The sequence below is a fragment of the Molothrus aeneus genome, chromosome 1 (genome assembly GCF_037042795.1).
Source record: "Molothrus aeneus isolate 106 chromosome 1, BPBGC_Maene_1.0, whole genome shotgun sequence".
In the NCBI taxonomy this organism is placed as follows: Eukaryota; Metazoa; Chordata; class Aves; order Passeriformes; family Icteridae; genus Molothrus; species Molothrus aeneus.
Genome location: NC_089646.1, coordinates 42,119,082 through 42,255,786, shown reverse-complemented (window position 1 = coordinate 42,255,786; position 136,705 = coordinate 42,119,082). Strand labels below are relative to the sequence as shown.

Sequence of the window (136,705 nt, the reverse complement as noted above, 5' to 3'; positions counted from 1 at the left end):
AGAAAGACTTAAAAAGGGAAAGTCTTCCAGAAGATTAGAGCTGATGTTTCAAAGCATATCCAAAATTCATCAAAACTCTTCATGGAAAAATGTAAATCTCATCTGGTTTGTGTACATGACAGTTTGAAAAACCTTTCTGAGAAAACTGAAATTTTTACACTTAGTCATTTCCAGTTGTCTTTCTGAAAATATATAGCACTTAGTGTGTTATCTCTGTGACTCCCTGGACATACTTGTGTACGGTATGTGTGTAGTACATGTACACAAAAATGAGACCTTCCTAGTGTTTCTTTATAAGCTTAACATTATGCAAATTTGTAATAGAGAAGAGCAGGAAGTTTTGTTGGGTATTTTTTATAGAAAGGTAGCCTAACTGAGAAAGAGAAAACATAGCTGTAAATACGGTAAAAATGTTAATTTTAAAATTTGAGAGAGCAGTGTTCCTTTTCAGATACATATAAATACTACAGTAATTTGACTTTAAAATGCAAGATTAAAAGCTGGGATCTCAATTCTGTGCATGGGAAAAATGTCTAGATACCTCCCTGGAAAGCCCTGTTAAAACTAAAGTATATACTGATGTAATGGGGAAATAATCTTGTTTTGCAGTTTGTCCTTTTCAGCTACATATTCCTTACACAATTGCTTAAATGCTGAATAATTTAGTACTTCATTTTTGCTAAATCCTCTGATGGGGTGCTGTGTCTAAGTAGCCAGACTGATTGATTATGAGCTCAGCAATCTCTTTAAGACAAAAAAACCTTTAGAAGATATTTTATTTAGTAGAGCTGAAATTCAATATTTTCTTGCCAGCTTTTATATTCTGAAAGTGTCTGTTCTGTGATCTTCCATTTCCACAGCTTTTTGCTATTGTGTGGCTCCATATTTTAGTGACTTTAAATGATTTTTAACCCTTTTGCTTTTCCTATTGTATTTACCAAAAGAGGTTTAAATGTCTATGCTGTGAACTGTGCTAACTGCAGACTCTCCCAACATGCCTGAAATTGGGCTGCTTACCCTCTTTGTAAAGTTCTCTTGGATTTTAACAGGGAATAAGATTCCTCAGAACAGGAAATAAGATTTCAGAAAAGTGAGAGCGGCCCAAGTTTGTGCCAAATGTAACGGCTGCAATGGCCACATGAATGGTTCTAAAAAATAAAAAGAGCAGGGTTAATTTTCTTCTTACTTAGTACCAACATCCCTGCCTAGCTATTCAGGACAACACAATGCAATATACTGTAGATTAAGATACCAGTCACTTTTAATTTCTTTTTGATTGTTTCTCTTTCATCATCTCCTTTGTCATTTGATTTTTTATGTTGCAGGGACATAGTTGAGCAGTCAGCTAATGCCTGTGGAAGCTGTGTGCACCCTCTCTCTGTAATGGGATATTCTGGGACCATTTAATAAAAGCAGCAATCAGATGGGAACCTGATGTCCTCCCTCAAGACTGCTCTGTGATCTGGCAGCCACAGTTCAAGATCAAGGCGTTTCCTTGATAGTTCTTTGCCAGCCCACACGTTATTTTACCCACTGGTTTGTCATGCTCCTGGGAGCTTCTCATTCAGAGCTGTGTTTTTTTTTTTAATGGGATGTTTCAAGTTCATTGAGTCAGTGGGTTGTAGTTGTAGACTGAGTTTTTGAATCCTGTTGTGTTATCATCCAAAGGCATGGGTAACTTCTGTTTTCAGCTTGCATTGATTTCAGACAGCCCTTTGAGACAGAGCTGCAACTTTTATGCAGCGCTAAAAAAAAACAAGAGTAAATGCACAGATTTTGTGAAAAGGTTTTTTTTTCCCTTAATATCCTGTTTTGAAAGGAAGAGCTTGCTTTGTCCTGTAATTTTACTGTCATAACATGAAGGAGAAGATACATTGGTACATTCTTCATTGGTACATTCTTATTGGACTTCAATTTCACACAATTCAAAGCACTATGAAGTACTTAACAAGGAGCACTAGGTGTACTTTAATTTGATCTCTCTCACCAATTGGCAGCTAGGGCACTGCTGTGCATAGGCTCTATGATTTGGGGCTCACCCTGCTAAAAGGGTGCAGTGAAGGTGATGTCTCAGAGAAGCTGAGCTACCACGGGTGAGCCAATGTTGTCTTCATCAGGAGTGCCTGTGCAGCCCCAGGGGAGGACACTGATCACAGCAACCTTGCAGGTGAGGTGACCTGAGGAGCCTTGCTTGTCTGAAAAAAAGGATAAATAAATAAGTAAAATAAAGATGAGAATAAAAATAAAAATAATGACAGAAACAAAAGTGAGGAATGGCCTTTCTTAAATTACTACCTGAGTTTGTAGCAGTGCTGACAGAATTAACAGCTTATGGTGTTTTGAGTCAATTCTCTGATTCAATTTTGCATAATTCAAATAAGAGAAGATTCCTGGAGGGTGATGTTGCTGTCTTCAAAATACACAATCCCTCCAGCCAGGTGATATTTAAACACAGGGCCATTAGTGTATTGCATGATCAGATGCACATTCCTCTCTGTTTAATCTTTGAGCTTGTAAGACCTTTCTCTAAAAGGTCACAAAGTGTTAATCTAAATGTGACTAACCAGTCCACAAAGGTTTTAGTAGAGGGAAGTTTGTCTTGGTCAGTATTTGTGTGATGGCTGGAATAGCTCAGTCTCTTGCATTCTGTATTACCACAAACAAAATGAAATCAAATTAATGAATAAGAATTTAAAAGCCCATATGGCTGCAAAGTTTTCTTCACTGCTCAGGTCTTTGTTGCCCTGGCATGACAGACTTTGGAGGGAAAATAAGCTGTGCTGTAAGTTGAGGGATATATGTGCATCCTGACTTTAGCCAGAAATCTGTGCTTCATTTTGAGATGGGGAAAAGTGAGGGACAACAGGCCCTGCAGATCCAAACCCCTCATGGCCAAAGTAAGGAGGTCAAAAAAAATTTACATATACTGTATGGTTCTCTTCCTTATAACTGGGTATAAAAACCATAACTGTAATCTTCTGGCAGGAGCCACTGTTCATCTACAGTTTATGCTCTAGCCTAAAAATGAGGAAAAGGAACAACCAAGTTTAGGATTGCTTCAGCTTGGCACTTATGACTTTTTACCCACCTCCTTCCTAATGTAGCTGAGATTTCTAATTATAATTTAGTAACATATCCCTAACTGGGTAGCAGGGGAAAGCCACAGGGACCTTACTGCATTTGCAGGTATCTTCAGATGTCTTCAAGGAGTCCTAAAGGACCTTCTCAGCTCATGGGTCTCTCTTAGAAGCCTTCACATTTAATCAAGCCTTTATTTGAAAAATCTCTTGAAGATACTCCCTCAAATAACAAAATGAAAATATATTCTCTCACCCAAGTAAAGGTGTGTAAGTCTGTACAGGCAGCACAGTATATCTGCATACAATAAATTGCAAGCCAGGGTTTCCAAAACTGCTTTCTGCTTCTGACAAAAAAAAAGTATTGGTGGGCACAGGCAGTGTCCTAAACCCTCATGTTCCATCACAGCCCCTCAAAATGTAGTCTACCTACCTTCAAATATGTTCTTGCATGCTGCTCATCTTGGTGGTAAACTGTAGAAATTCTATACAGATACTGAGTCATCCATGGCACAGGGTACTTGATAACTCCTCTGTTCTTTTTTGGTGTAAAGTTTGTGCTGATTTTGTCATACCCTCATTGTTCCCTTCTTTTATTATGTTCATTTATTCCAAAGATAAACCAGCCTTTCTTGAGGACAGAGTTAATATGAGGTGAAACTAAATTATGCAGTGATTAATGGAGGCCTAGGTGCAGTTAGCAATTACTTAAAATGGGCTGGATTTCCAAGTGATTACATTGTTCTCTACAAATTTATTTTGCAAACAACTTATTAGACTGAATTTTTCTTGGTTAATAAATTTGTGAAACATTTGCAGCATCACCCTGAGGCACTAACAGAAATTGCCTCCTCACTGATAAATAATTTAGATGGGTAAGATCTTGTGCAGACCCTGTACACTCAAAAGGCCTCATCAGTTCCCCGCTTCTGGAGGGAAAAGGTGACCACAAAAGCAAGGAGAACTGCCCTGGAAAATTTGAGCATTCACACCATGGTGCACTGTTAAAGTCATGGAACAGGTAGGTAAGAGGCACAAATAGATGATATCTGAAAAATAACTTGGAATAGCTGTAAGCTGTGCTAATGTTTCCCTTTCTGCTTTTTTAGTCATTGCGCACCTCCTGCTAGTCAGGTTATAACCTTGGGATCACCCTTTATATGATGAGTATATTTAGAATGAATATTTGTGTCCTATAACTTTAACCATAGCATATGTTATTAAAAATTAATTTAATAGCCCACTAGGATGCAACTCTGGAGGCAGCAAACAAGCATCTGGGTTATAAATTGTCTTCAATTATTCATTAAGAGCTAAGGGGAGATTTTCTAGAACGTATCTCTAGCAAAGCTCAGAGCTGTTCTAATGCCAATGACAAAGCTCTACCACTTAGTTTAACAAAAATGGACAAGATTTCCCTGTTGGATTTCTCTGTTTGAGCCGTGTAATATTTTATCGCATTTAATAAAGTTTATTATAAACGTGACTTGGTACAACAAAAATCCTCATGGTGAGGCTAAAGCATCATTTAATTTTGAATGGACATTTTGCCAACAAGAATTTTAATATATCATCATGTGTGTGAGCATAATAAATAGTTGAGGACACACAATGATTCAGTATGAATTATTTTCTCAGCAGTTTGCACTCCCAGTTGCATTTATTCTATCCTCAGTGTTATTCTGGTTTGGACTTTGTAGTTGTTGCTGATTCTTTTTTGGTAAAGCAAAGCTGTTTTCTTCAAATACTGCCAGTGCTGCATCCACAGTGTGGGAAAGGGTCTCATTCCACTTTGTGCACCAGATGTACAGGTGCATAAACATACAAGGATCTATGGGAAGAGTGTATCTCAGAAAATGTCAACATTTCCGAGCCAGAGTTGAATCCAGGATGCTAAAATATTAATGTCTGAGTATTTGTTCCCATATTTTGTTTTCTTTTTGGTTGTTCTATTTTTTAAACATATAGTCTTAGCCATAAGTAAACTTTTAAAAGTTTATTAACTGTTGCAGAAGTGGGTTTCCAGTGGGGAATTGCACCAGAGTTACTGTAAACTAAATGTATAGTTTAATTGCTGTCAATTTTGTGATGACAAGCCCTTGTGTGGCTTCAGTGAAGTTCTTTCTCATTTACATGACAGCCAGATAATGTGTTTTATAAAATTTCCCCTTTCCTGAAGGATTGCATTTCTGTAATCTCTGTTGGATGCTTTGCCTCCAGAAATTACTGTTGAAACAATACTGCACCAAGTGTCCTGGATTTCTTTGTAGATTTTTTGATTCCTGCTATGAACAGGTCAAATGCACAGATTTTGTGAAAAGTTGTTTGGTTTTTTTTCCCTTAATATGCTGTTTTGAAAGGAAGAGCTTGCTTTGTCCTGTAATTTTACTGTCCTAACAGGAGGGCACAACATGAAGGAGAAGGTAGATTGGTACATTCTTCAGCAGGGTTATAACTGAACTTTCAACAGAGCAATGGGACATTTCCCTCCCACTGTAAGAAGGCTCTGAAGAGAGCATACCACGAGCTTCACACTGATAAATTCACTTGACTGCATTTTCATCATGCAGGGATGTGGCTTTCCTGTAGGATGCCTTGTGGAGAAAGGTCCTGTCCATGTGCATTCCCAGTGATGTGCTGCTTCCATTAAGTTACACTTGAGGGAGCACCTAGGCCAGTCCTCTTCTATAGCCTGCCTATGTTTCCTTTCCAGACATTCTGTTTTATAAAAAGCTGGATCCTCTGCTAAATTTCCAGCAAACCAAAGGTGAGTGATGGTATTATATGATCCAGCAGCTCAGAGCAATTCAGCAGGCTCCAGCCTGGAGGGGAGGGCTGTGAGCTCATGAGCTGTGCTGGAACCATGGGGACCCCCAGGTCTCTTTCCCTGGTGTGACCTCCCCTCACGCCGCAAGAGGAACATTCCAGTGTCTAGTGCTTGTGAGAGTAGATCCATGCATATTGCTGGGTTTCTCCATCCACAGCAGTGTGGTGGTGTTGAGGGTCCCCAGGACAAGGGAAGAGATGAGAATCTTGACTCCATGTTTCAGAAGGCTGATTTATTATTTTACGATATATATTATATTAAAAGAAAATTATATACTAAAACTATACTAAAGAAAGAGAAAGGAGACACTAGAAGACTAGAAAAGAATGAATAATAAAATCTCATGACAGACTCAGAGAGTCCAACACAGCTGGCTGTGATTGGCCATTAATTAAAAACTATCCACATGAGACCAATCAAAGATGCACCTGCTGGTAAGCAACCTCCAGACCACATTCCACAGCCATCAGATAGTTGCTGTTTACATTTCTTTTCTGAGGCTTCTCAGCTTCTCAGGAGAAAAATCCTAGCAAAAGGATTTTCATAAAATATGCCAGTGACACAGCAGCTCTGCCATCTCCAGAATCCGCATGAGCCATTGGTCCACACAGAAAGATCAAGAAAGCAAAAGCACGGCCAGCAGTTTCTGACCATCCTTCAGGTCATGAGCTCTGGGGAGAAATTTGGTCCTCTGATGTGCCCACAGTGGAGGCCAGGTAAGGATGAGAGTCTGCCTGCAGGACTTGCCAAGACCTGAGTGAAAGGAGAGCATTTCAGTCCTCCCTGCAACAGGTTGTTTGCAGCTCCCCTTCAGGCAAGCTGGGATGTCATAAGGGCCATGAGGGACAGTGCTGTGTTCTTGTCACACTGGTTATCAGCAATCAGTGCTACATCTTATGTTGCATCTGCTGCTGCTGTGGGTCACAGGCCAGCAATGCCTGGGGAGTGCAGGGACCCACATTGGGCAGCGATATCTTGGTAAGGTGAGGGGCTGGATGGTGCCAAGCCTCTCCCCAAGAACCAGGAGTCCCCACGTGAGGTAAAACGCTCATCCTCTGTGAGGAGCCCATCCAGGAAAGCTGTAGGCTACCTGGAGATTGGGCAAGGAATTCCATGGGCAGGGAGAGCATGGCTGTGGGCAGGAGCACTGCAGGCTGCAGCTTTGCACCATGCTGTGTGAGCTGTGTACCTCAGCTGTGCTGAGGCTGAGGGCTGCGGACCAGCACCAGGGATGTTGATTCTTTCTAGAGTGATCCAGGGCATGTGGGGTGGCTGGGCTACTCCTGCTCACATGCTTGAAAAAAATGTGTCAGCCTCCTGGAAATGCTTCTTTACAATGGGAATGCTTAGGTTTGGTACAGGGTAACTGTGAGAACTGTACTCATCCCCTTATAGAGGGGTCACATCTAAAAACAGCACACCATCCCCACCCAAGCTCTGTGAATGGGCCTGCTCATAGGGCAGAGGTGGATGAACAGGCTTCTCCCATTTGCTCATGTTTTATCTCCAGAGGTTTGTCTTGTCTCCAGGCCTTACAGGTTGCTTTTCCTTCCTGAGTACAAGCAGAGCCCCTAAGGTGCTGCCAGTGGAAAACAAGAATGTTCCAGAGGAAGTGTGCTGTTACAGCAAAGCTGGCCATGAGACCCTGACACATCCCACCCACTGCCCATCAGGCACCTCTCAGGGTGGGCTGAATACCCACCTCTCCATCATCACCATGTGCTGCCTCCTCCAACACAAGGCAGCAGTTCCTCAGCACTCACTAAGGCACAACACTGTTCCCAACCCGTTCATGCTCTGCCATTGCCATTTCCCCCAGTGGCACAGCCAGGCCCCTCAGCTCCAGCCCCTTAAGTCACAACAGTGCAGAACATGCTGTTTAGGGCTCCACTGGCCAGTAAAATTAATTATATTCTGTCTCTTCTTTAAATAACCTTCAAAGGCGGAGATATCCAGGTTAATTGTGTATATTGAGGGTTGCATCCAGTCTCTGTGTCCAGGTGAACTCTTTGGGTCATGTTTTTCACACAAAAAAAGAAAATTTCTGATTTTGACTTAGCTATTTAAATGATAAATCTACAATGGGGTGTGGTCTAATGCAGAATGAATCTCTCAAATGTTTTAACAAGGGAGAGTAGGGTGTGTGGGACCTGGAGCTCTGTCCTGCCAGAGGAGCAGCCGCGGCAGCGCAATGAAAGATATTCCACTGCGGGATTTCTGACACATGCTGCCCCTACATTTCTGGTATTTATTATAGAGGGAAGGGAAGACAAAAGCTCAAGGGAAAACAAAAATCTAGGTCTGCCTCAGGTTATTATAAACTGAGAATTGATAGGCAGGCTCAATTGCCTGTTGCTAAGCAGCCAAGAGAATTGGTTGACCATACCCTGGGCCTTTTAAAGAAAAAACACAAAGCAGAAAGCTTTGTGCGTGTGTGTGTATGTGTCTGTGTTTGGTATATGAAATAACATGTAAATATCATATTGGAAAACAGACACACATTTTTGTTGTTGTTGAATGTTTGTGAGATGCTGCTGTATGGGTGATGTGAAACAAGTCAGGCCTTGGGTGGGCAGGATAACCTTTGCTTTAAAATAAAAAGAGAGAGAGGGATTCTGCCATACAGAAAGACCAAGCAGCACTTTCTCAGTGCTTGCCTATGGAACTGTCCCTTTAGGGCATGATCTCACATCCCCCTGAAAAGCTGAAGGCTCTTCCTGATCACAGAGCCAAGTGCACCCCTCTCCCAGCATTATCCCCAAAGTCACCTTTAGCATTACTGTTTTCCAAACGCCAACGTATAAAACAGCACAAAGTACTGGCGAGCCCAGCCCTTATTTTCACCACTGCTGTTCCCAGCTTGCTTTTGGCCAGAGCTGTGGGAAAGGCAGGATGGAAAACTCATACTGAGTGAAGTAGCACCAGGTCCTGGAGAGAGAAGGGAGAGCCCAGCCCCACATGGGGACCCCCACTACGCTGCTGGCTTTTCCCCTTTGTGCTCCTGGTAGTCAGGCAGCTGAAGTGGGAGAAAAACTGTGTCTGCCTGGCAAAACAGTCGGCCAGAAGGTTATGGTGGGGTTTTGTTATTTTCTTATTGCTCAGACAAGCTAAAATGGCAAAATAAAATAGATAATATACTTGATGAAGACAATGTTGTCTTGGGAACCAGCTTCCCTCTCACCACCCATGATTATTTCACACTCTTTTCCTTTTTGCTTGAAGTGTGATTTGGCCTGCCCCAAAGCTAAAACCCAAAGCCTAACTTGGTTTGCAATAATCAGTCTCAAAGTTGGCGATTTCTGTGTTCTGACTCTGACATCCCCAAGTTTCTCCTCCACTCCAGTACCTTCCTAGCCACCCCTCACTCACCAGCAGCACCCACAAAGTTCTCTCAATTCAGAACAGATCTGCAGCAACCCCACTCCTTTGCACCAAACCGTGTCTTCCCCAGCACCCAGAGTGAACTTCCTTGGAATCTGCTCACTATGGAGCATTACTCATGTCCAAACCAGGTGTAACACGTGCTTCTGCTCCTCACACATGACAAGCAGACCTCAGTCTGCAGGGGTTTTGGGGGTGGTGAGAGCACCCTGGTACCATTCCTGGCTCACTCAGTGACTTGGAGTGTGCATGGGCACATGGGGCCATCACTGCAATGTGCAAACAGGGGCAGGCACAAGGAGGGAACGCAGCGGAGCTGCGCCATCAGGCAGGGTCAGCCCACCCCTGCTCCCCCTCCTTCCCCGAGCACAGGTCTAAAAATAGATGTAATCAGGTTTCAAAAAGGAAAAGAAATGAAAGGTCAAGTGTCATGACCTTAGACATGCTCTGAGGCTGCTTTTCTCCTGGCGTAGCTCGCCCTTGCTGGGCCCCCCGATGGCGTTTCCGGACCAGAAGCAGCCGGGGCGCGCGCCCTGGGCACGGCCATCAGCTGTGGCCTCTGCTCGGGGGGTTCTTCCTTTTCATCCCTCCCCATCCGCCTTCCTGCCGCCTGCAACCAGCTCCTTCCTTGCCTGGGAAAAAGCACCAGTGGGCCCCCAGGGCTCCATCCCTTTCTCCTTGCTGCAGTCACCTCACAGGGCCAACCCCCTCCACTGGAGCACCTGCCAGAGCCAGACTGATTTTGGGGTGCTTGAGCCCCACTCTGTACCAGGTGGGTGCAGGGAAGCACCCAGAGTGTTCCTTTTGTGAGCCCACAAGTGTTGGCTTTCCATGGCTGGCCCACATGGCTGCAGTGCTCTCTTTGATTTTGTCCCCATGATAACAGAATAAAGCAGCACATTTCATGTTGGGAACTCCAGACCTAGAGCAGGGAAGGTAGTGGATATTGCATCTTTGCAATTATATTATCGTTTTTCCCAACCAGTGAGAAATCCCTCCATCATCCTTTGCTTTTTCCCTGCTCAAATAACATCTGAAAAACTTTAGTAATTTTTTTGTGCATATGTGCTTAGTGCAGGTATGAATCAGGACTCACTTTCTGCCTTCTCTTTTCTTTTTGTGCAGTGAAGAGCACACAGTCCAACCTCTGGATCCAACCAAACAGCCACAGAAACTATTCTCTACCAGCTCTAAGTCTGCCCTGGCACTCTGCATTTATGAATGTTGCAGAAGTCACTATATTTCATTGTTCATCAGTGCATATGGGGCTGGCATGGCAACAAAGCCCTTTCCCTTGCTTTCCACTTGCAGATTTTCATGTTTCGTACTGGGAGTATTTTACTCGATGGTTTAATTTTTACTGCAGCAGGAAAATGTAACAGTGCAGCAAAACCAATCTGTGGGTGCTGTCAGCTCAGAGTATCCTAGGGGGAGACAAAATCCAAACTGGGTCCTGACCTGCAGATCAGGAGCTGGCAAAGCACAAATACTGCAATCAAAGCTCCCATAACAAATTTATTCTGCAGAAGGCAGAGGGGGCAGGATTTGGGTTTCTGGGGATGCCACACAGCTGCTCCCTCCTCTTCAGGGCTGGAGGAAAAGGGCAAAAAATGACATGTTAAATAAACCATGGCATTTTGGAGGTGTGAATGGTTATTCTAACTGCTTGAAATATTCATCAATGTAGCACTCTGTCTTTAGCATTTTATTTGTCCCCTCAGTTTGTCCTTGTCCCCTGCTTTTATCCTCCAAAGCTCCCACCTCCGTGTTCCCGGTGTTTCCTTCTGGCTTGCCTGTGCCTCCGCCCTCCTCCCGCATCCTGCATCCCTGGGATCCTGCCTTACAAAGCACAGTGGAGGATTTCAAAGCCGCTTGTCTCTACACCAGTCCACCCAACCTTGCCCAAAATAACTGTGGCACGCAGGGAGGTGGCGGCTGTCACAAAGAAAACAATTTTTTTCCAGGAGCTGTGCACACACACTTTACACAAGCTGTCCTGCCATCAGCTAATATCCTGGATGGATGCATGGGGATCTATAGCAGATAGTTTTTTAAAATCGAAAGTATTGATACTAGAAAATCACTTTGAATGGGTATATTCAGAATAATACCCCCTTTTCATTAATTAAGAAGATTTATCTATTAAACAGGCATATTCTTTGCTTCAAAATGTTCATTACTTCTGCAGTTTTCTGCTTCTGTATATCGTAAATCTTTTCTGGGCACGTGGCTTCCTCCATAATGATGTGTAGAAAACCTGGTGCATGTCATGTTATTTACTACTGGTTATTTGCTTCATCTGCAACACCAAGATCTGCCATCTGAGGTGGGATTTGCTTCAAGATCCTTAAAATCTTTAGTTCAGAATATAAATCAAAAAGCTGCTTAAGAAAAAAAAAGTTAAAACCGAGCCCTTCCAGAAGGAAGTTTCCTTGACCCAGATGGGAATTTATGGCAGCTGATGAAAAAGTATTAGTAGGAGACTGGCTCAGCCTGGCCAGTGGTGCCAAGTGGTACCTGAAGACATCAGGTGTTGCATGAGCCCTTGGCACTCGTGGTTGAGCACAGGGAAGTTCAGGGCCATTGGTATCTTCAAGCCTGTAAGGTGTCCCCAGGCAGCAGGAACCCCTGCTCACAGTCCAAAAGGATGTATGTGGGCCACCATCTCCAAAACACCCTATGTGATCCCTGGAGGAAAGGCAAGGCAGTGCTGTGAGACCCCCAGGTTTAATGCACTCATGCCCCTCTGACCTGCATTTTGTAAAATGAGATCCATTGATCATTGTTTTTATTCTTCATACTGGCCAATTCTTGCTACAACTATAGATGCCAACACACCTCCCCCTCGCTCCACCAGATCTCTGGGGCATCAGAACTGAAAGCACTCAGTGCCAGACCACACACAGCCCCAGGGAAGGATGTGGGAGTTCAGGGACTGCTGTTCCCATGGGGCTCACACAGACTGTGCCTCAGCTGACAGGGACATCGTCACCGAGTCACCTGTGGGCTCCCAGGACTCCCCAGGGACAGCAGTGCCCCAAAGGCTTTGACCACTGGTTTTATGGACTTGAGCACTGCATGTCCTGGCTTAGAGCACCCTGGCACAGCAGCCCCATGCTGCTGGTGAGTGAGGAATGTTGTTTTGGGGATGGAAACCTTGCTCTTACCAAGCAGTGTGGGCTTTCAAGGTTCCCTCTTCCCACTGGAGTTGTGAGGGGCTGTCCACCAAACTGTGTCTTTTTGGCCACGTGACTGCTGGAATGCGTGGGGCTGTGTTAGTGCTGGAAGTCATGGGATTACCTCGTGTCAGGCCAAAAAAATCTGTGAATTTTTATTAGCACGGATTGCAACTTCTTCCAAAGTTTGATGAAAACTTTTCCCAGAAACTGACTTGCTTGTGCAAGGAAAACTGGCTCCTGTATCCACCCAAGCTGAGCACCTTCAGCAGCTTGAACAGGGTAACCAAGCTGAGCTGAGAAGGCTGGACCCAAACCTTGTGATGTGCAGTGTGACCTCTCCAAGCAGACAAGAGCTGTGCTGGTGAACTGGGTTCTGGATGTTTTTCTTGAGGTTTTTCCCAAAGCTTTGGTTGACATTGGCCATTTACCCACAGCAGCAGCGTTGCAGAGAACATGGGAAATGTGCAATGAATTGGGCTCTGGTACACAAAGCACATGCTCATGGCATGATCTGATGCAAACATCACTCCTCTGACACATTCAACAGAAGCCAAACATGCTTGTGCCCCATCTCCTTTGGGGTTCTGCTCTGAGTGGCACAATTACACATAGGCAGGGTCTGTGGCCTGGGCTATGAATTGTCTCTGTACTTTGTAGCTCAGTTCAGGGTCTGTACCATGAGATTGCCCCACCTCCTCTCAACCTGTCCTATGAAGAAAAACATGTGTTGGAAGTGGAAACTTCCTGAAGCCTGGTTTAGACAAGTTTGAAAATACTGAGGGATAATCACACTGACTAAAGGATAATTGGGCTTACTTTAAAACATTTCTTGTGAAAAACACTGATTCCTTCCTCATGCATTTTTGCATGAACTCCTAAAGCTCCACCAGCTTCCCAAAGTGCGAATTTTACTTCAGCTGCCCTTGAGAAACTTCATATGCCAGCAGCCAAGTGGTGGTGCACAGAGCATGGCTCTTGCTGTGGCAGATGGAATTCAATTACTTAATTAATGTGGTGTCACAACTGTGATTTTCAGGCTCCTGCTGCCTCACATCTTGAGCAGGAAGAGGGTCAGGAGCTATCAGCCTGGGTGCAGCTTCTCTACTCTGTTTGCACTTGTAGAGCAGAAAATGAAAAGCAAATCCCCAGGGCCAGAGGTTTCTCCGAGGTTGTATCTCCATAAAAAGTAGTTGGATTCCTTCTGGCTTGTAAATCCTGCTGCTAATCCTGCTATGAGAGGACAGCACCCTCCAAGGTGTGTTCAATTTGGCAGGCAGACCTGACAGATGTTAACAAAAGCTTTTTAATTACCCTTTGGGAAATGCTGATGAATTATCAAGAGGAAATTCAGTTGGGCAATTCTCAGAAGGTGAGGAGCAGACTCCCAAGGAGGGGGGCAGATAAGCCTTGCTGAGTTGTTCAAAATCAACTGGGGTTAAAAAGTGAATACCACATAGCAGAAAGCAAAAGAATTATGGCAGTAGGTCAGATCTGGTGTGTCTCCTCATCCCAAACCTCCCTCTAGCAGCAACGAGTAGCAGATGTTCAAGGAAAGATGAGAAACAGGGTAAAAGTGATATCCTTGTATGTTCTCCTGGATTTCAGCATACAGTGGTTTTGGCAAATCTCTAAGTCCCAGGGATAAATCATACATTAAGCCTTCAATAATTCTTATTTCTGTGATGCATGAGTGTGAGATTTTTGTCCTGAATCCACATGAGCTCATACAGCCACTGAACTGGCTTTTCAGAAAGACTCTGAAAAATGGCATTATTGCAATATCCTGACCTTCTCTGTGGCTTTCCACATGACTGCCGTGGAAGGGCAGCCTGCTGGGCTGTCTAAATCCAGCCAAGAAGTCTATACCAGCTACCACTTCAGAGTAAGCAGCTCCAGCTTCCCAGCAGTTACATTAATGGTGGCAGGTCTGACCACAGGGGGAATGGCATGTCTCCCTCTGTGGAGCAAGAGCAAGGCCACAGTGTTGGGTTGCTCAGTCCTCCAGGGCTGAAAGGCCATTAAAGTCTGCCAGGACAACAGATTTGCAGATTTCTCTGCAGATTGGTGGGATATCCCAAGGGCTTCATCGAAAAAGGGAATGCCTAAAACCACAGGGGAGAACATTTTGAACATGTAGTGCAAGGGGCTCTACCCATGAGGATGGATGTGTTCAGGAGGATGGGTTTTGAAAATGACAGAGTGAAGAGGCAAAGGCCTTCATTCCTTGCAAAATTCTCCATTTCAGCTCCAGGCTTTGCACAGCAGACAACGGAGTGGGGTTGTAAGTTGTAGCCTCCAGCAGCTGCCATCCCTGTGCCCTTGGGGTGCCTGGGGCACACACCCAGGCATCAGCCACCCCAAGATGTTTGAGAGGCAGAGGGGCTGTGGGTCAAGGAGAGGATGTGGCCTCTCTGAGGGGCAGTCCCAGGCTGTAACCCACACCGGAGACCGCCTGCTTCCACGGGCTGAGCTGGTGGTAGGAGAAAAAGGGAAAACTTGGGGCAGCCTAATCCAGCATTAAAGTCCTCACTAATTCTCTCCTTCCTGAGGACACCTGAGCCGCAGGGCTGGTGCGTGGGGGCCGGCGGCTGCCGTCCCAGTTGGCTTGAGCAGCTGCAGCCATCTGCAGCCCTTGTCCCCAGCAAGGTACAGTTTCTGCAGCATGGGGTTGGATTTCTGCTCCTCAGGAGTCACCCCAGTCGTGGGGAAAGAGGGATGCAGCTTTCTGGACAAAAAGAGAGGGAATATGTTGCATAAATAACCCTGGTGCCAGGTGGGAGATGCTAAACTTCTGTGTCTCTCCAGCAGCAATGCCTGGGAGGAGGGAGAAGTGGTTGCCTGGAGCAGAGCTCTCCCCTTACCCTGGTAGTCTGAGCTGCTGGGAGCCAGGATGTTGTTGGAAACTCTGCAAAGGGCAGGCAGAGGGAAGGCAGGGAAGTCCTGTCCCACGGGGTGAATAGGGCAGGTACTGCTGGAAGAAGCTCACACGCAGATTTTATCCCCAGTTGCTGCCAGTGATAAGGAAAATTGCCAGGTCTGTGAAAAGGTGAGGTAAGGCAGCAACCTTCTGTGCATTTATGGCTTTGCAGCTTTGCATTTTTACAATGTGGTGATGGACACACTCAGATCCAACAGTAATGGAAACTGACCTGAAAAAAATCAAATTGATGCAAAACCTAAAAAGGAGGAAAGATACAAGGATAACACACTTCACATTTTCCTGTCCTCTTGGGTTATTGGACCCACTGAGGCTGAAGCAGCTTTCAAAATGCATAAACAAATCAAAGAACTAAAAATTACACCAAATTATTAACTCACACACCTGTATATTCACAAGTGGTGCTTACTTTTAAAATGAAAGGATTGGATTTTTTAATCCTTGCTATGTTATTAAGTACACCATAGGCTGTGTTGAGCATACAAATCTATATCCTTCATCAGCTTTGCTTTCTACTCTGCACACTGATTTTTTTTCTCCTTATCTTTATTTTCTACTGCTTGGAGAATGAAATCAGTCCAAGGACCAGAGGAGCTTGCTTGTTCTTCTGCCCTCCCTCAAAGCAGCTGGGCAGTGCATGGACATCCACCTAAGGGCTGTCATCAGCCCAAAGGGCAGAGGGTGAGATCCAGCCTGCAGGATGCTGGTGTAGGGCAAGGAAAGTGAGAAAGGCATGGGAGTGATTCTCACAAGTTACAGCTCAACTGCAAGATTTCTCAGTGTTCTCAGGGGAGGTCCCAGGCCAAGTCTTGGGCCACAGTCCCACATGTAAAATTGGGATAATGTTTTCAAAGCTTACATGGCATTCAGGAAGGTTGTGACTATGAATGGTCATGACAAGCTCCACCACGGCAGACTTGTGGTCCTTATAAGGGCTGCTGTCTCTCACTTGAGAGAAAAGGCTTAATTCAAATCAGCTGTCCCCATTGGTATTAAAATTGTTATCACCATTCCTCTTTTGGCTGTCTTAGAGCAATTGTCCTGGAACTAAAACCGCATTTTAAAGATTTGAACTGCAGTTTGACCTCCACAGGTCAGCCAGATTCCTTGAAAATAAAGGTTGGAACTTGCTTTTGATTTTCTTCTCAGAGTCCTGGCCATGACTGGGCTTGAAAATATAAACACCAGTTATCAGCATTCAAACAAAAATGACTCAGAGGAAAAATAGTGCCATTATTTGGAAGCCACGGCACAAACTGCTGGCTACCCTTCTTCAGAGCAATAAAACACAGATAGTTTCAGTGAAGAAGTAAAATTAGTGCCTGAGTTTCCAACCCCTGACTGCTATTCCAGACTGCAGTTTAATTCAGCTGTTTATGTGAAGATGCCCTATTGGGATAAGGCAGTGAATCTATCCAATGTTGCAGAGATGAATGCCTTTATTCTTCCTGAAATAAAAATGGTGTCACGGGATCTCTCATGCCTCCCCATAGACAGAAGCGTGATTTAAAATGCTGTCTGAGGGATCACATCACTAGCAGCACATATTACTTCCTAGCTCAGTGCTGGGGTGTTGACAGAAAGCAATAAAGTGTCCTCAGCCATGACATGCAGTGAGATGTTGTGTTCCCAAGTGCGGCTCAGCACCCAAGCACCTGTGCTGTGCCAAGGGACAACCAGGCTCTTCAGTCCCTGGACCATGATGGCAGATTTGCACCCCTTCTCTGGAGATACTTGTCTATCCAAACCAGTAAAAGCATGGCTTTGTAAAGAGCTAATGAACTTGAAAGATCCCTGCTGCAGCATTTACTCAGCTCAGCTTTTGACTGTGTAATTTATATTTCCCTGTCCGCACTGCTATTTTCAGACATGGTTAGTACAAGGATTCCAAGTGTAAAGATCCTTGCTAAGCAGAAACTTCCCCATAATTTATCTCTTATTTGAACCATTCCTTGAAATGTGTTTGCTCAATGGTGTCAGCAACCCCCAGCTGATATCACTGGACATCACAGACACCCACCACACCCCTGAAGGGGCTGGAACCTGGGCCCCTGGAAAACACATCTGGGAAACATGCCTGCCATCAACTGGGAAAGATGCAACAGCAGGCACCAACTGCCACTGCAGGACCATCCTGACCCAGAAAGGAGCTACAACATCCCCAGGGGTCAACTGGTTTTGCCACGGTCCCCACAGAGTTTCCCAGTGTGGGGAGAGAAGAGAAGCGTTTTGTGGTTAAGGAGAATGTAACAGTGGGAGTGTGCAGAGGAGCAAGGCTGTGCCGGCTGGAGTGGGATTGCACTGAGGAGAACAGGTCTGTGCCCAGAGGTGGAGAACAGCCCATGTGTGGCCCACCTGGAGCAGCTCTGTGAGATGAAAAGCGCTGCTGTTAGCAGTTTGTGACAGCCCAGCCTTTGGAAAACAGCCAGCCTGGGGGAATGGAGTGTGTTGTGTAACCAGGTACACTTGCAGGAGGAATGACATTTTCACTGAAGTTGCTAAAACATTATTTTTCAGCCTGGCTTGATGTCCTGTCCCTGGCCCTGCCCAGTGTGTTTAGGAGAGGCAGGCAACAGGCAAGCAGGGCGTTGCTTTAACCAACACTTGGCCATGAGGAAATTCCCATGTGTGCAAACATGGAAATCTCACTGCACTGAAGTCACGACCAGGAGTAAGGCTGTCTCACCAGTACCACACAACTCCTGGAGTTTGTTGATGCTTGGCTTTCTTCCCTGAGGGCCCATGTCCTTTGGAATAAACCCCTTCTCTGCTCTGTATCCATTCCTAATCTCCCTGTGGGAATTTGCTGTGCTGAACACCATTTTGGGGCTAACTTTCTGGCACAGCACTTCAGGGTCAGCTCTGCTCTGTGACAGCTTGCTCAGGTCTCCTCCAGTAATGTTTTCAAGACAGTAAGTGAGCTGAATAGACAAATTGTCCTGAAAAAAGAAAAAAACCCAAAAATCAAAAAATATATTATTCAGTGATTTGCTGTCTTGCCTACAACATAGGCAAGAATAAAATAAGTAAGTAGGCAAACTTGTGAAGCCATTGATGTGAGAGGGAAGAAGCTGGGCCGATGGGGGAATGATGGCTCCACAATTGCATTTTAATGGCATTGCACTGGTTCCTCAGCAAAATCTGGTTCAGTTCCAGCACTGCACAAACCCTGCCTTGTGTTGGTGGGCACAGCCCTGCATCACTGCTGACCATTCCTGCAAGTGAGTAAAACTGCTGGGCAACAAACTCCTGGATTTGTCTGCAGCCAGGCTAAGGGACACCTTCTGTGCCCCTGTGCAGCATCTCTTGGGCCACCAGAAGGAAAGAGCAGCTTTTCCTCCAGGTCTGGTTCTATGAACAGCTTCTGAGCCCAATCCCAGAAACAACTGAGTGTGAGGCATGCTGGCAGAGCCCAAGGTGGCAGACTCCCCTCTTGCACTCCTACGACTGCTGCTGCTGAAACACAACCCTGGTTTTAAATCAGTTGCAGTGAAACAGAAGGCTTTGAGAAAACAAACTCCTTCCAAACATATCCTTAACTTCATTTCCTCCGGTGGCCCTCCTTCTTTCTAGGCTGGGTTTCATGGGTCACTCTGTATTTTAGGGGTTTTTTTCTTCTTCTAATTTTAATTCTTGTCCCACATGGGGTTGTTCTTTCATAGGATCCCAACCACAAATTCTCAGATGGCAATGAGAGCTGAGACAGGGACTTGCCTCTGCTCTCTCTGCTTTGTTTCTTTCCTTTTTTTTGCTAGGTTTTAAACTGAGCTCTTAACATATCCCATATTTTATTCATTTAGGAGGATTCTTTTACACCACATGAAAAGTAGATTGTCTTCCCAGTCTGTAATCACACTAAAAAGATTTAAACCAATAATAAATACAGGCCTTTTTCCTAAAATATTTTTTCCACCACCATTTTTTCCAAACACCACTTCTATTGAAATGCAGCCATTTGAGCACTATCTATTTATCTATCATGTTTCCAAACCCACAGTTGGATCATCCTTATCAACAATCCCTTCTTACAAAGACAGCAAAGTTCAACACCTTAAACAAGGATAGGACTAAGATTCATTTCCCTTTGGAGTTTCACTGGAGCAAAACGTGGCAGAACTGGCACAGTTTCTGGATCAGACCCAGAGGAGGAAGGTGAGGGATGGGTTGTGGGCTTTGTGGCTGGTTCACACAAGCATGCAGACCATTCTGGACATGATTAATGCAGTGTTTGTTACTCTAAGGCAGTGAATTAAGTTCTTCTTGACAAAAAATCTGTTCTTAAGTGCAGTACTCCCAGCCCACAGCAGCTCCACTGAAATGCCACTGGCTGGGATTACAGTTAGGTCTGACAGATTTTCATCTCCTCTTCCATTTTTCCTGTTGGCAGAGAAAGGTCAGGTTTGCTTCATGCAATCCAGCCCTGAAGCACCTCTGACTCCCTCTTGGTAGGATTCCCTCAGGACAAAGCTGAGGGGTAGAGAAACCATGCTCCCTCTTATTTGTAAGGTCCCAAAGCTGTAGCTCCCTTTCCCTTCCTGCCCCAGCACAGCAGCAGCAAGCCTACACCTTCTTCCTGGCTTCCTCAGGCCTTCCACTCCTCCATGTGTGTGTCATTTTTATTAAAACAGAAACAAAAGCAGAAAGCCACACCAGTTTTCAAAGCCTTCCTAGGGCTGGGAGTCACAGAACAACAGATTCACCAAAACACAGACTCGCAGTATCATAAAATCATAAATTCATTTAATGGCTTGGGTTGGAAGGGACCTTTATCATCATCTAGTTCCAAACCCCCTGAAATGATCAGGGACATCTTCAGCTAGATCAGGTTTTTCAGAGCTCCATCCAACCCTGACCATGAATGTTTCCAGGGATGGCACATCCATCGCCCCTCTGGGCCGCCTGTGCCAGCATCTCACCACCCTCGCTGTAAAAAACCTTAAATTTTCCTTACATCCAATCCCAGGCGTCCTTCCGTCGCTTTGCACCCATCACAGCCGCTGCTAACTCGGTGCCCCTGTCCCTCCGGCGTGCCCGGTGTCACACAGCCGGAGGCGCTGTCCCTGTCCCGGTGCCGCCGGGTGCCGCTGGGTGCCGCTCTCGCCCCGCCGAACCCGCCGAGCCTGGGGCGGCCGCTGCCGCCGCTGCCGGGACCCCGGGCCCCGCCGCCTCTCCGCCCGCAGCCCTCGGCCCCGCTGCCTCGGGACCCCTCAGCCCCGTTCCCCTCGGCCCCGCCGCCTTGGGAGGCCTCGGCCCCGCTCCCCTCAGCCCCGCTCCCCTCGGCCCCGCTGTCCCTCGGCCCCGCTGTCCCTCGGCCCCGCTGCCCTCAGCCCCGCTACCCTCGGCCCCGCTCCCCTCGGCCCTGTTCCCCTCAGCCCCGCTCCCTTCGGCTCGCTCCCCTCGGCCCCGCTCCCCTCAGCCCCGCTCCCCTCAGCCCGGAGCACCCAGGGTCTCCGGACGCGCCCGGCGGGAGCGGCGCTGCCCGGGAGCATCGCCGGGACCGCGCCGGGTGCCCGCTGTTCCTGCCTCCGGAGCGAGCCCGAGCTCCCCGCAATCGCCTGTTCCGTGGCGGGGACCGCGATCTGCCAGCCCCACCGCCGGGGAAACAGACGGGGGGCTCTACCCAAGGACCTGCAGCCGGGATCCCTGGTTTCCCATCGTTTCCCATCGGGAGCGCAGGTTGCGGCACGTGCCGGAGCTCCATCAGGGCTGCGCGCAGGGCAAGGCTGGACACCCCAGAACCAAGTTTTGTGATAGCACCCAGGCGCTTCACTCCCGCCACACTCAACGGGAGTCCGACACTCAAACAACTTCGGGAATCGGGGTGTTAGAAGGCGAAAGATCGAGGGAAGTAGGCTAACGCGGGTTTTGGAGATTTTCGTTTGGCAACTACATTTTATGACATATTTTCATAAAGTGAGTTCAGTTTGTCCCTCTGGTAACACAAGCTATTGCATATTTTTGGTGTTTTTTTGTTGAACAGAATGAGCTTTTTGATGGAAAACACTGGATTGTGTAGCATGAGGATAATAGTCTAAATGAACATCATTTTAGTTTATTTTTAAGCTGGCAAAGAGCAGATGGGCAACTATCAACAAGCACAGGATAGTGGCAAAAGCAGCTGGACAATGCATAAGCTCATTTCTATTTAAAAATACCTAATTAGGACTTCAATATCAGAAGTCACTTAAAAATGGAAGTTCTGGCTACAAACATAAAACAAATTTCCCTGTGTTCATCACTGCTGAAGTTCAGCAACCAGCTTCACTTATGGACTTTTCAGTCTATTTAGAATATTTATACTGACAGTTTCCAAAGAAAAGAAGAAACAGGTCATGGGAACAACTCCGTAAACACAGACTTCAAATGTAACATCTACTGAAAAGTTCATTAAGTACCTACCTATCTGTTTGACCCCAGGCCCATTAATCCCAGAGTGAAAGGTCTGACAACCCAAGAGGGTGTGGGCTTTCAGAGAGGTCTTTCTTCTTGGTCCACATGGTTTCCTCACAAAGGAAGCCCCCATCCTGCACATGCACAGCAGCAATGTCCCTGTGTGACTTTTATATCCATTGGAGATTGATGGATCTAGATATCCACTGACTTGTGGCCATTAAGCTGAGATACCTTTCTGTGAGGCTGCCAACTACACTCAGTCAGAGGAATTCCTCCTGGAAATGTGTACATTGAGGGAGTGTGGATTGTATGGGATTTTAGTTGCTATAGGATTAACCTTTACTCAGCCTGTAGGCTGGGAGGAGGATTTAAGTGATGTGCTGGAAAACGTCCCCTGGAGATACTAATCTTTTCCACTTCTTTCTTATTTCACTTTAAGCCTTCTTCAGGAAATTGCTTGTGGTTCAAAACTGAGATCTCTGATGTTCCAGCAAATATATCTCCCAGGGGCCCAAATCTGCATTTCACACACAAAACTCACTTTAGCTAGCTCAGGTGTCTGCCAAAGCATCGGTGTGTAAACCAAGGCAAAGAGAAGACACAGAGAATGGAGAAACATGCTCCTGGAGCCGTGGCACACTGAAGAGCCCATCTTCAGAACTCAGCACGAGCTCTGAAAAGCAGGATAATGCATGACAGAAACTGTGAACAGTCAAGGAAAAGCAGTGATTTACCTGAATGGAAAATTGTTGAAGGTTAGGTATGTCTTTTCTTGAGCAAGGTCTGCAAAGGTTGGGTATGACTTCGTATTGTTTGGATGGACTGAATTTCTAAAGGCTGAGCTCCCAATATAGTCCAAATACAGCCTGAGTGGGAGTTTGGCCATTTATCACCCTGGGAATATCAATCAGACCATGGACTATGCCCAAACTGCACATTCTTGCAGGGTAACAATGAACGTGAAAAAGGCTTACATGCTTCCAAACTGAGCAGCCAAAGAGAATTTAGTATCCCAAATCCTGCAGCAAGCTGTGAAGGTTTCAGTTGTATCCAAAACATATCATTAGGCCCTTTCATGATTTTTGGTAGTCAGAATCTTCCCAAATATCTCTGAGCATTTTCATTACTTTGTAAATTTTCCCCAAATAGTTTAGACAAATTATTTTCAGCAGATGGCTTGTTATGAATAGCTTGTGAATTTTTCACTTTGACATCTGTACTGTGTTTACTGGGTGGTTTAATCAGTTCCTGGGCTGAATGACTGAAATGTTTGCAAGGGAGGAAAAATGAGCACAGGATACTAAATAAGAAACAGTGCATTTCAAGGACAAACATATTCAGCTGACTGTTTTCACAAACACTTTCAGAGATTTCCAGCAATCGCTGCCTACCCTGTGGATTCTGAAAGCTATTATATGTCTATGCCTGCAAGCCAAACTCATCTCACAGCCCAAAGGGTGAGAAGAAGCGAGCTTCTTCTCAATTTTGAGCAGCCATGTTATTTGGTCAGAACCCACCAGCAGAATTTTTGCTCCAAGTAGTTGTATTTTAACCACTGCCCAATCCTGACTGTCTCTACTCTGATGTGGAGGCAGTCTAACACTGTTAAGCAGAGTTGCATGTCCAAACTATGCTTATCTCCTTGCTTTGTCTTCCTCAAAATAACACTGGAAGATAAGGCATGCTCTTTCTTTGATCACTAACCTCCAACTGGTGAACGTTGACCACAAAGGATAAGTATGCATTGAACAGAAGTCCTAATAATCAGCATGTGGTTACAGTTTCAAGGAATGGGAAAATTAAAGCAAAAAGCAAAAAAAAAACCAAAACCAAACCCACAAAAACAAAACCCCAAACCAACAAACAAACAAAAGACCCCAAACAAACAAAAAAACTACTAAACATGAGGGAGACTGAAAAGGAGGGAGAAATAAGGCCAATATAAAAAATTTCAAATATCTTCAACAGAGCAATACCATAAACAAACATACATTTGCTGATGAGAATTAGCACACTCTTGCTTCCTACTGTACCTAAAGATAGTTTAATCTATAAGAAAATTGCATTCATAGGGAGCAAACTACCAGGATAAGGATTGTCTCTGTTGTAGGTTTTATGGCACGTGGTACAAAGGGGTTCCAGCACGGCCATCATGCAAATATTAAGCAAAAATAGCACTGGGAGGAGTGGCAGGAGGTTGTGAGACTGCAGCAGCAGTGGCAAAGCCATCTGCAGCAGCGCAGGCTCCAGGCTCCAGGCTCCAGCCGTGCCTTTTCTCACACCAGATGCTGCTGCGCCCACCACCTCGGCTCAGCCCCGAGTCCCCGGCATGTCTGGCACGCAAAGGCTGGCCTCAGGTTTCCTGAAAGGCTTGTGATTTTCTGCCCCGAGTTGCCATCCAAATGGTAAGTAATAAACACTTTAATAATTCATGATCAGTCAGTAATATCTTAAATAATTTAACAAAAAATTTGTCATCTTTCCTTGTGATAGAAGATGCTGGCTGGAAAAAGGCTGAGCAAGGCTTTGTGTCCACCTCAGCCCTCCCCAGGAGTGAGCTTTGCCCCTGCCTGAGCTCAGCCAGGTGGGTGCAGCCTGCAGGAGAGCAACCAGAGCCTACCTTGACCTCAGGGAGGGGTGAGCACCGACCAGCTGGTCAGAGGAACAGGGGGAGCCACACACCCTCTCCTGTAGTGGTTGTCCATACTCAGAGTTGTGTTTGTGGAGCCGCTTTCCTACCCACTGCCCTTGGTGCTGAGACACTCAATTCCCATCTCATGTATCCCTGCTTTCTTCCAGTTAAGCATCCAGCTTCTCTGCACTACAGTGCAGACCCTGGAAGTGGCAGCTCCTGCTGTGTCACCCAGGCTGTTAAAGGATCACAGCAGGCCTAAGGCAGCTGGGGAGGCAAATGGCCCTTCATTCCCACACCGTTTAATCAGCAAGTCCCAACAAGGAGGATGTTATCTTCCAAAAGCATGGAGAAGACCTTGGAGCTGTGCTTAGTCCAGAGAACCACTTCAGAAGATAAAACCCCAAGAGAAATAAGAGACAAAACACACTTAAGTCAAAACCAGTAGTTTTACCTGTTTAGACTGTAGCACACACTGCAGCACAACCCTGGCATCAGGCTGAACAGAAGTAGCATCCAGCAAAGCAAGCCAAGGTCTCCAGGTGCTTGAAATTATACAAGTGCTTAAGAATGTAATTGAGAAAAGCACATAAGGAGCACAAGTGCTGTCAGCCTGAGCATAATGAATATATAATAAATCATACAGAAGCATTCTTTTTTATTATGTTTCAAAAGAAGTCTGTGCTGTTATTTGCAAGCAGTTCCAATGCTGATAATGGATGCCATCCCCTGCATACAGGCTTTATTGGAAAAGATGTTGCATTGACTCCATGGAAGTTATGCTGGCAGAAAATGTAGTTCCCTGAAAATTAGCTGTTGCCCAAAAGCTAGAGCATTTGCTGTGTATATAAGTATATATTTTCATTTAAGAATAGCAGGCCACCCCACTGTTAAAAGTGTTTAAGACAACCCCAGCTTTGCAGTGAGCATGTAGCCCAGAGGAGCACTGGGAGAAAGATGGCAAGAGGAGCAGGACAGAGCGTCAAAGGGCAGCGCTGCCCAAAAACCACACCAGAAGGTAGTGCAGCTCGTTCCTGCCATCCATGAGGGTGAGAGCTCAGACATTTTGCAGAGCTTGCTCACAGGAAATGGTCCAGCTGAAAAAAGCAGGGGAATGTCTAGTAGCACCCTTCTTACCCTGAAAACACATCTGCAGGTAATTGGCATGGCACATTTTTAAAAGCACCAAAGCAAGGCTTAGGAGCTTTGCCCATTCCCAAACAAGTGTAAAGTTCTAAGCATTAAATCACTTAAAAAATTCCCTCTGGCAATTAAAAGTCACTTCTGTGACTTGTGACATGAGGCTGCCATTTCTGAACTTTTTTAATGGCAACTCCAGGATGAGGGAGAGCAGAGGGAGACAAGCCTTTCCTTGCATGCTCTTGTCCACTGTAGGGAGTTCCCTCTCCAGGAGATGATTTTGCCCTGACCCAGCTGATCCTGGGGATCCAATGGCTCCCAAAAACAACCCCAGCCCAGCAGGAAACAGCTGTAGATGGCAGGCAGCTAATCTGAAGCAGTCCTGGGGATTTCTTTGAAACAAAGGACTCGGACTTGACCCTGCAATGCCTTTTCCATAATGAATTACATGTAAATTATCTCTCATAGCGGGTATTTGTGTGTCAGCACTGGCATTTGCCAACAAAGAGAGCTTCTTTGGGAATTTCTAAATGACCTCACAAATGTATGTCCTTACTTACTGTGTCTGCTTGCCCACAAACACTAACGAAGCACTAATTAACTCCTTGGAAGTTCTTTCCTAGCCCTCAGTTCCCTGCCATTTCTTCTATGATAGATTTTATTGTGCTCAGGGGAATCCCAGTGTGTTGCAAAAGTCACACCCATTTGATGATTCCGATAGTTTTTGACTTCTTTTTGAAGCAATCTTTCCTTTGCCTTACAGGTTTTCCCCCTCAATAACCCCAGAACCCTTTTCGAAAATATACAAGCTGACACAGTTGGTGCATGTCAGGAAAACTGTCAGTTACTGAACGGGCAGAAATCAGCCTTCTGGGAGATGCAATACATTATTCATCATCCTCCTGGGACCATCTAGAGGTCAGGTTATTTTGGCCCCAAGGTGGCTAAGATATGCACTCACTCTGTGGGCTGGCCACGCTCCCTGTACCTGGAAGCCTGTGGTGTTACGCAAGGTCCTTGCATCAGAAACCTGAAAAGCAGAGAGGGCTTCATAGCTCTGCAGATCTCTGCTGGCAGCATCAGATAGCTCCTCACTGGCTTTTGGAGACACCCTCAGGTCTGAGAGAGTCAGCACTTCAGGATTTGCACAAAGGTAAAAGCTTTGCTGTTTTGCCAGTGGGGAACTACAGTTTTACCAGATTTCCACGTAATTTTGGGATCTGCACGATCAGAGAATTAAAGTTCAAAACTTCATCCTAAAAGACAAATTTATGCTTTCTGTTCAGAGCAGCTACCTGCTAGGGCCAGCATGGCAGGGTGCCCAAGGGCAATCAAGGCAGTGTAGATGCTGCCTCAGCCCTCAGCTCCTGCTGTCAGGCACCCTGAGATGCCCAGTTTCCTAGTGGAGTTCTGGAAGTTTTGTTTTGACAGTCATGGAGCCAGTCATCCCCATGTCATGCCTTTGGGCAATATTCAAAGTATCTTTGGGAGCTGTTTAATATTACAGGAAGTTTAAAACCGTTAAACATTTTTCTCTTGAAAACAAAATATAATTAGCCAGTTAGGTGAAAGCTTTTATGGTGCTGTATATAGCTACATCAAGGAAAGATATAAAATCAGTTTAAAAAATAGAGTTTTTTCATGTCTGGGATTTAAAAGAAAATGAGTGAAAAGTGATCCAGCATTACCAAGTAGAAATACTGTTTGCATCCAGGAAATACAAAGAATTCCCTCATACCTCCAGAAAAGATACATTATTCCCCAACAGTTCTGATACTGCCTTGTTTTCACATCAGAAAGGCTTGAACTAGACCGTATTCTCATATCCAAATTTGTGCCTCTCATTCAACTCTGCAATATACATGCAATTGAAAGGATTAACCACTACCAGCAGAAATGGAAACATTTCAGAGGACTAACCAGTAGTAGTTCTTCAACCTGAGGAAGCCAATATAGTGAGTTTTTCCATTGTTTGAAAATAGACTTTAACACCATGGAGTATTTATTGGTCAAACTGCAAAAGTTCTACAATTTTAATTGCAGTTATAAACTTTGGCTGTCCTGTGTTGTCCCCCAGAAGGAGACAACAGAGGGCTGTGTTTTCCAGGCTGCACAATGCTCACTGAGCATGGTGGCTTCTGCAGCAGCTCTCAGTCTGCACAGAGATCTTCACTTGCTGCTTTTTCATACTTGAAGGCTGTTCTGTACATCCATCAGCTTCAGCCAGGTCGGTGTTTGATCTGCAGATCGATGCTCAATGTGAGATCTGCCTTAAAAAAAAAAAAAAAAAGAAAAAAAAAAAAAGAAAAAAAAAACAAACCAAAAAAAAACCAAGGCAGAAAGAAAGAAGAATCTGAGGAAGGACCAGATGGTCAGACTCAACTCAGTGCCTGTGAAAATTATGAAGCAAGTCCTGAGGGACTTTATGTCCACCTCATGAAGGATAAGAGAGTGACTGTGAATAGCCAGCATGGGTTTTCCAAGGCTGGAGTGTGCCTGACCAGCCTCCTGCCTGCCCTGCTGATGGAATATGGGCCCTGACCTGCAGGGATGAGGAGGGCAGTGGATGCCTCTTCCCTTGGCTTTAGCAAAGTTTTCACCATGGTCTCCCACAGCATCCTTGTAGCCAAACTGAGGTGATATGGGCTTAGGTTCTGGAGGGAGTGGTCACAGATTCAGAGTCCATCAGGCAGTCCATAAGTGAGTTTTGGGGTCAATACTGAAGCTATAATTGGTTATTGTCACACACAGCCTGCACACTGAGGAATAACACCTCCTCAACAGGCTGAGAGACAATGTCAAAAAAGGAGGAGGTCAATACCCTCGAGAGCAGGGCTCTTTCAGGACCTGGACAAGATGGAGAAATGGGGCAATGGGCACCTCATGAAGTTCAGCACAGGCAGATGGAAAGTCCTGCACCTCATCTAGAATAACTCCCTGCATTAGTGGGGACCTATTGAGGACCTGGGCAGCAGGTCTGCAAAAAAAGACCTGAGGGTCCCTGTGAGCAATGCCTGAATGTGAGACAGCAGAGTGAATGCCAGTTCCAGACTGGGTTTGCTCAGCAAGTGCATAACCAGCAGGTGAAGGAAAGTGATCCTTTCCTTGTTTTCAGCAGCAGTGAAATTGCACCTGTGCTATTGTGTCCCAATTGGGCTTCCCAGTGCAAGAGAGTTATGAATATGATGAAGGAAGTGCAGGAGAGAAGCACTAAGATGGTTGGAAGACTGAGGTGTGATGTGTAAAGAAAAGCTAAGAGAACTGTGTTAATTTAGCTTGAGAAGACTGGGAGGACAAGAGGCAGCAGTCAGGAATTGCAGCAAGGAAAATCCCACCTGGATGAAAGGAAAAGCCTTTGTGTTGTGAGGGATGGGTCAGACACAGGAACAGGAGAGGCTGGGGAACCTCTATCCCTGAAGATTTTCAAAACCACCCTGGCAGCATTTTCTGTGCCTGATACCAATGCAACAGTCACTCTCACAGGGGCTACAAGAAATAAACATCTTTACCTGACTTATTTTCAAATTCCTACCAGAAGAGTGACAAAAAGTACCATTTACTCTGTGAAGACCTGAATGTCTTTTAGGAACAGAGATGCTGTGACTGGCCCATGGGCAGTGTAAGGGCAGGAAGGTGAGTGCCTGGGGCTGCAGCAACACTCAGTCTCATCACCCTGGTATGGAACTTCATGGAATGATTGGAAAAGCTGCTATGGCCACAGTTTAGCTGGAATTTGGCCTGGAGTGAAGTCAACAAGAAAGAAAAAAACCTCTAACATCAAAGCTTTCCTTTCAGGGTCAATTTACACCCTCAAATTGTCTGTTGTCTGAGTCAATCTAACAGCTCGCTGCTGAACAGGGAAGGTTTACTTACCTCCAAGGACCCTCGACCTCCTGGTGCTCCAGCTCCCCATCCCATCACCTCCTCTGCTCGAGCACTCATCAGACCCTGCTGTCAGCTGCCTGGGGTGTCCACTGATGAGCAGCAAAGAGCAGGAGCTGCAGGGAAGGAGCAGGACTTGCCCCTTTCTGATGTGTTGAGCTGTTAGATCGGCTCAGCCACCTCCTGTCACCTCCTGCCAAAGGGCTGGGTGGGAGGAAGAAGGAGCTGACTGAGCTGTCTGGCTGCAAAAGAAAATGCTACTGCTGGAAATGCACAAGAACAAATTTCCCTAACCTAGTGCTGGCAAGGTCACTTGAACAGGCTCATTGTGGAAGAGGTTCCCTGGGATGTAGTGGCAGCAGACAGAGGAGTGGTCCTCTCAGAGTGCCACTGGCAATGGCAGGACAGGCATTGGGTGCTCTCCTTGGTCTCTGCACAGGGGATTGCAGGGTGCATTTACCACTTTCAGAGGGGAGGTCACTGACTCTGTCCCCTCAAGTACCCAAAAGGCCAAAACAATTCCCAGGTGGATGCTTTTTCTTCATCTACCCAAGGCCAAGGAAGCAGGCTATCTCATATTGCCTGGCATAGGACCTGGTGAGAGCAGATTACTGACTAACCACTAATTTTTACATAAAAGAAGCTAGCAACATGCATGGGTCAGATTGTCTTCTTTGTGCATCACAACCTAGAAGACTGTTCCCTACCGCTGCTGCAAATCAATCAGTCAAAAGTTTCCTGCCTTGGTCTCCAAATAACTTACCTTTGATTATTTCTAGTTTCATTGTATAGTCCACCATGTCTTGAGGCCATGGGACAAAAGCCAGGAGTCCTATAGTGCAACTGCTCTCTTAATTCCTTGGGTGTCTTCCCTGCTGATACATAGCAGAGATTGGCAACTAATCTATATATAGTACAGCCCTGCAGCTGAGACACAATGCCTGCATTCAGCGTGCATACATGATGATGTCAGCAATGGCTCTTTAATTGCATCATGGGAAGTGAGGGGAGAAAAGAATTGGAAGAAAAAAAAAAAAAAAAAAGAAAGGGGGCCCCTGGCCCCTCCACTTTACATAATTTCCTTCACCACCAGATGGGAACGCATGGGAATGCTGGCTGTGCATCTCAGGAGCTCCCTCCCCAAAGCCTGGCATCACCACATCTGTTTCCCTGATTTCCTACTCTTCTGATCTTCTTCACCTGCCCTGCACCCCACCACCTTGGGCGAGCTTCCTGAGATGCTGCTACCGCCATTTGATTTGGCTTCCTGAGGCTCGCTCCCTCCTTCCTTATTTTTACTTCTCCAGCTTGCAGTAGCATCCAAAGGCCTGTAGTTGTGAAACACACTGGAAGGGCAGGGTCTGCATGCAGAGACCACACAAGCCCCCTGGCTGCTTTTATTTAAATAAGGGAGCATCTGTAGTGCCAGGCAGTGGTTCACAAAAGGGGCTGTCAGGCTGTCAGCACAACTCCACTTCTCTGCAGCTAGCAGAGAACTGAAGATATACAAACTTCTCTTCCCAGCAGACATCCATCACCATAAATGCACGTGGGTTTTATTTGAAAGGAGAGACAGCACCCTCCCTGCTTTTACAGCAAAAAGGGGGAAAGATCCTCAGTGACAGTGTTCCCCTCGCTAAGACCTACAGTGTCAGTCAAATCAACAGCTTTAAAATTTCCCTATAAAGTTCCTGCTCCTGCAAACAGGACCTGTGATATCCTCCATTTTAAGAAAGCTTCCCTTTGTCTTATCCCCCAGCCTATTTATAGCTGCTGTGGTGGAGGTATACTGGGAAGGCTTCACACCAGCAGGCATAGGGCCCTTCCATCCTCAGTGAGGAGGCACATGCAAAGGGACATTTAATAGCCTCCAAGAAACATGTGGCTCCTTGGGGCTCATTTTCTGGGAGGAGACTCCCACCCAAAGGGTTTTAGCTGCCTTTTTTCCCAGTGGCATGCCACGGGGGCTTTGGGCTGTGACGTGACTCACCGGCTGTTTTTGTAGGTCCACTTTTATGAAGGACTGTAGGGATGCCATTGGGGTCTCCTGTAGGAGAGGAGGCAGCTGCCTTCTCCCACTGCCAGAGAGAGCTGGCCAGGCCAAGAACTTCTTCCTCCTAGGCTCCCTGGCAGAGCAGTGAGGAGGGGAAAGGCCTCTTCACAGGTCACTTCTTGGTCCCAGAGTCTTTGCAGAGAAGCCAAGACAGGAGACTCCAACCTCTTGCATGTCTGTGAGTACACAAAAGCCTCAACCTGTAACCCGAGCCTAGAGGAATAGCATGCTGCAAGGTAGCAGAAGCTTCCTCTGAGTCCACCTTACCGCTTTCCCTACAGGAAACACAATTATAACCACAATAAATACTCACATGAACCAGAAAGTTTGATTAGCACCTTGCCTGGCTGCTTGCTTGTTCATTCACTCTCGTAAAGGAGCACATTACCTTTGTATGCACTGTCCCTGACCAGTGTTGGTTTTAACACATAAATCCCTCAACATTTCAGCTCCAAATTAGCTCAAGCATGTTTCCTGCTAAAGACAATGCAGAAATACCACTGCCTTTCCCTCTCAGCATTCCATTTATACCTTTGGAACTGACCTGTCTTGATCAGAGTAGCTGCAGGAGAGAACAGCACCTGAATGTGGGTCAGGATTAGTGCTGTATTTTACATGGAATCACCTGAGGCAGCCTGCCACTGGCTGAGGTTCACGATTTGCCAGTGCTCAGGGAATTACACTGCATGGCCCTGAGGGAGAAGAGATCTGCCCACACTCCCCAGGGAATGATGAGGAGGCAGAAAGGGAGAGGCAGTGTTGGATACAGGCAGCCCTAAGATGTACAAAGATGCAGGTGACCTTCACAACCATTCAGAGAGATGGGAGACACTATTGTCCCTCGGAACAAGCTACACCCTTCCCAGCACAAGGTCAGTCACAGCAGTGCTGCAGCCTGCTAGGGGACACTCCCACCTCCCAGTTTGGGGGCTGGTAATGGATAGCTGAGGGTGCCAGGCTTCCCAGCTCCCGCCGCCAGATCTGGAGGGGAACAGCTGCCTGCGCCCAGAGTTTACACAGCTGTGGGGAAGTGTTAGCAGCTGACAAGCCACTCTCCCTTAAGTGTCAGCATACACCACCTCTCCCTGCTAGGGACACTCCCCCAGCCAGTAAAAGGATCTTGCAGATGTGAACAAGACCGAAGGCAAGGAGAACTTCTGAGTTACAGCCCAGCCAACTGTGAGGAGAGGATAAATGTGGAGTGAGGTATCAGAGCAGAAACAGTGTCAGGAAGCAGGAGGCTAATAACAAAACTATTGCAGTTATTAGCCCACAATGTTGGCACCTGCTTTCTACCTCCACCTGCTCAGAGCTTGCATTTCTTGACCTGCAGAGCATGTTTGCCAGGTATGTCTATTTTGCCAAGCTTTTCCTGAAAGGGAAAAGTGATCTGAAGGGACATTTTGTTGAAGGTGAGTTTGAGAACCTTCAAGACTACTCCAGCATCAGTTTTCACTCCCAGTCAGACAAGTCACTTCTTGTGATTGAGACATGGATTTAGACCATTCTTAATGGTAGGCATTGCATTTGAAAGCTGTTTAGAACAGAATCAGGGTGAGAAGAACCAGACATTTGCATCTTCTGGCCTTGAGCCCATCCTTGGGGGGCAATAGTTGAGCTGTCATCATCAAAGATTAAAGCCAACACAGGTACTTAGCCTAACAAGAAATCTGATTGAACAGATGGTGAATAGGGAGAGATTTGAGCAGTCTGGAAGAGGAAACTGGCTTTAGAGATACAGTCATTGGGAGGTAAAAGTGCTAAAAGTCCTTGTGATGCTAAATCCCATTATGTGGTTAGAAATGGATGATTTTCAGCCAGAATTTCTGAAAAGATAAGGGAATTTATCAGAATGCACAGGAAAAAAAAAAGAAAGGTAATTTAGTTTTGTCTCAAATGCATACTGTGCAGTAGGAAAGAGAGCAAGGCCTAAGCATAAAGGTGCTCTTGAAGACATGGTAATAGAAGTGAAAAAACCCAAAAGCACATTGAAAAATGACATCTTTGCATCAGCTGCCTGCAGAGCTTAGTGCTGTAAAGCAAGACAGTAAGTGCTTGCTTCTTTGTGGGAACAGAGGATTGATGCCTAAACCTGGCAGTGTCTCTGGGGCTAAAAGTAATGTCAGCTGCTGGAGTGCAAGATCCCTGCTTCCCAAAGCCAGCCCTTGAAGACTGTACAGATGCAAAGATGTACACCAACAAGATCTATAGATCACTTTCACATGTGCACAGAGGAGGCTCTCTCTGTTCCTTTCTGGATCCCATCACACCCTAACAAGCACATCTTTAAACTCAAGGTGACCCTGCTGTAGGGGAGATGGATGGGTGGAGGAGGGGGTGTCAAGAGCTTGAATTAATATGCTGAGCAAGCCAGTTTCCAATGATTTATACCATGGGGACAACACTTACTGCTTCTTTGCTCCCCAACCCTCCACCCTGCTCAAGATCCAGCATATCCTACAGGAAGCTCAGCAACACATGCAGAAAGTTGAGCTTACTACTGTACTTACTAATGGATCCAATGACAGATATATGGTTGAGCGAGAGTCAGTGTGCAGGAGCAGGCATGGCAAATTTGGAATCTGAGGCAAATTTAGAAGTTTGTGCTCACAAGAGGAAAAATGAGGGAAGGAGAAAAAAAACCCAGCACAAATCAGAGCTAAAGTGGCTGAACTTAAGTGGCACAGTTGTCCATGGAGCACAGTTGTGGTGAAAACCTAAAAAAAGATGGATATTCCTCTGAGCGTAATGAATAAGTCAGTAACAGCGAGCTAAAAACCAACAACAAAACCTTTCTCTTTCATTTGTCTGGCACTATTTGACAAATGCCAAATCTCCCAAGGCTACACCAGCATCAAGATCTTGCTAAAGACTTTCTTTGTGAGTAGACCTATTGTAAGTGATGTTTTTGTACATTGATATTGTAGATGAATTCTTGAGCAGGAGAGGCAAAGATCCAAGCAGGTTGTAATGCTCAGTCTCTTGTCTCTTTGTTAACAGATAAACAAGGAAGGGGATTCTCAGGGGCAGCAGGACAGGGAGAGTTTTAGATCTTCGTAATCCCTAGGAAAGACTGTGCAGAATTTGAAACTATGAACCACTGTATTGGCTTTTAATGGCTGTGGTATAGCAATACTGGAGTTGGAATTTTTTTCTGGGTCCTTAGGTGCAAAACAGCAACAATAAAAGGAGTTCAGACCCCTCTGTTTACCATCACCTGTGCACATCTGGGGACTTGCACCAGCTCCTCAGCTTCTCTTGCTCACAAGACCCACTGAGCTCTGAGCTCACAACGCTGCCTTGGAGCTCAGCACAGCAGGGCAACCCACATCAGGCTGCTGGACCACTTCATGCAGGTGGCATAGGGGAGAGCTCTTTCTGTGAATGTTTGCCTCTAAAATTACAGTAAAATATCCCCAAACTCACAATTACTCTACCTGGTTCTATTTAACAAAGCTTTTAACCTCCAGACCTCTGGGTTTTCCAGCTGTATTGCTTTTGGCAGGAGCACCATTCTGTTTGTCCTGTAGTGCTGCTGGCAGAAAGCAGATGCTTTCCTTCAAGAAAACGGAGCTTCCAAGTGGAAAGCACATCCTGGTATTCTAAGCAGATGCCAGAGAATGACTCAGGTGCAGTCTATTTTCCACTAAAATTTAAGGGGAAAAAGAAAAAAAAAAAAAAGCATTTTTAATGCATCCTTTAGCTGCAGTGGCTGGGCAGTTAGTCAAGGACAGACAAATGTTGCCAAATAGAGATTTTTCAACTAGGTAGAAGCTGGGCTAGGTTATCAGAGCTATTTTAATTCTTCTTAAGTGTCTCTGAAGATCTGACCATTCATGCCTAAGTTTCAGTGTTGTGAAAATGTTTTAATGGTTAATGCTTTAACATAGTTCTGACATGATCATGACACAGTTATGATTTCAACATAGTTTAGAAGATGGACTTGCCTTTAGTACAAACCACATCATTTCAAATTCAGACCAGCAACCGTGTATGAATGGAGGACAAAAGAAAGATGAGAGAAATGGGTTGAAAAAGACTGGAAAAAGGGGGATAAAATGCGAGAAACCTCAGCAGAGTGACACAAAGGAGAGCTAGCAGAATGCAGAGAAATGTCTCAGACGCTCACGTAAGCAGGGAGATTTCATTTATTTGGCACAGAGGGACAATAGCCCTGCTAACCAGGATAGCTATTGTTCTTTTGTTTTTAACAAACAAAAAGGGAAAACGCAAAGCACTAGCTTCCCAGGGAAAAATCATAAAAATAAGTTCTCATCCTGCTGTCCAACAAGGAATGAGAAGCCTCCCGCACTTCACCTATCGCCCCCACGCTGTTACTCACTCACGGTGTTTGTTGGCATAGAAAACAAATGAAATATATTGAGGCCTCACTCTGAGGAGAGCTGAGGGCGTTGTTATAGCAGAACAACTTAATTGAATCGAAAACCACTGAGTCAATGCATTAAGCAGAAAAATGCACGGTGCTATCTGCTGTGTCGTTGAGCGCACAAGTGCTCCAGCAGCCAATGCTTCAGGAGGATTATAATGCTGGTGTGTTCCCTTTAGCTTTATTTCAGCATGTTTCATAGTGAAGACAGAAAGCCATCCATAATTGGAGGAAGCCTCAAAATGTTGCATTCCTTCAGTGGTGGAAGTGGGGAGAGAAGAAAAGGAGGACTTTGATTCAGCAAGACAGAGGTGCTCCCATACGAGGGTGACAGCTGGAGAATAAGGACCCTCTGTTCAGGGACAGTGATTTGCTTATAGCCTTTTACAAGCTCAGGGAGGGTGTTAGATGTATACGAGCTTTGGGAGCCTTGGCACAAACACAGAGGATCCTGTCAGCAGAAAGGACCTTCCACAGCACATAGGTAGCATCGTGAGCCCGCTAAGGACCATTTGAAGCATCGATGTGCAGAATTGCCCCCTTCAGCCGGCTTGCTGGAAAGCAAACAGCTGTCACTGAGGGAGGCAGGAGTGTCAGATATGCCTGGAGACACGCATCTGGGAATTTCTGCCCAATTAAAATATTTCTGAACACAAAAGATGACAGCTTCCATTGAGGGAGCCGGTGCAAAGCGTTATCTGGGAAACCCAAACAGACCAACCGTGCGCTTGTTGTTCAGGGAATTCCCACTCTTCACAACTGACTTCATTGGGGAAAGGACAAGCTCTGCAGCATCATAACTCTCTACAGCAACCACAGGACAAATAAACAGAGCTGAGGCAAGGCTCAATGATGTTTTTAACCTCTGGATAGTCAAAGCTGTGGCTGATTTCACCTGCATGCTCAAATGTGAACATACGGATATGTAATATAAAGAACACAGCTCCAGAGCCAAATCCTTTATTGATACATAAGGCAAGTTCTCAGCAGAATATACTACTGAGGGGCATAATAAATATTCATGCTTGTTTACACCTTAATGCACCTGTCTTGCCCCATGGACTTCATCAACAATTCCCATTGCTTGGTCTTGGATAAGGGTGTTAGCACTCCTGAGTTTCTCAGTTCTCTGAAGGGCTTTTTGAGATATGGCTTGAGCTGTGTTTAGTACCTGACAGCAGAAGACAAAAGGCATTTTTAAGTAGACAATTTAAGTTAGTGTTATTTGTGCGTCTAAGGCCTAAATAGCATTAGTTGTTTGTGCATCTAAGGGTTAAACAAAGCAGAAACATAACTGAATATGTTTTAATAACCACTTTTCCTGTTCTGTGATGGTTCTGAGAATTCATTATCATTGCTGAACAGTAATTAGTTTTGAGTTTATTTTGGTTATTTACAGATGCTTCCATTCACTAATCTGTATATTTTCCCATTTTTATCACTTTTCCTGTGTTTTCGACTTTCCAATCTCTAAGCCAGTTCCACGTTTTAAAATTTCTCAGATCTCCAGTTTCCTTGTTAAGGGTGCAATGCCATGTAACCTCTCTTGCTACCGCAAGCCCCGCTAACCAAGAGTGTGGCCACTCGGTCGTGCTGCAGAGCCGAAACTTTCCACCCAAGCGTTGCTGGTGGCGGGGCATTTCATTAAAACCAAAATAATTGTTGCGGACTTTTAAGCGCGGTCTCGCAGCAGCGCAAATGGCATCCCAGCTAATTTTCGCTAAGTTCATCGCGTCACTTTGAAGGAGAGGAAGCGCCTGCCCCTGCCAACAAGCAAAGCCCCCGGGCTCGCCCGCCTGGGCACGGCAAACCCTGCGGCAACCGCAAGAGCGCGGAGAGGAGCCCGTCACCCCTAGACTGGGCGTCAGAAAAAGGGAAAACGCTCGATTACTCGAGAGACTTCATGTTTAAAGCTGCATTAACGCCTCGGTGCTTTCAAAGAACGGCCCCGAAGCCCCGCTCGCATCCCAAACCCAAAAAGGGCGCGAGGGTCTGGCGGACCGCCCGAGCGGCGGCGCGTCAGACCCGCAGAGCTCGGGGGGTCCCCAGCGCTGAAACCGGCGGTGTTAAAAGATGGGGGGTGGGCCAAGGGGGCTGGATGCGGGCGGATGGGGGCAGGTCGGGCCCGAGGAGGGAGAATGTTTCCTGCCCGCCGCCGCCGCCCCCCGGCCGCCCCCCGCAGCCGGGCGGAAGTCAGCCCGCGCCGTCGGAGCTTAAAAGGCTCCCGCACGCCGCGCCGCCCCAGTGCCGGCGGCCGCAGCGGGGCCGGAGCCAGCGCCGCCGCCAGCCCCGCGCCCCCCCCCGGGGCCGCCCTCCGCACCCCGCCCGGCGGGGAAGGCGCCCGGCGCGATGGCTCTCCCCGGATCCCACGCCGCCTGGGACGGTGCTGCCGCATCAGTGAGTAATTCCTGCTAATTTACCCCCCGGGGCCGGTGGGCTCCGGCTCGGCAGATCGCGGGGGAGGCGGGCGTTTTGGTTTTCGCTGCTTTCCTCCCGCCGCCCCCCTCCTCCTCTCGCCTCTTCTTCGGGTTTTATATTATTTTTGTTTTCTCAATAAAACACCACGCGAAGAGGCGAGATGACAAAGGAAATGTGATCCTAGGCGCTGCAGGGGCTCAGAGCGAGAGAGAACCGGAGAGGAGGAGGAGGAGGAGGGGGCGAGCGTAGCGCTCTCGGATAGCATTGCACAGCGGCTCCAATTTGTGCGAGCGAATATAATACACCCCCCATGAATAATTCAGGCCGGCCGGCGGGGACCTGCCGCTGCTCCTCTGCCCGGCCGCCGCAGCCTGTGCGAGCCGCGCCGAGCCCGCGGCACTGACCGGCCGGCAGAAGCCGCCCGAGCCGCCGGGTACCGCGTGTGCGGGGCTGCTGCGGGCTCGGCGCTGCCCTCCGCGGGAAGCCTCACGTAAAGGAAGGCGTCCGGCGGGAGCCGGGACTCGGAGAGGCGAGAGAGGGGACTGCCCTTCTCGGCTGTCCTCGGAGCCCTTTTATTCTTCCCATCTCCTCCTCCGCGTCCCGCCAGCGCGAGTCTCTGCCGGTGGGGTGGGCACCAACGCCGCCCTCCATCCCCACCCCCCAGTCATGCGGTGGTGGAGCAGGCGTCGGCGGGGGAAGACTGGAGCCGGAGAAGTCTGCCTGGCCACTGTGTTTCAGTGCCTCTCTCTCTCCTAGAGCTGCTCTGGATTGCAAAAGTGGAGGGGGGAACTGAAACGAAATTTCCCCTTCCCCCCCGACAAGCACAGGTTTAAAGGAAAAGAGGGAAAAACCCAACGCCCCAAGAAGAAAGAGCGAAACTTGAGTTAAGCCCCTGCTGCCCCCCGCCCGCCCGGCCGAGAGGAACTTGCACTGCCGCCCCGACCCGGTTCTGCGGCCGTGGGAACCGGAGCCGAGCCCCGGCGGACAGAGTTCGGTCCCCGCTGGATGCGGCGGGGATCGGGCGGTCGGCGCCCATGCACTTTCCGTTGAGGAAGACGACAAGTAACCAAACCACGTTGTCAAACTGCTGACCCGAGGGGGAGATGAGAAGACTGTGTGAGGTATTGACCGATCGGGGAATCGATACAATTTGTCTAATGCAACGGGGGATCGGGGGTTAAGTACATGAGAGGGACGAGAGGATCCATTTACTGAGGGAGAACGGGACAACTACACCTTGATACCAAAAATACTCCCCCCCTCCCCGCAGCAGCCAGCCCGGCAGCAGCGAGGTACGAGGAGAGGACCCAGCTCCCTGCAGACCGCCGGATCGATGACACCGTATTTGCAAAACCGGCCCATCGATCCCACTTGGCAAAACGACTGATCGATGCCAGCTTGCTCGTAAGCTGCTTGCAGAACTACCTTCTCCCCGCGCCTCTGCTTTTCCGCCCACTTTTTTTTTTTTTGTGGTTTTTTTTTTGCCTTTTTTTTTTTTTTTTTTTTTTGAGGGAGGAGAGGCACGTTTTTGCCCCCCATCGGGGAGTCAGGCCCATCGCAAATGGCTTCGTTTCCCGAGTCCGACTTCCAGATCTGCCCGCTGTGCAAGGAGATGTGCGGCTCGCCGGCTCCCCTCTCGTCCAACTCCTCCACCTCCTCGTCCTCCTCGCAGACCTCCAGTTCCTCCGGGGGCGGCGGCGGCTCCTCCTGCGGGGGCCCGCCGCGGCGGCTCCACGTCCTGCCCTGCCTGCACGCCTTCTGCCGCCAGTGCCTGGAGGCGCAGCGGCACCCCGGCGCGGGGGACGCGCTCAAGCTGCGCTGCCCCATCTGCGACCAGAAGGTGGTGATCTCGGAGCCCTCGGGCATGGACGCGCTGCCCTCCTCCAACTTCCTCCTCAGCAACCTGCTGGACGTCGTCGTCGTGGCGGCCGCCGCCGACGAGCAGAAGAACGGCCGCGCCGCCGGGACCGGCCCTGCCGCGGGCTCGGGCGGCGGCGGCGGCAACAACCGGCACCACGGCCGCCCGCCGCCGGGGCCGCCCCGCGCCGCCGGCTCCTCGCCCGCCGCCGCCGCCTCGGCCGCGCCCTCCTCGACGTCGTCGTCGTCCTCCTCCTCGGGCGGCGGCGGCTCGGCGGCGCTCCTGCTGCGGCGGCCCCACAGCCGGCAGGGAGAGCCCCGCTGCAGCTCCTGCGACGAGGGCAACGCCGCCAGCTCGCGCTGCCTCGACTGCCAGGAGCACCTGTGCGACAACTGCGTGCGGGCGCACCAGCGCGTCCGCCTCACCAAGGACCACTTCATCGAGCGCTTCGCCGCCGGCCCCGCCGCCGCCGGCCCCGCCGCGCCGCTCGCCCTCAGCCCGCCCTACCCCGCCTCGCCATACAACATCCTCTCTGTCTTCCCCGACCGGGCCAGCTACTGCCAGCACCACGACGACGAGGTGAGCGCAGGGAGGGAGGGAGGGAAGGGGCGGCTGCGCTCCCGGCCCTGGCCGGCGCCAGAGGGCCCCCGCCCGCATCGCCGGCTGCCGGGGGGCGGCGGGGCTGTGGGGACAGGGGGGCAGCGCCGCCCCGGCAGCGGCCGGTGCGGGGCGCGGGAGCCGCTGACACAGCGGGGAAGGGCGTGCGGCGAGGCGGCGGCGTCCCGGGCGCGCCCCGCTCCCACCGGGCGCTGGTCCGCGCTGCCGCCCGGAGCAGGAGGAGGCGGCGAGCCGGGGGGCCCGTCCGCGAGGTGCGGGACCTGCTGTCCCCGGAGGCGGCCGGCGGAGCCCCGGTCTGCCCGTGAACGGTTTGCAGCGGGGGCACTGGGCTGCTGCGGGCGCTGTGTCCCTCAGAGCGGGCTCGCCTGGCGCGTACCGAGGGGTGGCAGGGCCGTGGAGATGCAAGAGAAAAAGGTTTGGGGTCCCCCAGAGTCCCGATGCTGAGTTAAACTGGTTTGTGGAGTCTGCTTTGCACAGCCGTGTTCGGCGTGTAACCCACTGGAGAAAGAAAAACGAATAAATAGGGAAGGAAGATAACTGTGTTGAGAAAAAGATATCCTTTTGATTAATTAATTATAAATAAATAAAAGGCAGTAAAAAAGTTAGCAGAGATACGCTTGCAAATGCCAGCTACGTCTACTGCTCTTGGTCAACATCTTGTCTGCTTCTGTGGTGGCAAGCATCTACTGATGCAAAAACAGGAACTTGCTTTACGTGGCGTTAATTTAAAACGCTTTGGCTTTGCAAATTTTGATTCTGGTGACCCTAAGTGTTGTTTCGTAGATCTTAAAAGAGGCAGTGGCTTCTTCAAAATGTACTTGAAAGTGTCTTAAGTTTCATTGGGATAGTTTCTTGCTGTGGTAGTTTGAAACTTGATTTTTCGTTTGAAGCTAGAAAATAGCGATCTGCTGACTTTCCCCTTTTGCTCTGGGGGTCAGCGCGGGGGGATTTTGCTGGAATTTTCCAGTAACTGGTGTTGGAGGTAGTTTCCTCCCAAGATGAAATTGGACAGCACAAGGGGCTTCAGGGAAAACCTGCCTGAGGACAGGGGTGGTACAAGAGCTTCCTGTGGGATGCTTGCTTAACTGATAAACGAAGGCATTTAGCCTTCGGGAAATGTGGTGATGCCTTTGTCTTCAGTTTTCAGGGACACTTTTTCTATCTCTGATGTTGCTGTAGGTATGAAATAATTCTAGAAAGGTCTGGCATTTTGTGTTTCTTAAAGTTGCTAGTGGCAGAGGACAGACCGTATGAATTCTGTGGAAAAGAAAGACCTTAAAATGACATTTGGGGGACATGAAGTGTGATGGAGGAACAATCAAGTTTTGAACAAAAAGAAAAGCAGCCCAGAAACGTTATGGCAGCTGAGCTGCCTACAGCTTTTTGTGGTATCTCACCATCTCCCTACGAGTGGGCTTCCTAAAGCACTTGAGTAATACTGAATGCTAGACTGAAATGAGGCATGATGTTCTTAAGAAAAAAAAACATCTTTCTGCATTCGTTTTGGAGTATAACTTCGGTTTTGTGGTACAGGCTAGAAAGCTTCTAGTTTTTGTGTTCTCAGTAGGGTGAAAGTTCTTTTTTGAAGTGTGTAAAATGAAACAATTGAGTGCTTTTGGCCATAGCATAGAATATCCAGCTTCTAATGCAATGTATTCTGAGTCCACAGAGTAAAACAGTAGCTGGGATAGGAGCTCCAAGGTATTTTGTGGACTTAAAAGCTTAAATTGCAAAGGGAACATAGGTATTCTAGCCTTGCTTAAACTGTACGGCTTTTCTAGAAGCAACTTCTGAAAAAGTTAATTTATTTTACATAAATAATTTTACTTTCAACAGTGCGCTCTGAAAAGAGTACACCCCTTAAAAGGATTGGGTTTGGGTGTTCCGGTGTCCTGTAGACCTAGAAATTGTTTTAAAACAACTAAGTATTTTCAAGCCTTCAGCTCCTGTTGAAGGCTTTTATTCTGCAAATTAGTGATCTACTACTGTTCTTGATTAGTGAGTTTTGGTGGCTCCTTAATGAGGGTGTGCCTGATCAGTATTTATTATTCACTCGAGAGGAATTGTTTGGGATAGTCTGACTGTTGGGAACAGTTTGTGCTGTAAATCTTTATCACTTCGGCTAAAAATATGGGTGAGGTGTACAACTTTTTTTTTTCTGAGAAAGGGTGGCTGCAAAACTGTGAGGGTTATTGCTTGTTTAAGAATGCTATTTACAGCCTCATAAAAGGAACGATAATAGAAAGGCAGCCTTCCAGGAGAGTACTTAGTACATCACTTAAGCACTGTGTTGGGCTAATAGTGTAAAAACAAACCTAAAGTGCAAGGCAGGAATGGTAGCCTGAAACCTTAATATTAGCAGTTAAAAACTCGGGTTCTGCTCAGTATGTGAGAAAAGCTGGTGAGCAGGATATTCCCTCCGATTAATTCATGCAGGTAAGGCTTGGGCATAGGCTGATCTCATCTGCAAGCTGCTGGAAGAGTAATTCTCTTAAATGCAGAGTTCTTCCCCAGGATATATCCTCCTTACCCCTGTTATAAGGAGTTTGACCCCATCCCTGAGGGTTTTCTGCGCAAAAGTTGCTGGCTCCTCCCTTATTTTGTGCCTCCTTGCCTAGAACATGATACTCCTGTCCTAATATTGCCACTCATTTGTTATCTTTCATCCTGTTCCTCTCTGGTCTTTCCATCCCTCCTTCTGGGAATCACTGTCCCTTCCCCATAATTTTCCCTCATTCCACCTCTGTTTTTAGACTCCCTTGAGTGAGAAGGGAAATAGCACCGTGGGTGGTTACTTACTGGGTGTTCCAAGACTCAAAACAAGACTACACATACACATTTGCCAGACAAGATCAGTGTAGTTGCTCATCCTCTTAATGCAGAGAAATGCAGATTTCAGCTCTTAACTGGGATGTGTCTGGTGTGTAGTCTCTTTTTAGTCGAGATGGTTCTGGTATTGGTTGAGCTGTTGATTCCTGTTGTGTGCTACGAGTACATAACAGTCTCTGAAACAGAGAATATTGACTGTTACAGTAGTGACAAATGTTTGAGAGTGGAACCCTGAACATTGCTTTCAGGATAGCAGTGCCTTCAGGTGATGCATGAAAGAAGATTAATAAAACTGTTGTGGGGTGGGGGGTGAAGCAAAAAAAGCCAATTCTTTGTCATAGAGCTTCTGTTCAAATCCAGTCTGGTGGTTTACTACTGGGAACCTCACTATCTGATGCAAAATGCTATCATGGCAGCAGGGGAAATGCTTAATTTCAGATGTTTTGAAGCATTCTACAAAAGTAACCATGTTGCAACCCTGATAATTTTCTTTTGTCTTGCATTTTTTGCTATCAATGCTACAGTAGCAACTAGGATGTTATTGTTATAAAAACCAACTAGACAGGGGACTTGAAAAAGATATTTTACTTTATCTTACCCATAATTAAATCAAATATCCTCCCTGATATATCAATGTGTTCTTGATTGTTTCATCCTGGACTGAAAGAGCACCTCTGTTTTTCTTTTCTTGGAAGGATGATAGGCTGTAAACTAAACCATGATCTTAGAAAATGTTGGAACAGCTGTAGGACACTTGGCTTGTATTGATAAACTATCTGAGTTCAAGTGAGTTTGCAGAAAGTGGAAAATGCCACAAGTTGCAAGTTAAATAATTGGGGCTTCATTTGTGGCAGAGCTCAGCTCCTGTGCACTTGAATATCATTTCATGATAACAGTGGTGGATGGTCCAAACACTTCAATAGGAGATTTCTAACACTTTCTAGGGAAAGTGTGAAGTTGCCAAATTCAGTCGGCTAAATGGTGTGTGACCCTTCTAGTTCTCATATTGCTCTACAGATTCCATTTTAGAAGTGGTTCATGGACTATCAAGATGTACAAGACAAAACCCTGTAGCACCACAGCTCCCTCTGTTGCAAGAAAGGATTTTAACGATTTTTCTCCCCTTGCCCTTAGACACCCTGTTCCTTCCTTCCTTCTCCTTGCATCATGTTTGTCTTTGGTCAGGTTGTTAACTGATCAGATTAATTTACAAACTCTTTAAGTTTTTTGCCATATCAGTGATTTGCAATGGTTCATGGAGCTGTTGGAGCATGCAGACAAGACTCACTAAAATCAGATTGCTGTGTTGAATTCTGGGGTTGCATATATTCTTGGATTTCTTATCTTTTTAGATTAAGAATAAAATGCATTCCTTCTTACTATTTTACAGATTGTGAAAGATGCAATTTTTGGAGGCTTGTACGTGTATAGGGGAAAACATTCAACTTCATAGCTGTCAGCTGAACTGAAAGCTACTTACCTGGTACCTTGGCTAAGGTTGCTGATTGAATTTATGTCTAAGCTGCTCTAATGTAGGGTAAAGCTGTGGTTTCACAACAGGGAGTAAGCTGTCTTAACATCTCATGGCTACTCAGAGAATAGGGGCTCTCACTTCCTCTGTTCTCTCCAGGCTTGGCTGTGCACACTCAGGAGATGCTTCTGTGAGCCAATTTACTCAACATGACAGAAAACTTTTTTTCCCTTTTGCTAGCACTGGTATAAGTTTATTTTAGTTGCAGGCTGAACTGGTATGAGGGGAAAGGAGGAATGGAGTGGTTAGACGGGAATGGTAGGTTAAATGTGGTTGCTTTTGTGTAATGGCTTTCCATACTGCCAAATGCTGAGCTTGGCTCTGTGGTGCTCCCAGTGCCATCCACCCACACGTCTCAGCCAAAGTGGTTGGCTGATGCAGAGGGAGTATGCCTGAGTTCCCAGTTCCAGTTCTGCATCTCTTGCTCAGGGGTTATTTGTGTGAAACTGTGGTGTGTGGTACAGGCTCTTGCTGTTTCTCTTTGTAATGATTAAGGTTTTTGCCACCTAAGAAAAGGTTAAAAATCTTAGGAGTGTATCTGGAGGCAGTGGTTTTAAAAATTTGACACTTTGTGTTGCTGGTGTTGTGACTGCTAGAGCTTCAGCTTTACAGGAAAAAATGTGCACATGAGCTAGAGAAATTCATACTTCCAGGGTATAGAAACTGCATCTAGTTCTTTGTACTCATGCAGCCTTCATTTATCATACTTACTGTGTCTTTCCTCTATTGATATCAAATGCACATACAGGTGCCCATCTGAGGACAGTGCTTCAGATTAGGTTATTGACAGTTGTGTTTTTCTTTTTAACTTTTTCCTGATGAAGAAAGCAAGGTAGTGAGTTATTTTGTTCGTACATGATTTACGGAATGTGGATTTAACATCCTTAGAAAGATAAGGGGTTGGAATCATCTTTTGTTTCAGAATATTTTTCAACTTACAAATACTGTTCAGCTATCAGGTGTTAAACCTCTGGGATTACTCTGCCTTACCTTCCCTTTAGATGCCTCTTCACCATCGCATCTTCAACTCCTGGCTCTTCCCTGCATGCAGAAATCTTTTGATTTAACTCCTTCTCTTTAGTAAGAGAATTAAAACTTTGTGTTTTAAACAGCTTTAATACTATTCTGGAGAATCCAATCCCCATTTGCTGCTTTGCAGTTGACTTGGTGTTGAAATCCACTCACTCTTTTAGGGTAAACACAGCAAAGTTGTCAGGTTTTTCTCTGGGTGATAATATGATGTTACACTAATGGCTTAATTAAACACGACTTCAGACAATTTTCAGTGAGTAAAAATTGGAAGAAGCATAAATGCCTTGGATGTTCAGGCAACTTTTATGGACTGTGTTTACTTAGAGCCTGTCTTTGAAAACCCAAGAGTATTGCTGTGTGTTAAGGGTATTAATGCTTGCAGGCTGCAGCATAGACCTCTGAGGCTGTAGTGACATACAGCTGGAGATGTGCATACAATAAATAGACATGAAACTAGACTACTGAATGCTCATAATTTTTTTAAATTACAGTTTTGTTAGAACTGATGCCTCTCATAACTGGGAGACAAGGTCTAGCTGAATTTTTGCTTCTATTTAGTGATGAAATCTTTCATCATGTCTAGCAGTTTCTCCTTTCAGCTAAATCTTCAGAGCATGTAAACATGCTTGCTAGACCATGCTTCCTTTAAGGAAAACTACTTAGTTCCTCTGTTTTAAAGTCAAGGAGGTATCATTCCTCTTTCAATACTGTCTTGACCCAGTCTCTTCCCAGTTTTCCTCCCATACTCCCTTCCTTCCTGCAAAGTTGTTGGTGTCTTTCCATCAGGCAAAGAAAGAATCACGATGTGTTGAGAGCACAGATCTTAAGCTGCATGAACAATGTACTGAATGCAAGACTAATGTTACCACAGATAAGATATCACAGAAGGGGTTTATTGTCTTCAGCTGTAACCCACTTCCAGTAGAGCAGTTACAAATATAGTCTTGGATCATAATTATGTAGTACGTAATTTTTACTAATGCTTTTAACCTATCATTCAAAGTCTTTAATTAAAAAGTGTAGAAATACTGGATGGGACTGGTTACTGCTTGGCCATCCAAGTATTGGTTAATGTGATGAATGGATGTCCCTCATCCCAAAATATATTAGGCATATTGACTTTTTTCAGCTGTTCTCTTTGTGGGCTCAGCTGCAGCCCCTTCTATGGCTTTTCTCCTTTCCCTGGCTGTGCTTGAAGAAGGGCTCTGTGGGTGGGATGGGTTTGGTCCTCCTAACAAATTAAGCTTGTGCATCAGAATCAAGTTACAGAAATGGAACAAAAAACATAGTATTGCTCCAATTCCTTATCTCCTTTAGTACAAAAACTTCTTTACTATATGATGTCACCTCAGAAGTTATTTTATTATTCCTCTTTGCTCTACCATCTAAAGAAGAGAAATAGTATGTGGCTAAGACAGTAGTGTGTTTCTTCCTCACTTTTCAGAGTTGGGTACTTAAAATTCTGGGGATTGTGAGATATGCCTTGAATGCTACAGAGAAAACCACAACTGAAGAAAGATGTGGATTGTCTTTAAACTCATTTCTGAAGTAGACAAATTACCCAACCAAAGGCAGCTACTGTCACCTCAGCAGCTCAGTTTTACTCCTGTTTGTTACTACAGTATTCTCTCTCCTAAGAGCACACAAGCAATCACCAAGGCTGCTCTTATACCAGTGCTTTCCAGGGGTGTGAGAATAGCAATGTGCTTGCCCTTTAATCTGTGTTGTGGGGGAGAAGTGAGCTTTAGTGAGCTAAAGGTAATAGCTGAACTTGTGTTGCATCATCCCTCTAATGTTGGTTAGTCTCCATGCATAATCAAAATGTTTAAGGGTGTTTTGTGAAGTTTGCTAAGCCCTATCTTTTTCAGTTGGTTGCTTGTTTTACATGCCCCCTCGCCGCCTCCCCCTATATATTTTGTAGATAGCCACTGTTGTTATAAACTACCATCTACTGTAAATATTTTCTTCTGCTAGGCAAGGTATTGTGAATGTACAGAACTCTCAAATGATGTGTTTGGCTGGATTAAAAGGCTGGCAGGGACCTAAATTCAGCAATCAAACTTCATTGTGATTCTTGGATGGTAGTGCTGGAGCTTGTTGCTGTAACTTCCTATGTCCTATGTTGTCTTGGGTTTTGTGGACTCTGTTTGGATGTCAAGCCACTTGCTGTCCAGAGTGGCTGGCATATGCTAAAAAACTAATGTTCTACAGCCTTTTGTTCAGCTGCTCTTGGTTAACAAAAGGCAAACTATTATTTAGGGTAAAATGTCAGCTATCAAACTTCAAATCCTCCCCTTTTCCCTCCCCCTTCATTTCAGTTGTTCTTTTTACACAGCTATTCACACTGTCAGACAGTTAAATGTACAAAATAAAAATCCCTAGCCTTAAATATTGGGTGTGAGCAAAGTTGAAAGCTGTCTGCATTACGGATGCCCTTAAGCTTTGTAATCCAACCTAGTGCTGGATCAGGGACTAGAGAAATGCTGCTTGTGTCAGGGTTGGTAGTGGGAAGCACCAGTGAGTGAGCCAGTATGGGCTGTCTGACAAGGTTACTCTTGCTGGTCTTCTGTCACCCTGAATAATGCCATGTCAGGTGTGGAGGGTGGAAGGGACAGCCACCAGGTAGCTCCTGGGGTCTTGCTGCTTGCTGTGCTTTGGGAATCAGCTGTATAGTTCCAGGATGTTTTAGTAAGTGCATGTGTATGTGAGGCAGAGCAGGTCTCGTACTCTGAGGAAGAACTTTTCTCAGAGCATAGAAAGAAGGAGAGCAGCATGCCTCCAAGCCTCCCTTTTTTTTTTCCCCTTTAAAAGCAGTGCTGGTAAAGGGTTAAATTCCAGCCCCCTGCAGCACACCCCGCCCCCACCGCTATATATGGTATGCCCAAAGGCACTGGAGATTTAATACATTGAAGTTGGAGCGTGAAGGGGGTCTGCAGCCTGCTAGACAAAGTCACTCAAATTTCAAGAATACTCGATCCATACAAGGATGTTACTTGAGAAAGGCATGGCTTCTCTGTTAAGAAACCGGTTGCCGAATGAGCCGGCTGAGTGTCCCAAACACAGCTTTTGTGGCTAGATGAGCAGACTGCAAACCAGATTTTCTTTAATCGATGGCTGACTGACCAGCAAGCTAGCTGAAGTTGTTGTGAGAACCGAACAGCCTCCCCTCAGAGAAGTGCTTATTTGTAGGGGAAAATGAAAATTGTTGTTTCTCCCACTGAAGTGCTTGCAAGTTGTAGACACTATTGTGCAGGTAATGATACAAGAGGATTCAGCTGAATTGACTGAATACTAGACTGAAATAATGGAAAATAATTTCCCCATGCTAGCTACTGTAGAAGTACCTACAGCATTGCAGTTATGTCACAACAGGATCTATTTGGTGTCAACTTCTGTTAAAGGCTTTTAAATGGATGGGAAGAAAGGAGGGACAGTTTATGGAAGAAAAAAAGATAAACAAAACCAAAATTATCATAATAAAGAAATTGGTACTGGAAAGATCAGGTAGTGGATTCTACCCTGAAAGAATTAACAAGCAACACTAACAAAACATTTGGGAATTGGAAAGGATGAAGTAAAAAGAATTGCTAGAACACTGAGGTCCCAGTCTTTCTAGTGCTGCTCTTGTATGTACTAAAATGGAAATGGGGGTAAGATTTAATACTCTTCCTTCTTCTTCCTCTCTTGTACTCAATACAGTTGTCATTGAGGGGGCAGATGTAATAAACCCTGCCTCCCGCAATATCATGGAAGCATTGATAAGATTAGAATTATATATGGTGGCTGTTGACAAGAGTTCCAAAAGGTAACTACATGCCCTCCCTTAGCATGAAGGTGCCGTCTTCTTTCTCTGTTCCAGACAGTGTGTATTTTAATTGACAATATTCCATGGTAGCTGCTGCACTCTTCTTGCATTACTAATTTTTTCAAGGGCTCTGAGCCTGTTGCTGGATAAATTAATGTATGGCCCCTGAGCTTTCTGTTGCTGAAGCATGGCTCCCTTACTTGAATTACTCTGGGTTGGTGGGATGGTTCTTAGGGAGGTTCATAGTGGGCAGTCCCAGCAGGCTGGGCTGAGTGGAAGCAAGGCTGAAGTGTCTTGAGCTGACTTTTGCTGCATAGCTGGCAATTTGCTGGAGGGCTGTCCACTCCAAACTTCCAGTTATTCCCGAGATGTGCTTTTTCCATTTGTATGCACTTCCCAATGCATACAAATTTGATAAACTTCCTGAGTTTTAGACAATTGTGACTTGTCAAAACAAACATGACTTTATCTTCATGCTATTGCTTTTCTGGCAAAGGTGGAATTATCCCACCTTTGCATCTTGTCAAAAGTAGTTCATTACGTGCCTCTGAATCTGAACTGTTCCTCAGGAGCAGTTGTGTCAAGTCAGCCGAATTTCTTTGTCTCTTACCAAAACAAGTGGAAAGCCTCTAAGGCAATGTTCTGCTGAACCTGATGGGGTACATGTGGGCCCCTCATTCCAAGTGGCTTATTCTTCAAATAATATTTCCAGGGAGCAGTTGTACGCCTTGATGCTGTTCCATACTGGTGCGTGGTTAGTGCATGTTCATATATTGTAGTAACAATTGAAAATTCTCTATGATTTAGGAACCTTTAGAACCTGGTTCTGGAGAACCACTAGAGAGATTTTTGCTGGAAGTGATGAAGCACTGCAGTTACAATTAATATAATGTGTGCACTTCATTTCCCCTTTTAGGAGGCTTTGGCATTGACTTGGGATATAGGTAAGGTCAGCATATCTTTTGCAAAGACTGGAGTAGTTGAATTCTGTGGCTGGCCACTTGAGCTTGTAGTGGCATACTGGGGCTTGGCTTAGATCCAGTGGCTCTTCTTTCACTGGAACACTTCCTTGTCAGTCCTTTCATTTTTTTTCCCATGCCTGTGAGCCAGTGAAGGGAGTTCAAGTAGTACGTGATTACTGATAGTCTTTACTAGTGCTCCTATCTCTGTCTCTTGGCAATGATGCCAAAAAACTTTAAACACTGTGAGAACAAATAGGAGAACCATAATTTAAAAGTGCAGGTGTTAACCCACGCCTACTTTCACAAACTGCAACAAAAAAACCAACTTGAGCCATTTTTAAGTTAATAGTTTCATTTTCATATTTCAGTCCTTAGATGCAAGCAATTAACTTATATTATTCTTCAGAGAGTACCATAATTTCTATAGTTGTAGAAGTTATTTAGAGTGCTAAACTACTTATAGCTTTATTTTAATTGGTTTCCAATTTGCTTGTCTAGCTGCAGAAACTTTGTGAGGAGGAGTTACTCAGCTGCCTCATTTGGCCACCAGTTTCTTAGAGTGAAGTCATGCCTTTCAATCAACATCCTTGTAAATACAATTAATAGCATTTTTATTCTGTATGTGATATCACTTCTGACACCTGTTCTTGATGCCAGCCTGTTGCATTCAGCAGAGAACAGGGGCTGCTAAGGAGCTTCAGCTGATGAAACTCCTCAATGGCGTGAACCAAAGGTGTATTGAAGGTGTCCCTTTTTTGGGTCCAAACCTGTTCATCTCCTTTCCTTCCCCAGCTCTGCCTTAAACTTGGAGAAGGAAGTTGAACATGGATGCTTTGAATAAATTTTTGGTGAAAGCCATAGTTCTGCATTTCATTATAAAGCACATATTCTTGTGACTAAGCATCTCACTTTTAAAATGTCATGGGTTTTGGTAGTGCAAGTCACTGTGTAAATGTGGAACAAGTGTTCATTCCTCTCAGCTGCTCAGTAGTACACTTCTGTTGCCATTCGTCTTCATTGTATATTGTCAGTATATGTATGTAAACATAATTTTTATAAGGTATTTATGGTTTGGCTAGCATAATAAGACCAACTTATTTTCTCCTCAATGGAAGATAAATCTTGACAGTTAATCAATCTAGGAACAATGTATTGAACCAGTACCCTGTCAGAACTGCTGTTTTGTCTTCACCAATGTTCAAGACAGCTGTTTCAGAAAAAAAAAGGAAAGCTGTTTAGAATGTATTTTAGAGGAACTGGTCTACAATGTGTCCTTCCACTTAAATTTTTAAATTATCAAGGGGAAGCATTGATGGTGTCCTGTCTTTTATTATTTTAATATTAGTTTTTTAATGTAAGCAACAGAAAAAAATCATGGTCTCAATTGAATATACCATATAATGCTTGAAATTCAATATGATCTTGTCTATAGCAGAACATAATATTTTCATCAATTAGTTTGTTGTTTGAATTTTAAATTCATTTTAACACTGTCCCAGGAGGAAATATAAAAGGAAACACTTTTCACCAGCTAGGGGATAGATTGTAAAGAGGAAGTGTTGCATATCAAAACAAAGACCAAAATAAAAAAAATAGAATAGTGATACCTCCCAGCTGAGATCACTGTATGCTATCCAAATGTGCTGTCAGCAGGTGAGAGGCTCACTGACATGGAATGCTGTCTTGGAAATCTTGTTTTTTTCATCCAGTTATTCTTCCTCAGCATATGAGAACACAGCGTTACCCTCATTGCAGAATTCAGGTACATTTGTATATGGCTTGTCTGGGATGGAAATCGGACACACTATTCGGGATAATGATAACCTTCCTCATTATAACTCTTATCTTAATTTTCAGCTTTTTGCAGTTTATTCCTCCCTTTGAGAACAATTTTCTCATTATTTGTAGTGGTGTATGATTTTGCTCCAAAGCTTCCTGGTATGAATTTTTTTCCTTAAGATATTATCCACCTGTGGTAGTGGATTTGGATTTTGGGTGTAGATGGGCAGCTTTCCATTTGGCTCCCCTGGCGAAAGTACTTTTGCTATGTAGTCCCTTGCTGAAGGAGGAGGTAGTAAGGGGAATAACCCAAGGTGACTGATGCAGCTCCAAATCTAGTAACTTCTTTTGGATGCACATGTTGTAATAAAGTAGCACAAGTTTTTTTGAGCAGCATGATGTGAAATTATATAAAATCCTACATTTGTTATCTAAGAAAGGAAACTCCTCTTCAGAAACTCCTGTCTGGCCCAGGAAAACTGTTGCTAGTCATTCACTAGGAACAAATGGCTGTTTCCTAGATCAGTAAGAGTCAGAATATCATGGTGTGTCTGTTGTTTTTCCCCATTTCATGTATCTGTTTTTCTCGAGGCAGGGGAGACATTCCTGCCAAATATGTATGCCATCTCTCTTGTTCTGCTATGGCTAGGTGGAAATGCTTTCAGAATGAAAGATCTTTGCAAATCAAAGTTTAAATAAACAAAAAGAAACAAAACCAGCCAAAATAAATTCTCAAAACACCCAGGTCTCATGTGGTCAAAGAAGCCACTTCTTGGAGTAAGCTGGCTTGTTTCATGTTTGATCCCATATGGAGTTACGGAGGGAAACCATTCCTCGAGTGCTTTTGTTAAATAAAGCTGTTGCCATGAATTAAGCAACGCTGCCCTGGAATGTTTCTGATCATGGTCTTGCAGAGCTTGTGACCTTTGCACTGAACATGTGAACTGAAACTTCATCTTCCAGTGTTCAATAACCATGTTAAAAATTCAGAGGTGAGGCAGTCTTGGGATTTCCTTAGGCTAGCTAAAATGCCAAGTGAAATTTAAGTACCAATTTATAGAGTTACTTTTTTTTATTATTTTTATACAAAATAGCTACAATTTTTATTATAAATCTGAAAATTCTTTATCAATTAAAAAAGCCTCTGTGATTGCATAAACAATATCTTAAAATCCTTTCATTTATAGAAGCCAACTAAAGCATTAAAATATTGCCACGTTCTTGTCTAGATGCATTCAATTACTCTAATTAGAATGTTTGTAGTAGTATACTACTACTGCTTCTTAAGGCAATTGCTTTGACCAGGAGCTGGTTGTAGTGCCTGTAGAGGATATTCAGTTCAACTGGGCTGCAGCTGAAAGGGGGGGAGAAGCAGTTTAAAAAGTGTGCCTCTTGCAGTCCATCACTTTGATGCCACTGGACTTCCTACCCAAAGAGAATGCTATTAACAATTAGTCTTTTTCCTGTTTACCAGGTAGGAACACTGCCACCTCTTGGCTACTCACCATCCTGACCTTTCTGAAAATTTTGTTGGTTTTTGTGATGTTTTCTGGTGGAGTGTTTTCCTGAATAATTAGGTAGTGGTGTAGTGAAAGCCTTAATATACCATATTGTAGACCTGAGATTTTGTATGGAGATCCTAATAATTGTGGATTCTATCCTGGAACAAAAAGATGGAGCATGACTTGGTCAAGTGACTTTCAACTTAGTACATTTTTAGGGGATGTATACTGCAGTGGGTCTAAGCTAAGATGGATTTCTGCCCTCACTAGACTAGCTGACCACACAATTTGGCAACAGTGCTGGCATCTGAAAGTAATGTCTGACACAAAAGAGATTGAGTCTTTATGCCATTAAAAGGGAATTGATAAAGTATTTTCTACTGATCTTTATTTGGTTTTGGTCAAAGCTATGTGTTGGTCAAATGGTGAATTCTACAGTTGGGGGAAAAGGGCTGTGTTAGGTTTTGACCATGTTTCTAATATCAATTTTAGTGAAGCTGGCTTGAGAAGTAATTTAAATTATTGCAGCTTCAGGATTCCTGATATTGTGTGGGGTTATAATAGTTAGCTGTTAATTCCAGAATGCTTCCCAGTTAGGAGGGAAGTTATGCTTCTACTGAAAATCCTTTTCTTGCTGTAAGCAGCTTTGTCTTTTTCTGTAAACAGCCAGTGTTTTGCTGGCCACATGTTTGTCTGATTGTGCAGTGAACTTAATTCTCAAGAAGATGCCCAGAAGGGTGACTTCTTCAGCCCAGCTAATGTGCCACAAACAAACTGAGCCTTGATGAACACCCCCCAATGCTGGCTTTTTCTCTAGCAAGCCAGTCCAGTGAGTGCTGGGAAAAACTCCTACTTGTATCTGCCCATGTGAGAGAGAAGTCTGACTTCTCTCTCCCTGACTTCTCTCTGAGAAGTGCCACTTCTCAGAGGACTTTTCCTGTAGAAAATTCTGGTGTAAAGCAGTGGCACCCGTAGCCCAAAGGGCTGTAACACCAGCTAGTGCAATCCCCACCTCAAGCAGCGAGTTTTAGTGGAATGTAGAAACTTGAGAGAGAGACAAGGTGCTTACAGAACATGAGAGGACTTCAGTGGTTGAGTGGGATTGTCAGGATGCTAACAACATCCTGACTCCTATATTAGCAACTGGAATTAATTTCTGGATGTGTAATTTAAGCTCCATAACAGTAATAGAGGATCTGGGTTTCCAGCATCTGTTCATAAGTTGCATCTCAAAACCCCTTCTCAAAGGTGGTCTCCTTCCTACACCCCCTACCCCAGCCCCTTCAGGTGTGGGGGCGGGAGGTCATGGTGGGGAAGTGGCTTTGTGCTGCTGTATTCCTGTTTTATGCCCATCTAAAAAATGAGGCAGGTGTAAATCCAATTTCCTGTGAATGAACTTCCAAACATCACTTCTGAGATGGTGTTTTGGAACCTCTTGTCGGGGAGACTTTTATAGAAGAACAAGAGTGACTGGCTTGAGAAGGGAGAGTAAGGAAGAGTCTGGCTTCCTCATCAGTAGGAGAAATGGGGGGGCTTGGTGTGCCAGTCAGTACTTCAGTGGCTCTTATTCCACTTAAATAAATTACTTATTTAAAAAAAAACCAAAACAGCAGCAACCAAAAAAAAAAAAAAACCCACAAAAAAACCCCCAAAACAACAAAAAAAAAAAAACCACAAACCAAAAAACATGGACTCATGGACTCTTGTATTACTGCACTACAAACTAGAAAATAAGCTGCAGAGCTTTAAAGACCTTCTGTAGCCATAGCAAATGAGGCTTCACTGTGCAGGCTAGTTACTAAAATATTTTTGTTTAGGGGAAAACCTATGTTATGTTTAGCTTTGATGGCATACAGATTAAAGGTGTATTTTGCTGGTGCTGTGGCATTAATGAAAATACTACTTAGTGCCTATTTTTCAGCATCCTTATTAGTGCAGAGTCAGTCGCACTGTATGAGCAGCAGTGATGGATTTTTAAAATGGAGGCTTGCTGGAGGGAGGGAGGATTGGCAAATACATGATGTGTCTAAAAATTACTGTAAAACAGTAATTTTCAGAAGTGTTTCTCTAGTGGCAGATTCATTAGAATAATATGTTAACTGAATAGTTTTGACTAATTTGTGATAAAAGTGAACAGATAATGGAAATTTTAGGATTGCTCCTGGCTATTATGATGGCTAAGTATTTTGAATGGAAGAACAAAAACCTACCTTAAGGATTTTTTTCAGGCTTTTGGACAAAGCTTAAGAGTTTTTAACATCTCAAAACATGTTTGACCTCCCCACCCTTAAGCCATTTTGACACTCTCTACCATTGCATTTCAACAGGAAAGAAAGATCCTTTTTATAGCCAAATGGCTTCCTCCTTCTCTTCTGCCTCTTTTCCCCTCCATCCCCCACCCCAGAGAGCCTTTCTAGTGCTCAGGCTTCAGCTGCTGCCTGGATACTGGCTACATCTGTCTTGTTTAGATGGTCCTAAGAAAAAACAGCACTGAATGTGACCGGAGGGCCAACAACAAGATATGTTTCTTTTCAAATTTGAAAGGAAGCCCTGCACTTGCTTCTGCCTGTTTCTCTAAACTGTTTTTAAATCAATCATGGCTCTTGCTGGTAAATGCTTTCAATCCCCTCCCTGCCCGAAATGGTCAAAATCCAAAACAGTTGAAGAAAGTCTAACGAGTTAAATATGGTGGTGTTCACAAGCACTGTTTCCCCTCATACAGCTTCCAGTTTGATGAAATAAACTCTTTATGGGCTCTTGCTTTGAGACAGCCATTGGGAAAAGTTTCAAAGAGGATAGTGTGGCTCTAGGTGGAATCTGGAGGTTTGCAACTCCATAAATACTTACACTCATGGCAGACTGGGCTTTTGTGCTTGTGTTAAAAGGGACAGCATTAAAAACTGATTTTGGACCTAAGCAGTACTTGATGTTTTGTGGTGAAAAAGATGGTGACTGTCAGCGAAAGAGTAATTATGCGAGGCAGATGGAGGACTGAGTAGTTCCTATTTTTGGGGGAATCATCTGATACTTTTAGAGTGCAGGATTAGGGCTGGAACAATGACAATCTCTGCCAGTCAAGAATGGAGTTACAAAAATGTGGGGTGGTGGTTCTGTTTTTTAAAGGTTCATCAGCTGGGTGGGGGGAAGCTGTGCAACTTGATCCTGTTCATAAAATTCAGCCATAGCTAAAATGGATTTGCCCTTGTGACAATATCTTGTTGCACAGAAAATAGGAGGGGACTGTATTTTAATGCATGAGAAGACGCTGATGTTTTTGCATCACAACGTGTGTGTGTGTGGCTGGAGGTGCCAACTTTTGGTTAGCAGTGCCTTTACCACCCCCCCAACACTAGAAAATGCATCTTTATAATGAACTGTGGGGAATAGAGGAGAAACAAATAGCAGAAGAAATTGCTCTTTTAAGAGTTCCTATCATCCCTTGATTAAATAATGGTTGTTACTACTTTTATTGGTCAAGGAACCTATTAGCCATTTCATTTTTAATAGGCTTATACAGCAGTGAATAGTTCTGTGTGTGAGCTCTATTTTATTGCTAGCTGTGATGTTTTTAGTAATGAAAATAAGTGTGTAGGAGATGCACCCTAAATAGTTGGCATATTACTGGTGTGACTTGGGTATCCAAGAACCTTGTCCTTTAATTTTGAGGAAATGTTGCTAGAGTGAAACTGTGTGTCATTGCAGCATTTCCTCTGTAGTTACAGTGCTTGAACTTTGGAATCCACTTTCCTGGCTTTTGTGTGGGGAGGCGGAGCAAAATGGATGTTTGCACTGAACTCAGCACGTGCACTGAGCTTCAGATAACAATTATTTGGCTTTTTAACATCCTTCTATTTGGCATGTTGAGCCAGCCACACGGGGTTGTTCTGTGAATTCGCACACCAGGAGCAGGTCAGCTCGCTGGGGCTTTAATTTCCACTAACCTTGTGCTGCTGCAGTTGTGGTTCTGTGCAGAGATGTATAACCTCACCCAGCTCTCAGGCAGTTTTGGCTTGTGTTCTGGAACAAAGACTCTGAAGTTTGCTTCTTGGATGCGTTGTAAGGACAGTCTCTACCTCAAGCCAGTCTCTCTTGATGCATGCTGCAGGATTTGGAATGGAATGTGTAGCTTACTCCTAGAACAAGAGGAGCACTTTTAAAATGCGTTTCCTTGTGAAAAGCTGAATTAAATAGGAAAACAGATTGCAAAAAGTAAATTTAACAATTCAGACTCGATTTCTTCCAGACTTGAAGGGGTAGATTTCAATTTAATTCACTGATTTAATAAAAATTAGTGGCCTAACATCTGCTGGGGCTCTCAGCAGACCTGAGAGAGGTTACAAACTGGAATAGGCTGTGCCTATACTAGTGGGTTTAACAGTGCTGGCACAAGGTGACATGTACACTAGCTAGATTTTGTCTTCAACCAAGAGAGCTGGGAAGCCCTCAGAGTCCAAATTCTCTTGCAAGTAAGCTGTAGCTTTGTTTTCAGACTTCTCTTGAAGAGCTGTGGAGTTCCCTGAAACAACCTTCTGGTGCCCAAAGACCTCTCTGATTTGAAACCCATGTTCCATTTTACAGCCTGTGCCTTTTCTCCTGCAGAAAAATGGGGGGCTGGGGGATAGGGATGGAGATAAATGTATTAATGATCAACCTTGCTTTAATATTCAGTTTGCTAAAAGCTGAGGAATTCTGTCATATTATGCTGTAAGGATTGGTCTCACTGCAAAACCCCTGCATTTGGCCCATAGTTAGCTCAGCATGCAGCCCTGTTCTGCTGGTGTGGGGTGGAGGATGGACACTCACTGCACACAGGAGTAGTGTACAGCTGGGGGAGCACTGAGGGCACTAACAATACTGTGTCAGCACTGATACCAATCTCCCCATTTTTATTCCTCCTCTTGGGAAGCTGAAGTTTGGCCTCCTCCAGCCTGGGCTCAGTGCCTCCAGCTGCTCAAAATGGAGGCTGTGTGCTGATACAAAGGCGATGCTGCTGCTGCTGTTGCCGGAGGGCGTTCCCTCCCCAGCGCTTGGCTCCTTCAGGGCTGGTTCTGCCCTGGCCCTAGGAACCAAGGGCAGCGCTGCTGCTGGGCTGGGAGGAGGGGCAGGCTGGCCCCTCTCCTCCCTGACCGGCTCTCCCTGCTCACCCCTGGCTGGTACCATCAGCACCAGCTTTTACACCTCTAGTAGTATTGCTGTCACTTTGCTGTCATCAGTACAGCAGGCTGTATTAGTGAACTGAGGAGTAACTTCATCCTTTATGGACCGTGGATGAGTCTTCAGGGTAATCTTCACATCAGTTGTCTGGTGGCACCACAAGGTGCTGGTGCTTACTTGTGTAAACTGGGATGGAGCTTGGAAGGCTGGTGGTTCTGGAAGAGGTGGTTCTGTCAGCCTTGAAGCCTTTGTGAAACCTCTCCTGTGTATTTGTGAAACACAAGTCTGACGTTGTACTGGGTGCCGCATCGTGGAGTAGATACATACTTCATGTAAGTTCAGAATATTTTTGGAAATAGAGCTGCCTTCCCCGACAGCATCCACAGTGCAGCCCTGGGGACTTGCAATTCTGCCTAAAGTGGAGAAGTGGTGTGGGATTGGGATAATTACCTGAAACTTGGAGCCTCTTGGGGATTGAATAGCTTCTGTTTGATATCATGAAACCACAGTACTAAACAGCTATCTCTTGCAGTAAACCTTGAACCACATGCACCTTCAGGTCCAAAGTATTGCCTGCAGTGAATTTGCTCTTTTTTTCTTCAGCTCATTAGACTATGCCACTAGCAGAAGAGCAGTCTTTATCAGAAGAGACACTGGTCTGCTGCATTAGTTGAACGCAAAAATCAGTGTGAAATCTGTAATAGAAGGTTCTTGCTGTGTTCCTCAGTTTACCAAAGCCTTCTGTAAATACCATCTTACAGTGGAGCTCTTTACACTTTGACTTGTTTAGTTGTAATCCTTTGTCTTTCAGATTTCCTGCTTGTCTGGCACCACAACTTTTCACCTGTCTTCTAATTCAATACTTGGGTTTTTTTTTCTTTTATTGTGTCTTTAACAAACAAATATAACTTCGGGTAAAGGGAAGAATATTAATGTACAGTGTAACTGGGGCTTCTGTTCACTGTAAGGGTCTTTTGACCTGCTTATTAGTGGGGGCATTGTTCTGGTAAGCCATTCCAGGACCCATCCTGCCAGTCTTCTGCACAGGATTAATCATTTCCTCTTGACCTCCTGCTCTCTTTTCCTAACATGTTGCATTGATCAGAATCCTTAACTCACAAGTTTGCTCCTGTTTTTTAAAGAACGGGAGGAAAAGGAGGGGGGAAGGAATGCAAAGAAATTAGATATAATGTCTGCTGTTAACATTCTTAGTAAGCTTTATTCCTTTTTTTCCTGCTTGACTCCTCCCTTCTCCCAAGAAAAGAAATCCCTTCCTGGTATGTATTAGCTCCAGATCTCAAGCATCTTGAGTGCCTCTGTTTCACTGGAATTACTTTTTTTGAGCATGCAACTTCCTGCAAGATCAGCTCTGCTTAGAAAGGTCACATTTAAAGCTTTACCTAGCTGAGGCTTTTGCAGGCTACTGATCTACCACATTAGAGCACTTTATTCATCTTATCTGCAGTATTTCCATCATAGCTAAGGCAGCATCAAAATACTGCATGTGACTCTTAATTCCCCTCTAGTTTTTTTTTTAATGCCAGCAGAGGGGAAGGTATTTATGGGATCATATGGGGTACCTACTAGTGGGGAAACCTCCATGTTTGTCTTTACTGACAACATCTTCGTTAAGCCCTTAAGGGAGCTGTTGACTTTAAGGTACAAGGATCTGCTGCCAGCCAGTCCTAGATTATATCAGTAGCAGAAAGGAGGACTTGTTCTGTTCAAATCACCCACGGATCTGTATTCCCCTACTACCTGTTGCTGGCAGCTGAACCAGACTTCACAAGAGTAGACCTCCTAGACTTCAAATTTTACTTCTGCATGACCTAATTGTTCCAGCCCACTTGTGCCCAAGTGTGGTCTGGTTTTGAGAAGGCTGCTGCAGCTTGTGCTTCCTTTTCTAAGGTGTTAACAGCAGCTCCAAGGGGGAGAGTTAAGCTGAAGAAAGGCAATGGGATAAAAGCAGAGGTCTGTTTCCTGTTCTTGTAGAACCTCTCTCTCTGAGGCTGTATGTCAGAAGTAGTCTTCCACTCTTAGCCATTGCTTAAGACCTCATCTCCTGGAAATAGATCATTAAACCTGCCCTGTATCTCTGAGCAGTGATGCTGGCTGATAAGCTGTTCCGGGTGCAATGGCCTTGCTGAGATCAGAGGAATGCCAGGAGTATTCCCAGGAGTACTTTGTGCTGCTCTGGGCTACCTGGGGATTCATCTTTGTACTCCAGTTGAGGCTCAGAATGGCTCCAAAGGGCACTGAGCCATGCACAGATTACTGAATAGCAGAAATGGCAAAGCTAGAAGTAGACCATGAGCTGGAAATAAAACTGGGTGTAGTTGTCCTATCAAAAGCAAATGGATTGGAAACTCTGTCTAGTGATAAATTCATAGTCCTGTGGAGTGAGAGATCTGACTAAGCCCATGACACCTGAGCATGAGGCACAACAGCCCATTGTTCAGAAGCTGTGGGGATTGTTAGCTTTTTTGTTAACTGCTGGTTTTGGAGGAATCGCCAAATTCAGTTTTGTTTCCTGCCCTGAGGTAGGGTTGTGGGACTGTCCTCTCAGTAAAAAAAACTGTGATGGCTTGTAATGACTTCTTATTTCCCAGAGCTGTGTGTTAAGACCAAGCAAAAAGGCCACACCACAAAGCATCATTTCACTGTCACAAAGAAATTGGGGCAAGAATTCTGAGATAATACTGGATACTTCTTAGCAGAGAAAGCTCCATGTTTGTCTTTGCTGGCATCGTTTTGTTGTGTTCTGAGGCAAGCCTTTCACAAGACCACCTCCTATGCTTGGTAGTAGACAAAGCCAAAGAAATCACCTGCACTGAAGGCAGGTTCAGGCTGATAGCTCTGGCACCATGCATGTGAGGGCTGGAGCTCGGTGGAGGGAGCTGTACATCTTTCCTACTTCTCCTCTCAGAAGATCCTGTGGGCTGGGGGTGCTTTCAGCCCTGTCCAAGACCTTGCAATAAGTAGTTGTTTTTAGCTGCTCTGTTGCTTTTAGCTGCCACCACACCCGAACATCCAGGCTATTGTCCCTGGCTGCTGCTGCTGGCTGTTGTGCTCCCCTAACATCTGGCTCTAGTGATAAGGGACTCAAAGCAAAGATGAGGAGGACTGTGCAGCCACAGAAGGGGGCCTCTTGCTTGCCCCTGGTCCAGCTCCAAAGGTCTGTCTTCCTTTTCCCCAAGCTTCCTTGTGGAAGGCTACAAGGTCCCTTACTGCCATTGGTTGATATCAAATGGGCCCCTTCAGTTGGGGTGTGGAAGGGGGTAGTTGCATAACATGCTTCTCTTTTCATGTGTTATCTTGATGGACTGCCTTGGCAGTTATTAGCCTGTTCAATCAGGGAAAAAAAAGTATTGGCTTGTTTCTAGAGCTTCAGCTGTGTGGCCATACATACAGTTGTTTTCAGCATCGAGACTACATGCTCACAAAAATTACAGCAAAAAAGTGCTGCAATTACAGCAGTGATTCTCCAGGAGTTTCTTGTGAGTGGTTTCAAGATACAAGATGACTTTCCACTGTAAATTTGAAGTCCTGCCTCCAGTTACATTTGCACAGATGAGAGCTCATGGAAATTGGTTTTTTCCCGATATAAGCAGAGAAGATATTTTCCAGTTTCACATGGCAATCAGAAGAGGGCTGAGGCAGGATCAGGGTCAGTCAGTCACACCTGTGTGATTCATATCTTATTTCAGTCCCGTGCCATCTTCTGCTGAGGAGCACATGACTGACTACCTGCAGTGCTAGTCCAGCATTTGGCTGCTTGTTCTGGTCCAGGGAGTATACTTAAACTCCTGAAGAACTCTAGGGCATTGTCAAGTCTCATTTCTAGCTCAAACAAGAAACAGAACTCTCTTTTCAGGAAAGAAGGTATCCAAGTAGCTGGATTTTATAAGTTTTTGTGGCAGAAGCTGTCTCAGTGCAGTATCCCAGTTCCAGAAATAGCCTTATTATCCAGTCTGAAACCATTGTATTTTGCTAACTGGCCTGTTTGTATGAGAATTATTTTTTAAAACTAGAGATGTGAGCAATAGCTCTTTCTAGCAAGGCCTCTTTTAAGCTTTGTACATCTTTCCCCACAGTGTGGTGATGCACTGGCACAGATTGCGCAGAGAAGTTGTGGGTGCCCCATCCCTGGCAGTGTTCAAGGCCTGGTTGGATGGGGCCCTGACAACCTGTCATAGTGGAAGCTCAGTCCCTCCTCCTGGCGGGGGCATTGGAGCTGGATGGTCTTTAAGGTCCCTTCCAGCCCAAACCATTCTGTGATTCTGTGGTCTTATATTCCTCTTGGAACTGTGGAAGGTAGTACAGCAACAGCCATGAGAGCTAACTGAGGTAGCTTGCAGACCTGATGCAAGCTTTGATTTTATTTTCTCTTTTGGAGGGAAAATGGACAGTGGTAGAACCTATTCTCTGTCTAGGAAACAGTGGCATGTTCAGGCTGCATGTAGCCAGGGTGATACTTCCATGGTGTCTCAGCAGTGAATTTCAATTTGTGTGAGTAAACCAGAACACTAACAACAAAAACAAAACCAACAACAACAACAAAAAATAAAAAATCTGTTGTGTTTTTCTCAGACAGAACGGTCTTGATGAGAAATGTGTGTCTTCTGCAACAGAAGGCTTCTGGTTACTTGTTTTACTCCTTCAGTGCTACCTGAATTGAGTGCAGAAAGGATTAAGATTGGTGCCATCTGTATGTTTTGATTTGGCAAGTAGATTAAGTTTGTGGTTGCTTTCTCTAAGCAGTTACCAGTGTGGTCTTTCAGCGTTCTATTGGTTGTATCTGTTATTAAAACAGGTTTAAATATTCTTTCACTTGTCTGAGCATTAGATTGTTACACTCTTTGAAGAGAGAAGTCTTAACAGAGTGGTTTAGCTCAGGGGCCTGTGTAGCACAGAAAATATTCAGAATGTGCTATGTTTGTGCTGTCTTTGTGATCACAGACCTTTCATAGAAAGAAAGAGAGGTGGTTCTGCTCATCCTTATTCTCTAAGGTAGGTGTTAAAGGTGGTGTGCTTTTCACCTTGCTGGTGAAAATAGTGATTACATATGAAAGAACCCTGACCAACTGGCTTACAGCTTACCATGTGGCTTACAGCACAGAGAGGTACTTTACTGAAGTTATTAGTGCCAAATAAAAATTCTCTGAAAATGTTCTTCCTCATCAGAGGTTGTGGATATACAACTCAGTCCATGCCCAAAGTCTCTGCTGTGGTTTAGTTTCTCACACAAAGAGAGGAATCCTGGGACACTGATGTAGGATGGGGAGGGGAGCTCTCTATGTTCTATTTGGAAAACTTGTGCTCTTGTCACAAAGGAAAACACCAGCCTGTACTGCCCTGGCAATAAAGCATGAGTTGTGTCACCCTTTTAGACTAAAGAAATTGCTTGGAGTTGCTTAAATATGCATAGAAATGTCTTAAATCCACCTAGAAATACCTTAACAGCTGATTGCATGCAAACTGGTTTTCCCTGTGTGTTTCCCTGCTAATGGAGGCTCAGACATGCTCTCCAAGTGTCCTTTGGTTGGTTGGGGCCCCTTTGATACCTGTGCTGCCCTTTGCCAAGCAGCAATAAAACCAAACCCTTTCTAGGAACTTGGAAGCAGCCGAAGCAGAGCTCTGCACGTACAATGCCAACATTCAGCTGAGCAGTGCATAAGGAGCAATTGGAAACACCAGGCAGTAGTAGATGAAGTTTAAGATCAGGGAAGCTAGAGAAAGAAAGTGGAGGCCAGTTTTTTGCTTAGCCTGTCTTTCCTACCTCAGTAAAAAAGTAGTGGAGGTAGAGGTGAACTAAAAGTGTTGTTCTGAGTCCTTCCTCTGAAGAAGCACGAGCTCATCTCAATGTATTGTTAAAAAACAAAACTAAGTAAACTGCTTTAAAGTGTAATTTCTAAAAACTGAACTCATTCCAGGAAATAAATACAATATTCTAGTATTCTCTGCAGTAAATTCTTTATGTTCTTAAGTTCTGCTTGCTGTCACTGCTGTGTGATTAAAAGATACTTGAATGATTCAAATGCTGGAGTGTCTCTTTTCCTTAAAGCTTGATTATTTGCACTTAGAGATTCACAGTGCAAATTTGGTTTAGAGAGATTTGAGTTAGTTTAATCTTTGCCTTCAAGACTTTAAACTCCTCCTTCCCACCCACCCCTTTCAAGGATAATATTCCACTGTGCCAGATTGCCCATATTGCCACCAGAAAATTGCTTGGACCACTTCTTACAAAATCAAAGGTCAACTCCATGCCTTGGTGGCAGCTGGGAAACTAATGATTTAATGCTGCTTTGACCTTTGCCTTCCTAGTCCGTTTGAGTCTGACCCAATGTTTTAATTTTCCAATACTGCTGGGCAGTTGGCTTTTGTCTGTTTCCAGATGTAACTTGCATATTGAGGCCTGTTACTGAAGTGAGAAGAAAACAACAAAACATCTCAGCCTACAAGGGGGAGGAAAAATAACAGCACCTACTTCTTACACTACAAAATACAGCTGTCTGATGACACTGATGCTTCTGCAACCAACCAAGGTCAGGTTTAGAATAACAAAATGTGAATATTTGTCCCAACATTCACATCTAAAGTATGTTAACAGCAGTTTTAGGTAAGTGCTGTTTTTTAACGTGTCTGTAAAAAGCAAGAGAGGAAAAACAATAGCTCTTTCCCCTCCATTCTGCCCTCAATCTCTCAAAATAAGTATTTCTTTTTTTTTTCACTGGAATAAAAGCTGGTGTTTGTTCTGATACTGGGAAATATAGAAAAAATAATCAGTTAGTTGTTGAAAGTGCACATGCTTGCCGTGGGTTAGGGAATTGAAAGAAGTGTAAAGTGAGATGGAAACCAGTGGTAACATACCCCTTCATTGTGATTGGGAAGTTCTTTTTTTTTTTTCCCTCCCAAAACAAAAAAACCCACAGCACTCCTCAAGAGTATTTTGTCATGGATTTTTGGTGTGTACACAAGGTGAATAATGCATTAGGCTTTTTGCAATACTGGTGATTTTGCGACCATTACCAGTACAGTTTGCATTTGCTGTTAATGGTGTGATAATGGTGGGGAAAGCACCCTGAGGTGACTCTTCTTTTCTTAATGAAAAGACTGCTGATTGTTTGGGAAGCTCCCCCTTGAGTGCTGATGCATATGGAAGCTCCTTTTTGCCTGAAAGTGCAAATCTCTTTTTTTTTTTTTTTGCCTGGCCTGCGTGCCCATCAAGAGCACCGATTGGACTCATTCCTCCCTTAACTACACTGCAGCTCTCAAAGGTCAGCTCATACCCGGGCCTGTGTGTGAGAGGGTGGTTTTGCAGAGCAGATGGGCTCCTAAAACTTTTATGGTTTCCAGTCAAATCACCTCAAGCTGTAATCTCATTAAATCTTAAGTGAATCAGTGGGTCTGGTTATTACTTGAAAGCAGTGTTACAGGAAGTGATGTTCCTGATGCAGTGGGTCTGTCCTGGCAGCAAGCTACCAGAGGCACTTGCCTGTGTGTGGCTCTTGAAGCTGCCCCCTTACTTTGATAGCAAAGGTGGTGTGTGGGGTGCAACTAGTAAACATTTTGGTACAGCTCTAAGGAAGAAATGCAGCTTTTCCTGAAACTTTAATTGTGTTAGCTTCAGGAGTTTAAATTCTCCCTTGCATTCTTAATCATGCGCACCCATTGTACTTTCCCAGTGCTCATTTGTGTCTTAAAATAAATTAACAACTACGAATTTAGGAAACCAGCATGGTGCTTAATGCTGTGCACAGTTGCTGAGAGAACTGTATGACAGCACTGTCCAAAAGCCTGACCTCCTTCCTGTTCTTTAATTCAGCATAACTGTCTTTGGGGAGAAAATAGTACATAAAAGAATCTTCTGGAGGGGAGGCAGGTAACTTAGTTGAAACTCATTTGACCAAGAGGGGTTGACTCTTAGTTAAATTGTCCTGTTCTTGGAAATCTGGTTAAGCATGTTTTGTGCCTGGATTGCAGAAAAGCTTTTTCCTCTTCAGAGAATAAACCTAATCTCTGACCTCCGGGTACTTGCTTCTTAGTCAACAGGGGACACGTAGGACTAGTTTGGCAATACATAAAAAATTAATGATCATGGCATAACATGCAAGACTTGTGTACGCAAGAGCGTTCATAAAAACACAACCTGCTGATTGTGCAGAGATAATAAAATTTCTTCTGCCTTGCCTACCCACTTCCTCCCTCAGGGTATGTGTGTGCTGTATGAGACCATACCTTGTGTTAACCCAGCCTTTTGGCTAGTTCATGTACCTAAATGGCAGCAAAGTCCTGCTGATCCTTGTCAGAAATGGCTTGTTTCTAATTTAAGAGTTTATAGTGCATTTTAAATGTAAGAATGTCCTCTTTAATAAAATTTTATCTCACAAGAAAGTGTAGATAGGGATTTTTTTGTTGTTTTGTACTAAGACTAATGTGTATTTTTCTTTTCAGGAACTGGGCAAAGGTTTAACCTTAGCCATCCTTTCCCTCTTCTTTCTTCCTTTGGTAAAGTGAATCATGTTCAAATCTTCCCCTCTAGTTCAGCCTAGATAGCTTTTCTTCCCTTCACTGATGATTGAGCAAGCTTTTCATGTTTTCTTTTTTCCTGATTTAAAGCTTAAACAAGGCTACAGTTAAAGTTTAGGATAAGGCTAACTTCTCTGCACAATGTCGAAGCAATCTAAAGCTAGTGGAAGGTGGATGCTGCTATTGAAAAGGCTGCTGCTTTCACGGAGGGATTCAGAGTATTTAAGCATTTTAATTATTCAGAATGCCTTTAAATTCTTAAAAGGTCCTTGAAATTTGGTGCTGAACCATGGCAAGGTGGCATCAAACCACTAAATTTTGGTTAGACCAAAGCTGTAATGCTCTACAGCAGAAACATTCTGGTGTTTGTAGGAATGCCACACTGTACACTTGCCCCACGAGAGCACCATGGAATGGATTAAAAATAGTGCCTATCCATCATAACTTAAACCTTGACTGTGATAGAAGATTGCTCTCGTTGTCCCAGAACTGGAGCTACTACTCAATAATGGCATCTATGGCACAGTGACAAAGTGCAGTTATTAGTGTTATTATCTGTAAGCACCTCACATCTGTCCTGCAGTTGGAAGGAGTAGTAACCATGCTGTCAGTTTCCACTTACTTGAATATTTGTCCCAGAAAGCTTATCACTTTCCAGCATTCCCAAATTCAGAAGAAGAGCAATCTGAAGTTCCCTCCATGAGGAAGAAGGCTGTTAGAATAGGACACCGTGCAGCTCTTAAATCTTTGACAGAAATGCTGAAAGTACATTTTCAGGGATTAAAAAAAAAATCCTCCCACTATCAACAAAGACCACTTGGTGGAAGAGGGGCTTTAAACTTGTTTGTACCTATATATTAGCCACTTGGAAATAAGTGTGCAGTGGGTAGATAATTCATTCAGAGTTCTGAAACTTCGAGGTTTTGCGCTGTTGTCAGAGAGGTGAAGTGGGATAAATAAAGACACACTTAATTTAAATTGTCCACCAGGACTTGTCTTTTCATATATAAATATAGGTTCTCTCACTTTATGTTAATGTCTTGTTAACAAAAACTTTCTGTTGTTCATGGTTTTTTTATGGTGATGGCAAAAAAAATTAATCTGTGCAAACACTTTTGACTTCCTGGAACAGCTCTGTCTTATTCTTACATGCCTTTCCTTTATGATTTACAGTACCTTTTTTGGCTGTAACTACAGAGCTATGTAATTATATAATAGATGGACAAGAATTTACTCATTCACTCACGAGGGATTAAAGAGTAACCTGCAGTAGTGTTTGTTATATGATTATTGAAATGCCCTGTGGCTGTTAAGACAGCTAGATCTTCCAAAACAAACATTAAATACTAGAGTTCAGTTGGAAGTAATAGTGCACTAGCACCCATAGGATAATGCTTGCATGAGTCTTTCATAAAATGTGATTTGTATAATCCTTCTTAAAATTAAGAGGAGTTGTAACAAGCATATTAATCTGACAAATGCAGTCTGACATTCTACTACAAGCATCAGAGTTTTGGTCCTCAAGGACAGCATTGTTTCTCTGAATAAGATACTCCAGAGTATGTGCCAAGCCCAATGCTGGGTGCAGATAATGATTATTTTTGACATGGATAGTACAGTTTGTTGGTGTTAGCTAAGGAAGCCTATAATAATACACTTCCAGAAACCACAGCCTGGATTTGGAGCAAACCAATTTAGTCTTTTCTTTTAATGCCATCCAAATTTGGTTTTGCTTAATTGAGATTCCTCATTTATTAGTAGTCCCAAATGAAACCTTGACATGTTGTAATTTTTTTTCCTGCTCTGAAACATGTGCACTTAACCTAGTAAAAATTTTACACTTGCATATTTTTGGTTTGTTAGTCTTTAAAAGGATGATGATATAGGGGTAGAACTTGAATGTTTTTTGAAGATACCTTCCAAAAGTTCATATTGGCTGTTTTGGTGAAGAAAGAAGTTCCCTACAGTGCCCTATTCTATAAGGACTTCATATATGGGTGTATAGTTGTTGTAAAAAGAGTGTTTGGGACATAGTAAGGCAAAGAACAGAGTGGGCCAGTTCGGTGCTGCCTTTGTGCTTTCCACAAAAGCTGTTCCACATAAGCAGTAACTAAAAACATTGTGGTATAAAACACTTGGAATGGGTTTATATGTCAGTTTTCCCAGACAGGCGTCTTGCCTGTATTTCCTAATAAAAGGCTATAGTTGGTCATATTCACTTTGACCTGAGTTTGATGTGCATATGGCACTGGTAGTAACTGGACTTGTTTAATAGGAATGGATTGTTTCACAATTAAAGAAGAAAAAATTTAACAGTTCCTGCAGTGGGGGTTCATTGCCATGGCTGTTCCTGTTACAGCTTTTCTCTGAAGACAGAGATTCGAGGCAGGAGTGGGAGGAGCAGCAGAACTGTGCTGTTCCCATTAGATATCGGGGCTGCAGCAGTGCCCAGAGCCCAGTGCTGGGATGGGGTTGGGGAGAAGGAGAGGAGAAAATGATGCCACTTTCTACCCCTTCCCCAGTCTGCCTGCACACTGGGTAGTTTACCACTGAGAAAAAGGAGGGAGGAAGAATTCCTTCCTATAGTATCCCAGGTGGTTGGCTTTTGCCCTAACGGGTAAATTGCTTTTATTGTTATTTGCTTTTACTCCACATAAAAACAGAACCATACCAATCCTATGGGAGTTGAAACTAAATTTAAACCTGATAGGGGTGTTTAATGTTTTGCATATGTAAAAGTCTAGTTCTCATTGGATGCAGCCTAATCCTCCTTCGTTAATTGCTGTGCTATCTCTGTGAGAATATTCACTCCCATAATACTGGGGCACTCTCTGGAGGGCTGATACTGGAAAGCAGGAGAGGAGGGACAGTGTCTTGTACAAGTTATGGGGATGATTGTGCTTACCAGGCTGTTACTCAAACTGGAGTGACCAGAGTCTGGTAGTGGTGGTGTTAGATACCAGAATTGCTTCACTTTGCCAAATGTGTGTTACCAATCCTCTTTGTTAAAAGGGCTTTGAGATTTGTTAGTCTACAAGTTGATGCATTTTTCTTTCTTCCTAACACAAATACTCCTTTGAAAAAGTATAAGGAGAAGTGTTTTTAAAAATTATGTAGAGATTATATAATGCTATTAAAATTACTTTAAGTGAATAATCAGTGCAGAGACAACCTCCCCAAATAATGTATGCTCTTGAAGATTAGAGATTAAATATGTTGAGCTGCTGCCTACTGATGGTTTTATGTTCACGTTACTTTACTACTTTTTTCTACTAAAAACTGCTTTATCTTAAACTTACAAATTTTTGAGCACTGTTCTCTACTAATTGTTTTGACTCTTGGCTCTTGTGCTTTTCCTCTGTGATTGTCAGTAAGGCCACATAAGCAAGGGGAACAAGGAGACAGTGAAGCTGAAAAGTGGGCTCAGAATTCATGCTTGCTTACTTTTCTAGTACTTTGTCTTTAAGTATTCTCCACCTTCTGCAGTTTGACTTATTCATGTGTCGCTTCAGCTGTGGGAGTTTTCAAATACATGCTTTCGGTCTTTTTTTTTTCTGGTAGCAAATGAGTCCTAGGTCATTTAATTGAAGCATTACATGGTGTGAAAAAGTCCAGACTAATGTTCTGAAGAAATGCTTTTCTAGAAATACTAGAATACTAGAAACCAAGATTTCTAGTATTGCTTTAAAAATAGAAAAGTACAGGCCCCCCTTTAAAACCTCACATTAAATAAATTTTTTTAAAAAAACCTGAAGTAGAACCTATCACAAAGTTCAAATAGATAAAGCAGAAGCTTATCTGGATAAATGTGTTCTTTCTTCTCATACTCAGCTTTCCACTAGCAGTTGAATATTATGAATTTAAGATGTCTATCCTGATAGGCTTTCTGACCCCCCAGGGCTTATTAATGGGAATCAGTTGCATCAAAGTGAATTTTGTTAGGTAGTGGAGGATTGACTAGAGACTAGCTGTATAAGAAAATCAATCCTACTCAAGACCTGTTTATGTTGGGATCAGGGAAGTCTGTCTGTCAAACTGCACACAACCCATCTGCTTAACGTGTTGTTTCTCAATTGGTTTGTCCTCACCATGAGGACTAGCTGCCCTTGAGTGAAATATGGGAACTTTAGGGTTGTTTGTTTCTCTTCCTGCTCCCTTCCCCCATCAAATAAAAAACCATTAAGGCTTGTCTCCAGTATATTAAGAGACAAAAACTTTTTATTTGTTTGCAAGACATAGAATGGCATCCTTGCTGTCATGTTTCCATGTGAAGATCAACAGTTGCCAAGGACCTGAACAGAGAAAGTGCTCTCTGCAGTGGTGTGGGAACAGCATGGCTTTGAGGAAAATGGATTTTGAGAGGTGAGGCCTGTACTGATGGTAGTCACAGAGATGGCACAGGAGCCTTCTGTGCACTGTGACTCTTAATCCAACCCTTTCTGTGCAGAGAAGGAAAATTTTCACAAGCTCTTACACTGAGCTGTGCAGGAAAGGGGAGAACACCTTACATAAGGAGTTTGGAGAGATGTTAACATTTGGTTCTCTCTAAAATACAAAGCACCTTACGCAACAGCGAAGAAGTTGTAAACCTGTTGCTGTTTAAGCATTGCTGAAATCATGGCCAAGCTTTGGATCAGAACTTGAAGACCCTCTGGTTTTCAGAGAGCTAAAGAATTTCCTGACTCTTCAGTGGAGGATTTGCAGGGACTCAGAGCAGTGCCTTGGACAGATGGGCTTGAAAGTAGAACTGTGTCCTGACCCACTCTGTCAGCTACCACAGCAGGCTATTAGCTTGCATGCTTGAACTGTTGAATATTTAGATCCACCCACTGTCCCCTGTGTGCCAAGACCACCCTGCTGCTACTCATGTCATGCAGATTTGGCACAGAAGCTGCATTTAAACAGCTAATGAGTTGCATGTTGAAGCACAGGCTGGTCTCCCCTATTGAAATCCGTGAAAGAGCTGTGACTTATCTTGGACTGAGTAATCTACTAGCTACTGATACCATTGCATCTTTCCCTAGACTGGCTATGTTACCTGCTTCAGTGTTGAAACTGATGTTGTGACTTTTTAAAAACAAAATAGTGATTTTTTTTTTTTAAACTCCAAACAACATATTTAAAGTGCTGAATGTCAACTTGCCATTATGTAATAATTAAACAATAGTCCACTATGGGATAATTATCCTTGCATCACCTCAGTGTTAGCATTAAAAATAGTATTAAGCCTTGCTTATCCCTATTCAGGAAGACTTGGACCAATGAGTTAAGTTGGAAGCAAGATGCCATTTCCAGTCCATCAATAACTGGAATCTCTGAGGTGGTGAGTTAGATCAGCTGAGTTACCTTGCACCCAAGATCTTTTAGAAAGTTAGCTGATGAGATGGCCAGAGTCCATCTGTGACTGGTGTGGTGCTCCCTCCACAATCAGAGTGGATCAATAGGGGCATAGGGCAAGAGAAATGTATGGATAGAGAAATGCTTGGAAAGCTGTAGGGCCAGGTGAGTGCCTAGAACCAGAAGCTGCAGTCATCACATGAAGTTTCATTGATAAGATTTTAACTTAAAACACAGAAAATGCAATTTCATAGTAGGCTGGAGCCAGCAGATCCTCAAAACAGCTTTGTCAAAGGTGTGACTTCCTGTCTCCTGGCCCGCTTGGCAGCCTGTTGTCACACCATTTCAGTGATCCGAGTGAAGTGGAACTTGATTGTCACTTCTACCCCAAATCCATTTAAATTTGCAAATGCTGTTTGTGTTGGCAAAGGCAATTAAAATGGTCTATGCTGGCTGTTAATACCTACTGGGTGTTCTAACCGTGATTAATGTGGCTGTGCGTCCTTCAAAAAACTTTGCTTTTAACCTGGATGGTTTGACTGACTCAGTGCTGTCACCACGCTAAAATATGTAGCTGTTTTTACTGGCTTCATGACATCACAGGAGGATTGAAGAAGGTAAACATTAGGAATTTTAAGAGTATAGTAGTCTGTTTGATTTACCAGCCTGTTTAACTCCACTCCAGTTAGATACTGTTCTCTTCCAGTTAGAACTTGAGACAAGAAGATTTACACTGATTTCCAGCTGTGAGGTTGGCAGAGTACCAGACAGTTGTCATCAAATGTCTCTATGCCCTTAATTATGGGTTCTTCCCCCTTCATCGTGCTGGTCCTACTGATCTTCCGATCCCAGGCTCAGCTGATAAAAATAGTTTATTCAAAAATGAATTTTATGCTTTTTGTAAGGATAGCCAGATCTTTTTCACTGAGACAGGATCAGTAAAGGGAGGGAGATAGGAGCAGGACAGGGGAGATTTAGGGCTTCCTCACAGAGTAGCTGTCAGTTTAACTGCGGAGTGAAGTGGCAGCCTTGGGCTGTGTGTGGTTTCACATTCGGGGTTTTATTTGTGAGCTTCCTTCCCCTTTATGTGCTGGGCCAAGAGATACCTGTATGGCTGAGCACCAAGGAACAGAACCTGCTGGAGCATCTGGGGAAGGAAGGGTATTAACACTAGAGCTGGAAAAAAAGCATGTGGAATTACAGCTTTATTTCCTATAAACAGACTTGCATTAGCCAAGTCATCTGTTGGCTGGGCTTTTATTATTCCAGGTGGGGTAAGGAAATCAAGGTGAATTTAACAAAAGGGCTGAATGATCCTCTTGCACTTCTAAATGGAGCAAAGTTGAATTTCTAAATTTCTAAATGGAGCAAAACCCACCTCTGTTCATCCAAGTGGCAAAGGAAGGTAACAGTAAGCTGAATTCACTATCGCCACTTGGTGCATGCTGCATGCCCTGTGTAGGAGAGGGCCGTAACACTTCAAAGTGCTCATGCTTTTGTGGAAATTTTGTTATTGGAATATTGAGCTAGTTCAAGAAGTAACTCTTGTCTGGTGTGGAGACTTTCTGGAGTTGGTGTGCAATTTCCCATTGCCACTGTATGCAGAGAGGAAGATTGGTGTTAAAAGCCAGTCTCTTCTACACCAGAGCATCTAGTTAAAATACAAGTTCTAGGAGCAATTAGATCATTAACTGGTATCTCTGAATGCCAAATGTTTAAGGTATACTGGGAAATTGTAGTTTGATGTGTTTGCTTGTAGTTCTGATGTGTATCATGTGACTTGCCCATGTCTTCAGTCTTTATATTTAGCACTCAAATTTCAAATTAAGTTTCCTAAAATACTACTTTCATCATGGTGTGAATCAAGTTAATTGTCACAAATTGCCGTTGAGGTGGAAACTAAGGACCAGTTTCCTAAAGAGTAAAAATATTACCTATTTTTGCTTAAACCTGCACCAATTACCTGTATCAAACTATGCCACTCAGGAGGACTAGTTCATTTAAATACTGTTCAAAAAAAAAAAAAAGATAAAAAATTGCTGTATTCAGGGGAGCAGCTTTTTCTTCAGGGAGGGAAGGAGGGAAGGGGAAAAAAAAAGAAAAAACCAACCCCACAGTGCTGAGGAAGTAGGACCATTCCTTAGAAAATTAAACTTGGTCATCTAAGCCTTACACACTACCTAACAAAGCCACTGGTGTTTGAGGTACTATCAAGGGAGCTTGATAATAAAACACCTTTAGTAATGGAAAACTTTAAACTGACTATAGTTAGATTTTTTAAATCATAAAATCAACCTAAGTTAATTTACAAGTACCATACTGAAACTTTTCCAAAAGTGGAAATCAGGAGGCTACTGTTTTGTCTGTAGCCTTCTTTTATTGTTGGTTAACATTACAGGGTAGCTTTTTAGACCAGACTTGCATTTTAAAAATAATGTGGCCTTATGGATTGCTGCTTTGTACAAATCCTTAACACTGTAGGCTTAAATAAAATCCTTGCAAGATGCTGAAATGTCATGACAGAAGACAAATTTTTAATGTGATTAGATTCCCCGTGCTTTATTGTCCATTTGCATGCACATGTGCTCTGAAAATGAGAGAAGTGAAGTGTTTGCAAGCTGGGAGGAGAAGGGCACTGAGAGTATTGCTGAAAGAACATTTATTTAAACACAGTGTAAGGATAAGCCTCCTCAGATGCTGTTCCTGCTGAATTCTCCTCTGTCATGGTGCCTACTACATTCCATTGCTTTTGTCTGGGCTTGGTATTTGGGAAATTTTGGTGAGGGCTGGAAGGTGGGGGGGGGCACGCTGGAAGCTGGTCAGCAGTAAGGAGAGAAGGGCTGGTGTGGGAATTGTGGAGTGGGGTCAGGGTTTAACTTTAGTGGCCATTCATCAGATGATGATTGATTGCTGTGCAGTCCCGGGGGACGTTTAACAACATCTCCGCCCATCCCCCTGCCCCCTTTGAAAGCAGATGGACCAAAAAATGGGGAGAGCGACACCCAGGAATTCCTGCTGTTGTAAAATGTTTTTACGGTGCACTGTACAGCCTTTCCTGAAGCAATCACATTTATGGCCTTGCTGTTGTATTTCTTGGGCTGCTGTGGCTGTAAAAGATGAATAGCCCTGTAACATGGTTCACTGATTCTGTTTAAATTGAAGTAGGCTCCCTTTATTGTTTTGTGTCTAAAATTGTATGCCACCAATTCAGGAAATATTTCCTGTTTGGGAAATAATCAACCCATAGCTGATTTATTTTAAAATAAATCACTTTTAACTATCTCTAAAACTAGTCCCCTCTTCCTTCTGATTTCTCTCTTTACTTAATTCTCGTGGAAATTCTAAAACACTAATTAATTGAGTAGAACAGTTTAAAAAAAGAAATAAAAGCTCCTAAACTTGCTTATTAATCTTTTTTTTTCCCTACTGGATAGGGTGTTGTAGAGCATCAGTTTTTATCTTTAAAATGGTATTTTTACTTAATTACTTAATAATTACTTCAAAAAGAAACAATTCATTAAATGCAATTTACACAGATTATACATTTCTTTGAAAGGAGAAATGTCTCTGCTTTCATACTTCATTCCTTGCTGCCCATCAGAGCATTCACGTGGTTGGGAAAAAACCTGCTATGTTTGAAGGTGTTTGCTTATAAACCAGTTTTTCCTATGTTTGGGTAAATAGTGAAATTTACAGGACAATAGTTAATTTACAGCTTGATGGATCTTTTGGCTGTATAATCTCTGCCTCTTCAAATAGGGAGGGGGGAAAATTTTTTAAGACTTTCCTATAAATCCTGTTTTGGTCGGGTTTTTGATTTGTTTGGGATTTTTGGGGTGGTGTGTAATTTTTTTCCCTGAGTGTAAGCTGATGTCCACTGAGGAAGACTTAGTCTGACTCTTCCCTTCCCTCCTGCTACTTCTGCCCATCCACCCTTCAAGACCAGTCTTGTTGTTTGTCCTGTGAGGAGCAGGAGCTGTTTGTCCCTGAGGAGCATTGCAGTGCTGCAGTAGTAGAGACCTGAAATGTGGGGAGGCCATCTCACATTGCTGGAACTGAACCTGCTTTGGGTGCACTGTGTGTGCATCAGTTCTGAACTGAGAACACAGCTGTGCATTGTCCTACACCTATCCTCAGTATGATTATCTTCTTTTTTTTTTTTTTTTCCCAGGGAGTTGCTTGTTTGGGGGATGGGGGGAAAGGGGAGCTCTGGCTCCCCCCACCCCCCTCTATTTAGAACCAGGCATAGAAACTTAATCTAGCAGTACGTGACCTTTGTGGCCATGACCTAGGGACTGGGATGTGAGCAGGCTTGAGCTTAACAATAAACTCCTGGCTGTGCCTGCAAGCACAGGCAAGTTGGATGCTGTGCCCAAGCCCCAGCAGCCCAGCTGGCACAACCCCCCCTCACTGTTGTGCCCTGCACAGCCAGAGATTTCCCAGGTTTATTCTCTGGGAGCGTGCCCCCTTTGCTGGGTACAGCCTGCTGGGTGCCCCTGACAAGTGTGTGTGTGACACTGGTTGCGGGAGGAGACCTGCCCTTCCTTGTACCCCTGCCTAGTCTGGGGCTTCTCTCGTAGTCCTTGTGCCCAGAAAGGAGTTTCTGGGGAGTTGCTAGTTCACCTTGAAGCTGACTCCTTCAGTGCTCTTCTGGTGGCTGGCTGGCTAGCCCCCCTCCCCACAGAGAGCACTAAGGATTGTGCATTTGTAATTTTCCCCTCTGCGTACTTAAGGAAAAGTGTAGTGATGGAGATCAGACCAGCATATCTACTTCTTTTTGCCCCAGCTTGCTAACTCTTTTGCTCTCTGTTTTTAATCTGTTTTGTTTTTACCTTTTTTGTTTTATTTGTTTGTTTGACTAAGAAATAAATAAGGCCTTATCAATGGCTCTATACTATTTACCCAAGATCTTCCCTTGCCATGTCCTGTGTAATCTGCCCATTTCCTAAAGGAGAATGTGGCTCTTGTCTCTCTTCATTTGAAATTCAGGAGTGATGTTTCCCACCACATTTTGGTGGGTGGCAAGAGGCAACTAAACTGTTGAAGCTTGATTTTTTTTTTTCCTTTGGCTTGAACAGCTGGATGACTCTTTTACCAGTGGATGCTGTTACATTGCAGCAGGAGAGGACTGAGCTTTTGCTCCTGGTATTGGCTATTGTGTAGGACTAGTAATAGATTTAACTTGCTTCTGGTCTTCTGTTCATATGGTCACCATTTTCTTTTCAGCTGCTCTGCTTGACTGAGGCCCCAAATCCCTGCTGTATGTTTTTAAAGTATATCAGATTCATATGACTTAACTTGATACCTTGTTCTTGGTTTTCATTCTCCCTCAACTTCTCAGTTGTTTAAGTGGAGTTATTCAGGAGCATGTAATAAACATTCCCTGTAATTTCAACAGAAAAATTACAGAACTTCATGTGCAAGGGGACATGGTATACATATTTGGACAACCGCAGTGTAAGGACAAGGATCCTTCTAGTTAAGGAAGATGATGTGTTTGAACAATGCATTTCAGACCTAAGGCATTTTTTTACTTGGAAAAATGGGAATCTGAGACACTGCTTGAGGATTTAGTGTTTAAACAGAAGCAAACATAAGTCTGTTCCAGTTTCCCTACAGCAAAACCTAATTTCAGAAAAAAAGGGGCAGGCTTTAGTAAAATCTAACATGTGCACACGAACACACACATACCCCTTTGAGAAATTAATCCATGTACCACTTCAGCTGTTGTGCTTGTAGGAGCTTAAAATGTCACTTTATGCAGCCCAGGCAATCCAAGGGGGGAATCACCTGTCCTGTCCTTCCCTTGCTTTTGAGGGAGAAGGGAAAGGGGGGATGTAATGCACCCCATGTCACGAGCTGTTAGCTGGAGTCGGGAGTGGCTGGATGACAGCTGGGAGAAGACAGGCATATCAAACACTTTTCCAATCTTTGTTCTGCTCTTGCTCCTTTCTCTGAGGTAGGCTTCAAATATCTGGTGATGGAAAAGTTGTTTTTAATATGAAACCGTGTGCCATTGTACTGTTCCATGGTAATACAGATTTTTCTGTTATTGCAGTCTAAGAAAAATAGTGTGTGTAGTTAAGAGCAAGACTTGAATACAGAACTTTCTTGTGTTGGAGTGTTGTGCTCCTTCATTTGCATCTTTGGAAATAAAAACTTGAGCTGGTTTCTACTTCGCTCTAAGAAGGCAGGCTTCCATGGAAGTTGCTATTTCTGTGTGCTACTTCCCTCTACTGGATGGAATGGGAGCAGCTACAGCTGATGAATGGGTCCAGCTTTCTAGGCTAACATCTTGGTCTAAATTGTGATCTGAATATAGGGTTTGGGAGTGCTTTGTGAACAGAATGGGGATTTAGTGGTTACCTGCAGGTCACTGCAGTATTCAAACGCTCTGATGGGCGTGATAAAGTTCCAGTCTTGTTTTCCAACTCAAGCATCCTGAAGCATCACTAGCATAGAAAACACTGTCATAGCAAAGGATTTTTGCTTTGTTGATGGAAGTGGCAGGGGGGAGTTTTGCCCAATATTGTTGCTGTCCTGAACATAAGGGATTTGCATATTTTGAAAAGAGAGGATGGTTCTTGGCATGCATGGTTGGTTTTCCCCTTGTGAGCAGTGGGTGTGCTGCTGTTGCAGCTCTCCAGTGTATTGATTATTGAATGGCCTCTTAAGAGAATTTGGTGTTTGTATTTTCAGGAAAAGTCTTCACCTGAAGCTTGCCATAGATGCCATCTCCAGTCTGTAAGTGTTGGCAGATGGCTTCCGCTCTTAAGAGGAGCTGATGTGGACACTCTTCCTAGTATTGTATTGCAAAGAAAACAACGACGCTTCCATCTAACTGTTGGGGCATGGTTTGGAGTTTACTGGGAAGGATAGCTTTTCCTCTGTGGAGAAACTATTGTGCAGTCTTTGCCTGTTGCTACTGCCTCTAACCATCTCCTTTATAGTTAAGCTTTTGGATTTTTTTTTTTAACACATCCTGCCTCTGTTTTCTTTTCATTTCTTCTTTATGTGGTGAGAATACTTTTTTCCCCCCTTTCTTCCAGGTACTGCATTTCTACTGTGATACCTGTTCTGTCCCCATATGTCGGGAATGTACCATGGGACGACATGTGGGTCACAGCTTTATCTACCTCCAAGACGCCCTACAGGACTCCAGGACTCTCACCATTCAGCTCCTGGCAGATGCTCAGCAAGGACGACAGGCTATTCAAGTAAGATACTCCCAACTTGAGTACTTTATTTCCTCCTCCTTCCTCTCCCCCCTCTCCCACCCAGCTTGTCTGTTACAGGGCAAGGTGTCAAGGCAAAAAGCTCTCTGCTTCTGCTGTCAGTCTTCTCACCCCTTCTGTTTTCTCAGATCTCTGACAGAAGTGGCAGTGGAGCTGAAAATAAAGTGCTGTTATATGAGTTTTGCATTCTTGCAGCATAATCCTGTCATGTAAATCACAATATATATGAAGCTCTGTACAAATGCACTGGAGTGTGAAGCATTTCAAGAAAGCTCAGATCTTATGTGGCAGTGCCAAACCTGGTTTTGTTTTCACGAATCAGACTTTCTTTGAGCATCTTCCTGCCCCTATAGTTTCTAGCACTCTGCCTACCTTTGACTCTTGTTATGTCTTCAGTCTTGCCACCAAATACAAAATACTAATCAGCTGCTGGATTAGTGTGAAATTCCTTAACCTGCGTGTGCAGAGGGTCCAGAGCTATCTCCATGTGAGGATTGCTCTGCACACACAGAGGCACACTGCCTGTTACTGTGCTCTACCTCAGCTGTGTTTTGTAGTGCAAATATAAATACCTGGCAAGGGCTGGAGAGAAGAGCACAGTGCTTCAAACTAGAGAAGGAGTTTTCATAGGGAATTAAACTGCAGTGATATGTAGATAATTACTTTTGCTGAGTAATACCCAGTGGTAGGTTTGTTAATATATTAGTAGTAGTTTGGTCTATAGGGAGACTTTGGATGGGGAGACCATAGTGGGGAGCTTCACTCCACACCTGTTGCCATGTAGTTTTGTTAGTGTCATGTGCTAAATTTGAGTTGTGTATTACAAAACTCAACACTATATGCTTTAACTACTAAGATTTTGTTTGAGTAAACTTCTGTAGAATGTCATGGATGGGTAGGTAACTTACTTTCCAAATTGGGTGGGCTTTCCTGGCACATGCAAGGTACAAACAATAATTAAAATAACCCAAAGCTCATTGCCCTCCCTTTGCTGCTTGTTTCTAGTAAATGAAGGAATTAAGCTTATTCTGTGAGACAAGAGCAACTTGTTAGTAACTAATTAGTCTCTCATTAAGTCTTTGCACCAGTGGAATGATAATAGTTTATGTTGCTATAGACAGTAATCAGTTGTTGACATTTTCCTTCAGCTTCTGATGTTAACTTGTTACACTGACACAGTAAGCAACAAGTTTTTGGAGCTGGATGGCTTATTTTAAACTCCAGCTTCAGGCAGAATCCTTGTAGATATAGAATCTTCCAAGATTTGTTTTAAACTGGGTTGTAAAGCTCTTTAGCAGTATCCATTCTGAAATGCTTTCCACATCCCCAAAATGACAAGAAGGAAGGAATTATACTAGTTTAAAGACCAAGGGCTTGCCTGTTAGTAATTAAATTATTGCTTTTGACCTCCAGGGCTCTTAATCATCTAACTAGTACAGCTGAATCATCTAAGGACCGTGTTTTGGAGTAGAAACTAGCAGGAGATCATGGAGCACCACTCTGCTACTATTGCATAAATGCTTTTGTGACTGATTTTCTTCCAACTGAGTTTACTTTGCTCATTCCTCCCTTATCTTTTTCTGCCTTTCATGCTGAAGGCTCCTGCCATTGTAGTGGGCTGATTGTTGCTTGATGGTGCAGGTAAAAGTTGTGTGGTACTGGCTGTGCTCATGTAACTTGAACAAGCAGCTCTACTGAACTTAGCTCGTGCAGCTTTGCCCAGGTCTGGCTGCAGCCCATCCAGCTTAAGAGGCTGTCTTGGAAGTATTAGCTGAGCAGCTTGTATAAAGATCTGTAAAATGAACCATGTTCTCAAGGGCTAAGTTGTTTCATTAGTTTAGTGGGGTTCCTAATCTGGACCACTACACAAAAGAAGAGCAGTGAGCAAACAGACCCGTGATTAAATTAACAGGGTGGAAATCTGCATGTGCAGGAATGGGAAAATTGCTCAGCCCAAGCCAGCTACTCCTGAAGCAACATCAGCAGCAACCAGAAGAGCATGTGGTGCTGTTAAAAGCAGAAGTGCTCAACTCAGTTTTCATGGAGCAGAGCTCTCCTTATTCTTGGGACAATATGGCTGTGAAGCTGTATGTTTATCCTAGGGAGGAGACAGCGTGTCAGCATGAATTCAAAACAAACTCTAAAATAAGTAGTCTCTAAATTAAAAGAAATTGGTGTGAGTGATTTTCTTAAAAGTATGGAAATAGCCAATAGAGAATTAAATGCCAGTACAAGCTGTAATATGAGGGACACAAGACTGGAGCTGTAAGAGGCTTGAAAAGTAATACATTGTAGTAACACTTCTTAGTGGGACTGATACATACTGCTGTACCATGAACTCTTTCTTAATAGGCTCTGAAAGTGATAGCTCCCCTGACAGGAGATGTTGAGGATGGATGAGGAGGGGTAGTTGAGAGTAAATGGGAAAAGGTGGAATTTGAAGGGCAGCGTTGCAGGAGAGAGGAAATCAAGCCATGAGTCAACTGGCTGGAGAGTATCTGGTTAAGCAAAGTTGAAGGCTTTTAGGAAGAAATGTTTATTTAAGCTCTTCCTGTGGCTTTGGAGGAAAGATTGTTTTTCAGACTTAAAAAAAAATGCTGTGAGTTGGGATACATTTCAACCTCTTGATCCACTGAAGCCTGATGTAGCCTGTCACTCCAGAAGGGTCCAAACCTCACTTTTCAAGGAAGTTGAAGTCCTCTGTAAGAAAGAGCAAGAGGCTTGCTTTTTTCCCCCCTCAGTGATATTTCTGCAGCAGTGGAGAGCCTTTCATGCTTCCTTGTGCTATGATGGTCCTGGCCTGCATTCCTGAGCCTGTCTCTAACTTGAGAACTTGTGCCTGTGTGATGAACTGATCCAGCTGACAGGGTAGCTTTTCTGTGGGTTTACCTTTTGGCTGGGTCAGCCCCCTGGCTGGTTGACTGCAGTGTTGCAAGGACTGTTGATGGTGCCAGGGAATGAAGCAGCAACATCCAACTGGGGTGCTGGTAGGACTCTTTTCTTATTTCAGCAGAAAGCTATACTCCTAGCTGGGATACTTTTCCAGCCTCTTCAGAGACTCAGATTGATTCACAGGGTGATATGAAAGCCAAAGTTGACGCTGGATAAATGGCGTGGGAGGAATCAGAACTGCTGCCTTTCTATATGTGGGGAGCGTGTCCCGCTGCCTTGTTTTACCTCACGAAAGTGCACACTTAGCTGTCTTCTTTCAGAATTTTTTCCAAGGACTAGGTCACAAACTGAACGTAAATCTGTTATGGTGAAAGATAGATGGCTTCTTCAAAATGTCACCTTCTTAAAATACATCTATACGTGTGTAACTGTATATATATGTATGGATGTATGCATGTAATCTAATGCACTTGCATAACAGTAAAGCACTGAGCGCTCATGTTCATTTAGGGTCAATTTCCAGGTGAACATGTCAAAATACATTTTAATCTGTTCATCTCAGATGTCTTAATAAAGTGGGTTTATTGGAACACAAAATCAATTCTTTCTTAGCTGAGCCCTGTAATTGTTTTTGCAGGGGTGCTTGACCATGCAAGCTTCTCACTGCCTGGTGAGACTGACCAGTGCAGAACATAGCAGGAGCTGCTCTCTTATCTGTCATGAAAGGCTTAGGAGCTTCTCTCCCAAATTTGTGGGGGAAGTGGTATGAAATAGATTAACACCTTTACAGGGGGTGAGGGGGTACTGTAAGAAACTCGGCTGGCCAGAGGAGGAAGCCGATCCATTGCCTTGAGCCTCTGCCCTTGGGTGGGAGCTTCCCTGTGGGTTGCCATATGGATGTGTGCTGCTGGGAGGTCGATACCTGAGAAGGATGGCACTGCTGTGCTGCAAGGGATCTTTTTGGGGTTGTCACATTCAGTTAGCTCAGGCAGCCTTGTGCGTGGCTTTGAAGTCAGGCTTGCAGGTTTGAGAATCTGAAATGAATCTTTGGCAACAAAATTGAGCCAATTGTGCTTTTCTGAAGCTGGGGTTTATATAAGAGAGGCTGAATTTCTTTGTACTTTTAGTCTCTGTTTTGTGTGGTATTTCAGTGAGTTCCTCAGTGCAGCATATGAGCAGATGGTTACTGGGGAAGATGGATTTGACATGTGTCACTGTCCAAATTACTGTTCTGCCTAAAACTGTAGGCAAAAAGTCTGTTCTTGCAGCACAAACCAAAATGATTGTTTAGTTGTATCTGGCATGAATTAACCTGGCCTCTAGCTCTCCCTCCATCAAAGCTTATTTTAAAATTATCTTTGTGAGGAACTTCAAGTGAGGATGTTGTAGTGTTTTGCACACATTACACTGAAACCTTTAAATTGGTCCAGCTACTGTGGTTTGTGCTATAGCTGCACTGGTATTACTGCAAATCCTGGTACCTTTCACTGCAATTGTGTAGGATCTTCCAGTTAATTTTTCTAGTGTAAGAACATCAGGAGGTTTGTATCCAGTTCTTGATGCTGGAGAAAGCCAACTTTTTGTCCTGGTTGTTTTATCCTGCATGGCTCAGTGATAAGTAACTGGAAAAGTTTAGTGAAACAAACCCACCCTATCTTTTTGTGCCTTAAGGAACTGAAAACAAACCACCCATGGCTGGAACACCTTCCATTTGGTGGAAGAGGGCTAACTTGAGACATACCAAAAAGTTTCCTTCAGGATTTTTTGTAGTTAATGTGCTTTTGAAGTCCAGAAAGGAGTTTGTCAGAGAAGAAGCATCTCAGCTGTTCATTCCCCTCTGATTAGGGTTAACTTAGTCTTAAATTCCTTAATGGTTAAATTGCAAATCCTCCATACCTGAGGTAGGAAAGTGTATATTTAATATTCTTTATTCAATACCTGTGGTCCATTCACCCCTCAAATACTGAAGAATTCCTCAGTAGAACCAAAATGTTCAAATGCTTTTGAATTTGAATTTTCTCTCCAGAGGTTTGCACCTTCATTGGAAAACTTGAGTTTGGGAAACTTAAGTGTTGGAATTAATGGCTGAAAAATTATAGCCCCCTCCCGTCTTTGGATGGATGGAATAAAAAAATACTAGTGACTTTTTCAAATATGTTCATGCAAGCCAGCACTGATGAGTTGCAGTACAGTTACCATAAGCAGCCTTTATGTATCTCATGGTGCTGCCATTGTGGTGTGAGGTGCTGCAGTGTGTCCAATTGGACAAATTCCTGGACTAAATTGGTGTGATCTAACATCATGGCTCAGCACCTGGATCACCCTGCTGTTTCAGAGACCTGAGGTAGCCTCTTCAAGTAACTGTGTGCTGGGTGGACATAACTGTGGACATACTGATTTAATTTGAGTATCAGACAGCAGAAACCACTCAGTGAAACTTGAAAGTCTAGAACATTAAATATCCCTTAGGCATATTTAGGTAAAAATGAAATAATATAATTTTTTTTTTGTAACTTGAGGCTGTAGTTCCTACTGTTCAACAGAAGACGGGAAATACAAAAAATTACTGAATGTTGCCATTCTACAAAACAGCAAGTCTTGATTTGGGCACCTGTGTAGTCAGCATAGGCATCCAGAAGCATGGCCAAGTTCTATAATGCTACCCTGCTACTTCCGGCTCTTGCAGTTGGTTCCTTCATGGGTTCATGTTGTACCATTAGTTGCCATAACCACTGGAGCAAGATCATCACTAGTTTTTCCCTCAGATGGTGAAATGTAGATAAAGAGGAGCTCACAGAGGTATTCCACCTAAAGGGAGCTTGTGAAGGACGCCCAGGTTCTGATGCAACTTTGCCCTTCAGCTTTTACTCAGAACTGAAATGTGCTGGTAGCAGTAGCTAGCGATGGGTGTTTGCATTGCTGTCCTTCATGCAAACACGTTTGTCTGCCTCACTGGAAGCTCTGTGTGCAGTGTCCTTGGGTGGTGGCCCCCTGGAACATGTCACCTGCACAAGGACTGCTGCTACTTCAGTTTTACTCTTGAGGAATTGGAAGTACCAGTTTCAACCCTAAAGTAGTTTACAAGATACACTGCAAAGTAATGTTGTTCTTGTTTTTACTTGTTTTTAACAAACATGAGGCACTGGCGACATCTAATAGAATGGGGAGTGATATTGGCCATCTTTAGAGCCCTGAGAGGCCACAGGTGGAGAGGTACAGCTGGAAATAGATGATTTACTTTATTGGCCAACAGCAGGAAACAAAACAGTTGTTTTCCATCTGACATTCAGTAACCCAGCACAATTCTTGGGTAAATGCAGGCCTTGTCTTCTGTCTCCCAAGTGTGTGAACTGATTGACCATCTAATCCACTAGCACTGGAAAAATTTACATACCATGATGAAAGCATGATAAAAGCTATTCTTCTTTACAATGATTTGTTGTTAAAAAGATTGTGTGGTGTCTGACCAGAACAAGAAGCACTGCTGCTTAACATGCTTCCTAAAAAGCTGACCTCTCCAAGACAAGTTCAGCACAGAAAATGCCTTCAGAACAGTAGGAGTGAGTTTTCATAGCAGAACTCTGACACCTTACTGTAATCAAAGTGAACAAGGAATTTCCATGTGAAGAAGACTCCCAAAAATTGTACTTAATGCTCTTGGCTTTTGCTTCAGATATAGATCACTTGCTATTGCTGTTCCCCCCATCATACTCTGTATGTTTGATGCTGGTCAGCCTTCCTAGGCTGTTCTAGCTTATTTGGGCAGAGTGCAGAGCCCCCTGAATTTTACCATAACATCACCAATATCCTGGATGAATTAGAATCTTAGCATTTTGGGCATCCCCCACTGATCTGGGCTGTTCATACTTGGGCAAGTAAAAATAAATCAGATGATGACACGAGTAGTTGGTAGACAACTGGTTGTGCATAACTGGTTCCTATAGCTGAAAGATCCCAGCATCCACAGGGAATTGCTACTGCTCCTGCTGTGATGGAGTTCTTGAAAGCTGGACTCTCGTTTTAGTGGGGATTAATGAGGGAAGTTGGGATTGCTCTTATGCCTAAGGTATAATAAGGGATGCATATATATAGATCATAGTTCTAAATGGGTACTGAGTACAAAAAGCAAAAATAAGTAAATCAAAATTTTTATGCTTTCACAGACATCATTGTTAGAATTGGAATATGAGTGGATAGTTTCCCTGACACTTCTCAAGGCGATACCTCTTTCTCCTTGCAAGAGAAGGAAGGTGTTTTGCTGTACTTGATGGGAATCCAGGTCTGTTTTGTAAGAAATGCATGCTTTTTCCCTGCTGTAGGGCAGCTTCTGTATTTGAATGGCAAAGAGGTGATAGAGGCACAGTATTCTTATGTGTGGCCTGTTCTAGCTAGGTCTGAGCCTACTGGCTTTTTTGAAGTCTTAATCCATGGCCAGTTGTGACTACATGTCTACTTTGCTAACTGTTGTAATGAGATTTTAATTTTTTTGCCAAATTTGCCTGCCAGAAGCTTTGTGAGAGGGCAGGTCAGGTCAGCCTCCAGTGGGACTGGGATATATAGGCTGTATGAGTTTGAAGACATTCTCTGTTAAAACTGTAGTGAAGTTCCTGAAGGAGGAAGAGCTGAATGACCTGTTCCTCTTACGGAGCCCTGAGCTGCAGGCTGGCTGTCAAGCAGCACTCCCGTTTTCCCCTGACAGTTTGCAGGAGAATTCTTTGGAGTAATGATAGAAATGTTGTCTTGTCTGATTTTGTCAGGGTTGTCTTCAGCTTGTTTCCAGAGAGCAATTACCTGGCCAAGTTAAGTCTTCTTTTTCTTTCAGAAAAGGATCTCCTATGTGACCTGGAAGAATAAGTCTAGTTCAGACTAGTTTTCTTAAAATAACTTACCTGGAATGAAAAATGTCCAAGTAACACTATATTTAAGTTTTTATGTTTTAGCATTCCAGTTGTTGGCATAAACTAGATGCTGCTGAATGGAGAGTTCAAAAATACTAACAACCATTTAGTGAAATATGACAATGTGTACTGTCTGATATTCTAGATGATGCTGGATCACACTGGGTAGTTCATTGTTGCAACAGGTGGTTCTTAGATTGGTGCATCCTCATAAGTACAGTTAAAATGAGGGCATCTTCCTGAAGGTTCTGAATGTATGGTAAAAGCCTTTAGATTCCTTTTTAGCTGATTTCAATGAGCCTGCATTTCTGAGGAAAAAGAAGCATTTCCTAATGTTCAGAGGGAACCTCTGTTTCAGTTTGTGCCCATTGCCTCTGGTTCTGTCACAGGGTACCTCTGGAAAGAGCCTGGCTCTGCCCTTTCAGTGCCCTCCCTTCAAGTATATGTATACTTGTAAGGACTCCCCTCTTTTTTTAGTCTGAATACCTTCACAGGCCAACATCTTGTTCTAGAATTTTGGAACTAATAAGTTACTATCTTTTTAACCTCTTTGAGGATCACAGGTTCATCTGCTGGTTCACTCTATGACAAAGGTGTTGAAAAAATTGTTGGCCATTGCTATTGAACCTGTTCCATTGGGAACTGTGATCCTTCAGATTTGCCTGGTCTTTGTTTTTATGCCTCTTTCTGTAATATTTTGTGAAATTTGGGAGTAGTTTAGGACGGATTTTTTGAGGAAGCCATTTTTAATTTTGGGGGGGGGAGGGTGGGGAGAGACATGCTCCTTCTGGGTCCATTCTGCAGAATACTACTACAGAATATTTTTAAAATATTATCATTGCAAGGTTATATTAGAAATAATTTGAATATTAGAAATAATTCTCACCTCTACCCAAGGTGTGAATAACTATATTAATACTTTTTGCTGATAACCATTTGTTCTTTTCTTTTAAAATTGATTATCTCCACACTCTTTTAGGCATATTTCTGTGCAGCTCAAATGCATAGACAACACAGTCTTTTCCCTACAGTGTCTTTTTTTACTAGAAGCAGACCCATCACACAACAACAGTCTACTGAACCATTTGGAGGGGCTAGAAAAGCTGGGTTCTCTACATGGAAGAAAACACAAGTATGAATTTCTGTGCAGATCTCTTGTTTACCACATTAGCTGCTCGCTGCAATTGCACAGGGATTTAGTGCTGTTGTGTGGGTGCAAGGCACAATGAAGGTGTAAACTCCATGTAATACATGTATTTAAAGAATCCTTACAGATTTTAGGCTGCAGTGTATGAAATGGGTGAAGAAGGCCTAGTAAGAAACTAAGAGTTGTCACTTTATGCCTTTCCTGAAGGTGTAGCATGGAATGTAAAATGTAAGCAGCAGTCCTCTGGTGTATTTTTAATTGGTTTGGTCAAGCCCTAAGTGTGTGTGTCTTTTTTCTCCCCAGCTGAGTATTGAACAGGCCCAGGCTGTGGCAGAGCAAGTTGAGATGAAAGCGAAGGTGGTACAGTCTGAAGTCAAGGTAGTGACCACTAGACACAAGAAGGCCTTGGAAGAGCGCGAGTGTGAGCTGCTCTGGAAGGTATTCACCCTTACATTTGTGGTTTGTACTGCTGACAAGTGCTTTTCAAACTGAAAAATTACTCAAACTACTACACAGCCAGATTCTGATATCCGAGGAAAGCTGCAGGTTTCCTTACCTGGAGCTGCTGGATCCTGGGAGCAGCACAGCCCCACACGCGGGCTGGGCACTCCCCCTGCTGGCCCCGCAGCTGCCCCGAGAGGAGGTCCCCTCTGAACAATGTCTTCAAAATACATGCTCTAGGATTAGGTACATAATATAATTGGTTTTCCAATCCACTCCTCATGAAGGACAGGAGCAAAGCTGTATATGCTATCCTGTCCTTTTTTGTTTTTTAGAAAGGCTGGTACAAATTCTGTGAGACCAACTTTCACTGTCCCCATGCTTAAAAACCTTTACTGTCAATCAAGGTAGCGTCCTCCCTCTAAGCAATTTTTTTGAACTAGTATAAGAAAAGAGTATCTGCACAATTGTGAGCTGGTGGGCTCATTTCAGCTCAACAATGCTTGTGTGGTATTTTGAGAGGAGGAAAGGAAGTAACAGGCAAGTTTCTTGTTCCAGAAAAGTAATTCAACAGTCATGGTCCCCCGCAAGAGAAGCTTTGTTTTCTTTTGTAAGTGTCAATACCAAGATTAAAATTGCACTTTATATAGTTAGTGTTCTTTGAATGCTCCTTGAGAGTTTGGATTTGGATTTTTACTCTTAACCTCTTGCAGGAAGCTTGGCAGCTTTTTTTTTTAAGATATTCCTAGTACAGGAGGAGTAAGATCTGTGCCTAAGTTCTTTTTATCCTACAGTGCTGTACAAATGCACTTTGTTAGAATATCTGCACTGACAGCAAGTTCTCTTCAAGCTGAAAAACATTATTTTAAGAAGGAAATGTGGTGGTAAATGATTTTAGGAAATAGGAAAACAAACTCAGTCTATCAAGCATGCTAATAAACAATTCTGCATAACAGGGCTGAGTCTATGGATTTAGCTAAGACCTAAGATCAGTAATGTGTCTTCTTCTGGTGATACTTCTTTACAATGTATACAATGGACAACTATTGTAAGAAGTATCGCCAAATTTTTTACAGCTTGGTAAAACCTACATACCTCAATTTACAGCATGTTTGTACATATGTTATCTAGTCAATGTCTAATCAAGGAGTCTTCAGACATTGAGTCTTCCTTCACTAAAATGCGTTCCAGATACTGTTCTGAGGCCAAGCAAGTATTCAGACATCAGGAAATGTACTTTTGCAACAATAAAACAAAGACACGTTACATTAGTTTTATGCAGCAGGTGTCTTTGCCAGATGGTCCAAAGTGGTTTTTCACAAGTAAGGGTAGACACAGGCTTATATAGATGATTTACAAAACAGGCATTTTTGCACCAACTTCAGTCCCTCAAGCAGGGACTGGCAGCAACCTTCTGTGTTATTTGAAGTGACATTCACAAAACATCCTGTTTAAAAGCACAAGCTCAGCAGGACTGCTGGTATTTACAAGAAAATATTAAAATAATTGGACTCTAAAAATTCCTGGAGATAGATGTCTGGTATTATCCAGTCACACAAAACCAGTTCTGGCAGGCAGGGGAATGACAGGAGCCCGTGTGCATTAGCTGGTGCTGACTCCCATCTCAGTGGAGGTCACCGTCTGAAATTGGTCTCAGTTCTGGTTAGTGAAGCCTCGGCCTCTGCTCTTCTGGAGAGGCCGCAATAACTTCTGTCCTCCCTGGGGGCTGAATGAGATGTGCCTTCGGATGATCTGTCAAGTACCTTGCAACTAGAAAACAGAATAGCATTTGAGGAAGCAAATAATTACTAGTAAGCAAGTGATTTTCGCTCTCAAATGTCACTCTGATGCAGCAGATCTGCAGAGTAGGAATGTATGTTGTCGCCTGGAGGGTAGGAGAGACTAATAATCCTAAATTTGGATAAGTAATTTGTTTTCCTTGTTTCTTGTCTGCATTGTGATTTTTAGAGGTTTGTTCCGGAGCTGTATGTCAGCATGCTATAGCAACTGTCCAGCTGGCTTTCATGTAGAAGGGAGACTGAAGGAAATCTCTGTGGTCTGTCTTTGCTGATGTAAGTGTGCTTTTCTCTCCCCCATTTCCCACAAGGTGGAAAAGATTCGCCAAGTCAAGGCCAAGTCCCTCTACTTGCAAGTTGAAAAGTTACGTCAGAACCTGAACAAGCTGGATAACACCATTAGTGCTGTTCAGCAGGTCCTGGAGGAGGGTCGCACCATGGACATTCTTCTGGCTCGGGACCGCATGCTGGCTCAGGTGCAGGAGCTGAAGAATGTCAGAGGCCTTCTCCAGCCACAGGAAGACGACAGGATCATGTTCACCCCCCCTGACCAGGCATTGTACATGGCCATCAAATCCATGGGCTTTGTCAGCAGCGGGGCTTTTGCTCCCCTGACCAAAGCCACGGGGGAAGGTCTCAAGCGCGCTCTGCAGGGCAAGGTGGCCTCGTTCACCGTGATCGGCTACGACCACGACGGGGAGCCTCGTCTCTCGGGGGGTGACATGATCTCTGCCGTGGTCATGGGCCCCGATGGAAACCTTTTCGGGGCAGACGTCAGCGATCAGCAGAATGGGACCTACCTGGTCAGCTACCGTCCCCAGCTGGAGGGAGAGCACCTGGTGTCCGTGATGATGTGCAACCAACACATCGAGAACAGCCCCTTCAAAGTGATGGTGAAGTCTGGGCGCAGCTACATCGGCATCGGGCTGCCAGGGCTGTCCTTTGGCAGCGAGGGAGACAGCGACGGCAAGCTCTGCCGCCCCTGGGGGGTCAGCGTCGACAAGGAAGGCTTCATCATCGTCGCCGACCGCAGCAACAACCGCATCCAGGTGTTCAAGCCGTGCGGGACCTTCCACCACAAGTTTGGCACGCTGGGCTCCCGGCCGGGCCAGTTCGATCGCCCCGCCGGCGTGGCCTGCGACGTTTCGCGCAGGATCGTCGTGGCCGACAAGGACAATCATCGCATCCAGATCTTCACGTTCGAGGGGCAGTTCATTCTGAAGTTTGGGGAGAAAGGAACGAAGAACGGGCAGTTCAATTACCCGTGGGATGTGGCTGTCAACGCAGAGGGCAAGATCCTGGTCTCTGACACGAGGAACCATCGCGTTCAGCTGTTCGGGCCCGACGGCGTGTTCCTGAACAAGTATGGCTTCGAAGGGGTACTCTGGAAGCACTTTGATTCCCCCAGAGGCGTGACGTTCAATCACGAGGGCCACTTGGTAGTGACAGACTTCAACAACCATCGCCTCTTGGTCATCCACCCGGACTGCCAGTCGGCGCGCTTCCTGGGCTCCGAGGGCACCGGCAACGGGCAGTTCCTGCGCCCGCAGGGAGTGGCGGTGGATCAGGAAGGGCGCATCATCGTGGCCGACTCCAGGAACCACCGGGTGCAGATATTCGAGTCCAATGGTAGCTTTTTATGCAAGTTTGGCACTCAGGGAAGCGGCTTTGGTCAGATGGACCGTCCTTCAGGTATAGCTGTCACCCCTGATGGCATGATTGTTGTGGTCGACTTTGGAAACAATCGAATTCTCGTCTTCTAATCTGTGTTTGAATTAGGAAGAAACTGTCTCAGGGAAATTCTTCTAAGAGAAAATGAAAAAATACAACGTTAATTCAAACCTACCTCATCTTTAATTTTTTTACAGATGAATGTACTTACCTTTTCTGCAGGGAGTGAGCCTGTAAAATTGAATTCTATCTACCTCATTGTCCTCCCTTCCCTCCCCGATTTCTCGCCCCCCTCCCCATCCCCACATACTCATAGTTCAGAACGTTTTACCTCTTTCCCCCCCGATGGGGTTTCATGCACAAACGAGAATTGCTGTGCACATTAGGTGGTTTGTGTGGTGAGTTCTGTTAGACTAAGCCAAGAAAGGCGCTATGTAACTTTTTAAATGGAGAAAATGGTAGTAGGTGTTTGTAGAGAAATTTGTGTTCTTGACCATTCTGCAGTTCTGTGGGTGGGGACATGGGAGGGAGGGACACTTGTTGTTGTTGTTGGTTTTGGTTTTGTTTTTTTTTTTTTTTTTCATTGCTGCTGCAGCAGAGAACTTTTTCCTGTTCTCCTTTTTATACCTCAGTGTGTTTGATTTACTGGAGAGCACAGCATCTTGTTCCCAGACAACTTTGAACGTTTTATGAAAGTGAGTGAGATTCACTCGCCAGGAAGAGCAAGTTTGCATCTTTTTTGGCATTTCTGTGTATTTTTTTACTGAAACACAGTAATTTAACAGCACAAAGTGAAGCTGATGAAAATGCACAAAAATTCTTTAAGTTTAAACCAAATTGTTCATTTTAGTGGCTTAGTGCGGTCATTGTAAAGTTTAGATAAAAAGCAAGGCTTCCTTTAGTGTATCCTGTCATTGAGAATTTCATTTTTACCTCTTTTCACCTGAAAGCTAACTTAGTTTGAAAAAAGTTGCTGTTTCTTTTTATCAGTGCCCCTAATCTAGGTAACAGAAGAGGTTAGGAGGAGCATTGAAACAGGGAAAATCAAACCCTTTTGATTTACTTTCTTGTGAAATGACTTAGCATTTTTTGCCCCTTCCCATAGAGAAACCTTAAGGGAATAAAGTTTGAATTTCTTAGAAGTGGTACCTTTTTCCAAAAGTAAGAAATAAGCACAGCTTTGGAGATTCAGGGTGTGATTTGGAGAAGTCAACAGTTGTTTTGTTTTGGGGTTTTTTGTTCAGAGAGGATTGCAATAACTCTATCACTGATTAATTTTTTTTTTAAATTTTTTTTATTTTTTGTCTTCTGGCTTCCCCAGAGAGCTGGACTTTAAATTTTGGAAATAGCTACTGTAGCTTTTAGGGTGGGTGGGGTGGGCCTGGAGCTCCCTGCTGCAGGATCTCTGGCTACAGATCCAAGTGAAGAGTTACCAGTACCAGCTAAAGGCAAACTTCATCAAGGTGAAACTTTGCTGCTTTTTTTCCCAGGGCAGTACCAAAGACTTCTGTGTAAAATTAATGTATATGATCCTTAAAAGCTTGGAGGCAGGGGGAAGTTTGCCCTTTCGGGGATATTAGAAACTGGTGTTCTGAGAGGCAGAAACTTTTGGGGAGAATAGAGATCTCTTTATCAAAATGTGACTTTGAGTCCCTGGAAGGATTTGGTTTTATTCTTCAATTTCCTGCATTCCAGTTTAGCTGTTCAAGCAGATATGGTCTGTACAGACCTGTAGCTTCACCCTCTGGTGTTGGCAAACAAAAATTGTTTAAAGTGGGCAAGAGAGGGCTCTTCTTGCTCTCTGCAATGGAAAAACTCACGGGTCAGCACTCTTGAGTTTGGAAATGCCATGGGATTTACCTTACTGTTTGCAAAAGAAGATCTTTGAAATGTAAATGTGGTCATTGTCAAAAAGTCTGAAGAGCCTTAACCATCCTGCAAGGAAAGGGTTCCTCTCTGCCAGCCACCGTGCACAAAAGTGACCTGAGGTTGAAAGGCTCTTTACAAGTTTGTGAGAAATCACAAGGTGCACTTTCCTTCTTGCTGCTTTTCCCCTCCAAGGAGTGTTAACTTTCTGAGTTTTGTAGAAATACCAATGATGTGTGCAGACAGAGAGAGCTGCCACTTTAGAGGAGGCTTAAACTAAAGGACCAGAAAGAGACAAGATTCATGAGATGGCAAAACCTCTTTCAAAAGAAGGGTGAGGAAAACCACCTAAATTAAATGGGATAAAACAACTGTGCTGCCTTTCAGCCAAAGCCTCAAGGAAGCAAACTCTTCGAAGCAGTGTGTTTCAGTTAGGCTTAATCTTAGGATGGCATGGTTTAAAAACAGTATGAAAGGATAATCTTTTATACAGATGTCTGTCAATAAATTTCTGTGGCCACACAAAACATGTATCAGAGAGAGCTAGTTTACCTTCAAGTTTTGCAAGTTCTGCCTGTGTGCACGCCTCCCTTCTTGGGGGTGGCCTACAGTTGTGACAGATGTCCGTGGTTGTCTTGTATTATTCAGCCCAAGAATTATTTGCAACTTGGGCTGTGAAAACTAATAGCCTGCAAGATCTAGATACCAAAGAATAGTGGTTTAAAAAGCTTTAATGTTTAGTCTGCAGTGTCCTTGCATTTCTCCTATCATGTCTTAATGAAAACGCCAGGTCTCTAAGTACTTTGACCAGAGTGGCTGACAGTGTTGAAGTGTCTTAGAAACACTCTTGTGCTTAAATGCTTGTGGGGTTTGCCCTTCTCTGTGGCTAGAAGGGAGTTGTTTTTCCAGGCATTAAAAAATAAAGGTTAAGCGTGCAGTCAGGACTGTGTTGAACTGGAGAACGTTTTGCCCCCCCAGCCTGCACCGTGTGGAAGGTGACAGACACTGAAGTTGCCCTTTGCTTTTGAATGGAGCCATTGCACAACCCCCCAGCCCAGCTCAGTCAGGAAGAGGAATGACTTAAACTCTTTCTAAGTTTCTGTCTATTTAACTCAGTGGGATTTGCTTGCAAACCCAACCTTGAGTGTTTGACCTTGTGTTGTTGGGGAGCTTTTTCGTTTTAAAAACACTACTATTTAGCTCCCCAAAAGAATTCCTTATCTTTGTGATAGATAGTGCTAAGCACACTTGGTCTCATTGAAAAGTGGTAGTGTAGCTTATAAAATGGAGTGTTTTATATGCAATGAAAAAAAGTAGTGCTAATATACAATGCCAACATCAGATGTCCCATAGAGGCTTATTAAAAAGTAATAAATGAGATTCCAACCTTGCTCTGCCTTTCCATGCATGTTCTCAGGTTAATGCCCCAGTATCATAATGTACATGCATGCAGAGAGGAAAAGCAAGACTTGGAAGCTGGGTTGCAAACCAAACAAGCATTCAGAGTAACCTTCTTAACTAGGGGAAATAGCCTGGAGAAGGGTAAAGTGAGTGTGTACCTCTTGGTTGGGGAACAGCAAATGTGGGGGACAGAGCTGTCTACTCGAACTCCCAAAGGATTTTCTCTATGCCAGGTTAAACCAGTGGCTCTCTGTAAACCTTTTGCTTGACAAAATGTTATCAGCAATCAGTGTGGCTGGTTTGGGTGCTCAGCATATAAAGCAATCTTGTCCTTTCTCGGAATTATTTAAGCAGGAACTTTAGTAGCAAGCTGAAGCAGATTCAGTACTTGATAATGCAGGTCCTTCACATAACTTGCTCCTTTTGATTCAGTAAGTTTTAAATATAACTTATTTAAGGAGGGCCATAAACCTGAAACTTTGAAACAAAGCAAGGAAAGGAAGATAACACCTGAAAACTAATGCATGTTAGGGCCAGACTTAACCAACCTGAGAGAAAGAACAAGTCACTTGGATGTGGCATTCCCTTGGAATTGAAGGAAAGTGGGCCCAGTGCGTTATGTTAGTTAAACCAAAATTGATTTCTGAAGAGAGCAGGTTTATAGACTCACCTTGCCATAACTTTGATCATAAGATTTCTTTGTTCAGTTCTAGTTTAAAAAAATATTGTGCCAAAGTTTTGTTTATTTTTTAAAGGAGTGTAAGCCAAATGGTGCCAAAAGGTAATAGGGTATTTAAAAGTAGAGCTATTTAGACAAACAGTTTGGAACTGTATAAAAAAGGAACACTGGTACTTGAGTTAGACAAATATTGTACCTTTGGTCTTTGAGTCCTTGGGAGTTTGAAACCCAGTTTGCTGTGGTACAAAATGCACAACTAGAGATGCCACTATCTTTTGCTTGAAGTTCTACCTCACTTTGCAGAAGTAAATCATCTACCTCAATTTAGCATCAGACAGGCTTGGGAAATAGTTGAGAATCTGCCTGGGGGAAGGATTCATCCTGCCTGTTGGAAAAGCATTTTAATTGAAACAGAGATATTAAGTGTGTACTATGTGGTGACTGCTTGCTTTTGTTTGCTTTTGTTTTTGCTGCCTGCCTATGGAGATATTAAGCTGCCCTTGCTAGAGAATCTGTAAATAAAACCAAATGTTCAGGCAAACTGGACTGAGACCTGAAATGCTTCAGAGTTTGTTCTGGTTTCACTACGAGGTATGGAAGTGTAAACTCTTGTTCAGTATTATGACACTACTGGCTGACATGACATCCTTCATGTTCATTTGCAGTGTTCTTATGTCCTTAAGACCTTTAGGTCTTCTCTCTACAAGAGAAAAACTTTTATGCATGCCTACCAATGTGTCCTGTTTAGGAGGACTGGTGTTATGATTGCTGTAAACACAATGCTATACCAAATGCTTGAAGGGAATAAGGTCCTGGTTTTTTATTTTATTGACTTGGTGATTGTATTTGTAGCTTGCTTGACTCAATGGGATTTTTTCCACCATGACAAAGCAATCAAGTTCCTATTCCTGGAGGGCAGCTTAGGTTCAGACATACTCAGGAGAGGCAGTTTAAAACCAGTGTCTTGGGGTTTTAGGCAAGTTAAGTAGTGATGTGCAACATACCCCGTTTTACCTGTGGAGTTAAGTTGCAGAAGCATATTTTCAGACTACTCTCTTGGAGGAAAAAGAAGTCCTTTTTCCTCCCCAGCTCATATTAAGGGGTGGCAGAAGTGGGTACAGGAGACCCCTAATGACAATAGGCTGTGTTGGGTTTGGTAAATGTTATGGTGGGAAATGTACATTGATGTCTCTAAGTGAACTTACGGGTTAACAAGCCAGACTGGCATCTTTTTCCATCATTGTTCAACCAGTAATGGTTCTAAAAATGCTTTGTGTACCTGCATGGTCTTAGACCTTCTATTAATGATTGTATCAACTTACAAACTCAGGTAGATAATTTTTTAAGCTCTTTTCATAGAGCCTTACTGACTGAATGTTAAGTGTCTGTGTACTGATGTAGTTAAGTAACTTCCTTTTGAACTACCAGACTAGTTAAAAAAAAAAAGTCCTTTTATAGGTTTGTAGAGTACTTTTCAGACAATGTAGTAGTTTTTCCTTCAGAGAGAGAGATGCCTGTTTCTGAGGGGTTTTTTTTGGTGGTTTTTTTTTGGTTTTGTTTTGGTTTTTTTCTCTAAAATGACTAAGAGGTTTTTAACTAGTTTGTAAGGTTTGCTTAGTCACCTGAGTTGGTGGGGGTTTCTGTGACTCTTGTTTGTACTGTGCATTACCTGTCATGCCCTGCTCACTTCGTGCACAGGTCCTTGGAGGAGTTGAGTGTGTGAAACACATGCCTGCAATTTAACTCAAATAGAAATTGCAAGCCTTGAACAAAATGAAGCTCAGCCTCATGAAACCAATGTCACACGTGCTATTTTTTCCCTCCCTCCCCTCCCCCTTAATTGGCTGTAGATGTTTGCCCCATCTTAGAAAAATTTCACTACTGATTTGTAAGTAGCATTGCCTCAGTGCAGGTTTGCATTGGGATCCAGGCTGATCTTTGTAATTCTTTGGATGTTGAGTTGATTTGGTTTCTTAGTTTCCTCTTCTGTTACTTCTTTTCTACTTTAGTAACTAATCATGCTGCTCTCCTGATAATAATAAAATATCTCAGGAGGTCAGACAGTGCTCTGCTTTTAATGAGCTGCTCAGAGCTTTTCTATCTAATTGAAAATGAGTCAGGCTGTGACAAAAATTGCCGTGCTCCAAAAAGGGCATCACATTTCTACTTGGAGAAAAAGTGATACAATTTTTACTTGTCAGATGTTGAGTACTGCAGAGAAGAAAGCATGACAGGTTATGTGCAAACTTTTACGTAGAATAAGTGAACAAAATGTTAGAACCCTTGTGTTAATGGAGGCTTCTGAATGTATCTTTGTGGTCCATAGGGAAGGCTGAAGGATGTAGCAAGGAGATGATGTATCAGCTACTGGCAGCCTTAAAACAAAGTCAGTGTCTCTCTGGACTTTAAAATGTTCCTATGCAGTTTATTTTATTTTTGTTTAATCAAATAAATGTGAGGTTTTTTTCACGGCAACTGTGTGTGTGTGTGTGTGTGTTTCTGTACCACCCAGGAAAAGCCTTCTCTTCTATCAGGTTGCAAAAAAGAAAAAGCCCCTCCTAGTTGTTTGTGTTATTAGAAAAAGTCCTCATTGTCATGACTGGAGAAAAGAGATGTGATATTGAACTCACTGCTTCAAACTCCATCCTTTTTTCCCCATTATTTTGCTAGGAAGTTTCTGGTTTAACTTTTTTAGATCCATTTCTAGGTTTCCTTTCCTTCACCTTGGCCACTGAAAATGTTTCTTCTGCGTGGCAGTGTAAAGCAAAGCCACCAGAACATTTAATAAGTCTCTCTGGCATCTTACAGGGCAGGCTGTCAACAAAAGTTGGGTTAGTAGAAAGCTGCCATTTTTTCTCACTACCTTGGAAAAGGTTTGAAAAGAAATGGTGAGCATAGGAAGATGCTCTTCAAGTGAGGTTAAGAATTAAAGCCACTGCCTGAATTCCCAGCATGGGTAGCAGTGGAGGTGGATTCCAGGCTCTGGAAGTGCTGTCTGCTTTAGCTTTTCAGAGCCTAAGATGCCTTCTGGGCATCAGCTGTACAGCTGTAGGGCTCTCAGCACCATCCATCAAAATCCTTCACCAGGCCATTGCCTTCTTCCTGCTGGAGCAGCTGGCAACATGTCAGGAGTACGGAGATCCTTTCAAGTGGGAGGGAAGGAGGGAGAAGGCCCTGTGGAGGTGGGCACAAAGGCTGCACAGGTGAGTTTGTCCAGCTTCTGTGTTACTCTGTATTCCCTCGGCTCCTCTGTGCCCTCCTCCTGAAGACAACTGGTACCCAAAAGCTCCCTGAACAGCAGGAGATGGCTGAGGACACTGCTGGATGAGTGCAAGGCCAGTCCTTGCACCGGGGCCATGGGCACTGCTAAAGGTATCAGCAGTGGCCACAGGCACTGCTGACCATTGTTGAGGCAGCAACAATGCTTGTGGTGTGTGCTGTGGGAAAAGGGAATGCACCCCTTCCTCCTGCTCTGGGACTGTGAGCCTCTGTGCTGCTGCAGGGGAAGATCCTCGAGGTAAGGGGAGAGTGGGGGGAGAGGGACAAGGCGCCCTTTCCTTCTGGAAGGGCCCCAACCCAAACTGCTGAGCATTACTGGGTTTACTAACTTAGCCTAGTGCTGAGCCCGGGCTGCTCATGCTCCCCGGTTTTCTACCGAAGGACAGCTCACCGTTTTACTTGACCTTCACTTCTTTCCTACCAGAGATTAAAAGGATTGAAGGGAGAATCCAGGCCTTGGCTGCTGCCTCCCTTGACGTGTTATGATATTTATTTTTTCCTTTCTGTTAATAGCAAAGGCTGAAAGCTGAGAGCCGTCATCCCCGCCCGTCCATCCCGCAGCTGCGGTGGGGGCTGAGCCGCCTCGGGGCAGCGGGGCCGGGGCTGCGGCTCACGTGCACGCGCGGCTGCGATAAGAGGCGCCTTATCTGGGGAACAACCGCATCCTTCACCCAGCCCCGGCACGGCCACAGCATCTTTTGCATGTGAATGCCCCACATTCCTGGGGGGGCGGGGAAGAATCTTCTCTATTCAGGGCCCGGGACCACACAGGGAGCATCTTGAACCTTTTTGTATTTAATCAGTCAATCTACTCTGAGGTAAAAGATCTATCAGCTCCCTTTCTTCTCTCTTTCAGAAAGGTGATCGCTACCAACTTACTCCTGATACTTTTTTATTCCTAGTGTTTCTAAGCTGTTTGTCCCTACCTGAGGACAAGGGTGCGTTGCAGTGATAGAAAAGTCACTGAAAAAGGCAGCTACTGGGTTGGATTCTGAAAGGATTCATCTGACAGGAGACAGAGTAGCAGGTCCCAAGCTGCTGCTTCCCTCTGGAGACACACCTGTGGTCACTCCACAACTTGCACATTGTTGAATAGACTTGCTGTGCTGTTTCTGTCAGCTGGTTTCTCCAAGATGATGGATACAAATCCTGCTGCCTTCCCCTCCTGGACACACGTGCATTCCCTCACACTCACGGCACTGAGAGCAGAAAGGGCCGGCCCCGAATCCAAGGTGCTGCTGGGAGCAGTGACCTTTGCCTCCAGCCAGCACCAAAAGTACAATGCCAGCAGCACAGGGAGATAAGGTGGTAGCTCAGCTCTGCCCTGGAGCTTATCAGGATAGCTGAAATGGCACAAAACAGCCCTGAAGGGACTGTGAGAGGAGTGCTGGGCTCCAATTATCCTATGCCTCTCCTTCTCTCCTGTGCTCACAGTAAGTAACCAGAAGGTCCTTGATTATGCTCCAATCTTCCTTTGAGTAAAAGGCAAATTTTTTCCTGTTAAGAAGAGACCTATTCCTCTACATTGGAAACTAGATTAAAAAACTGCCACAATTTCCTCTCCAAAAGAAAAAAAAAACAAACAACAAACCCAAAAAAACCCCCCAACCTCCTGCTCCCCACAAACAAATCCACAAAAGAAACCACCCCAAACCCAACCTTTTTCTTATAACCAGTTCCATGCTTCCTCCATAGCTGCACCATTACACCATTCTGTTGGGCAAAGGAAAACCAGAGAGAGGGGAAAAAAATTCACAAAGGAAAAAAAAGCCAACAGAAACAGGTTCTCTCTTTGTTGAGGAAGAGCATGGCTTATATATGTCAGAACAGCAGCCAACACAACAGCTCAACTGCTCCTTCAGGACTTTACTTCAGGTAAATGGTTTTCTCCACTCACTGCTCTCCCCTCTAATCTCTTCAAAAAGAGCTGAATTACACACTTGGCTATTTTTTTTTTGTAAATAAACTACCACTCCTATTCAAAGCAGGTACTAACCTCTCATCATTCATTAAATAAGCTTTACAAACAAGTCTTTTGGTTTACATCTTTTATTAAAAATTTACATAAACAAACACACTCCAGCAATTGGGGTATTCAGGTGTCCTAGGTTAAAAAAATATACAAAATCCCAAGCCCCCCTGACCAGGGCAGCAGCAGGTTCAAGCACAACCTCACTTCCTTTGAACAGTGGTGAAAGCTGGCATCTGAATGGGCTGGATGGAGTGGACTGGCTGGAAAACAGGCTTTTTCCTCATGTCAGAGAGTGTTTTCACAGAAGGGAGCAGCTGGTTCCTCTTGATGATCTGCAGTGCCAGCTGTGTGTTACCTACAAGACAAGTTTCAATTAAAAACCCAAAATACCATTTAATGGCATATGAATTATTGTTCAGGGACAGAGCTGATGAGCCAGCCCTGGGCCCAGGCCAGGTACACTAGCAGTCCTTTCTCTCCAGTGAAATGGTGGCACAGATAGGAAAAGCAGTAGACAACAGGAAATTTGAAAAAAATTAGTGTTGATTGAGTCCACTTATTCTTAGCTGAAGACATCAAGCTTTTACCTTAGTACTGGAAGATGCCAAAGCACCTTCTAATTTCCCAAAGGTCACCTCTTCTCTCTCCCAGCTGCACAGTGAGGCTCTAGATCTCACACAACATGCCCTCACACTGTGACACTGCAGACAGTAATGCAAATGCCAAGGGCATGAAAGATGTTTTCAAAAGAAGAAATCTGATTTTTAACTGTATGTATGGTCCATCAAACAACTACCACTATACATGGAAAACTTACTCTGTTAAAAATCAAACTTGTAAAATTACAGGAGAAAAGGCACTGAGTTGCAAGGAGAGTATTTTTCCCTCATAATTTTCTTTTCCTGAAGTTTTTGTTTCAGAAGAGATGCACCATTTTGTTGTCATTTATAGAACAAAAAATGTCTTCACCTCTTTTAGTCATGTACTTAGAAGAAGGGTAAGGGATGTAAATCCCACTTTCTACTCTCTTCTGCTCTGTACATCTTTGTTGCAGAAATAAAGGTTTCCAAAACTCCAATTTAGAAACATCTTTGTAAAAAAATCATTGTAGAAGTCTCAATTCCAAATACAAATGCTCAAATCCTCTGCCCACCTGCAGTGCAACATCACTGAAGGGGAACAGGCACACAGAACATTTCATAACACTTGGATATGAAGTGCCCCCCAAGGAGCACAGGTCTGCAACCATGACAGCTTCAGGCAGCAGCTGCACCAGTCTGCTCTCACTGCAGAATTCAAGTGCAACCTTTCCACTTTGCCATTATGTAGAGCTTTCCCCTCCTACTAACGAAGTGAACCTTCAAAGGAAAGCATTGTGGAAGAGAAAATTATCAGTATTACAAGCTTTGCTGCCATATTTGCTACACAGGCCTTGACACAGCTTCTTTGGGAAACTTGGATTGTGGTTGGCTTTTAATGGAGAAAGCTTTTCAAACACTCTTTATAGTAGAAACTTCATCAAGGGTTTTACTGAGAATGTAGTCATGATATTTTATGAAAAATCCTTTTGTTAGGATTTTTTCTCCTGAGACACTGAGAAGCCTCAGAGGAAAAGAAAACCAATAATTACCAGCTGCTGTGGAATGCAACAGGTACATCTTTGATTGGTCCATGCTGGTTGTTTCTAATTAATGGCCAATCACAGCCAGCTGGCTCAGACTCTCTGAGAGTCACGACCTTTTGTTATCATTTCTTTTTTTCCTTGCTGGCCTTCTGATGAAATCCTTTCCTCTATTCTTTTAGTATAGTTTTAATATATATATATATATATGTAAATAAAATAATAAATCAGCTTTCTGAACCATGGAGTCATCTCTTTCTGAACCATTCTCGTCTCTTCCCATGTCAGGGGTGCCTGCAAACTTCCGCAGAGCCTATCCAAGAGTGCTGACTTCTGCACTAAGATAGAAAACTTCAGCTCAGGAAATGAATTAGGAGGTCTGGAGTGTGTAAGAACAGGATGGCAATAAACTATGGAAGTGAAGGTGCACATACATGGATCCACAGCAGAGTAAGAAGGAGACAGGGCCTAAAGGGTTTTGTCCAAAATACTGGCACAACTCTCTCTATAGGGTGGGAATGATGAGTGCTGCTCTCCTCCCTTTGTATCCCAGACTTAGGTTGCCTGAACAGCTCCCAACTTACCATTCTGCAATTCAAGATACACAGCCAGCAGGATGGCCTCTGGAGGGATCTCTTTGGGGTGGATCAGCGAAGCAGCCTTATTGAAAAAGAAGAGGGTGGAGAGAAAAAGAGCTTAAGAGAAAGATCCAGAACAAAGAAAGTGCCCCTTGACAAGATCAATTCATAACCAAGATCAGATTTTTTCAAACTCATACACTCCATCAGTTTTAAGCATGCAAGATTATCTACATAGCAAGATTGTTTCACACTAATTAGCAGGACCATCTGCTGTGTGCTTATGTTCATATGGATCTGTATTTCTTGGGCCAGCCTAGCGTGGTTTCCTGCTGAGGTGACAGGTGAAGAAGGTAACCTCCACTGCTCCAAAGTTCAGAATACAAAGTTAACAAGGATTGTTCATTAACTTTCCATATACAACCATTTTCAGCTATGAAGTTAATGAATTTATTGTAGATGCAGAGCCCCACTGTATTTTACATCCATGGGTGGCCTTGCACTCCTCTGGGCTTTACGCAGGTGTTTCAGAGCCCAAGCAGAGACACCTGCCCCATCATAAGAAACCTCAGCAGGAAAAAGAGCCAGACAACTGCTTTAAATAGCTGAGAGCCTCATAGAATTTGAATCTCTTCACATACACAACCACTGTGAAGTAATTTGGAAGCTGCTGTTTCAGTTTGTAGCTCAACAATGCATCCAGGCAGTCTTCCTGACAGACAGGAGTGGGTGCAAAAAGAAACATCATGCTGAAAGAGATGGGTCCCAGCCATGAAAAAGACCAAGTGATGTGACACAGGCCAGGTGGAGAAAGCATTTCAAAAGCAGTACTTGAGAATTCCTGGGACAAGAGGCAGACAAGGAGCATGCTTCCAGCAGAATTGTAGTTTGTTCTCACAGCCCTAAAGATAATAGTTCTGATGGTGAGTTATTAAATGACTAGGGAGAAAACCTTCTCTGAATCATAACAATTACTACTAAACCATTAAAAAGACCACAAAAAACTCAAACAAGCAAGTTAACTTAAACATGAAAAGGCTTCCCAGCCATCTTCTACTGTTCTGCTATGAACAGAAAATAAAATGCTGCCTGTAGTGGTATCAAACTTTTTACACAAGTAAGAAATTTGGAATTAATTTTGTTTTTAATAGAGACTGGTTCATAAAGACAGAGAAAAGCCACCATCTCAGCAGGGTCTGCAAGTAAGCTGGGCTGTGAAATCACCAGAATTCACTGTGATTTGAATGGCCCTTAGAAGGAAGTACATTTGTCCCTAAAGCTGCCTTGAGATTTGTTTTTCATACCTGATGAAGACACTTTCGAGCTTTGTCATATTCACTCCTCAAGCAGTAAGCACTTCCAAGGTTAAATAACATCATTGTTCGAGCAGACGTGACCGAACTGGGGTAACACTGTGGGGTCTGCTTGCCAGCTGCAATTAAAAGAAAATAAAATTCTTCTTTTCCTTACACTTTTATTCCAACCGGCCAAGTAAGTTCTTGTACTCTGCTGAATACAGTGGCTGGTACTTACAAGATTCCATTGCCTCATTCTCTCCTTTGTCAGACCCTGCAAAGAAAAAACAAACACATCATGTTCTGTGATCTTTTTTAAAGGTTATTACAAAAATAATACAAAGACACAAATTTTCTGCTCTCTTCACAGTCTGGCATTAAAGAGGGAAAACAGATCAGTTTGCTCAAGAGTTTACATCATTCAAGACTTCCTAACTTCAGTGTTGTGCTTTTAGATTTGCAGATGAGTACAGTGAGTTTAAACTGCAGGCATGTCACGGGAATCAGAGCTGCTGTAGACTCCACTATACAGATGGTTCTGAAGTACTTTTCTTAACAGAATACACACTCCCAACAAGAGGACTAAGATTAAGTTCTCCCCACTCCCTATATCTCAGTAAAGTAGACTGCAGTGGTATGACAAAGCCTGGTTTAAAGACCAAAAAGCTGGGAGAGATAAATGACATAAAACCCAAACTTAACCATAATAGCATATTTAACTAAACCAGCTTTCAAAAATTTCATTCAAACAAGTCAGAATACTACAATATACAGTCCTATTAATGCTACAGAATTAACCACCTCATAGGAATGACAAACAAGGAAAAGGCACACCAAACACAAAGTGGGAACTGAAGCCAGGAAAATAAAAACACAACAACAAAAACACAAACAACACTCTCTCTCACCCTGAAATAACCTACAGGTGTTAAAACAAAATGTCTTAATCATCATTATATCTGTGTCTAAAAAGTTACAACAAGAAGGCAGCTGAAAGCATAACCAGTTATCATGAAGTGTGGATGCATTAACCTAACCTTGATCCTGCTCATTTGAAGAGATCCCAAGGGAAACATCAGTGACATTCTCGGGGTTCAAGTGAGTGATGGCATCAGATATTCTGTCTAGAGAGATGAGAGCTTCTGCTGCATACAAATGCCCGAGAAACCTACAACAGCAAAGGGTCAGGTTACAAATGTCAGCACAGCAATCCCCACAGTTTGTTATGAGAGACAAACAATGCAGTTTTTGATGTGAGCACATGGGAACTGTTACTGGGAACAATAGCATGGAAGTTAACTTGCTCATAAGGTATTGTCATAATACCCAGTTCTACCATTTACTGCTTTTAGGCACCAAAGTTATAAAAAAATTCCACACCTGAATAATTCATCCATGCACAGGAGTTTCCATTCCACAGAGAAAGTACCTTGGTGGGGCCTTATTCAGAGAATTAAGAAAAGCCATCCCAGAATATGAATAGATCTACAATTTAAAGTGTTACATTATTTTACATTCAATAAAAATAAAGCACCTATTTTCCTGGGACCAAGATACACACCTCTCTTTGTCTTTGCAAAAGACCTGTTATTTAGCATTTCCTTCATTACATAACAGTAACACAAAATATGTGTTACCTTGCAAACTCCTCAAAGATCTTGCTAATACAATGACTGTGCAAAAGGATGAGCTGCAGTAGTGTGAAGAAAAAAGCCAAAGAATTTAATTGGCACGGACCAGTTTAAAGCATGGTGCCAGCATATAAAAATAAGCACGAGTTACCTTGCCTTCCACAAGTACATTACCAGTTTTGAAAAATATTATTACTGTAAAAACCTCTGCTATACTTTATCCCGTGCATTAAATGCACAGTGTCAGAAGGATAGGACTGATGCTGCCTTTGAATTTGTAGAGCTGTATGAGAATTGGTGGGTAGAAAAAGAATGCACTTTGAGTATCCTTCCAAAAAATACAGTGCCAAATGAGAGGTGACGAGAGGAACTGAAGAATGGAACCTACATAAGCAGCAGTAGCAGGTGAAGTGACAGTCCTGCACACACAAGATCTGTTACCCTGAGTGACTGAGCAAACCTTCCCCTCTGAGGCTGTAGTTTCAGAAGTAACCTTTCAGCTCTGTGGGTTTGGGCTGATGTTGGCTACCCACAGCTGCACATCCCTGCCCCTTGTGCTGTGCCAAGCATGTGCAACCCTGCAGTGAATCCTGACAGAGACCTGATGGTCCTGCTGTTGCATGTGACCCCAGAGCTGGAGAAACAGTAACAAAACCAGCAATTGATTCCAAATTATGTGGAATTCATACACAAAGGAGGGAATTCATGTTCCTGTGTATCAATGGACATTTAGGGCTTCAACAAGAACTGGAGCAGGCCAAGCAATTCTTTGCATCAAACACAGATTTGGCAAGCAACTACAGACATTGGAAGCTTCAACCCAGAAGTGTCCAGCAAAAAACAGGGCTGAGAAAGAAGAAATGACCCCATCAGACTTACTTAAGAGACCCTGAGAGCTTTGGTTGCTGCAGAAGTTTATCTGCATGATTCAATGCCATAAGGTTATCCCCCAAAGCCAGAGCCACGTAAGCACTACACGCAAGGATCGAGCACCTGGAAGGAAACAGACAAACAAAGGGGAGGGGGAGAGAGTCAACATGTTAAATGGAGAATTCTGTGATTCCAAATACACCTGTTAAATCTTCTTTCTTGTTTAGTGCTATAGAAATATATCAAACCTTCAATAATGACTTCCTATCTAACTATGAAGTAAAAGAGTTTTCATTATTTATGGGCTCGATTGTCCTACCAATATAAACCAAGGATCACCATGGTGTGCTCAGTAAGATTTTGCAGTTTTCATCTTAAATGACAGGCTAAAAAGTGGACTTCACCATGTGTCATTTTTCTCACGGACAGTTTGCCATTCTCACACTCTTGTTACCGGTCTTGCCTTGAACTCTCATTTGTACTCCTCTGCCCTCACCCTCTGTTGTAGAGAAGAGTAGCAGGTTTCTAGATTGCTGTAAGACACACAGTAGCTATCAATTAAGCTGTAACATATTTCACTCTTCTATTGAACAACATCTGCACACAGATAGACAAACACTGGAGAATCTGGCATTTCCAGTTTTGTGTTCAATTGAGGGCTGTAACCCAGTGCCAAGACTCTGAGTGATCCATGGCATTTTGTTGTCATCACAGACTTGCTTATCTTTCCAAAACCAGAAAATCTCTGGCAGTTCATTTAATAAAATCTGAACTACTCACATTTTCCATCTTCAAACAATAACCCCACATCAGGACGCCATCATTAGGCCAAGCTTCACACTTCGTAATAACTGCACCCCTCTCCAAACACTGTTCTTGGCGATATTTTCCACTTGGTAAAACATCTTTCAGTGCAGGCTGCCTTGTCCTCAGGGCACAAGCCTCTGCCCAGGACACCCTGCTGTGAGCAGGACTCTGTTCTTCTCCAGGGAGGACGAGTGGATGCTCTGAGTGGGGTCTCGGGTTGGGAGCGGCGGGAGGAGAGGCGCGGGCTCTCCCGCTGGTAGGCGGGCTATTACTGCCCAACCTTCTGGCAACTGTCAAGCCTGCTTTCGGTCCAGCAGTAAGTCATGTCATTCATGGCAGGGCCTGGGGTGCCTTTATTCCCCTTTCCCAGGAGGCATGCTCCTTAATTATGCACAAGTAGGATAAGAAACTTCTCCAGTGTTTTCCCCTACCCCCCACTTCCTCTCCACCGTGTCCAGATGTCACATCAAATCTGAGCACATACAAAAGCTTGAGAGAGGGAGAGGAAAGCTTCCCCAGCTCAAGTCCCAAACCTAAAATATTTATGAAAGGTTGTGACTGGGAAGGGGGATGGAATGGGGAAAAAAAAATCTCTGCAATAACAATCTGCTTCTAACTAACCTCTTTTTGTCTCTACCTCAAGGAGGTACAGCTTTTAAATCAGCAGAGATGCTGCGTGTCACCAGCAAAATACCCTTAGACACAAGTCAGGGCCTGCAGAGTAGGTTATTACTGCCCTTTCCCATCAATGTGTGTTACATTTCCCACAACTTTTTTAAAGCCTATTTTTAATTCTGCAAGTGTAAATTCAAACACAACACATGCTCCAATCACACAACAGGATGAAACCTACTCCTCTGCTCTAAGCAGTAGCCACTGTTTGCTGCCACATAAGAGCAGGCAACAGCCATCTAAGGAGGAAAACATTCAGATTTCCTGCCATGCAGTTGTGCTCTTGCACTTGGATCCATTGTTGAGTTGGCTGAACCGAAGCTCAGGAGAGCTGACAGCCAACCGGAGCAGAAGAATTGCAGCACAAGGGAAAAGACAAACTAGTGTTTCACCCCGCTCAGGATTCTGACAAAACTCCACAGGTCGCCTTTGAGCACGGCAGACTTCCAGCATCACCGAGCCTCCACATGCCCTAAATAAAACTGCCTTTGCACTAGGAAAAAGAAAAATGTTTTTTTAAACTGCCAGATTATGTCAAACAGCCTCTTGTGTAGGTCTAGGCAACAGGATTTGTCAGCCCACACAGACTGTAAGTTTACGGAACCCAAACTCCACATCTGACTTGCCTTATTTCTCAGGGAAATGGCAAGCCAGAGCAAATCCAGTCCTTCAAAACTTAGCATGAAGGCACCAAAAATGACACTTCTAAACCATTAAGAGAACATCACTTACGTGAAATAATTTCAAACAGCTAAGCCCAACAATGGATACAAAATACCTACTTTTTATGTTTCAACACTGGCAAACAATACAAAATATTAAGAAATACAGAATGCAGACTGTGCTTGCTCCAAGGGGAAAATCAGCACCAGCAAAGGGGAGATGGGGGAAGAAGTGGCTAAGAGTGAGGAAGAAGAAAGTGAAACAGCTATGGGTGATAATCACTGTAAGCTTGTAGTACTGTGACAGGGCCAAACAGACCACTGCAACCTTTAAATGGATAACTGAGGCAAAACTGGGTAAGTGTGGAGAAAACAAATGATCGAATGATTCATTTATCTCTATCTGCTTTGAGGGGAAAATTAAGGTTCTTACACAAACACCTTCAATCTAAGGAGAAAGACAGCGACAGACCTTGTTGTGGTCTATCTCAACTTTTACAATAAAATCCACACAATTTTCCAAATGTAGAACTGTGGTCTACCAGAACATCTATTCTCTTGATGTATCCAAACAGTGTTAGGTGGCTGTGGTGTGTGGAACATACTACAGCCTGAGACCAGAGCACGGGAATTGGCTTGTCCAAGGATGAGAAGCAGCGAGGAAAATTGTTTAGAAGAAACTCAGAAGAAAAACCTGGAGTTTCTACTTCCAGTGCATAAATTCTTAGCAATGATTGGTGTCCTCAGACTTCTGCTTGTTGCTTTTAAAACCTTGCAATTGAATTACTATTGAATTACTGCTTATTATGAGAATAGTCCACTCAACTAGTCCACCAATTTGTGCAGAAGTATCAAGCAATATATAGGATATGTAAACCTTTTCTAGATGATATTTTTCACTTTTAAAAACTATTCAGGGGCAAAGGTAAGTCAGGCATCCTCTTACAAGGATGCACAACTGTATACAATCATCCAAAAAAAGCATTCACAGTCTCTTTTCAGTTCTAGAAGTAATAGAGGTTTTTCAATTCAGCGACTTGCCAGGAAAAAACTGAAGAGATTCCTATTCCTTAGGATAATCCTTGACAACATCCAGAATTCTTTCTTCTTAATTTTCCTGGATTCAACAAGAATTTCAATTTTCTCACCTAGCTCCTTAGTGAGCAAGGCTACAGGACTACTATTTGAGTGCAATGTTTTTTGCTATTCACATCTCCAGAAGCTTAGAAACAGTTTCAGCAGAATCTCTTTCTAGGAATGTATAGTCCTCTAGATTAAACCAAAGTATGTAGTGAAAAAAACCAAAAACCCAATGCTTTTCCTTTCCTCATATGAAGTTTTTTACCAGAAGCAGCTAATTTCTTGCTGAACTGCTAAGTTTTTCCTGACATGTTGTCAGATTTCATCAGCAGATAACAACAGCTGATTGTGAAAAATAAGACTATGTATTAAAAAAAAAAATCACAAATTGACACCATGTAATTTTGACATGTGGCAGCCACATTTTCAACAGTCAGGAGGAGAAAAAACCCACAAAACCCACAAGCAACCCACATCACTGTTTTTAATCCAGCATGCTCTATTTCAAGTAGCACGCTCTTGTACGACTCCAAAATGAATAATCGACGTCGCCTCACAGATTCCTCCTGAAGTTCTTTTAAATGAGTACAAAAAGATTTGCTACATGTAGTGGAGCAAAGAAAAGGTTAAGCTGGTCATTCTAAAACATAGGTTACCTGGGGTTAGGCTGAAACAGAATGTTTACCTAAGAGTTCAAGTGGGAAATTACTGTATGCTTTGTCCATAATAGAAACTTAAAACAGATTTCTTTTTTCTAAACAGGTGCAAGCTTTATAGTAAGAGATTTTCAACAAGCTGGAAGCCACCTGAAATAATTAACATTGCCAGTGAATGGTAATCTTGTTGGGGAAAAGTAAAGAGACTCTAGATAAAATTATACTTATTTACACACACATGAGTTATTCCACCTGGAGAACATTCAGACTCCTGAACAGGCAGTTTAAGGATCTTTGAGAACACATAAGAAATCTACAGTGAAATTTTACCTATATTTTTCCATTGTGAGAAAGTCAAATGCCTGGACAGAGGCATTTTTGCTTTCTATTTTATGTAAACTATGGATTTATTCCTGCTGAAAGGAACACCATTCTCATTGGTAAAAGCAGCTATGCTGCTTTCTACTTTCATTTTTTTCCCATCCAACAAGCATATAATGTGGGGACTGAATTCTAAACTAGCCTTATTGTGACTTTAGGGGAAAAGGTACATACAGTAATTTCCATCCCCTTCCACCAATGTCAACAGCCATCCTCAGGCTTTTTAGATTTGTCCTTATGAGACTTGATATTTTCAGTTTTGCCCAATATATAACACCAAACTTACAATACTGCAATCAAACAGACTGATCTACCTAAACTGTAATTCTGGATGATTTCTATTTGTTCAGATTCAAAGCCCAGAAGAAAGGAAGCACACGCATTTGAAAAAAAAATTACCAGCTACAATTCAACATCACAGGTGGCTACAAAAAGACCCCTAGGAATGACAATTAAGGGAGAGGCTTTTTTAATGATGAATATTTGATATTATTTACTTGCCTTAAATTCTCCAATTCCTGTTTCTTCAAAGGCGAAGAAGGAGGAGCTGCAATGAATTTATCCCCTTCATGACTTTTATTGCTAGAATAAAAACAGTGTATTACTATAATAGATAATTTTAAAAAAATCTCAGTGTATTTATTCACTCCATTTAAAAGAACATAAATTCTGCAGCTTAAAATAGAGGGAGTTGAAGTTATTCACAGATTGAGGCACACACTCTTATCCTAACCATTCCATTTGAGAAGGAAGAAGTGGGACACTTGCTGGAAAGGATTTGACTGACAGACCAAACAACCCACACCATTCTTCACAGCCTTGAACTATTTTTGAAGTTCAGTGTAGGATAAGCATTTTTAACTGGAGGTACACAGAATTTGCTGCATTTGTAGCTTGTCTCCTTTTAGCCTGTAAGAAAAGCAGTAAACTAGTTTTCTCTCTAGACCTCTTAAAAACTAGTTACATAAATACTCCAGAAAGATAACCCACAAAATGCTACAGCTTCCTTTAGATTTCTAGCTTCCCTTTATTACAAAATGTTTCTTCTATTTTTTTTCCCTTTCTCCAAATAAAATTCCACTTTCTTAAAATTACACCTTTTTTTTGGGGGGGTAGCATTTGGGGAAGCTATTTCATACTTCTATTTAAGAGGTATGAAAGTTCACCCTCCAATAAGCTGAAAGAACTTCCTGGAATGAGAATTGAAGAGACAGCTAATGGCGATATCTTGGCAGTGAGAGATACCAAGGTCTAGAAAAAGATTTAAAAGAAAATTCAGAATTGAAACTGAATCTGTCCACTTAACAAGAACTTAATTTATGAGTTTCATATCTCTCTATTACAAATAGGTAAGATAACTCCAACGTTCAAAACATACAGCAGAAATCTCCAAGGAATTCATACTCAATACTGCTGTAGAGTACATACTTCATGCCTTTACCAAAAATTAGTTCCAAAAAATACCCTTAGCCACTAAAAGCATTCACTCTTTTCTTATGAATAAGAGAAGAATCTGCCTTAAGAGTCAGCTTGCTCAATTAGTGGATTTGCTTTAAAACCATCCTGTTCAATTAGTGTGATTTTCTTCAAATGCCTTGTATGTTTTACTGTTCTCTCACAGAGGTTCCCTTGTCAGAAGGAACAAATCCTTAGAGAACCTTTCAGAATGTGGCACAGAAATTCAAGAACAGCCTCCTTTGTTGGATATTTTGAAATTGGCAATGACTACTGGAAGATATGAGGGAGTCCTTTCTTTAGCTTTTTTCAGCTGAAGAAGCATCTGGTTTTGAAAGTAGAAGGTAGCAAAGGATCTTCCCATAGAGGGCATGTTTTCCTTTCCTCACTCCAACAAAAATAAACAAAAACTACCCCAACAGAAAACAAAAAAGGAGGTCTTGTCTGAGTAAGGGCCACCATTTTGTTTTCATTACTGCCCCTTAGTGAGCCCCAAAAGCTTAAAAGTGAAGTCCCATTTAAACCAGAGAAGCTTCATCTCAGTGGGCTGCATATACACTTGCCAGAGAACCTCCAACCTTAGTAAAGAGAAAAAGAAAAAAACCCCCTACAACAACCAACCAAACAAAAATAAAAACCCACAACCACCCCTTCCTCCCTCTGACTTTTATAAATCATTTGGTCACTTGACAAGAGAGATTGTAATTGGAAAAACAGGATTATAGAGAGTAGCTTTCAAATATTGTTGCAAACAGTAACAGCCACTGACCCCCAGCCACAGACAACCTCAGAATATACGAGGATGCACCTTGTGCCTACACAACATGGTATGTGTACAGTAAACCCTGCCTTGTGACAAATGCATCTTATCTTCTTAACATTTATCTGTACCCAGGTCTGACAAAACCACCATGTTTTTTCATTACTCTCTAAGTAGTTCAAGTTCTACCACAGAAACTTTTTCCAGATGAAAAAGTATTTTAACATTTACCCTCAAAATGGTCTTTAATGAAAGTGCAGACTGTGATCAAAAGTTATTCTTCAAAAGGAAGTCCAGAATATATGAGATGATGCAATAAATTAAACCACCTTCCTTTATCATACATGCCTACAAATTACTTTTTCTGAGATTTTATTGACAGAAAAGACTTTTCTTAAATTCTTTTCTGCAAAATATGATTTATTAAGCAACAGCTCCATGCTGCTTTCCTACTTACTTTTTAAATCTGGTTTCCCATTTTAATGCAAACACAACAAAGCATACTAGGGCTGATGAATGTCAAACCCGATCATGGGGAAATGTTTACAACTGAGTTTCCAGACATTCAGATATATATTGAATCAAGTACATGGCGCACGTGCGCTCACACACAAAAATCACTGTAACATGAAACTTCACTTACAATTAGAGAAATACCAATATGCCCAGCAGGAGGGTGTGGGAAAACATAACATTTGCAGCACAGAAAAAAAAAGATGGCCAAGGGATAAAATAATTTCACTATCTAATTTAATAAAAGCTGATAGGGATAGGAAGAACCAATTCAGTATTTTATTCCTAAATTTAAACAACAAGCAGCTAAACAATTTCCTTGAACATACCAGCCTTATTAAGAGAATTTACAAATATGTTCTGTTTTTCTGCTGACCAAACAAGGTAAATCACAGACATAGGCCGTCGGCACAGAGTTCCTCTGGACAAAAAGAAGGGCTTATATTCAATTCTGTTTACCTGCATGCTTCACTGCTTTCAGTGTTTTCTGTATTTCCCCCCAGCTGATTATTAGTTTTCGATCCATTTTCCTGCTTGGGCTCCTGTTGATCTTCTGGCAGTAGCAGCAAGGCATTTCTTAGACAAATTGCAGCAAACTCCATGCTAGCTACAGGTATTGCTGAGGACTGCCCATCACTTAAAGAGACACAGAAGTTGACCAATAAGTAGCAATCCTACTAAATTAAAAATAAAAGCAGAGCTCCAAAAATATCTGAATGCAAAGAAAACTTCACCCTAAAAATGTTAAATAACATTTTAATATACCAAATGTAATTTATTAAGATGTAGTATCTTGTTATCTTTACATATTGAGAATACATCACATGCCCAAATAGATTCACTAGATTTTTGATTTCACTTTCTGAAGTTTTACGGCAGAGCAACTAGAGTCTTCCTGCATTTTTCTTAAGTGGATTACTGAAAATATATGTTTTTAAGTGAGAAAAAGAGGACAGATTCAGTTATCTGAAAATAAAATTTACTTATCTGAAATTTTAAGCTTTAATGCTCATCTTACTTACAATAAACACACAGTTAAGCCCTCTGCTGGCTTATCACAGAGGAGGCACAAAATGATGTTTAAGACTCACCAAGCATTTTAGCATGCCTCTCTCTTCACTACATAAATGAACAGTTATTCCACAACAGTTTTAAAATCTCTGATAAACAGATATATATCCTTAACAAAGCTATAAAAACAAAATAAATAACCCATAGAAAACATACTCACTTATAAACAACATTCTGTATGGACTGGGATGCTAGGACTATCTTACGGTGGTAGCCTTGACCTACTATCGATTGCACAATTCCCTTTTTGCTGGGAAGACCTTTAGTCTCTTGTTCTGATGTCTAAAAGGAAAAAAAAGAGCTTAAATATCAAGGCTATTGAATGAGAGCTTGACAAAGTAAGTGAAGGCTGAAAGAAGACCTTGAACCCTGCTAAAATATAAGAATAATGGATACAGTTTTAAATCTAAAGTACAATGAAGGATCAGGCACCTTCTATTGTCTTTGTGTTGCAGAGGGGTTTTATTGCACACAGTGTAAGCACAGATTAGTTCTGACAGCTTGTCTGATAGCCTAGTGACCTAGTTTCTCCTCTGTTTTGAAAGCAAAAGAACAATGAACCAAGTCATATTAAAAGAACTGACAGGATATCTAAAAAGAAATAATTTGATCTGCCACATAACATTCAGACTTGGCACTGTAACGCTTGCCATCTTCTCTCCCTGCTTACACAGCACTCAAAAAGCTCTTTGGAAAAGCTGCTCCCAAACTGTTCCATGGGGAGCACAAAGCTGAACAACAACATATGCAAAGATACATTAAATTAACTTGTTTAATGGATTGTTGAGTATGCAGACACATTCTGGGGGTCAAATGAACTTAAAGTACCCTAATTGTCAGTCCCAAGAATTATCTCTACACCATGTTTACTGGGGTTTGTTTGGCTGTTTTACCGTGAGCCATCTTAACTTCATTGCTAAGTTTAGTGAGTCATTAAGAGTTGCAGTTTTAAGAAAAAACTTATCCTAAATCTGAACTTTCATAGCAGTCATTTTTTCAAAAATTTATCAGAATCCAAAAATAGACTGACATAGTAGCATAGTAGTAAAAATATTGAAATGGTAGCATTTACTGCCAAATAAAAAATACATACACTAAGTTTGGATATGAAGCACATATTTCAAAAAAGGTGTTTGAAATGCAGGTGTTTAAAAGGGAACCTTCTTCCATTCATATTTTATGCTTACAAAATACTAAAGTGGGTGAAAATTAGCTTGAGTGAAATTGCTTTTCTGCATGGCGTTCAGAGCATAAATAAGAATCCATGCTTAGATATAAAGGAATACTGCTGCAAATTGAGTTACAAAGGTCAAATTGAACATATTATTGACTTTAGGACCTCACTTGTCATGTTGCAAATTTAACAATTTAAAGATAGTTTCTCTTTGCCTTTAATATTAATAGCATCCAATTTTTTTTTTCTTTTAAGATTACAAATTTAGGAAACAACCTGGTTTTTTTTACATGAATTCAAGCTCTGGTATACTACACATCATCATAACTATACAGGAAGAAAGCCTCAGGAACCTGGCATAATCTACTACTTTGGCTAGTCTGCAGTGAATAGGGATCCCCATAAGGATCTGTATTTCCCTTTTCCAGACTGCTAAACAATATCCTTGTAAATGGAATCCTAGCTTTGGATTTCTGCCACAAAACCACTAATCCACTTTCATACTCAGCTTTTCACTAGAGATGATCAGATGTGTCTTCTTTACCTATTTCTTGCACCCAGTAGGATTGTTACAGAAAATTGCAAAATTACTATGAAGAAAGCCGTTCTTCCTGCATTTGCTGTTCTTTATAAAACTCAGGCAATCTGACAATGAGCAGCACATACAGAATCACAGTCAGTTCAGTTTTGACCCAATACTCTTGAATCTTCAGTGCTCTGCCTCTGAAATTGGTATACAAGCAAACCTCTGCTATAAAGTCGTATCTTTCTTAAGTTCTCTGAAACAGAGATACCAAAATATGAAGTACTATTCAAATTCCCAAAGGAAAAGTTATTAATTTTTGTAATTGGATAATGTGCAGTAAATAAATGTACAGAGGCCAACCAGAGAGGAAAAACAGAGAATTGAAGGGTGGGGGGAAAATAAAGTGAATATAGCTATTTGCTCAATTCATCGCACACATCCTATGTGAGGAGTGAAATGGGCATACTGTGGGAGTAACTGCATAGGATCATGCAATTACAGACTATATCATCACTCCCCCACACTTAAGGGGTGAATTACACTCTACTTGATTCCCTGTATCTTAATCTCACAGACATACTATTTAGATGCAGTTTTTTCTTCCTGTCCTCAGCCCTCTGAATTTTATCATATGGGTTTATCCTAAGCATACATGGATCAGCAGGTTGAAAACAAGATGTCCCAGAGGACATGCAATATGCCTGCCATCAGCAGGTTTCCACCAACTTTGCCAGGAGAAGAAGGTGAAGACTTAGCAATTAGAGATTCCATTTCCCAGCAGGTGTGATCCCAACAGCTTCAGGATGGAGAAGGCTGATCTCTGCTTCCTCAGCCTCTGTCACTTTCAGGCTACCCACACGACAAAATCTCACCCCACTTAATCTCTAGTGGACAATGAGTGAGGAAACAATGAAACTTCAGATGATCTTTGGCTGCATGAAGAGAAAAAGACCATATGCAAAGAGTTCCCTTCACCTGTTGCAGCTCCAGATTAAACACGTAAAAATACATATACACAAGAAAGAATTAATCTGGATTTACAGAGGTGTTACAACATTACAACATCAGGCCTTCAAAATACACAGCTTTTAACTCTAGGTATTAGTTCTATCTTTCTGTAATCACATGCCATTCTTTAGAAGAATTTTCCAAAGCTACTTACCCCTTTATTGGCAGCAATGCAGCATTCTGCTATTCTCAGCCACAGACGAGGGTTTGAGTGATAGACCTGGACTGCCTCAATCAGGCATTCAAAGGCTGCTAAGGGCCTCCCAATATGCAAGAGCTGAATTCCACAGTTATAGAGCAACTCGTATCGTTTGTTAGTCAGTAGTGTACACATGGGTCTCCCTGAAAATTTTTTACCTGCAGCAAAGGATTATATCATATGCAATGTATATGTGCAGCTCAAGACAGCACAAAACTAAGAGGAAGAAGGAAGCTGTAAGAAACACCCCAAAGTTACCAAAAACCCCTCTCACTGCTGAAATCCACTAGCCTCCCTCTGTAAATTTCTTTAATACCAGAACTGATTTCAAAGACAAATTAATTGTATTCTTAATGAAGATTGAAGTGCATTAAATGCTAACCTCATACGTTCCTTATCACACATGCTAACTGTTATACAATAGTACTGAATCCCAGATTTGTGAGAATACACATCTACACACACTCCAGAGAATACAGATTCCAGAAGAAAGCCACATTGCTGTTAATAAGCATAAAACACTTTCTGTCTTCACATTAATACCTAAGGCTACACTAGGTCCAGGGGAGAAATGGGAAAAAAAACCAACAAAATGCCTGATAGTGAGTATCTTTTAAAGGAAACAAGAAATGAAAACAATTATAATTTCATTATGAAATGAAGACTGAGTGATGAGGCCCTCTATAGTCAGATAGGAGAGGTCTCACATACACAAGCCCTGGTGCTGCTATACTTAAAACACAACAGCAGCAAAATACAATGTGGCTCTGGGACAACACAGAAGGGCATTAACAATCCAGGAGATTCCTGGAGTGTGTTTATGATTTCCTTCTCCAAATGTTGAAGGATCCAATGAGGACAGGTCCTATACTGGACCTCATTCTCACCAACAAGGAGGGGCTGGTTGGGACCATGAAATAGTGGAGTTAAAGATCCTTAGGACAGGAGAAGTATGCACAGCAAGCTCACTACACTGGACTTCAGGCAAGTAGACTTTGGCATCTTTGAGGGTCTGATTGGTACAATACCATGGGATAAAGCCCTGAATGGAAGAGGAGCCCGAGAAAGCTGATTAATATTCAAGGATCACCTCTCCCAAGCTCAGGAGTGATGCATCCCTACAAAGTAAGGCAAAAGTGCCAGGAGGCCTCCTGAACAAGGAGCTCCTGGACAAATACAAATAGAAAGCCTACAAAGGGTGGAAGCAAGGACCAGCAATCTGGGAGGAATACAGAGAAACTGAACCAGGGACCAGGTTGGAAAGGTAAAGCCCTGACAGGATTCAACGTGACCAGGGACATCAAGGGCAATAACAAAATCTTCTATAGATATGTTGGTGATAAAAGGAAAACTAGGGAAAGTGTGAGTCCCCTCCACAAAGAAACAGGAGACCTGGTTACTCAGAATATGGAGAAGGCATCCTTTATGCTCTGATGATTCCACACATTGTCAGCAGAACTATAAATAACCTATGCAAAATAGGTCACAAAAACTATTTTTTGTCATACCTCCCTAACTGATGGACAAAGTTTATAAACAAGAGAGAAGTAATTGTCCTAGCACCATGGTACATCATGAAAAACAGAAAAATAAAGAACATATTTAATCATCATAATGTATTTCTGGAAACAGCAACTACATTCCTACATCAGGTTATCATCAGAATTCTCACCTCTCTTACCCTGCCCTCCACAAAAAGATGGAAGGGGAATTTTGCTGATAATTACTCAAATCTTCTGTTCTCTATTCCTTAGACTTGCCAACCCCTCTTCCACCATCTGTTTTAATCTTTTGCTTACCTGGATCCGAGCTGCCCGTTCCCAGCTGTGCACATGCATTATCATTTTCTTGCAAGGCTTTTTTAAAGTAAAAAATTCCTAAATTGTGCTTTCCCATTGCAAAGTGGATGCAGCCAAGATTGTTCCAGAACATACACCTTAAGCATTCACCTGAGAGAACAAGAAAAGACCATTTTCAGGAAGTGAAAGTTGTTGCTATGCCCACAAAATGCTCCAACCACTTTCTGATGGGTCAGCATATTATGGCAGTCTATGAAAGATGTTTTTCAGTGAGATGTTCACGGGTGACACTGTTATATCCAATATGACACACACATATATTTATACCAACTTAACCATACAAGCAGGAAATGCACTCTTCTTCCTAAATATATGTTCAGGTAACACTGTGAGAGGTTTTTTCTAAATAATAAAGGACAAAAAATTTAACTTGTCACTTATTTGCTTGTGACTGAAGTTTTACAGGGTTAACATGGGTAATAAAGACAAAAGAAAAAAAAAACACCCTAAAAATCCAAATAATCAGACTGTTAGCAAATTAAACAGACATGATTTTAGTCCTAGCCTAGGAAGGCTACTAAATGAACAGTATACTGTGCAAAAAAGCTAATGCAAAAAAGTTATGTGACAGTAAAATTTTCAAAAAATTTTAAATAATCAAGAGAACTTTAAGCATAAAAATTGCCAGAGAGGCCTCAATTCTAGATCTAATAAGTTGCCTTTTGTTTCATTTATTGATTAAGAGACTCAGTCATGAGCCTCGCAAATATAACACAGCTTCATAAATCCATTTTCACAGACAATCCCAGCCTTCTGTAGAAGAATGTTCAATGAAAATCACTACAGTGTTGTGTGAGAGTATGAGAAGAAAGATGAAACACATCCAGCATTATAAATCCATGACTTTCAGGGCTGACACTGTTAAGTAATCATTAATATCCTTAAAATTGCTATCAACAAATAGTCCTATTATACTAGACACTGAAGTACCTGCAGGATAAAGGGTTTTTATTTTACCTGTTTTCATGAAGCCTGGATGTTCGGCAATGTTGGCACTGTTTAAAAGTTTGACAGCTTTACGGTAATTGCCTCTCAAATACTCAAAATTGCTCTTAAGAAAGAGAGAAGGAGCTGACTGTGAAGGAAAAAACAATAGTTAGTTATGTCTTGGTTGATGATTTCTACTGCTAGTGTTATATCACTTCACAAACTTGCTTCTGCTGCCATTTAAAAATAAATGGGTTTAGGCCATGCTACTTTCAAGCACTCTGTCATGAACTTTAGAGAACCCTGTCATGGAAGTGGCTGAGAGCAAAGGATTTCTAACCCGTCCTCTAATACCTTCCTCCTCACACCTCCCCTCCCTGCAGAGTTCCTTGTAGGCTGGGATCTTCCAACACAGACCTCATGATCCAGAAGGCTTTCTGTTAAACTTGCTTTCCAGCAAGACATAAGCCTCCAAAAAATGTCAACAAAAAGGAAAAAAACCAACTCCAAAAAATGCCCACATATCCCAGAATTAATCCTTTATAAATTGGTTTAAACTACCAATTACATCAAAGTTTGGAATATGCAAAACATCTATAGTAAACTAAAACTTATTTCATTTCAATTATAAAGAATGCTGAACCTGTTTATTATATAGTGTTTCACTGTTATTTTGGCACCACAAGGCATATCTTTTTAGAAACTGAAAAGAGCACAAATAAGAAAATTCTACATAAATTCCATTTGCACAGATATTATAAACCCAACTGACTATAAAGAATTACTTCAAACATCCACCTTCAATAAGAACTTTTCTTGTAAAGAACATTGCCAAATTCAGTTTTAAGATACAGAACACATCTAGATTTGAAAAACAACAGTCTTAAGAATACTTACATTCCCAGCTGTATTCATAACAGACTTGATCTCCCTTTTGCATGCTTTTAAAGACTTCATCTGGATATAGGCTCTCACCTTATACTGTTAAAAAATTAAATTTGTTAAATAATACACAATAATTTCTGCAGGTTTGCAAGACAAACTGTATCTAGATATTTACTGCAGAATATTTTATATACATTTTAAAAATAGGTAGCAAAAAGCTATTCAAAAAGTCTTCACAAAAAGAAATTTTATTCAGACTTTAAACACCACATTTATAGAGTTTGTATTTACAATAAGCAGATGAACCCTTTGTTCAATGGCCAACAGCTGCTCCATATTCAAATACAGATATGAGCACTTAAAATGACAAACTAATTAAAATAATCTAACATTTTAAACCCAGACATTTACCTACTAAACTGAAGGTAAGTGAATGCTTACAGAGAAGCACTCTGATTCTTCACATATTTTTCATCAGAACAGTACAGTGAAATAAAACCTCAGCTGATTTAGACTGTTGGAGTTTGAACAGACAATTTCAATGCAGCAAACTGCCATGTAAGGGACTGCCATGTCAGGGACGGAAATGGTGGTGATGGGGGGCAGGATGTCAGGTCAGTATTTCCTGTACATGCATCTTACAAAAAAGAAGACTTAGATAAATTCATTTTTTGTTTTACAGCAAGGAGAGAAAGCATCATAATTTGGGCTGAACTGGTTTTGAAGGAGATGACACTCAGATCTAGAAAACCCTTGAAGAAATATTCTTGTATAAATAACATGCAGACCCTTACCTGATGTATCTTAGATTTAGCAACTTCTATTAAAGCTCCACTTTCAGCTTTTTGATTCGAGGAATCTTTATTGGTATTATTACCTGACTGTCAAAAAAAAAAAAGGAAGCATTACTGTTAGTCACCTTTTAAATTCAGTTGACAGATTCAACTCACATGAAGAAAAATAAGTATTTAATAGTATTAATAATAATATTGTTTGAGTATTTAATATATACCAATATACACACATATATATACCAATATATACACAATGTGTATATATACCAAAATATATACATCCCACCAGAAACTAACTTGAGTTTAACAATCAAAACCCACAAACCACACCAGCCTTTGAAGAGCTGAATTCTGTACTAACATTAGTGTTACACTATGTTGCTCTGCAGTTAAGAAGAATTCTTTTGCCTAGAAGGATGACATGCATATTCTAGAGTACCTCTTTAATACTTCCTTCAGTAGAATTACTATATACTTAAAGAGAGAATATTTTATCTTAAGTGTGACATTCCATCAACAGGAAAACACTGAAATGCCATCTCTTCACTTCCAAGCTACCACTGATTCTACTGATTTTTCCAAAAGGCACATGAAAGATTTCATCTGAAAGTGTGCCTCATACTTTCAGATACTGTGTAAAAAAGATACTTAATTTCCTATCCTATGCTGTGCAACTCAGTTCCTCTGACACTGACTTCCCTTTCAAACTTAGGGTCTCATATGGTCATAGTCAAAGACAAGCAATAGTTGACCCAGGAGACAACTGTTTTTCCAATGCAAGTCTCTGACTGAAGAAAAACATTTTAGCTCCCTGGAGTAAGAAAAAAGGGTGAAAAAGAGGGAATAAACAGCTGTTGTACACAATTAACTCAGTCACTAAAATATTTAAGCTGCTGTCTAAAGTTACAGGTGACCTAACATAGTCTTATAATTCCAAAGTCTATCAAGATACTAATTTTGGACTGAACTAAAGCATACTTCTGATAAAGATTTAAAAGCATTTGTATGATTTTTAAGCCTACCTCATTTTTTCCATTCTTGCTGTTATTGTTGCCCTGTGAAATCATTTTTTCCAGAACAGCAAGCAGATGCAAGGCTTTCTCAGCTTGGTAAGTTAACAGGTATAAGTCTACAAGCAAGAAGCACACAGCCTGGGCAAACTTCTCTTCTGCAAAAAGCAAAGAAGAAAAAATTTTGTTTTACAGCTCTAATACCAATCCTTCCAAACATGGATGGAAAAAAAACTACTGTAAAGTGCCATTTATGCAACATTATGAGAAAAATCAATATATTACATAAGAAAAAAAAAAGCAGCCATGTCCAACCCACAGCTAAGTATATGCACTGAAAAGAAAGCTAATTTATTAAAATAGCATCAGCATGAAAGTACAGACTAAAGACAGCTTAACAAGTATTTCATGTTCATAGGTTCTGAGAACTGATTTAAGTAGATTAGCACCGAAGTTGCAGCATCCAAACAGACAGAGCTGCATGCAGATGTAGAATCCCACAGACCTCACAAAGATTCTGTAAAACACATCTGTTTAGCTGACTTCACAGAGTAAGTCCCAATTATGCATATTGATAACTGGGAGGAACTGAAGCAGGAATACAGCAGCATTTACTTAACTTATTGAGACCCACACACATACATCCTTCAGCCTTCTCACTTATAAGATTTAACAAGGATTATGAAATTATTTCGTGCAACTATAGTAATTCTACTACACAAAGTATCATAGCTTATAAAAGTTGCAGACTTTGTATTCAGATATAAGTACATACAATTATGTATGACCTAATAAAGGTATTTAAAAATGAGTGCCCTGAAAAACAGATACCCACCTATGAAGTCACATGATGACTCAAAAAAAATTAAATTAGATTTAAAATAATTTCATTAGCTTGTACATTATTATTTAAATTGAAAGAATCCATTTCAGTTTCATAGCACTTGTCTGCTAAAGCTCTCTGAAGCACCTTCCCCCAGATTTGTCTGTTGTCCTTGATATAAGTAAAACATATTCTTCATTTCAAACCCTACCGAATTTCTTAAAACCATATTAGACAAATTACAAATGACTTGTCTGATAGTGAAAAAGACTGAATTGTCTTTCTGTCGTTCTTGAATGGACAAGATTCTTCTTTCTACCTACATACCAAAAGGCTCTATGAACTGGTACAGCTTCTCCCCGACAGATATAGCTTCAGTATACTGACGGAGATGGTACAGGATAACAGCTTGATTGTAGTACAGCATACTGTTCTCAACATCATCCAAACCATCCATTTCTTCAACAACAGAGTGAACCTGAAAAAATCCCACTCATTTCATTAAACTTTCAGTACCTATGATTTTAAAGTATCAGGTATTTAAAAAAAAACCTCCAAAGCTATGAATTTCTCTAAAGGCAAATTGTAACTTACTGACCTAATAAACTTCATTGTTGCTATAAATTAACACAGCAAAAAAAAAGGTACAATGAAATACAAAATTATCAATTGAGTAGTAAAGTAATATTTTCACTTTTTTATTATTTCACAAACCATTCCACGTTAAGGAATTTTCTACTGAAAGAACATAGCAGGTCCTTCTATTGTTATAATCTCAGACCAATTTCAACAATAGTTAAAAACACAACTACAAAAACTGTCCTACAAGATTAAACTGACTCAGATGTTTAAAAGTAATGTTACTTTCTTATTTTGTTAAATCTACGGGACAAGGGGCAGAAGCTTTACTCCCACTTCACCGAAAGACCCCACCATCATTAATGGTACTCAAAATCAAGTACCATGTCAATACAGTTGCATTACCTGGTTTTTCAGCTGGTTAAGGGTTTGTCTCAAATTGTCCGTGGTAGTCTGATTACTTTTACAGAACTCTGCAACAGCAGTATTCAAAGTTATTTTGTAGTCATCTTTGTTTATGTCTTGAAGGGTATTTAGGTGTTGTAAACAAGCATCATAGTTTCCAGCCTGTAAATTGCACACATACCAGAAACATGCATTAGAAGATAGTCTTTCCTTTATCAATACAAGCGAACTAAATGTGTATACACATATTTCATTATTTATGCAGATTAACGTGGATGAGAAGCAAGTCTAAATGTTGAAGCCATATCCAAACTTCAAAAATAATTTGGTGGTGTAAGGACAAATTAAGTAGCTGATTACTATTAACAGATGTTTCCATGAAAAGTGTTATTCTCATTTCTCTTATCATATTAAGTTTCAAGACTCTGTTTCCTCAGTTTTCATAATCTTTCCCCATCCCATGAACACTGAGCAGCTGCAGTTGCTTACACAAGTTCCAGCCCAACATTTTATGTTCAGTCTTCAGTTCATCTGAATATATAGTAATTTACAATTTAATCTACAGAAGTTAGCTCAAGAGAGATTGGAAAAAGAAAGTGTCACCTTCCCAGAATACGTTTAAGAAACATTTTTACAAGCCTTAGCTGTTGGATGAAGTATTCAATCACCTAGGAATGCCTAACAGAAACTAGGAGCAAAGCATGATGCTCCACTGATGTGTGATCTAGTGGAAAAATCCCTTTCTTTCATCACAGGAGGACTTTAGTGGCATCAAGGAATGAAAGAGAAACTCCTCACTCATTAAGCCCAGATGATGCTTCACTTTAAACTGCTAATTTCCTACACAGAAATAATCACATTCACTTCTTCCATATCAGAGTTACTTCCAATGTGGTCATAAGCAGATGCATTTCCATCTCTGTCAATGGTTCACACCCAAAAGCTAAGCTCTGGAGTACCACCCTCCACCTACTCCTCCTTTTCAGGTGCTGTTCCACACAGCTTCTCCTGGACTGCTGAATAATTTCCTATTAAGGGCAGAATACAACAGAGAAGAGCTCTGGGGTTCTTCTGCTCTCCCCAAGAAAGCTGCCATTCTACAGCTCCTTTCCATGGAACCACTCCAGTTCCTTCAGTCTCCCAGGCAGGCACAGTTATATAACTTAGAGAGACGTAGCAGGACACTGACACATTTTCACAACTCTAAGCACCAACAGCATGGATTGCCTTTTGATCATGTGCACGAACACAGGAACTTGCAGCTCAACTGCTGGCATGCTCTTTAGTTGAGACAGTTCATCATCCAGTGGTTCTCTTCCTGTGCTCACACTTGGAGCTTCTCTTCAGTAGGAGCTTCCAGATCACAGCAACAAGGCTTCTAATCATGGCTGGACTACAAAGCTCGAACCTTTGAATGCTCAGAGGTTATTTGGTGATGTTTTTCATCAGCTAACAGTCCTTTATGCCACTCTACTAGATAGGATCTAGACTATAATACCCAATTCTATAAGAATTCTGTCAAGACTGAAACTGGGCATGTAATATGATAAAGCAGGATGCAAGGCAGCCCACAATGCTATCTGGAGCTACTCAATGGCAAAAAATTGGCAAACAAGGCATCAAATTAATTCTGCTCACATCTGTTGCCGCCTCACGCCATGAACTCAGGGAATTCTCAAAGCAAGAAAGAACTTGACAAGATAAACCAAATACACTGGACCAGGATAAAAGTAAAGATGAAATCATTAGCAGATCAAAAGTATTTTAGACATTTAGATATGTGGGCAAGGATCAAATGCCACTGATTAAAATGTTATTGAAAAAAGAGTAATTGAGCTAGACAGCATTCAAGGAGACATCAGAGAACAACACAGTGTTAAGAACCAACCATAGGCACTTAATGTAGCAAAATGAGTGAAACATAGAAGTACTGAGTGAAACATTGAAGCAAGAATCTCAAAAGACAACACTTAAATTCTTCACTGATTTATTTCACAAATTTAAAACTGAATTTAAAGCAAAGCATTTTGGAGACAGAGATATAATTGAAAGGAAAAGCAGTTATACTTCCTGTCACACTACATAAAAATAGGCAAAATACAAAGAAAGAAATAAACTGAAAGACCTGGTACCTGAACTTTAACACAGAAGAAAAAAAATCTTCCAAGAAACATAAAACAAGTAGTAGATACTGCCTGTAGGTGTTACACATTCAGAAATGTTTTATTGCAAAGTGACGGGACATTATACAACACTTTTTGTGAAAGAAGATAGTATAGCATGATGCTAAAACACAAGCGTTTGTTGCACTGCTGTCTTTTAAACACATGAGGTCCCTTTAAACACTAACACACCATTTTTAGCTTGATGTGATTAATTCTTCCAAGAGATCATGCATTCCCAATGCTGATGCAGAAGAGAAGCCTCATATAGCTTTTAAGGTTACTAAGTTTTGAGAATCAAAATTAAAAGTGCTCTTGTTCAAGTATCCTGTTCAGTCTTCTCACATCCCAGCAGATAGAAAAGGCATGTGCTGTCTTTATAACACAACTAGTGCTATTTTTGAACATCCTCTTAATGCATTTGCAGTTGTATTAAGAAAACAGGAAAAACAATCACACAATCCCACTTAGCAGTAATGTGGTAACTTAGAAGTCTCAGAGTCTGACTTTGTCTTACCTGAAAAGCTTGTAATGCACTGCTCGACAATTCCTTTTCCTGATCAGTAATCCCAGAAGTACCTGCTCCTTCATGTTTTTCAGTACCTTGATCTGTAAAAGTGAACAGATTACAACAAAGCTTGCAAGTGTGATAACAGCTGTGCAGCTTAAAAACTTTGTTTCTTCCAGTCTTCAAGGTCCTCCTCCCAACACAAGTAATTTTCTAGATAACTGTAGCAGTGTCCCTACTACACTACCTATATCCCAAGTTACATCTCCTACCACAACATATCAAGTTATTCTGTACTCCTAGTGAATTCCTCTCCATGAAATGTAAATTATGGTGCTCAATGAACAACCAAAGTTAACTGACAACCCATACATTTTAGATTTCTCTTTAAAGCTGCAACCATACACTAGGATTGTCTTATTTTGCTCAAAAGTCAGCAGTGAAGGCCATACATCATGAAATATGTACCACAGTGGGTTAGATGAAAATCCACAGAAAATCCTGTATAGTGCTTCCTAAACAGCAAGCAAGGAATACTCTAGGGTGCAACAAAAACCACAGTAAACACTGGAACTTCCCCACAGCTCCCTACTTTGGAAGAATATCTCCCCAAATAAGAGGCTGCACTTGAACCATCATTGTTAATAATCACTGACAAATCTAGTATATTTTTTTAAAAACCACTCTATACTTTTGTATTCTTCCATATACTCCATCAAATGCTGTCTGGTGATTATATTGCAAGGCACAAGCACATGCTGCCTGCTCACTTTTTCAGCCTCACTCCAAATCTTACAGATATTCCTTTCAATCACATCTCTTCCAATGTGAGCAGGAGCAGTCTACTCCCCATCTTCCTCACATTTTTTTCCCAGAATCTTCTCCAGTTCCACCACACCCTTTTCCAGATTAGGACAAGAACAACACGTAGCAACTATGATGCTGGCCCCTTTATGCATTTATATAGCAACGTAACAAGGTTTTAATTGCCTTCAATTTTTTACACTGAATTCCTAATGATTTATGGTGCAGTCACTATTGAGCATATTTTCAGAAAGAAGTCTACTAAATCCTTTTGTCATCATGTAATTAAGAATTCAGTGAAGTTGCATTAAAAAGCACAGTACACACATTCCATGTCAAAGAAACTGAAAAAAACCCTCCAGTAAGCCCTTCCTTGTGCTGAACATAAACTACTGAGAAAAAATAAAACAACCACACAACCACCACACTGGAGGAAGTATTTCTAGGAGCATTAATTAATGTGCTAGAACATACAAAAATCATTTCATGTTTTTGAAACAAAGACTTTATAAACCAGCAATGGTTTCTGCTTCTGCAGAAAAGTATTTCTTGAATTTCACAGTGGAAGATCTGCTCTAAAACACGTTTTGCTATCTTAATAGATTATGTAGGCTATGTAAACTCAATGCCTGCTTTCTCTTCCCTGTAATTCAGAGATATAATGCAAACTCCACTCATTGTTCACTTTGAACAAATGAAAACACTTAGATGTGAGCTCCTCTGCAAAATCCATTCCCCATCACCACCAATATATCTGGATCTTCTACTACTGACCATGAAAATTTACAAATATTGGACAGTCATAAGGGGCAGTCAAACCTCAGAAGATTAATCATACAATATCCTCAGTAAGAACAAAACAGACTTAGTAATCTACTAAGTTTGTGCCTGTTGCTGGGAAATAGTGAGATTCCTTCCACCTGCAATAATAATATTGCCCCCTGCAAATGAGCAAGAATTGTGAATATTTGATTGGGACTTTCATCCTGCATTAAGATATCAACAAAGTAGAGATTTTAAAATCTCAACAAATCTTACACCGGCAAGAATAACCCACTCTCGCTTGGGCAAAATTCAGGGTTCAGCAATTTCAGTACTCTGGAGGGATGGACCTTCAAGGGCCTACACCTGCTATGAAATCTGACTGCATAATGCATTGATCAACACCATTTGCACTGCCTTGTCCTTCAAAAGGAAAGGCAAAAGAGAAATTTAAACCACAAAAAAGCTCAGAACATTTCTGATGTGCCAAAAGCTTTCCACAGTGAAAGAGGAAAGGAACAGGAAGTACCTCTGCTTCAACCTAAATACAGCATAGATCTGATTCCAGCTCTAAACCTTGTGATTATACAGATGAACTAAAAGCTCTTACTCTTTAGAACAGCAGCAAGTAATCAAATGCATCTTCCCTCAAACTTTCATGCTAACAGTGGCATTATCAGTTTTACTTGCTCAGCATGCCTGTCAGATTGTGCTGGTAAAGGTAACCACAGTGCAGAGCCTTGAGGCTCTAAAGCTTTTGAAGCTGATAACACTTAATCTGATTAGATTCCTCACACACAGGTTTACCTAGCAGAGAGCCATCAACTACCAGGTACATTACTGATTATTGCCTTTGTATGCAGACCAGCATCTCAAAGGAAGTCTGAATTCTGAAGTAAAATGACTTCATTGAAGTGACAGATAAATCAAGAGATACTTGTCTAAGGTCTGCCATAAAAACTACACTTACATAGCTTGGTTGATGTAAGGAAAAATCAGGACAGGTCTCCAAATTTCACTCTCTCTAAACTTGTTGGTACATTAAACAAACACAAACAAATCCAAAACATAAAATGAAGCTGGAGACTACTTTAAGCAAAACCAGAGCTGTCTCTGTAATCCAATCAACTGCACCTACTAGCACTCAGTAAACAAAGCAGACTTGTGAAACTTGAACTGGAAGCTTATCAAGAAAAATCCAGCTGATGTAGTTCACAGTATAGCTCCTTCCTTTGAAAAAAGTGTGACAAAACACTTTGGCTACTCTGTACCCTTTCTGTCCAAACACACCTGAAACTTGTTAAAGACCTAAAAGCCACTCCAGACTAATGTGAGACTGCCATTGTTGTTTAGACTGGGATCTACTGCTTCAGCTGATCTTTGCTATCAGAGATCCCTCCAAGAGGAGTCACCGGAAAGCTGGCTGGCACAAAGTACTGAACAGAACCCACCAATTCCACTGAAGTGGCAGGGGTGGTGGGGAGGGAGTGTTCCTGTTCTCTTGGCTGCAAATGGCTATCCCAGTGCTTGCAAATACAACTATTACTTCCATGTTCCTTGAAGCACTTGAAAGTGAAACAGGTAGGAAACTTGTTCCCTGGCAAAAGAAACAGCATGCCTTGCTCACTTGGGCCCCCTGACCTCTGGCATTCTTGCAGAACTGCACGTGGTGTAGGTAACACACGGCACACCGGTCATCTCCAATGTGCTCCCATCTGTACAGCAGCCACAACTATCAGCTGAAATATCCAGAGCACTGCAGATTCTCTACTTCACAAGTGAGATAACTTGATTCATCTCTGGAATTTGTATTTAAATATGGACCTGTTTGCTTAACTTTTCATTTGTCCAACCTTCATGAGTGCAGACCAACTCTAACACTAAAACTTGTGTAGGTTCATGATGAGGGGCAAAAGGGGCAACCTCAAAAAGGATTTAAAAATCAACTGCTCAGATTTTGATCTGGAGGAAGCTGCTGCCCTGAGCTGGAAGTTAAAGAATCAAGCCAGGAGTTATCTTCCTAGCTATCAATCCTGGGGCTGAGCAGCAGCAACACTACATCACAGAGGCTGGTTTGCTGTGTACAAGCAGGAAGCTGCTCCTGCTGGAGAGGGTGCATCATGGTGGACAGCAGAACTTCAGGAAAACTGTCTCTATGGCAGGAGAACAAGGAAAAGTATGAGACTGCCACCTGAAAAGGAAGATTGCTCTCCTCACAGGCTCGCTGCCAGAATTTCATAAAAGCAACAAAAGTCACATCTCCCACATACACATACCTGAAGACACCTGAGAGTGACTGCAATCATTATCCTTCCCATACCTGCTCTCCGTTTCTCCAAGGACTGCTGTTCCTGAGCTCTCTTGTTCCTATGCCCTGCAAATTACATCTTGTTGAACACCAGAGCATCTCTGGCAATATTTTTGATTTCCAAACTCTTCAGGCAGAGGGATAATCTCTTTCTTGAAAGGGGAGGAATCTATCACATGACTCTTGCTCCAAAAGAATTTTGAAGGGTATGAAGCCCAGCCACTGTCCAGCCATTACAAGATAACAGCTGTGGCACCAAGACTTATGTTTTAATTTTTGTATGAAGCCCTTCACTACCAGTATAGCTACAATAGGCTTCTTTGGTGGTGTGCAATAAAAAACAAACATTTCTCAGTGAAAAGCTACCTGTAGCTCGCTGCCATGAACAAGTGCAGCATGTAGAATATCTTGCCATAGCTCACATCTTTGATTCATTTGGCACATACTTTCTTTTAGAAAGTAAAACTGAAAAGTTCCTTCAACACTTCAAAGAACATCAACAAAAAAGTATTAAAAACTTGATGCCAATTTTAGCAGTCACTTACAGTTCTTATAAATAAACATGTGATAGTTTTGTAAACATCACTCAGTGCAGTATACTTATTTTCCCTGTAATTTTTTTTCCCAAATACTGAAGCATTTCATATTTAGTATCCAGAGGAAAAAATGCTTAAGGTGATTTTAAATAATGCTCCCTCCACATGAAAACAACTAGGAAAAAAGGTGACCAGAAACAAGACCAGAAGGAATGGCATGAAACTGTGTCAGGGAGGTTTAGGTTGGATATTAGGAAAAGATTCTTCATTCAGAGAGTGTTTGAGCACTGGAATGGGTTCCCCACCTGGCTCAAGCCCAACAGAGTCCAACAAGTGTCTGGAAAACACTCACAGGCACATGGTGCGATTCTTAGAGATGTCCTGTGCAGGGCCAGGAACTGGAATTTGTTAATCTTTATTGGTCTTCCAACTCAGGATATCCTACACTTCTATTAAGCAGACCTATACAATTCTAAAAGTAAGGCTTTCCTCCATATCACCCTCTTCTCCATCCCCCCAAGAGCTGACATCTGACAGGATGACCTTTCCTGCAATGAAGACTTCTTGCATGACGGGGAGTTGTACAGGATATGGACAAGCAGTAGTTTAGCAGTGCTAGAGAGCAACTGTATTTGAGATTTATTCTGTCTGTTTACCAGAACATGGCTTATGTTTTAGCCTCGGTGATTTCTCTCTGCAGTGTCTGTTCAGGCCCGAGTTCAGTGAGGACGCACTCATCCCCTGAAACCAAAGCAGCATCCCTGAGGGAATCAGACTGCCCTCCAGCGATTAAGCAGCACCACCAAGAGTTATAACCTCCCTCGTACCTCCTGCACGCCCCAGTTTAACAAAATAACCCAGAAGCTCGACTTCTGTAGGGGTTATTAAGCTCTGAGTGACACAAACACACAACACCCCCTCCCGGCCATACGGACATAGGGCCCCCCCAGAGAGCCCTTCCCGGCCAGGAGGGGGCACCAGCTCAGCGCCGCTTGCCGAGGGCACGGATGGCCCGGTGCGCACACGGCCCCGCCGGTGACCCGCAGGTGTCACGGGGGCCCCTCACACGGCCCCGCGCCCGCGGGCACTACCTCTTCGGCGGAAGGACACGGCGCACAGTCGCAGGGGCGGCTTTCCCCCGGCGGCGCGTGTCCCTCCGCGCCGGGCGGTGCAGGCCGGGGGCGGGCACGGCGGGGCCGCGGCCGCTCCCCCGGCACTCACCCGCAGCCTTGTCCGCCGCCATCTCCGCCTCGGCCGCAGCTCCGTGCGGGACCGCGTAGCCCGAGAGCGCCGGTAGTTGTCGAGAGTCCCCCGCGCGCTGCGCCACAGGCACTGCCCGACCGCCGCCGCCACCAACCGGCCACTGCCCCCCGGCGCTACTTTGCCGCCGCTGCCCTGCGCGCGCCGGGCCCGCCCCGCCGGTTGCGCCGCCCGCCCCGATTCGCCCGCCGCTTCCGGGTTCCCGGCGCACCCGCGACGTCCGGCGGTTGCTGGGGCACCGCGGATGTGACGCCAGGACGCGGCGGGGGGGAGGGAGAGGCGAGCGAGGCGGGGCCGCCATGTTGGCGTGTGAGGGCCGCGGTGCGGCGGTGCGCGCTCCTCCCGCGGCACGGAGCTCGCCGGCAGCTGCCGGCCGCTGTCTCGAACGGGGTTTGTCCTTTCTACCCCGGTCAGACGTGCCGGCTCTAATCAATGGATGTAAATATCTAAAGGTGGGGTGCCAAGAGGATGGAGTCAGGCTCTGCTCGGTTGTGCCAAGCAATGGGACAAGAGGCAACGGGCAGAAACTCATCCGTAGGAAGTTTCACCTGAACATGAACTACTTTACTGTGTGGGTGACCAAGCACCTTAACAGATTGCCCAGAGAGGCTGAGGAGTCTCCGTCACCGGGGATATTCAAATCCCCCTGGGCACAATCCTGTGCAGTGTCTCTAGGATGGTCTTGCTTGAGCAGGGGGGTTGGACCAGCTTAGCCACTGTGGTCCCTTCCGACCTGACCCATTCTGTGATCCCTCTGGAGCAATAGCAGTGACCTACAGGCTTCCATTCAATGTATTCTCTAGTTTGTGTGGATTATCAGGTGGACTATCTAAAGTGTTTTTAGGGTGCTTCTCACCATACTAATTAATGGCAATAAGTGCCTGCATCCATCATTCCTTCCTAAGTGGCTGTTTGGGCACTGGACATCCAAAGCCTGGGCAGGGGGACAACTGCCTCATCACGCTGAAGACCCCAATTAGCCTTTGTAATGGTTGTTATTATATTTCTCATTAAATTAACAGGCATGGGATAAATGGCACTGACATAGTCATGAATATTAAAGATCCTTAGGTGTTTGTGTCCAGTTCCAGGCCCCTCAATTCCAGAAGGACAAAAAGGTGCTGGAGTGGGTCCAGCAAAGTCAGTGAAGCTGGCTAAGGGTCTAGACGATAACGAGGAGCAGCCAAGGGAGCCAGGGTTGTTTAGCCTGGAGAAAAGGAGGCTCAGGAGTGACCTTATCACTCTCTACAACTGCCTGAAAGGAGGGTGTAGTGAAAGGGAGGTCAGGCTCTTCTCCTGGGCAACCTGTGACAGGACCAGCCTCAAGCTGTGCCAGGGGAGGGTGGGCATCATTCTTCATGGAAAGAGCAATTAAACATTAGAATGGATTTCTCAGGGAGGCAATAGATTTCCTGCCTCTGGAAGTGTTTAAGTAAAGACTGGATATAGCACTTAATGCCATAGTTGACGTGGTTGACGTGCTGGTGTTCAGTTATAGGCTGGACTTCCTGATCTCAGAGGGCTTTTCCAAGTGAATGGATGCTGTGATTACTTGGATCTGCTATACATAGTATTTAAGCATTCACCTTTGCTACAATGTATCT

General features: G+C 43.1%; 2 protein-coding genes across 2 annotated transcripts; one reads left to right on the top strand and one right to left on the bottom strand.

The window, feature by feature from the left end:
• The first annotated feature begins 39,868 nt into the window (after window positions 1–39,868).
• On the top strand, window positions 39,869–93,415 carry TRIM71 (tripartite motif containing 71). Its single transcript, XM_066571598.1, has 4 exons — window positions 39,869–40,744; window positions 80,293–80,460; window positions 89,719–89,853; window positions 91,964–93,415. Exons 1-4 carry the CDS (start codon window positions 39,869–39,871, stop codon window positions 93,413–93,415), a joined length of 2,631 nt encoding a protein of 876 aa, XP_066427695.1.
• A 9,166-nt stretch (window positions 93,416–102,581) lies between these two features.
• CNOT10 (CCR4-NOT transcription complex subunit 10) lies at window positions 102,582–135,226 on the bottom strand. The gene is made up of 19 exons (XM_066555683.1): window positions 135,063–135,226; window positions 129,441–129,532; window positions 126,762–126,923; window positions 126,105–126,255; window positions 124,967–125,112; window positions 123,945–124,031; window positions 123,163–123,246; window positions 122,296–122,413; window positions 121,279–121,428; window positions 119,435–119,637; window positions 116,733–116,854; window positions 115,961–116,137; window positions 113,275–113,355; window positions 108,525–108,638; window positions 107,052–107,182; window positions 106,253–106,288; window positions 106,024–106,151; window positions 104,726–104,801; window positions 102,582–102,875 (listed from the first exon to the last, which is right to left on the bottom strand). Exons 1-19 carry the CDS (start codon window positions 135,082–135,084, stop codon window positions 102,721–102,723), a joined length of 2,235 nt encoding a protein of 744 aa, XP_066411780.1. The 5' UTR covers window positions 135,085–135,226; the 3' UTR covers window positions 102,582–102,720.
• Between the last annotated feature and the right edge of the window lie 1,479 nt (window positions 135,227–136,705).

What these genes read in the sequence shown, in the direction of transcription:
- CNOT10 (XM_066555683.1), bottom strand. Translation starts at nt 135,084, where the DNA reads ATGGCGGCGGACAAGGCTGCGG. An exon ending in GCATTGCTGCCAATAAAGGG is followed by an intron (nt 116,855 to 119,434) that starts GTAAGTAGCTTT and finishes TTTTCCTTTTAG; the next exon opens with ACATCAGAACAAGAGACTAA. An exon ending in ATACAGAATGTTGTTTATAA is followed by an intron (nt 116,138 to 116,732) that starts GTGAGTATGTTT and finishes TGTCTCTTTAAG; the next exon opens with TGATGGGCAGTCCTCAGCAA.
- TRIM71 (XM_066571598.1), top strand. Translation starts at nt 39,869, where the DNA reads ATGGCTTCGTTTCCCGAGTCCGACTTCCAGATCTGCCCGCTGTGCAAG. An exon ending in GCCAGCACCACGACGACGAG is followed by an intron (nt 40,745 to 80,292) that starts GTGAGCGCAGGG and finishes CCTTTCTTCCAG; the next exon opens with GTACTGCATTTCTACTGTGA. An exon ending in AGTGTGAGCTGCTCTGGAAG is followed by an intron (nt 89,854 to 91,963) that starts GTATTCACCCTT and finishes ATTTCCCACAAG; the next exon opens with GTGGAAAAGATTCGCCAAGT.